We start from the raw sequence: 123,169 nt of genomic DNA, 5'->3' as shown, positions 1-123,169 counted from the left end.
CCCTAAACCCAAACCCTAAACCCTAAACCCTAAACCCTAAACCCTAAACCCTAAACCCTAAACCCTAAACCCTAAACCCTAAACCCTAAACCCTAAACCCTAAACCCTAAACCCTAAACCCTAAACCCTAAACCCTAAACCCTAAACCCTAAACCCTAAACCCTAAACCCTAAACCCTAAACCCTAAACCCTAAACCCTAAACCCTAAACCCTAAACCCTAAACCCTAAACCCTAAACCCTAAACCCTAAACCCTAAACCCTAAACCCTAAACCCTAAACCCTAAACCCTAAACCCTAAACCCTAAACCCTAAACCCTAAACCCTAAACCCTAAACCCTAAACCCTAAACCCTAAACCCTAAACCCTAAACCCTAAACCCTAAACCCTAAACCCTAAACCCTAAACCCTAAACCCTAAACCCTAAACCCTAAACCCTAAACCCTAAACCCTAAACCCTAAACCCTAAACCCTAAACCCTAAACCCTAAACCCTAAACCCTAAACCCTAAACCCTAAACCCTAAACCCTAAACCCTAAACCCTAAACCCTAAACCCTAAACCCTAAACCCTAAACCCTAAACCCTAAACCCTAAACCCTAAACCCTAAACCCTAAACCCTAAACCCTAAACCCTAAACCCTAAACCCTAAACCCTAAACCCTAAACCCTAAACCCTAAACCCTAAACCCTAAACCCTAAACCCTAAACCCTAAACCCTAAACCCTAAACCCTAAACCCTAAACCCTAAACCCTAAACCCTAAACCCTAAACCCTAAACCCTAAACCCTAAACCCTAAACCCTAAACCCTAAACCCTAAACCCTAAACCCTAAACCCTAAACCCTAAACCCTAAACCCTAAACCCTAAACCCTAAACCCTAAACCCTAAACCCTAAACCCTAAAACCCTAAACCCTATACACCCTAAACCCTAAACCCTAAACCCTAAACCCTAAACCCTAAACCCTAAACCCTAAACCCTAAACCCTAAACCCTAAACCCTAAACCCTAAACCCTAAACCCTAAACCCTAAACCCTAAACCCTAAACCCTAAACCCTAAACCCTAAACCCAATGTTTTTCTATTTCAGTACATAATGAGTGAGAGTAACAACGGTGTAATATGCCTTCTATATTACAATGGGAGAAGATATTTTGGACCGAACGGTCAAGTGTTTGAAGGAGATACAAAAAATCTTCTTCCTGAGTCCGCTTTGCAAATATACTGAGCTGAAGAAAATAATATACAAGAAGTTGAGATTACAACGAGGTGAATCATTGTCTCGACTGATTGCTAGATGCGCTTCTAGTAACCTGGTGCATTGGGTTGCTGTGGAGGTGGTGGAAGATGAAGATGTGTCATTAGTAGTTGATGTATTTTGACAACACGGAGATGAGTCCTCATCCATCGAGTTATATGCGGAACTAAACACCGGTGGAGAGGCAAGCACTCAAAGTTCTGTCCCAACCAGTTACTCCATAGACATTAACAGGGAGCCGCAAGTAACTGCAGATGATATGCATGTCTCACCCCCCACCACCATCACCCCCACTAACAATGCCTTTAGATGTGATTCCTGCTCCGTATGATATGTCATGGCGTACTGATAGTTCTGAGGAAGATGTTGATGAAGGTCTTGTCCCTGACAGTGATTCATCGGATACAGACGTTGATGATGATTTTGAAATGGAGCCGTCTGCTGCATTGTTTGAACCGTTTGCATCACCGGGCATTGTTGGTACGCATGACCCACCACCTGCTCCAGGTAAGGCTATTTACCGTTGTTTTTAACTTTTTTTGAAATGATATTATTAGTAACGAAATTCGAACTTGTGTCAAACAGGGGAGGATAGTGTACCATTTTGGGCGCAAATACCACTTTACACGAACATTACTGGGCACACCCCGATCAAGAAATTGATGACATGCAAGGGGCACAAGTACCAAATTGGCAAATGGGTCAAGAACTCTATAAGGACCAGCAGTTTGAAAGCAAACAGGATGTACAAATGGCCATCAAACAATACTGTATGGCAAATAATCGCACAATTGTCGTGCTAAAAAGTGATACGAAAAGGTTGATAATGATTTGTCAAAATCACAATGATGGTTGTCCATGGAGAATGTGTGCATATCTTAAAAAAGGCGGTCATGAATGGATAATAGGCATATGAAACAACATCCATACATGTGTTAGTCACACTTTCACAGGATCACAAACAATTGAACTCTAATTTCATTTGTTCATTGATCATCGGTAAGTCAACCAGCCTCTCTATGTTTTCAATAAATACTGTTTTTCTTAACACTAATGTGGTGTTGTTTGTCAAATCGCAGAGATGGTGCGTGAAGAGCCTAGCGTAAAGATTGGCTTAATCCAAGAAAGGATTGCATCGTGTCTAGGATTTCATATATCATACAAAAGGCCTGGAAAGCAAAGCAGAAGGCAGTTGTGAGGGTTTTTGGGGATTGGGATGAGTCGTACGCATTCCTGCCGAGATGGTTGGATTATATGTTATTGTTTTCCTCAGGGTCTGCTTATAAACTGGATGTGAATGAACATAGGATCGAGGGTCGCCTCGATGGCTCCCCAGGGTTTTCAAAAGTTCGCTGTCCCCCCCCTAAGCGAACTTGGTGCATGCCAGCCACGTGGCATGCTAGTCGTTGCACACAGGTCGCCCACGTTGGCAGCGACCTCTGCTGCATGCAAGCCACATGGCCTGACAGGTGAGGCATTAATTGCAACAGAGGTCGCTTTAAGCAGTAGCGAACTACCCATCCACCAGAAACGTGACACATCATCAGTCAGAGTTCGCTACTGCTCTGGGCGAATTTGCCCTCGTGGCAGTTTGGTCAAATTGTTTTCTGGCGTGGCATTTGGTTAAATAAGTCTTGGAACAGTGGCACAATGGTCACTGTTCCGGATATCGATAAGTACTTAGGTCTGAAGGAGGGAAAATCATCCAAGAAGTTTAAAAGAATATGAGATATTCTTTGTAACACGCAGAGATGAACGAGAAAGATGTCATGAAAAATTAATGAAATACTTGAGATTTCATGTAACTTGTGATCTACTTTGAGCTTTTTTAAAAAACAAAAAATAAATAAATATACTCAACTTAAATCAAAACGATTTCAAAATATTAATATTGACTTTTTAACATTTTTTATAAAAGATTTTATTTATAAATTAAATCAATTCTTAAAATTTAGAGTAAATACTTTTTTTGATCGTCAGCAAATTTCACGATGCCCGCTTTAGTTTCTAGCAAATAAAAAGCCTCATCGTGGTCCCTAAGAAATTCAAAATGCATCCATTTTAGTCCTTTTGAGGGACTAATATGAGTCTTTTTTGAATTCGTGAGGGACCACGATTTCAACTAAATGGATCCATTTTGAATTTTTTAGGGACCACGATGAGCCTTTTTATTTGCTAGGGACTAAAGCGGGTATCGTAAAATTTGCTGAGGACAAAAAATATTTACTCTAAAATTTATTATTACAAATTAACGTCAAACTTAAATGATAACTACGCATTTAGCTCGCCTCATCGAGCTCAAGTTTCCATGCTAATTTTGTTATTTTTTTTGTGCCAATGCCAAAATAAACCGAGACGAATAAGGCTAGGCGAGTCCCAGAATAACGCGTAACTGCTCAAACCTGGGAAGGGTGATAAGTCTACGGTTTTCTATATTTTATAAAGAAAAAGTAAATACAATTATTGGATCATATATCCTTTCGTGTAAAAAATATCATGTTATTTGGTTATAACTATTTATTTAAAAATTATATATATATATATTTTTCTCTTATCTCATTATCAATGAGTGAAAATGAACAGTTGTGATCAAATAACATTATCACATGAGAGGATCTAAATCTCAAATTATTTGAATACTTGCAAGATTGATTTTTAGTTGTGTTAGTTTAACATGTCGGTGCTATCTTAATGATAGATACATTATCTTTTTTTTTTTTCGGTAATCACATTATCCCTTTTAAAATACATTGAAACAATTTACCAAAAAAAAAAAAAAAAATACATGGAAACAACAGCCATCAGTAATGATTAATATTTCAGAAAAATAATGTCTGAATTATTTTAAAAATCTTAATGTTAAAAAATTGATTCAGTTTTAGAAAAATTCTTCAGAAGTTAATTCTAATTCATTTTTAGATGATAAATTGAAAATATTTATTATTTTATAAATTTTATAAGAAAAACTAAAATATCCCACAATACAAAAGAATTTTAGCTCAAAATCAAGTTTTTTCACACAATTGCAAACCAAACATGATAAAAACATATAAGAATCACGATTCACTATTCAAAATAAATCTAGGGTCTTAAGAATCTAAAATTAACAATCTCATGTACAAAAAAAAAAAATTTAACAATCTCAAATATTTTTACCCTTTCTAGGTTAATTACTTTATCTCACTTATCCAAAAAGAGAAATTGAAGTTGTTTTACCTCTGAATTTCGATTAAATTAGAGCTGCAGTCACTATTTCTAGGATGTTACTTTGGTTAAGAAAATAAAATAATCAAATCTACTTAACTAAATTTCATGACAAACTAATTAAATAATTCCACAAGTGATCAAATAAGAAGAAATTAATCATAAATAATAACATCTTTAAGAGAAGTTTAAAGCCTTTTTAATTCTAGACCCACCCCACAGAATGGCCTCTCGAGGATACATGTTTATCCAAAAAAAAAAAAAAAAAATCATAAATAATAATTCTATTTGCTCTTCTACGTTCTTCCCATTTTCTTGTTCTTTTTTGTTGGGTGTCTTCCCGGATTTTCTTCAGCGAACTTTGCGAACTTTCTCTTCTTGTCCTATGCCCAAGGATTTCTGGGCATTTGCAATACCTTCGGGATCTGCAGTACAGCGGGTGACAAATTATATCAACAATAACGGGGCAATATCTCGAGTTTGATGGATATTTATTGTACTTAAAACGCAAGGATACATCAAAGAATCAACAAATACGTGGTTTTCCAAAATAACCGTAGTAAGTATACTAATGCCATGAAGAGCGCAGAATTATCGCCAGTAATTATGACCATCGTACACATTATTGTGGTCAAATGCCAAAAATTAAATAGAGAAACTCAGCTAGTCAATGTAGAAGATATAAAATGAAAGGGAAATGGTAAAATGATTGTGAGACTGCTATCCATATATAAAGGTTAGGACAGAATAACAGATGACTTCAAGGAATTGAAGGCTCCGCCAAAAAAACACAAGAGAATATACTCGAATTCAAGCTATGTTTATATTGATAGAAAGACATGGAATGGAGGGGAGTGAAATATAATGTTATTAATTGTCAATTGTTTCGGATTGCTTAAATATGGTAGTGTTCGGGAAATGAACATTGATGTCTAGCAGGATAGCTAGTATTTGTATCTACAGAACTTATGGTAAATATGACAGGCAATTGGAAGTTCTGCACCTTAGGCCAAAGTCTGATGGTATGAACAAGGGGGTGTGTGTGTGAGTCACCTGCGATGGATAGGATGTGCTCTAAGCACAAGTGTGTAGGATGTAGCTATGGTGGCCAGCCTTGTGAATACTGAGATAGGTTATCAGATGAGTTATCCGATGATCCCCTTTGTTAGCTATAAGGGGTTATATATAGATGAAATGCACTAGAAGGTTGTGCCCCTAGTGGGTAGTTTGCAGGTGACTTAATGGCATGATGCAATGCTTAATGGGTGGTTATTGGTAATGGATGGAAGTTAGAAGAGAGTGGTGAAATGAGATGTTCCATGTAGTGGGGATAATAAGTGATCCATAACAAGTAGAATGGAATAAAACCTGATTAAATCCATTCCATCCAATACCTCTATTTTTCTTTCTCCTAATTTGGAGGCATGAGATGAAATTAACTTATTATTTACTAATCTCCTTACCATTCCGTTCATTTCCCAAAAAATGAAATGGAAACTTTCCTCCATACCATCGTAAAATATCCAAACTATGGTTGTGGACGTGGCGAAGTCATCGTGGACAGATTCCCACAGAGGAAATATCCTGTCTAGCTCAGTCAGTAGAGCAAAAGGCTCTCAAACTTTTGGTCATGCAATCCAGCCCCAAGCTGGGCGCCAATGAGCTAAGTCTGTATCTCTCAATGGGTGAAGTATCTCGATGTATGGGTGCTCAAGAAGATAGTGATATGGACCAAAGCTTAGGGAGAGTCACCGTGGTGCTATCTCAGGCGAGGCTGAGACAGGGGGGATGTGTAAGGGCTACGGTGCTCTAAAATCCGGCAGAGTAATAGCTCATGAAGATGATGGTTATCGGATTCCTCTTTGATGGGAGAAGAGGGGTTTGTATAGATAGGAAATATTCCCTCATCATGGGAGAGAGAAGAGCCAAACCATGCTCCACAATCGTATGCGTACGATGGCGAGTTGTGCAGGGGAGTGAGGAATCCCCTATAGTGAGGTCTATGTACTCACTATAAATAAGCGCAGGGGAAACGATCCATTAATGGGACTTTGAAGGCCGGCCCAATATATTGGGCTATGAAGACCTTCCAGAACACAAACTATGACATGTTATATCATTTCACTCCATGCTACTCCATCCATCCATTTTACCCTGTCATCGGATATTCAAACAAAGCCTAGGGTTCAGCTCCATCATCACCATACAAAAATATCCGGGAAGCATAAAAATCTCAACGCTAGACTACTAAGAGGGAGAAAAAACTCACAGTGGAGATATATTGGGGGACCATTTTTTAGTTCTAAAAGGAAGAAATAAACAGTAATCTTTAAAATAGTTGGAACAGTTTGGCTCTCTATATCATATTTTATTCAATCCTTAGCTGTGGAAAAAAGTGCTCCGAATCAAACATACCAAAGAATTGTGTAAAAATGCGTGTGAAGAAGTTCAAGTTCCGAGAGACATTGTATGCCATGGCAGGAGGAAGAGGTTTCACCACAGTGTCAATGCTAAAAACTCGTTGAAGAAACTGCATTACCAAAAAAAAAAAAAAAATTACATCCAAAACTTGGAGAAGAATACTGGATGCTAAATCAATTGCCCTAGCAAGAAGGAAATGATATGTAGTCATTTATATAGGACAGGTAATAATAATAATAAATAAGAACAAAAAGGGGCAGCATGTAATATACATGTATCGTGCACATAGACATAAAGTCTAATAACAAAAGCCCAAGTAATATGTTAAATAACTTAATAACAAGGAAGGAAGCCAGCCAACATGGATATGTTGCAATCTATAATGATCAGTTAGAGGTACAGGATAATCAATATCAAACTTGGAGAATGATACTACTCTACTAACAAGTGAATCCTAAGGACCAAATGGTGCTCTAAACTGGTCAATTCATTATTAATACAATGAACCACATTTTGTGCAGTTGATTTATAATTTTATATAAACTTTTCACAATAAAAAATGACAAGAAGCAAGAAGGTTTCTAGGCATAGATTCATTTTTCACAAAAGGAACAGCTGACCGGATGAATGAGGGTGAACAAGTTTCATGGGATCCTGTAATACTATATTGTTGAAAAGCAATGCAATGGGGTTTTAGCAAGTGAGAGAAGGAAACCGGAGTAGATGACACAGAGAAAACACAACCTCGTAGTAATTTTCTCTTCAATAGGAGATGAACTTGGCAGATAGCTCCTATAGATCTTGGACCTTTGTCTTCAATTGCCCCCTTAACTTTTTTTAACTTCCCTAGGCACATGACACTACTTCCTTAGTAGATGCCTTAGCCTAGAAGCAAAGCCCCCTGCTAGTACCCAGAGTCTTCAATGGGAAACTCCCATTCCACAAGAGTATCATTGGCTTTTATTTAACAAGGTGATAAAGGAAAGAGGTATAGCTAATGTTTTTTGACATGAAATTCAACTTTCTCAGGCATTATATCTTCTAAACAAACAAAGATAATCTTCGAATCAGACCAAGCGGATAATTATTATCTGTTGCAATTGTGTTATTAAGAAAAGAAAACCTGAAAATTGCGCTGGAAGCTGTAGCGTAGCTCAGGATCAATCTCGATGGACTCGTCGTCTTGGTTGTGATTAGTTGACTTGGTGCGAGGAACGTGCATGGTTGAAGTGGCACCGGGCTGGCTCGTGAGTTTAAGCTTTGCGTCTTGGAAGTCTTCCGTGTCGTCGCCCCTCCACGGCGCTGAAGACATCAGTTGCTTCTTGCCCTTCTTCGTCATGATTGCTCTAACAATGTCAATCTCTTCTTCATGGTTAAGATCTATTATAATATATATATATATATACAGAGGAGGATGTAATGTAAGCCTATCCTAAATTCCTTATCCCATTCGGCTATTCCTAACCCTTTTCTTTTTCTTTTTTTACTTTTTTATTTATTTATTTTTCCCCAAACAAGGGCCAAACCTAGTAAATATGGATATTATTTTGGTATTGGCCAACCCGGCCCAGAGTCATCATGCCCTCCAAATCCAAAACCAAAACCCAAACCGAATAGCAATAGCATATGGCACAAAACATAGCGCAGGGCCTGGTGGTGCAATCTGCAATCTGCAATCTGCAAATGAAGTTTGTGGTGAAGAAGGCATGGAGCAGTGGTGCGCGGGTAGGAGCACTGGAGATAGGAAGCTGCCCGTTACCCATAGAGACCCCTGCTCTTCTCCTATCTACTCGTAAAGGGTTGCCTCACTTTATCTCCCCTGACCTTCTCTCTTCTCTCCCTTCCCCTGATTCTCATCTCCTTCAAGTTTCTCCACTCCACTTGTAAGTTGTAACCACTCCCATTTTTCTTTTTCTTTTTCTTTTTCTTTTTATAATCTAATATTAATCATCTTCATATCATTCACATTATTCTCTCTTGTCTACTTTTCTAGTTTGGAAGGACTTTCTTCGACCACAATATCAAAAATAGGAGGCCTTCACCAAATGCTTGGTTTGCACCAATATGGAATTGCAGCTGTAGCTGGGGATTCTATTCACTGCCTTCCTGAGTCTAAGGGAACTACCAAACTGGGAGCATCTTTTGAGACTCCTTGCGGTCGTCTATTGGTAAATTTAGTGTCACTTGCTGCCTGCCCTGCATTAACTTGCTCTCTACACTCTACTTTAGTTTTACTTTTAAATAGCGACGATTCTAATGTATCTTCTAATTCTAAATTGTCACGGCCAGATTAAACCCAACGATTATCTTGAAATGATTTCTTGCATGAGGCCAAATCTGTGGGCTGCTTTGGCTGATGAAGTACCTGCTTGGGTGTCAGATAAAAGGAACAAAACCTCAGTCGATAGAACTTTGAGATGGCTTGATGATTGCCTTGCATTAAATCCGGTAAACTACAGTTTATGTTTTTCTTCTCTAGCTCTGATATGAATTGGGTTCTGAAATTCATGAATCTCTAGAAATTTAATAGCTTTAAGGATTGTGGTTTCGTTCCTGTTTTCTTATAATTTAAGTTTGTTGGGAACACGTAGTTGAGTTGCAAAATAAGATGTAATGAATTTGGAAACGTTGTCATCACAAGCTTCACGAGTTTCTATTTAGATTTGCCATTAGTAAGAGATAATGGTATACCAGAAATACCATAGAATTTTTAGAATTGCTAGGATCGATATATAATTTTTGCTTCCTCTGACTGAGGTAACTTCTTTCGTTAGATGTAGAAATTTCCTTTTATTTAATTTTTTGACTCTTCATTCAAACATGAAAAAGTTCCTTTGTTGAAAAATCCTCAATGTATAAAATCATTATTTGCAAAGACACACGAAGGGTGTGGTTGGTTTATATTTTTGTTTTCATTAAGTTGATATGTTTTCTCCAAAAATTACAAAAATGCTAACTTGTTTTCACTTTATTTCTGTTTTAAGAATTTGAAAAGGAAATGATTAAAACAACAAAATCCAGTTTTCACTATTCCCTTTACAAATTCTTGAAAACAGGAAATAAAATGAAAACAAGGTGACCGACAGATGACAGCTCTGCCTTGTGCTCTGACACATGTCAGCTCCATGTGCCTCCTCTTCCGACTATGCAAGGTGGTGCCTCTGGCTACCGTTAGTACCATTTATCTCGTCTCAGCTTCCTCTACCCATATATGCTCTCACCTAATCCTGTTGGCATCAACCCGTTAGTCCTTTCATTCCCCACATTTTTTGTCTTATCAATCCTTTCTCATTCATCAGTTGTGGGTTGTGATGATATTAAGATCCATTATTCCCTATATTTAAACCGTGTGCTCCATGTCCCTAAACTTTTCAATAATCTTATTTCTATTCACAAGCTTACCAGAGACCAAAATTGTGCGGCAACCTTTTTTTCATTCTCATTCTATCTTTTAGGATCTTGCCAAGGGTAGGACAATCAGAGTTGCTAAGGAACAAGGACAGTTATACTACCTCCTCTTTTGAGTTTGAGTAAGGAGGAAACACTAGACATTTGGTGAAATCGTTGTGTCCTAACTACACAACGGGGAGTAGATTATATAACCAAACAGTAATAAATACAACTATCATTGTTATCCTAATTACTATGTTTACATTATTATTCTGACAAATATATACAATGAACCTAGACTTATTTACATGGCTTTCAATACTCTCCCTCAAGTTAGAGTACATAGATCATATACACCAAGCTTGTTACATATATAATACTCAGCAAGGTGTGGTTGAACTACTTTGGATAAAGATCATTCTTGAAGACTTGAAGATAAATTGGGAAGGACCAATGTGACTCTACTACAATAACAAGTCTACAATTCGCCCAGCCCACAATCCGGTGCAGCATGACCACACAAAGCACATCGAGGTTTATTGACATTTTATCAAGGAGAAACTGTAGTGTATTAATTTGCAAGCCCTATGTGACTACACAAGGATTACTTGCTGATATACTCACCGAAGAGATGAGCAATCCAGAACTTTAGAACATTGTATCCAAGCTGCGAATGTAAAATACCTGTTCCCTAGCTTGAGGGGGTGTGTACAAAAAATCGTGATCTGCTGTGAATAAACAAATAATTTGATTCTATCATCTATATTAGGAAGTATTTTGTTCTTTTTAGTATCCTTCTAGATGACCATTTTTAGTCCTTATTCCCTATATTTATTTGTTTATCTTTTTCTCTAATTTACTTTTCTCTTATTAAATTATTTGTTATCTTATTTTCATTTTATGTTATATTATTTTGTTTTTATTTACTATTATTATTTATTTATTTATTTTCCTTTTTCTTTTTTTTCCTCAACTTTTCTTGTTTTTTATTTGAGTTCATCAACATTCGACCCCAACTAGTTTGAAATAAAGGTGTTATTCATGTTGATATTAGAAAGTATTTTGTAACAGATTGGATCCCGAAATTAGGCACATTTAATTGTATCTGTTAGAATAGATATGATTAGATTTGAATAAATTACTTCTTATCTGTAAATATTCTTTTTGGATTAGATCTGGGCTTCTCACTTAAGCTCATTAGGGTCTCTATATATTGTAACTTTTTGTATTAGATTAATACACAAAATATTATTTCATATTCAAGTTGGTACCAGAGCTCTTTTGTTCTGGGGACCCTCGCTTCCGCTTAAAACCTTGTTTTCGCTTTAAAACATAAGCCCACTGCTTAGGAGTCCTCTTTTCTTTGTCGTGCGTCCTTCCGGCAAGCCATCTAGGGTTGTAAGCCCTTTCTGAGTAATTTCCGAACGCGTCAGCACCTCCGACCGCCACCGGAACCACTGTCTGTCACTGTTCCGGCCGCCGGAGAAGTTTTTCGGCGAGTTTCCAGCCCAGACTACCTGCGATCAGGACCGTCTCCTCCCGGCGACCAGATCTATGGAGGTCCAACCACCGTCGCGTCAGCTGCGCACCTCCACGCGCCGCCCGTCTCCTCTGCGCATGGAGCTCACGTGCCACCTTCAACCGGCGCGTGTGCACTGTTCCGGTGGAGTTTTCCGGCCGTTCTTGGATAGAAAGGCTCGCCTTCTTCTCCTCTTTCCAGATCTGTGGTTGGTTCTCTGTGGATCTCACTTTTTGTGCGCACCTCCTCTTGATTTGTGATCAGGTTCGTTCCTATTTACTCGGTTTATACCCTTGTGATTTAATATATTGGCAGCAACTTCTCCTGTTCATTCGGAGGTCAGTTCTCCCTCTCGTCCTGTCAAAAGTTCTCCTAATATCATCTCCACCAATGTTGGGTCCATTACCTCTTCAAAGTTGAAGGGTTCTGTTAATTACAAGAACTGGGCCACCTCTGTTCAAGTTTGGTTCTTTGGACAGGGACATGGGAACCATCTCACGACTAAATCTACTGATATTCTTAAGGAGGAAAAATCTGATTGGGAAAGGATTGACAACCAACTTCTGAGTATCCTTTGGCAGTCTATTGATCCCGTTGCTTCAGAAATTGGTAATCCCGTTGCTTGTGTTTCTCATTCTGCATCACTTGGTCCTTGGATATTTGACTCAGGTGCTACTGATCACCTCTGTGGTAATAAGGAACTCTTTTCATCTCTTACATATTCTGATAATTTACCCTCTTTTACTTTTGCTGGTGGCACTAAAGCCCCTGTTCATGGGATTGGACAAATTTGTCCAACCTCCTCATTGACCTTGACATCAGTCTATTACATTCCTGATATCCCTTATAACTTAATCTCTGTTAGTAAATTGATCAACTCTCTTAATTATATTGTTACCTTCTCAAACCATTCAGTTTCTGTGCAAGATCCGGGTACGGGGAAGACGATTGGAGTGGGCCGTGAGTCACGGGGTCTGTTCTACCTGGTTGTGCCGAGTCCTTCAGTTGCTTGCTCTCTCACAGAATCTCCACAACTCATTCACGGTCGCCTCGGTCATCCTAGTTTTTTAAAATTGCAGAAGATGGTTCCTCTTTTATCTGGTCTTCAGACTTTAGATTGTCAGTCATGTCAGCAAGGGAAGCACATACGCTCCTACTTTGCCAATCGAGTCAATAAACGAGCTGATGCTCCTTTTTCAATTATTCATTCAGATATTTGGGGTCCAAGTCGTAGTGTGTCTGTTTTAGTGTTTCGATATTTTGTTACCTTTATTGATTTTTTTCACGTTGTACTTGGATTTATGTAATGAAAAACCGTTCTGAGTTATTTTCTATTTATCAAAAAATTTCTGCTGAAATTCAAACTCAATTTGGTGCTTCTATTCGTAATTTACGTAGTGATAATGCTAAGGAATATGTTTTTGTTGACTTTTCTAAATTCTTAGCCACACAGGGTACTTTACACTAAATTACTTGTCCTCACACTCCACAACAAAATGGAGTAGCTGAACGTAAAAATAGACATCTCATTGAGACTGCACGGACTCTTCTTATTCACATGCATGTTCCTCTTCACTTCTGGGCCGATGCAGTCCTTGCCTCTTGTTTTCTCATCAACCGTATGCCTTCATCTGTGCCTAATAATGACATTCCTTATAACTTGTTGCTTCCAGATGTTCCCCTCTATCCCCACATGTCTTTGGTTGTACCTGTTTTGTTCATGAACTCACTCCTGGTAAGGACAAGTTAACATCCAAAGCCTTTAAATGTATTTTTCTTGTTTATTCTCGTCTTCAAAAGGGTTATCGTTGTTATTCTCCCGATCTTAAGCATTACTTTGTTTCTGCTGATGTCACTTTTCTTGATCAACAACCCTTTAATTCTATCCCATCTCAATTGTCACAGGTTGATCATGTTCTTCCTGTTCCTTTTCTTGACTTGTCTGTGCCAGCTGCAGGTACTTATATTCCAGATGAGCAACCTATTGCTTCCATACCTGAGGACCGTCCACTTCTCACCTATCAGCATCGCAAAACTGTGCCTCCTGTCGACTCGACTCTTGTTGATGTAGGAAATCTTAGATTTATGCGGAAGCGGTTTAGGACCTAGTACATTGGTATACTTATTGAATCATCCTTGTTTCACAATTACCTCTCGGTGCGCAGGTCTCGTGTAGAATCTTCCCTTGTAGGATTCCTCTTCACGAACAGCTCACCTCAGCGCCGCAGCACGAACAACCTCCTTAAAGCTGGACTGTGGCAGATCTTCCAAACTATCTCTCGAGGAGGAAGGGGAAGTTTGTGGGCACTGATTAGATTCTGAGCTTGCCTCTTTCTCACAAAAAAGACCTAGGAGGTTGATGACTTAAGAGGTACTATTTATATGGGTTCCAAGAAACCCTAGCTCATTGGGCTCTAGGTTCCTTGGGCTCTTCTCATACTAATAACCCATTTGGGCTTTAGTAAAAGAGCAAACCCAACAATCTCCCACTTACTCTTTTGGATACAAACTTGAGTCGTAAAACCCAAGATCATGTAACCCATAAGTCATCATCTATCCGAAAAATACCCCATCCCTTGTCTCAAGCTAGCTTGGGGATCTACCATCTGTTATTAATCAAGGCTCCTGATAATCAACGAATGATTATCTAATTCGGTGCTACTCCACTAAAAGCCCGAACTTGAACTCCAAGATTAACAACACTTATAACATGAATATGCATCGCCCCTTTGTAGAATGTCTATAATTGATTGACAAGTTTTCTGTAACTCAATCAATTATTTATTCCCTTGACTATGATAGTTTCTCTGATGGATTACATGCACTGGCCAGTGTCTTTAATATCCAAGTACCGAAACATATCAAGGGGATATATCCTACAAATTCCATGTCGTTTAAGAAAATCATGTGAGTTCTCACTTAGATTATCTTGTCCTTAAGACTAAATAAGAAATCATCCCTAGTTCTCTTAGGGTAGCCAAAAGATATGCACTCTTCCATACAAGATTACATCTCATTTGACTGTTGTTGTAGGACGTGTGCCGTAGCACCCTAAATCTGAATATGGTTTGATCTGGGCTTGCACCCTTTCCATAATTCTTTAAGTGTCTTTACAACAAACTTTGACGGAATCAAGTTAAGAAGGTACATTTCCTTCTCTTAGGCATCTCCCTTGAACAACATTGACAAAGATGAATAACTGAACATGATCTTCACCAAGTCTAGAAATGTTTGATTTTTGCATACTGCAACTTCATTCAACTAATGCGTTCTTAGAGTTGACAGTTACAAAAACTATCCCCTCTTAAATTAGGTAAGACCTGAACTTACCAGACAGGTAGCCAACACTTTAGTCAGACCAAAGTGTTTTTGATTTGAACACCTACATGCTTTTCTGCCTCAGACTTAAACCTCTTGGAAATTTCCAGAAGCTTTAGACTTATAGCGCATTTGGTTCATCTGTCCCAATCCAGAGTAAACATTCATATAATGAAGTACTCATCACCTCTTATGGTCTAAACGCTAAGTGGTCCACATACTTTAGTATGTACCAGTTCCAGTTGAATAGTTACGCAAACCTTTTTGGCCCTTGTAGGATTGCTTGGCCACTTTACCTTCCAAATAGGACTAACATGTAGCTGTTAGTTAAAAGATTATTGAACTTTCAGTCCCTCTTTTAACTAAAATATGTTTCCTACTTGAGATAATATGACTCAATCACAAAGGCCAAAGTTATGTTTCATTTGAAACTTTTATTTCTTTGGTGAAAGTTCTTGTTCATCATCCTTTCCATTCAACATAACAAATTTTAAAAGGGTATAGGACATAGGTAATAAAGACTATTTAAACAATGTACCAAAACAAAACAAGACGAAGATGAACTTCGAAATGTAACTGAGGAATCAATTGCATTGTCAACCCATGTTTTAACCAAAACAACTAACAAAAATTGAATTCCTCTTGAAATCTGGAACAAATAAACAGTCACCCAAAACCATAGTCGTATAAATAACTTGTCCTACTGCAAATGCAGACACAAGTTTCCATTTTCAAGCTTAAAATATCTATGTCCATTGCTGACAGGTATGCCATGTTTGAACTACTACAAAGAGTAACAAACATAATCAGTGATTCCTGAATCAATAATTCATTCACTGATCAGGCCTTGATATGCCCATGTCAGGTTCTTTTCATCACCTCTAGGCAATATTTCTTTCAGTATCCCTTCAGTCTGCACTTGAAGAACTTGCCTTGCGGCTTCTTCATAGAAACTGGTTTGACAACTGATAACCAAGTCATTTTGTTCTTGTTACCACCCTTGGGTTTCCCTTTGGATTTAACAAGACTCTTAGCAAAACCTGCACCGACTTCATTCTGTCTAGCAGAGCTGCTAGACGCAGCAAACATGTCATTAAGAGTCTGAAGCATTTTTACTCCACTCTTAATCATGTACACTTGCTTCTGCAAGTATTTGGAAAGATTGACAATAATATAGTAGCGAACTACCATATCTGCCCTTTCCCAATCTGAGAAATGCATCTTAGTTTCCTTAGACGCATTCTCTGCAGGTTGCTATGGCCCTCGCATTGTCAGGACAAATTTTAGCTTCCATGTTTTAGAACAATATCAAAGATTTGCTTTTCACTTATTCATAGTTGGTACCATCTAGAGGTTTTCGACTCAAAATCATTTCTAAGATATTTTCTGAAAAACATATAAAGCACACAATTACAAACAAATAATGCAATAAACAAACGAAGTGCGAGTAGATTCTCATAACTACCCTTGTTTATTGTTAACAATCCTTCAGTTTATCTCTACAAGGCTTACGATGGGTAAGTCACTTGTAAAAACCAAAATTGTTATTTGGGCCTTCAGTGCCATTGCCAGAGCCTCGATGGGAGGGTTAACAATTTTACCAAAGTTGAATGTAATTAACCATTGTTTAATTTCAAAATTATCCTTAGTGTCTAAGCATTGCCGACGATGGGTCGTACAATACTTTACTAAAATTTTGAAATTATTAAGATTTAATCTAGTGAAATCTGATTATCCTTATCCGATGGGGCTTCAGCGATAACCATTTCACTAATAAACCCACAAATGGAGCCCGCAGGTTTTAAAATTAATTTTTTTAAAACCTTCACCCATTCAACATTTTTGTTTGAGAATTTTCATAAGCCCAGTCGAATTCATTGTTTAATTTCAAAATTATCTTTAATAACTTAGTATTATCGACGATGGGCCGTACAATACTTTATTAAAATTTTGAAATTATTAAGGCCCAATAAAATCCAATCATGCTTATCCGTTGGGGCCTCACATGATTATTTTATTGAGAGGCCCACAATGCGCCTGGAGGTTAAATTCATTTCTTAATTTAAATCTTCTCCCATAGATATTTAAGTCCAATCTAATAAAATCCAATCATGCTTATTCGATGGGACTTCACATGATTATTTTATTAATGGTCCTATAATGCGCTTGAAGGTTAAATTAATCTCTTAATTTAAATCTCCTTCCATTCAACATAAGCAACATTTTCTAATTTCCAAGAATTATTTAATTGAGAGTATCCTTTGTTTGATTTCAAAAACTATACAAGTAAGAGCGCCGATAAACGTGCACTAAGCTTAACATAATTTTGAGAGCATTAAGGTCCTGAAATCCGGTCACTTTACGTCAGCGTGTGCTCCAAACAATCATGATACATGAATGTTGTATGCAGCGTGTGTTATTCCATGACCATTTCAGAAAACCCACAAATTACTCGCAAAATAAAAGAATTCTCTTAGGAAATTTTCTCTAATTATTTTTCTAGATTTAAATCATCCAAATAGCTGACTTAATTATTAATCTAGATTGCGACAATCATAATAATTATCATTTATGAGGATAATTTGAAATCAAAATAATTTCCATAACGATTATTTGTCTTAATGTTAATTATCCAAAATTAATTAATTCAATTATTAACCTAGATTTTTAATAAAAATCATAATAATTATTAATTAATTTCTTAGGATGATTTAAAATCAAAATAATCTCATAATAACTATCATACTAGTCCCTGAAGACATAATAGCTATTATGCTCATGCAATCATACAAATTATGCAACAATATGGTACCACCTATTCTATATGGCATGTTATCGCAATAAAGCATGTTATCAATCATATAATTTATACCAATCAATAAAAGCATTAAACAATAAATCATAATTACTTTAATCCATGGCCTTCCTATTTTAAAGAAAATTAAATTAAATTAAATTAAATAATACAACTTTGGAATTCGACTTTCGCCTAGCCCATAGTATCTGTCTCAAGCCCCTTTAGGGTTTCATGGGCCCAAAAGCCCAAAGACCCAATCTTTTGGCGAGAAACCCTAGGACGCGAAAGAAGAACCCTAGCCGTCAGGTCTGCCGCGCCGTCACCCGAAGTCAAATCAGGCTGAAACTCCAGGGGAAGGACCGCCACGTAGAGACGAGTGCACCGCCGCCGAAACCACCCAAAAAGGTGGTCGGACGCTCCCTCACTCTCCCATTCTTTGCCGGAGAGTGGCGGCCACTCTCAGCCTCTTGTGGAGGCGCGTGGTGGAGCGTGGAGTCTCCGATGGCGGTGATCCGCCCTACCGTTGCGTTCGTCTTTCCGTCCTCTTTCCAACCATATATAGATCGCCCCATTCCGAGATCGGTAAGTCCTCGAAAAGTCTCCGACAGTGCTGACTGCGCATCTTCCTCGCGATTTCTCGATCTTGAACTTTTACAAAATATTGAAAAAATACACAGAAATTCCAAAAATAAACAAAAACAGCAAGGAGGAAACCTAATCATATGGGATTAGCCTCCTTGTTACAAATCGAGAAATACACGAGAGACCCTAACCATGGATTAAAGCATTTTTACCGATTAAAATTTAAACTTTTATGAAAATGAATTATAAAATACACATGTTAGATTCATACCATAATCCTAGAACTAGGTGCCACATTTCAAGAAGCAAAACTAATTACATGAATAGTGAAACTAGATTCACATACCAATGTACAGCCAAGGCTCTGATACCAATTGTAGGAAATCTTAGATTTATGCGGAAGCAGTTTAGGACCTAGTACATTGTATGCTTACCGAATCATCCTTGTTTCACAATTACCTCTCGGTGCGCAGGTCTCGTGTAGAATCTTCCCTTGTAGGATTCCTCTTCACGAACAGCTCACCTCAGCGCCGCAGCACGAACAACCTCCTTAAAGCTGGACTGTGGCAGATCTTCCAAACTATCTCTCGAGGAGGAAGGGGAAGTGTGTGGGCACTGATTAGATTCTGAGCTTGCCTCTTTCTCACAAAAAAGACCTATGAGGCTGTTGACTTAAGAGGTACTATTTATATAGGTTCCAAGAAACCCTAGCTCATTGGGTTCTAGGTTCCTTGGGCTCTTCTCATACTAATAACCCATTTGGGCTTTAGTAAAAGAGCAAACCCAACAGCTGACTCATCGCCCACTGCAGTTGATTCTTCCCCTCCAGCTCCTTCACCAGAGGCTCTTCTCATTGCTCAAAGAAAAGGTACGCGTACTACTCGTAACCCTTATCCTCTTTATACCTTTTTGAGCTATGACCGTCTTTCTCCTCCTCCTTTCACCTTTGTTTCTAGTCTTTCTTCTGTTTCTATTCCTAAGACCACAGGTGAAGCACTTTCCCATCCAAGGTGGCGTCAAGCGATGCTTGATGAGATGACTGCACTTTATTCCAATGGCATTTGGGACCTTGTTTCTGCTCCTCCAGAAAAGTCTATAGTTGGTTGTCGCTGGGTTTTTACTGTGAAAGTTGAACCTGATGGCCATGTTGATCGTCTCAAGGCACACCTAGTTGCAAAGGGTTTTACTCAAATCTTCGGCCTTGATTATAGCGATACATTCTCTCCGGTCGCTAAGATGGCGTCAGTTCGCCTATTTCTTGCTTTTGCTGCTGTTTGTCACTGGCCACTCCTTCAACTTGACATCAAAAATGCTTTTCTTCATGGTGATTTATAAGAAGAAGTTACCATGGAGCAACCACCTGGTTTTGTTGCTCAGGGGGAGTCTAGGAAGGTGTGCCGTCTTCGCAAATCCTTATATGGTCTCAAGCACTCTCCTCGGGCATGGTTCAGTCGCTTCAGTTCTGTTGTTCAGGCGTTTGGCTTAATTCGCAGTAAAGTTGACCATTTTGTATTTTATAGGATCACATCTCCTGATAAGTGCATCTATTTGTTAGTATGTTGATGACATCATTCTCACCGGGAGTGATCAAGCTGGAATTCGTCAGTTAAAACAGTATTTATTCAGTCAATTTCAAACAAAGGACCTTGGGAAGCTGCATTACTTCTTGGGAATTGAGGTGGTACAATCTAGACAGGGCATTTCTATCTGTCAAAGGAAGTATGTCTTGGATATCCTCGAAGAGACTGGTATGTTGTGGTGTAAACCAATTGATACATCCATGGATCCCAATGTCAAGTTATTGCCCGGACAGGGGGAGTCGTTATCTGATCCTGGTCATTATCGGAGGCTAATTGGGAAGCTCAATTATCTTACTGTGACTAGGCCAGACATTTCTTTCGCTGTTAGTACGGCTAGTCAATTCCTTGATTCCCCTTGTGATTCTCTTTGGGATGCTACTGTGAGGATCTTCCGATACATCAAAGGAGCACCAGGAAAAGGTTTATTGTATTCGGATTAGGGAAATACAAAAATTTGTGGTTATTCAGATGCTGATTGGGCAGGATCACTCTCAGACAGGCGCTCTACTTCTGGCTATTGTGTCTTCTTTGGAGGAAACTTAATTTCTTAGAAGAGCAAGAAACAACCTGTTGTTGCTCGATCTAGTGCAGAAGCTGAGTATCGTGCAATGACAATTACTACATGTGAGTTAATCTGGTTAAAGCAGTTGATTCAGGAGCTTCATCTTTGTGAACAGAAACAACTCATGACACTCATTTGTGATAATCAAGCTGCGCTACATATATCCTCTAATCCTGTATTTCATGAAAGAACCAAACATACAGAGATTGATTGTCACTTCATTCGAGAAAGGATTCAGTCAGGAGAAATTAAGACAGCTTTTGTCAACTCTAATGATCATCTAGCGGATGTCTTCACTAAAGCTCTTAGAGGTCCTCGGGTTGAATACAATTGTAGCAAGCTTGGTGCTCACAATATATACGCACCAGCTTGAGGGGGAGTGTTAGAATAGATATGATTAGATTTGAATAGATTACTTCCTATCTGTAAATATTCTTTTTGGATTAGATCTGGGCTTCTCACTTAAGTCCATTAGGGTCTCTATATATTGTAATTCTTTGTATTAGATTAATACACAACATATTATTTCATATTCAAGTGTATCTTTTAGTCAATTATGAAATCCGTAAAAACCGGGAATCTGACATTTGGTTTTTTATAAATCAAGCCTATGTATCACAATTATCCGAAAATAATAGACTACACATGCTGCAATTTCTGGGAAGTGGGTCAGAAGGAGAGAATTCTCTCCTTTATTCTTGTTTTGTAATTCGGTCTCTTCTTTGTTTCTCAGCTCTTTGAAAATTCAGACTGTGTTTTGAGGTTCGTAACAATATCTCAAAATTTAGGGCTCTGGATCAGTCTTCGGTGCCATTGTTGGAGGCCCAAATTTGGATGAAAGGAAACGATGTGCAGAGGAGGTAGCCAAGCGAAATGTAGCAGGTTTCTTTTTCTTTGGTTATTTTTTGTGCAATATCTGTGTCTTAACTCAATATTTTCACATTTGTATATTTTTATGTTTCTGCTATCTTTTCTTCTTTTACCCAAGAGGGAAGTTGACTTTTGGTTCTTGAATTTTGTGTAACACACTTTGCAAGACTCAGTCTGAAAATAAATTCATTCTTGAGTAAAGTAAAGCATATGATTTGGACCAGGAAGTGTTAATTCTCCCTGTAATGCTATATTTCAAGATGAAGAAAATGAAAAGAAAAAAATAGTAATTCCTTTTGATTTGGTAATGATCATATCAACATCAATACCATCTTTATCCCAAACTAATTAGGGTCGGTGATCAATGAATTCAATTGAAAAATACAAAGAGATTGAAAAAAGATAGAAATGAAATTTAAGTATATATGTTGATATGATCATTACCAAATCAAAAGGTATTACTATTTTTCATTTTCATATATATATATATAAGGTCAGGATCATTTTACACCAATGTAAGTTACACTCTCAATCTTGTCCGTTGATCCCACTTATATCTAAAGGCTCTAATTTTTTAGTAATGTGAGCCATTGGATACAAGTAGTTCAATAATCAAGATTGAGTGTAAGACTTCTAACTCTTACACCGGTGTAAGAATATCATGCCCCATATATATATATATATATATATATATATATATATATATATATGAGAAAAACATTTCTCCGACAACTTGAGATAAGTTTATCTCCGGCCACCCCAAAATGACGTCGTTTTATTTATTTATTTCCTTATATTAATTTATTCACCATTGAATGGTTATGATTCTCTTTTTTGCTCTCTTCCTTTATCACCATTAATCCATTTTTATACGGTTATAATTTAGTAACCGGAGATAAAATTATCTCAAGCAGCTTGAGAAACGATAAACCCTATATATATATATATATATATATATATATATATATAAGAAGATGTAAACAATTAAAAGGGAAAGTATATTAAGGTAAACTAAAGATAGAGATCTATAGGAGGATGAAAAACGAGTAAGAAAGTAAGACAAAAATAAAAATAAGTAATAAATAAATAATAAAATATATATATATATATAAATATAAAAGTAAAAAAAATAAAAAAAAAAGGTGTGGAAAAATAAATAAATAAATAATTAAGAAAAAAAAAGATAGGGAAGGGGAAAATTGGGGTGGGGGGATGAAGAGGTAAAGGACTAAAAAGAGATCATCTGGAAGATTGGAATAACATGTCTAACCCTCCACCATTCCTATAGCTTTTCCCCATTCTTTCCTAAGACACATTGCCCGCCAATCTATATCTCACTCCATTAAGTCTTGTTTTACTACCTTCCTCCAAGTAAATTTTGATCTACCTCTATCTCTCTATGTCGAATTCTTGGTAACAAACTTTTATTCTTACAGGAGCATCCAGGGGCCTTCTCATTACGTGCCCAAACCACCACAATCTATGTTCTTTCATTTTTTTAGCCACCAGTACTACTCTTACCTTTCGTCGAATATCTTCATTTCTTATCTTATTCATCCTTGTATAACCACACATTCACCTTAACATCCTCATTTCTGCTACTCCTATTTTATGCTCATGTTGCCTATGTGGCGGCCAACATTCAACTCCATAATACATTGCAAGCGTTACTGCTGTTCTATAAAAAAAATTCTTTTAGCTTAAGGGGAATTTTATGGTCTCACTAAAACATTTCATCCACCTTGCTCTAATTCTATGATTTATATCCTTATCAATCTCTCCACCTTTTTGCAAAATGGATCCCAAGTATCTAAAAGCGTTTTTCTTGGGTACCTCTTCACCAAGTAGATGCACGGGATCTTGGTCTACATTTCTTACCAGAGAAAACTCACACTTCATATACTCAATCTTGCTCTGGCTTAACGTAAATCCTTTAGACTACAACGTGCTTATCCACAATTCAAGTTTTCTATTTACACCGTCTTTGGTCTCATCAATAAGCACAATATCATCTGCAAAAAGTATACACCATGGTATTTCCTCTTGAATATCTTTTGTTAGTTCATGCATAACTTCCTCTTGATCACATGCCTCAAGAAATTTTGTTGAATGTTATTTTTCATGTTTATTTATTGCTTGAGTCTGATAGCACAGCAGAAAAATTCTGCAAATTCATCTGAACCTATTGTTGAGTAATTATGTTCATCCATCCTAATGGAGTACTTTTGTTTCAAGTTGTTTACAGTACAAGCAGTTTATAATTTGCAGCTTTGGATAGATTAGTTTAGTCTGTCTATATAAATCTCTGCATTGTTCTTTACTCTTTTCACTTTGTTACTTCTCATCCCTATTGCGCAGGCACAATAGCTCATTACTCCTAATGTAACTTAATGCATGTCATTATGCTGTACAGCAAAGTATGTCACTGTTACATGGCTCCTAATTGTTTTAACCTTCGGATATAATTAAAATTTCTTTTAGTATTCAATGAAAACCTTGTTTATTTTGACACAAACTTAAACCTTGTTTATTTTGACACGGACATCTAGTAATGGAGCCAACATTGTGATGTGTTCATTTTACACGTTTTCATAATTTCATATATAAGTACATATCTGAGTTTTCAGTGGATAGGTTTTAATTGTTTTGCTTTTGTTTATATATAATTCTTTTTTTTTCTCTAAGACAAACTGCAACAAGAATATTTACTTATATTCCATCCATAAGATTCGTGGTGACTACTATTTATTTTACCATTTCTGTTCTCTTTATGTTATGTGATTCATTTGAGTTGAGATTTATAAATACCTATGTTGTTGTGTACATATGGTAACTGAACTGTAATGATTGATGCAGGTTATTGGATAGGAGGATTTGGTCTAGGAGAGCACATTGATGAGCGACCTGCTCTTCTAAGTGCTATTATAGTAAGTGCTATTGCCGTAGTTGTTCAGTTACTTCTGTAAGACATCATTTAAATTGGATTTTATTTAATATTTAAGAGTATGTTATAATTAATTTTGACAATTATTTGTTTACTACAAGCTCTTCTTGACATTGCTCGTTGCGCCGAAGTTTCTCTTCCAATCCTTCAGCTTTGTTTTCCATCACTTCTTTCTTTCTTTTTCTTTCTTTTTTTTGATTTGTGTGGTTCAAAGCCCCCCTAGATCGGAGTGCTCTGATACCAATTGATATATATTAATTTGGAAACAGTACATTGTTCAGCAACAATTACAATAAAGAGACCAAGTAATCCTAATTACAGTGACAACAATGGAAGGACAGTTACAGTAATGGAAATAGGAAATAACAAAGATAGTCTAGAGCAATTCGAGAGGCCCTAATCTCTTCCAAGTTCCAGCCTACTTTCAGATCCAAGATGATCCCCCCATGCTTCCCATGCCCTCCCTTTTATTCCATTAACAAACCCGCCTCTTCCTCAACCGTTTTCAGTTGCATACTCGTACTAGAACCTTCCTCCCCTAACAGATTCTCAGCTAGCTGATTCAGCAACTGGACCTGCTTGGGCTTGGGCCCTATTTCAGCTATATAGGTCCGTATCACAATTTCTTCAGGATTGAAGCCAGGTTAGGAGCATCTTGTCAGTACCCTCCCACTCGACAAACGCTGGGTTAACATTTTCAGCAATTCAGTCTTCTTCAGTTAGAAAACGCAGTGGAATTTTCAGATTTATGAGGAACCTTTCAAGTTGATGAGCTATAATTGGAGGTTCAATGAACCGCTTCCATAGAAGAAAATTCTTGTTGTTCAACATGACTGAGAGTTGAGTTTTGAAAATGAGATGAGTTTTTGGATCAACTAAAGAAGTCGCAATGGTTTCTGAGGAAGTCGCAGCAGCAGAAGCCATGAACGAAGAGTTGTTGTATCAGACCCCAAGAATGAGGCTCTGATACCATCAAAGAAATGGGAAAAGTGAAAGACAACGCAAAGCCACAAAGACTAGGGAGAAACTCATAGAACTGAATTTATTTATTAATTATAAATGAATTACTCCAGCAATATACTATATATAGAATCCTAACAGTGTTCTGGAATATTCTAGTTCTAACAGCAATTAGTTACAACTCTAATAAACATTGCAACAGCTAGTCAGTTACAAAACTGAAGCGCAGTAGTGCTGACTAAGCACACTGCTATTATTGCCCCTATTTTTCTAATAAAAGAAGTTAAATTTCAGCACAAGGGCTAAAAGGCTCTTGTATGAGAGGGCAGCACAAGGGCTAAAAGGCTCTTGTATGAGAGGGCAGCACAAGGGCTAAAAGGCTCTTGTATGAGAGGGTGTATAAGATATAAAACCATTCACAGACCCTCTCCAAATAACTTAAACTTTTGGGAGAGTTTGTCTTTGGCAAATGTATAACTTTTGATATAACAATTCACCTTATTCGCAGGATGTCTTACCAAATGAAAAGCCACGCATGATTTGTGGGCTTGGACTCCCAGGTACATGGTTTAACTATTTAATTCTACGTGTTCATTTGCCTGCTTTGCTCAATGGATTTTTTTCCTTTTTCATGTTATGTGGGTTATTTTATCCTTTGCTCCTGTACTTTCTTTCTTTCTCTTCCCTAATTAATTTTTGTCCTTATCAAAAGGAGAAAGAATTAGTTCATTGACCTTAATCATTCTACTTATTTTGGCGGATGATTAATTGATTTTGAATTTATACATGTTATGAAATTTCCAATGGAAGCAACAACTTGACATATTGTTGGAGAAATAATATATAAAAACCATTAATATGCTCTTTACTTAACAGTTTAAGCTTTTTGGTCGAAATGGTTCTTTACACGGTATAAGAGCTTTTGTGACCAAGTAGTCACTAGTTCAATCCTTAACGCCCCCGTTTTCTAATATTAAATAATTAAATGTTGTGGAGTTGCTTAGCATAGGGAGGTGCATCTATGCTTTGTCCACACTTTATGTCCAATGGGTTCTTGTTTGAGAGGACATATTAGAGAAATATAAAATAAGAGTTCATTAATGATTTTATATTATATTTCTCTAATATGCTCTCTCACACAAGAGTTTATTGGATTTGCCGGATGGACAAAGAACAGGTCCACCTACCTGTGCTAAGAAACTCCACAATATTTGAAAATGGGATAGTGAGGATTGAACTCGTGATCACTTTGGTCATAGAGGCTTTGATATCATTCAAAGAACTATTTGTTTAAACCTAGTTTAAGCTATCAAGCGAAGACCACATTAGTGGTTTTTATTTCATACTTCTCTCACACTTACATGATTATGAACATAAAGTCATCAAGACATGGTTAAATCACAGATGTTGATTCTGTTGAGTTGGTAAATATCTCATTGTTATCGTTTTATTCACTTGCTTCTATGCTAAGCTATAGAAATCATCTTTGATCTTAAAATAGATTGTTTCTTGATTAAATTGGAATAAATACAAATTTGTTGCACTTAAAAACTGATTTTAACTTTGCAGAGGAGATCTTGCAAGGAATTGCTGCTGGAATTGATCTTTTTGATTCAAAGTTTGTAGCTAATTCCACACTCCATTTGCTCGATATCAGTATTATCCTCAGTGTATTGTGTCATGGTTTTTGTGATGGTTCATAGGTACATTTATACCCTCACAATTGGAGGATTTGCGCTAACCTTTTCACTAGACAAGAGTGGGAATCAATATAATTTTCAGAGAAGCCAGATTGGAAGTGACTTGACTAAAATTAATTTGAGAGCAACAGTTTATAGGTAACAGGATAAATTTGACTGCTTTTTGCTCTTTTCTGAATTTGACAATGTCAATATTGCTCTTTGAAATCTTAGTCAGTAGCTTACTTAGATTTTACTAAACTTAGAGGTGAATGGGTGCTATTTAGTTTTTGTTTTCAATCAATCTAATTTTTTGTTTAAAGGACTTTTCCAATATGCAGCAGCCTTTTTTGTCTAAATTGATTCTGTTCACTCTTTTTTTCTTGTCAGTCTGTTGCAACATTTGATTAAGTTCTGAGTTACAGTTTCAATTTTGCAGGTGTCATAATTGTGGTAGTTGCTTTAGATTCCTTTTTAATACGATATAACCTATATTGTATAGTAGAACACCTCTTGACATGGGGTATGGTTTGAGGAACATGATGCATGTTGATTATTCACTGAACAGGTCTATGTTAGATCCGTTGAGGGTAGTTGTAACCATTTATAGAGAAAGAGGGAAGCGAATTCGGTTGAGGGGAGTGAGAATATATGGGTGGGGAGTGGGGAGGAAGGAGACATGCAATGTTTGAGGGAGAATTTCGGTAAGAGAAATAGACCCCTCGAAGTATTTGGGCCATCCATATATGAAGTCACTATGGCACTTTTTTTTTTATGTCAGATTTATTGTACGGATTTTGTTCTCATACGCTCAAGTTTATAACCACACAATTATATTATGATCTCCATCTCCTGACTCCTTATCTAGTATGTTTAGATACAATTATAACTATTTTATTGCCATTTTGAAATGTGGAACTAACTAAAATCAGAAATCATTTTATCTAAAAAAGAAAAAGAAAAAAATATTGTTATCAGATATTTAATTCAACTCCAATGTTGATGCTAATGAACACAAACTTGAGCCCATGTGAAGATCACTCTTGTATTACTATGTTGTTTTATCATTATTCTTGAAAATGTTAGGTGTTTGGTTTGTTTTCTATTTTGATATCTTTAATTATTAATTACAAAAATGGCGTCTTGTTTTCATTCTATTTCATGGTTTTCAAGAGTTTGTGAGTGAAATGGAGAAAACAACTTTTTGTTATTTTCACCATTTCCTTTACAAAATCTTGTAAAAAGGAAACAAAATGAAAGCAATGTGTGACATTTTTGTAATTGTTAGTGAAAAGATATGATCTAAAAATGAAAACAAAAAATAACCAAACACCACTTACTCATTTCTCTGCTTGTGTTTTCATGCAGGAAAGATATGTCCCCCATTTTAGGAAACTGCACCTGCTATACATGCCAGAATCATACTAAGGCATACATCAATCACCTATTCAATGTTCATGAAATGCTGGCACAAATTCTGCTAGAAATGTATGACTTGTTTTGCTTCAAATTATAGTAGCAATAATACTATTACAAATAATTGTGAAGATGATTGTGACAGTAACAGCTATAGTTATATTAATAGTTAAGGTATATAAGTATTGATAGTGTTATACTGAATTTTGCAGCCATAATACACACCACTATTTGAGGTTCTTTCATGTAATAAGAGAAGCAATCCAAGATGGAAGGTTTGAGAAATTTCGTCAGACATTCATCGAGAGTAGGCGCGTGAATTTCGAAGGGTAACCAGTTTCTACTTGAGGTCATGTAAATTTCGTAATATTATACTCTTAAAAAGATATTTTTGTTCAGGTATATCCTTCTAGATTCTAGCTTAAGATTTGTTCACCTAATACTTGTGGAACATGAACTATGTACATTCCACGAAGACATCTATTCTTAATTATCTAATAAGTATTTTTTCTGTTATGGTATTAGGTGATTAAAATTAGAATAAATCCTTAAATTGATAATTCAAATATTAACGTGTGGCTACGTTAGTTTTTTTTTTTTTTGAGATATTTCAATTGATTTATCGCTTTGCGACTAGTCTGATTTGGGGCATGTTTCAAGATTAAGGTTTTAAACCTCTCTTAAAAACGGTATTGAAAAGGATCGAATACATGCTCTTATCCTTATCTATTCAGTTTTCTAACGTTAACTAAGGTACATTACTCTTGTCACTAAATGAGCTCTTCATAGATATTAAATAATTATTAAATTCATCTGACTCAATATTTTAGTCCTCCACATGAAGGTAGTGACGTTGTAGATATTTGAGAGACTTATTTGATGCAAAAATAATATTAGAAGACTATTGTAGTGATATCAGTGTTATAAAATCCGGCCCAACTCGGCCGAGTTGACCCGGGACCTAGTGAACCGATCATTAGACCGGTTCGGGTCAAGCATTGGACCGGTCATACATTGACTCGGTCAAACTTGGTCAAAACCAGTACAAAATCAGCCAAACTCAATGACCCGGTCGGGTCATGCATTTAAAATAAAAACCAAAAAACCAAAATTGTTTCATCTTGTAGAAAAAAATGTAGAACTCATTTTAAAAACTTTTTGTAATTTTATTTGCTAGTATACTCTTCTACAGTGACCTCAAATTTTAGCTTCCAATACTGAAGTAATTTGCTGAAAAATAAATTAAGAGAATGTGATATATGTCATTTTAATGTAGTTGAATTGAAAAATATGAGTTCAATGTTTATTGAAAAGTATGTTTATGGAGATTCTGAGTTACAAATTTTTTTATTTTTTTTTTGGTAATCTAGTTACGATTTAAATTGACATAGTAATAGCGTGCATTTTTATTTATTTATGCTTCATGTTTTTTAGCATATTTAGTGAATCTTGTTTAATTCATTTTAGATATGGAGAATATAATTGAATTTATATGTTCATACTTATATATTTTTATATATTTATATATATCCGGGTTAACCGGTTCGACCAGTGACCCACCGGTCCGACCAGTAACCCAGTACCTCGACCGGATCGATGTCCGGGTCGGATTTAATAACACTGATATTATAAATTTGGAAGACTAATTTAGGATATAATCCTTAATATTATTGTACTATTTTCCCTTAAGTATTTTCTTATATAGTGTAATATAATTTTTATATTATGATAAATGATGAAATAATGTATTAATATCTTTTTTCTTAAATCCCAAATTCCAAACCATTGAACTAAACCTCAAACCTTTACCACAAACCCTGCATTTATCCCAAATGTTAAACCCCCAAAGTGCGAACTCCAAATCATGAACCTTAAACCACAAACACTAAATTAAGAACTCCAAAAACTAACACTGCATAGGCCTAACCCCAAAAGTTAAAACCCTAACCTCCAAAACCATGAACAAATGATGAAATACACTTCAGTAACGTAGAGGTTCAAATTTATCATCTCCATAACACAGTAGCAGGAGTAGCGAAATTAACGCAACAGACGCCTTACCATGCACACAGGTTTCAAATAAAGAAGCCTAATTTATTTGCTAAGACTAAACTGCACTCTACAGTTTATGTAAAATGAGATGAGCCCCCCGCTCAGGCTGAAGAGTAATAATAAAGGACGGAGCATGAGCATAGGACGGGGAAAGCTCGAAGGAGAAATGTCGCAGGATCATGGAAATGGCTATTTTTGCTTCTAACAAGCCAAAGTTTTGTCCTATGCAGAGTCGAGGACCCCATCCAAATGGCATGTATGAAACTTTGCCTTTTGTTGCCTTTGAGACTCCTTCAGAGAATCTTTCTGGTTTGAACTCCGGGGCATCATCGCCCCAAAACTCCTTATCCTGGTGTAGCATTGACACGGGTACTATAAGCTCCACTCCTGCAGGAATTGTAAGGTCTCCAAGTTTCGCATCTTTACGAAGATATCGAGCGAACATAACTACTGGTGGATATAATCTGAGACTCTCCTGGAGAATCATTGACACCTGTTTGATGAAGAGTGGTTAGGGTGAAAATTAGCACCAAAATAATCATATGTTGTTAATTATCAAATGAAGTCAAGCCATTAATTATGTGAAACTTACAATTTTAAGTTGACCTAGCTTATCATAATCTGGCTTTTCATTACCGAACACTTTGAAAACCTCCTCCCTCGCCTTTGCCTGCCAATCAGGATGTTTGCTTAATAATAACATAGTCCAAACCAGCAATTCTGCATTGGCTTCCTGGCCTGCTAAATAAAATAGCTTGACTTCTTCGACTACTTCCCTTAAACTCATTCCTCCACCATTATTCTTTTCAGATTCCTTGTAATTCGATTCCAGAAGTATGCCTAACAAGTCATTATTAGTAGGCTCCCCCGCTCTCATTGCTTTTAATCTTCGGTTGATGATACCCATAAGTGATGCTCGTATTTCTTTGTCAATTGCTTTCATCCTCCTGTTGGTATATGTTGGCAGAAACCTACGAAATAAGCACGATTAGAAGTGTCATTCATCATAAGACCACTAAACAAATCTCTACGCTGGCAGCTAATTTAGGCCACCAATACCTCTTAAACTTGAGTACTAACACACACACACAAAAGCTGTGTCCCAAATTTGAGATACCAAACTTTCCACTTTCTAGTTTAATTTTGAATCTGATAGATACTGAAACAAATCTTTCTACAAATTTATCTTAATGTGTTTCTCGGGTATGAAATTTCTCCTATAACTGAATATGCTTTATGCATCAAAACAAAAAATTTGAGCTGCATACAGTGTAGTCTTACCTGTACCCAGGAAGGAAAGCAAACTTAAAGAGTGTCATTGTAAGTTGAAGCATTTCCCTTTGAAGTTGGAATACTTTTTTTCCTTCCTCAAAGCTACTTCCAAAGCCTGCACGAGCGAGGACGTCGCTTGACACGTTTTGGATGAAAGGCCATACATCCAACTCACATGACCCATTAGATGAAGATAATACACTCTCCCATTTGCTGATCATATCATCGCAACACTGGCAAAATATCGGTACCAAGAACTGTGGAAAATTTCAAGAGTCATAAATACCGACCTTAGTAGAGTGCAAAACATCAATCAAAATTTCAAGGAAATAAGAATGTTCACTTCGACATGATTACAAAAACACCGATCATAATTAATTGCTAGAAGATAATCCATATAAGGAATATTAACTGAGACTTCTCAATTCTCATACATATGAAAGGAGCAAACAACAACTAGATGTTATGTAGCCAATTCCTTTTGTTTATTTGACCTGCTTGCATGCCAACATAGGTCATTGTATGAGATAGAATACAGATTTATAAGTGCTTTGATACAATGACGAAGAGACAAAAAAAAATAAAAAATAAAAATAAAAAATAAACAAACTAACCTTCAATTTCTCTACATTGAATGCTGGACTGACGATCTTTCTGTGTTTAGCCCACTTGTCGCCATCATAATTCGCAAAACCTGATGCGAGAAGCTTGAAAAGTGGACTTGTGTCGGGCTTTTGAAATTCATAGACCTTATTAGCGATTTCTTTGATTTTGTCTGGATCCATGATGAATAGCCTTGGTCTGGGACCAAGCCACATAAATGAATTCTTCCCTGTATTAATATTATAGTCAGATTTGAAAAAGGACTTGAGACAAAATAATGACATTAAAAGAACTAAAATATTAAAAAACATAGTCGAACACACGAAGATAGTAATTTCTTCCAAGTTCAAACAATAAAAGAAAAACAAGTGAGTGGCTAGCTGACCGTATTTAGCAATGGTGTGGACAACGAAAGGCAATACACGGGATGCAATCTCGTTAGACTGAGGATCCATGGTTTTGGATTTTGCTTCCTTTATCATTTTAACCATATCTCTGATGTCTCCAACCAAAGGGCGGTATGAATTGCCTTGGAGACCCTGCTGCTTCAGACGCCTCTCTATCCTCTTTGGTCTCAACCATACCCAGTTCAGTGCACTCCAAAACCACCATATTAGCACCGTAGCAATCACAGTGCTAATAGCTATTGTAGTTGGCGTTAAACTCGGTGATGATATTCCTAATGCTCCCATGATTCAACTATGTGCTCCAGAGCCAGAGACCGGCATATAATAAGAATGCTGAGCTGCTCCGAATATCATAATATAATGCCTCCCACGGCCACGAGAGCCACGCAACTCTTTTTTTATCAATATAATATAATAACAGCGATATTTTTGAACAGTTATATTATATAATAGGATCAGAATTATTGTATACAAGTGAATTAATGATCAAAATTGAAGATAAGACTTCTAACTCATACATCTTGTCTTGTATATTAAAAAAGCACAAAAGCATGACGCCACGACTTCCTCGCATATAGCGTGGCAGGCTCCAACATGAACCAAACTGAACCGGTTATATTTGAGGGATTTATACTTCTATGGAGATATTTTATCTATTATCATATATAAATAAGATTTTTTCTTTTCTTTTCTTCACACTTTATATATATCTTACATATTTTTATATATGTGTAGGATATAATTTTATTTTCTACAATATAAAAAATATTAATTAATCTCTATATTTCATTGATTTGAACTTTTATTTACTCTAAACTTGAACCAACTTGACCCATGAATACTTCAGGTTTAAATTTAGAGACATTATAACAAGAAGCCCCGAAAAAATTCTCACAGTCACGCAATTTTTTTTTTAATATTCGATCATAATTATTTCTTTAAGGTGACTCGATTTTCGAATAGTTTTAACTCTTTTGATTGACTATGAGATTAATTGCAAGTTGGGGCTTAATCACATTTAAAACACATCTTTCTATCTAAAGACGTATTTGATGTGAATCGAACTTAGATTTTTCTTCCCACATTATTCAGTCTGTATTATCAACTAAGTTATACTCATTAGGTAATATTTATGCATTATAATAATTTTATTTTTAATTTAGATTTTATATGATATGATAAAATTTGACTTAATAACATTTATGATAATGTTAAAAATTAGACTTATACATGTGGAATGCACCATGATTTGATTTTAAAACAATTAATTAATTTAAAAATATATATAATTATACCTTTTTACTAAAAAAATTATGCATTGCGAAAGCAACAATATTTTAGTTACTTGTTCAGTATAAATATTTTTATTTGTATCCATTAGGATTGTGCATAAAACATGCATCATAAATTTGTCAAAATGATTTTTTAATTTTTATATTTTTAGCACATATATAAATGTTTCGTACAGTAATGAAAATAAATATAAATTCTTGCAAACTAATATAACATATTCTAAAGAATATGTATAGAAGAAATAATTCAACCCTTTACTATCAAATAAAATATAGTTTCTTCAAATAAAATTTTATTTTGATCCTTTAAAGATAGACTTTTTGCCAATTTAGCTACATAGATATAAAATTTATCAATTTATCAATTTAATTCTAAAAATTGGAAATTCTCATTATTTTTTATCTCTCTGTCTATTTAAAGATTAACTCTAACTTCTAACTTCTAACTTACCAACTACTTAATTTACACAATTATCTCTATTTTTCTCTTGTTTCCTTTCACTTCTAGCCTTTTCTCTTGATACACAATTAACTTGCCTCAAATTATTTCTTTTAATATACCGAAACCCCCTCCCCCCTCAAAGATATATTTTATGGAGATCGAACTCAGATTCTCTCTCATTCTACTCAATTATGTTGCCAAACTTTACTCATTTATATTGTCAACTAAGCTATATTCTATACTGTGTATATTTCATTATTAAAAGAATAACGAGGTACATCATTGATCTAAAAGTATATAGCCACTAGTTATTCTGACAATTGTCATGGGAAATGTTGATTTTACTTAGAATTTGATGATTTTTTACATGAAGGTCATTGGAATTCGACTTAATAACAAGAATTAGCTTAATTATGACTACCTATAACAAAGGACTGTATTATGATCAGAGAAAATGAAATTAAAACCATATACTTGGAAACTTTAATCTGCAAATAACATCTTAGAACTGAATATAATATAAGATGGACTACATAAATTAACAGTTTGATACAATACGCATACTTAAATTCAGAGATGGAAAGTTGTGGTAAATTTTAACTAAATATCTTATTGCAGAGATCTGATCTGGTACAAAGTTATTATTGATTGTTACAATACATGAACACTAGGACTCGAGCAGGAGAAAAAAGTTATGAAAATTGGATCTAATTTGCAGGCTTGGGCAGGAGGCTGTTAAGGTGGTCTACGAGGACCGTGAGACTGTTGTGGGAGGATCCACCTTCTTGAACGGCTTTCCATGCTTTCTGTTGCATCTCTTTGGCTTTGCTTCTGATTTGCCTACCTTCCTCCCCGCCATCCATTAACCTCTTTACAGCCTTCTCTATCCGTTCCCCACTCACCAGTTTCTTCTTAGCATCATAAGGCGATATGCTCCATTCTGCTGCGCCCACCTCTACCCCAAAACCATGTACCTCAGTTATCAGCTTCTCGTTATAATACTGGTCGCCGAAACCCGGCATGGTGATCATTGGAACCCCAGCACTGATGGCTTCCGCCACAGCGTTCCATCCACAGTGAGTTAGAAACCCTCCTGTGGAAGGATGATTCAAGATCAACGGCTGTGGGGCCCATCCCTTGATGATCATTCCTCTGTTTTCTTTCCTCATCTTTTCTTCGAAACCTTCTGGCAACCATTCTTGTTCTTCTTTGCCGTCGTTTTTCCGATGCACAACCCAAAGGAATTGATGCCCTGAGGACTCAAGCCCACTCGCTATCTCGAAAAGCTGCTCGTCGGACAAACGGCACAGGCTCCCAAAGCAAATGTAAACGACAGAATCTTGTGTCTTGGAGGTTAGCCAACTCAGGCACTCGTACTCATCACCCACTGCGCTTGGCACTGTCTTTTGTACCATGAGCGAAGTAGGTCCAATATGCCACACCTTGCGCCCGGTGAGCTTCTCATAATGTTCGGTATATTCCACGTCAAGCTCGGCGAAGCTGTTTACAATAACGCCGTGGCTTCCCTTCTCAGCGTCCACCAGAGATTCAGTGACTCTTGCAAAGCCAGGTGATGGCTTAATGGGTAGGGTAAGTGGGTGTGGGAGACCCGGGATATGATAGGGCCCTGAATCAGAAGCGAACGCTTCTGGGTGACTCTTAATGGCTTCGATCATGCAAACGTCGAAAATGGAGATAGGATTGAAAACGAGCCTTGGGATTCCAAGGAGTTTGGCTGAAGCTTCACTCCATGTGAACATGATGTCTGGAATTAAAATATCCGGAGGGCTCTGCTTCATGAAAGCCTCGACTTGTGGCTGCATAAGATGAGCAGCCATATGTATCTTGCCAGCTGTTTGGTTGTCTGAGGCCGCAAACAAGTTCTCCACTCCATCTGGGAGACCAACCTGGTTGGATGGGAATTTGATGATGTGAACACGGGTGTGGTAGCCCAATGCTTTATCCTCCTCAATTGTTTTATCAAATATTTGAGCGTTGGAGGGAGTAGTGATGATAGTCACTTGCTGACCTCGTGAAGCCACCAATCGAGCCAAGTGAACAAGAGGAATCAGGTGTCCCTGTGCTAAGAATGGCAGGAAGTATATTTTTAATGCTCGGGATTTTTCCATTTCTCCTCTGCCTCTGCCTCTGCCTATGCGGGTATTGGTGGGTTCTGCTTTATAATTTATAAATATCGTATCCTATCACCAGCTTCAGAGCTCAAGTTCGGGAAACCACACCGAAGCTACATATATATTTATATTAATTTGTTTGGCTCCCCACGCGTGTCACGCTATAACAAGATAATATATGATATTATTATCCTTGTATAATATGTAATGATAAAAAGAAATGAGACAATTATTACAACGGAAATAATACTGTCGTGTTACATGAAAGTAAAATCTTTTTTTTTTTTGTATAAATTTGTTTTTCGTGTCAATTAATTTATTTATTTTTTTTAATATAAAATATGATACTCATATTTAACTTGTCTCTATTTTTTTTCTCTCTTACTATGTTAGGGCATAAGAAAACTTGAACTCTTATTCCAATATCTTTAATCATTTGTGATAATAATAACAAATGAAGTCTGTGTAAGATTTTACATATAATATAGTGATTTAATTAGAACTTATCCCTTCACCAAAAAAAAAAAAAATTAGAGTACATAGCGAGTACAATATTTTATATTATTAAATACTATTACATTGTAGATTTGAGGAGCAACTCGCGACTGAAAGGAACGTACGGATATTCTAAAGGGAGGACGCCGCGAGCATCACGTTCTAGCATCATTTAAAAGAAAAAAAGAAAAACTTAGCTCGTGGAATGCGTGCAGTATTTATTTTTTTTTAAGAAAAAAAAACTTATTGATTTTTTCGTTTAATTGTAGATTAGTTATATTATATTTAATAATAATATTAATACTAGTCATGCAATGCACCTATAACATCTGTAAATTATATTATTAGAATTTTTAGATTCTTCCTTGATTACTTTGTTGTTGTCACTGTTGAGAATATTCTCTTCTATTTTAAGACCCAATAAGAATACGAGAAAAATCTTCAAATAGTACCGCAAATATTAAAAGAGAAACAGTCATTTGCTAAGTCACAGAGATTATAAATTTTTTAGGATTGACAAAATATTACAAAATGTTCATATGGAAATTTTTTCAATACAACATTTAACTGAATTCTCTAGGAAATTGAAGCTTTTTGTTTGGACTAAGGAATGTGAGGATAGTTTTCGAGATTTAAATGTTAGACTAATGACTACCCCAATGTTAACAATCTCAAATCCCTTGGGGAATTTTGAAGACTACATTGATGTTAAAGGTTAGACTAACAACTACCCCAATGTGATAATGTTGTTGCTGCGGCTGAAATGGTGGTTTGTGAGGTTCTATTTCTGTAGCTTATGCTGACCTTTGTTGTTGCTGCTGCTGAAATTGTGGTTTGTGAGGTTCTACTTTTGTAGCTTATGCTGACCTTTGTTGTTACCCTTGAGAATGGGAAAAAGTAGGATAATTCCACCAACTTGAATTGTAGATGTTTGAAAATGGATTGTTCATGTTATAATTCCCTGAGAAATAAGTAAATTGAGGATTTTGTGGACACTCATCATAAACATGTGGGCCATTACAGAAAACACATGTTACAACATTATAAATTGACTGTGTTTTTTGTGTTCTAGCATCGGCAGTAAGATTGAGAGTCTCTATTGTATTATCCAGAGAGGATATATGTGCGGCTAAAGAAGATATAACATCAAGTGTCAACAATCCTACAGCTTTCTTCTGTGCAGCTGTCCTCTCTGTCAACCATTGATAATTATTATATGTTATCTTCTCTAAGGTCTCACGTGCTTCAATGTAAGTCTTGTCTGAGAGGGCTTCTCCAGATGATGTATCTATTATATCTATAGTTTATCCATTCAGCTCATTGTAGAATATCTCTATCTAGATCCATTCCTGTATGCCATAATTGGGGCATCTCTATAGTAATTCCTTAAATCTATTCCAACTTTCATATAGTGATCCTCCTTCAAATTGGTAGAACATTGTTATATCATTCATTAATTGAGCTATCTTGGTGGGAGGGAAGAATTTGATAAAGAATCTTTCAGCCAATTCCTCGCATCTTCTAATTGAATTCGATGGTAAAGTGTTGAGCCATGCCTTGGCTTTGTTGGAGAGAGAGTAAGGAAATAGCTTCAGTCCTAATGCCTTATATGTGACTCCCTATGTCTTAAAGTTGTCTGCCACGTCCACGAAATTCTTGAGGTGGAGGTGAGGGTCTTCACTAGGCATCCCACTAAATTTACCAATAGTTTGCAACATATCGAACATAACCGTTTTAAACTTAGAATTGCTTGATGCAACTTCAAGTTGCACAATGGCAAATTGAAGATTGTTAGCATTCCATATGCTCTGATTGAGATTTTAGCCTGATTTGGTCCCCATCTGTCAACCCCAAATCCTGTTATTGTCGTTGTCATGTCAGGTATTGTTGTAGCAATGATTTGTCTCTGCTGCATCTTCCTAGCTCGAAACATTCTTTTAAGTTTTGGATCAAAATACACTCTTAGTTTGTAAGGGGGATTGTTCATATACTAGTTACAAAATTTGAAAACATAAAGAAAAAGAATCAAATATCACTTCACAAATAAGCTAACTTTATAAGTTTTTCCCTGCGACAACGCAAAAAACTTTTTGTGAAATTTCGCATCCAATTATATATCAATCACACAAGTACGCAAGTGCAAATGTCATAAGTAATAGAGTGGATGTGTGAGTTTAAGATTATTCCTTCGGAGATTGAGTAAAGTTACGGCTCTATGTGAAGTAATAGGAGTAACAACGATAATTGAGAATTAACTAATGACTAAACTAGTAAACAAATGCAAACTACTGATTAATTAAGAAAACAGAATAAAAGATAGATGTCAAGTATTCAAAGATAGATTGGGATTAATTTTCCCAATATTATAATTTCACCAGAAAGCAATAACAATGCTATAGCAACTACACATAAGTAATCATAACACTTATGTATGCAAGGGCTCTCACCAACAATTCATGTGTACTAATCCCCATATATATATGCTTCATAGTTATACTCTATTAAGTGCAAGTTCTTTGTGATGTAAATGATCTCTCTACCCACTATTAACTAATTTTAATTAGTTATTCCACAATGTTTAATAACTTTTCAGGTTGTTCTATATCTCTGTAGCCCAAACTCCATGTCACTTTCAACTCTCTTAAAGAGTTTACAAGATTGAGACAAATTAACACTTTATCAAACAACTTGATGGAAAATTACATAGCAAAGTTTAGACAAACTGATTACATCACAATACGGGTACTTTTTCACCCAATCAGCGATAAATTAGCTCATACTTGAATAAAAAGAAACAATAAAGAAAGATGAAGACTTCATATAACTAAGATAAAATAAACAGGGACGATGTTGTAGCTCTGCTCTCACAGCAACTACTGGCTCCATCACCATCCATCGTATCTCAGCCACCGGAGTAGTGCAAGGATCAATCGAATCCAACGGTCTCTCTACTAGATCCTAGCCTCACCCTTTGCTTCGTTGGATCTCTCAATCGAGCCTCAAATTTCTCTAAGTGGTTCACCACTTGAAAGTTTTTCTTGGATGTGTGTAGGCTATTCTTTAAATAGGCAATGCGGACCTGGGCTCCAAGTAGTTATTCCCAAAAAATTAGCCTTTGAATAAGATAGATGTTTATCCCTTAAGCTTGATTTGATCTTCTTGTTAGCCAGAACCTTGGGGTTGGAAGTGATATGTGCTTATCATTTATCATGCACAACTTCTTTATCTTGATCTAGTGCTACAACGTCCTTATCTTTCTGTTAGGATTTGAATTTCTAAAGTTAGTTACTTCTTGTACCTTTAACGCACTGTTTCACTTAAGCCTGATTGCTACAGCTCTGCTATTCATAGCTACAGCTCTGATCTGCAATAGAAACAACAAAGACAGTGAATTACTTCAGCACTCAAAATAACATGAAATATCAACACAACATATTTCTCAATCAAAACATAAAGAGAGAAGATTAATGTTAATATCATGCAATTATAAGGGAATTATAATATAATATTGCACCAGATCATATAAATAAAGCCTAAAAATAACTTTCTGCAGTAGAGTTATCACACTCCAAACTTAAAACGTTGCTAGTCCTCAAGCAACAAAAACATTCCCTAGACTCACTAACCAACATAACAACTTATGTATCAAAGACTATTGATGAAATTCTCCATATTGTCACAACATTGCTACAACATAGTTTTTGTGATTGTTAATCTTCAACCATCATCCTTACTTCAACTTTAGTAATGCTTGTTGGGTTCATCTTCTTAAGGCTTCATGGCTTTTGGACATATTAGTGTGTGTGATAGGAACTTCTTTTTCGAGTCGATCAACCTTAGAGCTTCAAACTAAAAGTCATAAGGCCTAGTTGCTTGACTCCAAACTTTGCCAAATTCGAATCCATTCCCATGTATACAAGGGTTGAAGGAACATGCATCCATATTTTTTTTAGCTTTGCCTTCCTCTTTTGTATTGTGCGTCTGTACTTATTCTCTTTTTTTTTTTAGCTATGCTTCAGAAATGCCCCAACCATGGCATACTCGAATGGCTCTAGGCGGAAACTTTCTACAATAGACTGAATGAACAAACCTGAGGTATTGTGGATGCATCATTTGGATTATCCATCTTGGACAAAACAACAAGGGTCAAGCTATGCTCCAGCATAACAGATGCAAAGGCCACTATTCCAGCAACAATAATAATACCAACAACCTATACAACAAGCTGACAATTTTAATTCGTCGGAGAAAATGCTAAAGGATTTCATGGCAAGAAGTGATACTCTCATCCAGAACCAAGCAGCATACACTAATAACTTGAAGAATCAAGTGGAAAAATTGGCAGAGGCTGTGAGGAGTAAACCAATTGGTGCAATGCCTGGTAACACTGAAAATCTGAGAAGAGAAGGAAGTGAGTCGGTAAAAGCTATAACACTAAGGATTGAGAAGGCAGTAGATGAACCAGAAAACATAAAGAATTATCACAAGATGAAGAAACAAGAAGACCAAAATGAAGGAGAGACGACTACTGTGGAAGATGAATTAGAAGTTCAACCGGTTGAAACTCAAGTTAAGAGTCCATAACATAATCCTATAGCAAAGCAGAAACACTATCAGCCTGTTGATAAAGCAAGTAGACCACCACCTCCTTTCCCCCAAAGGCTTCAAAAGCAGCAAGATAATAAGAAATCACGAACACCAACTTTGGAATCTGACTAGTACCATTGCACATGGGGATCTGCACTAGTACCATGGGGAAGTAACCTTTCTGCCCCGATTCAAGATCTACAGCATCTTTAAGAACAGGTTTGATTTTCTTAAATCGGATCCAAAAATAACCTAAAGAAAGAACCAACCAATCTAAACTCTGAATAAAGGAATAACACAATACACTCATTGACAAGGAATTGCAGAGGAGGAGAAAGAGCAAACCCTGTCTTCTTTCCATCAAATTTAGAAACTTTAGTTAAGAATATGTAATCACCTTATGCTAAACAATCACCCCTTTATAGAACTTCACCCAATCGGTACATCAACTGGAAAACCATAACCCCAGATAAAAAGGAAAAAGAGAAAATGAAATATAGATTCAAAACACCAAATGAATAATAGACAAAGATTTGAAATTCTGGTTACACCAGAAAATCAACGATTTTCCTTATCTGATTTCCAGCTACAGAGACAAAATCATCTGCGAATTCATAACAATGAATAAAACAAACAGAGGAAAAAAATTGGAACAAATTTGCATGCAAAGGAAAAACATAGCCCAGAAAAAAAAAATGAGTTAAAGGGTTTGCTCTGATCCGATTCAAGAAGCATGAACTGGAATCGGATCCGAATCAAAACCCAACGCACATAAAGCCAATCGAAAAAGTCTTTAACTCTAAACGCAGGTGCCCATAACAAATACTCTAACTTAAGATGAGGAGCACTGAAATGCCAGCCACAGACACACCTTAATACACGAATAGAACATGCTCTTCCAATTGGGGTTTTCCTTCTCCCTGCCACCATCGTTGTCGTGAAAAAAGGCAAAGGACGATGCAGTCGCGAACAGAAGCTGGCGGTGCTGGTCACCGGTCGTCGGTGAACAGAGATGGAAATGCTGGTGGTGGAGGTCGGTAGCTTATTTGGGGTCTTTCAGATTTATTATTTAGGGGTTCCACTTTACTTTCTTTATTGTATTAATTATTATTATTATTTTATGTGTTTTTAAATAAAAAAAAAAGATAACCCGCGAGCTGACCTGTTTGACCCGCGAGTTGGCTCGATTTTTTTCGAGCTAGACGGGTCTGGCTAACTCGAGTTGTCAGCTCATTTTTGCCAATCCAATCTGACTCATTTTAGGCGGATTACAAGTAACCGACAGGTTGACTCATTTTTGTCATCCCTAGTGCAACCATCACCTTAATGCCCAAAAGTATTTTTACCAAGTTGGGAATAGAATAGGCACGTCCAACCATTGTTACCAAGTTGGGAATAGCTTGCGGATATATCCATGACTTATCCCGATGGGAAGATTGAAAATGTATTAGTAAAGGTGGATAAATTTATTTTTCCTGCTGACTTTATTGTTCTTTATTTTGAAGCAGATCAGGAGGTGCCCTTTCTCTTGGGAAGATCATTTTTTGCAACGGGATGAACCCTCGTTGAAGTTGAAAAATGAGATTTAACCATGAGAGTTAATGAAGAGCAAGTGACTTTCAATGTACTAACTGCTATAAAGTATTCGAGTTAAGTGGAGGAATGTTTTGCCATAGAAGATATTGATGAACTATTGTTAAAGCAGTATGAGCCTAACAATATCAAAGATCCATTAGAGAACTATAGCAAAAGAAGGTGCAATTGATGAAGAAGAAGTTAAGACATGTTTAGCTTGGATGGATGCCCAACTAGTTATGCCATTAAAGGATAGACATTATAAGACTTTGGATTTGCAAGAAAGGAAATAACAATCACCAAAGCTCTCAATAGAAGAACCACCAGTGCTAGAGATAAAGCCACTGCCCGAACACTTGAGATATGCATACTTAGGAGAGGACAACACTTTGTCTGTGATAATTTCATCTTGCCTCTCCAAAACAGAAGAAGAGCAGTAATTAGGAGTTTTAAAGGAGGACAAGACAGCCTTGGGATGAAGTATTGTTGATATCAAAGGGATAAGCCCCTCATTTTACATGCACAAAATCTTGTTAGAGGAAGACTACATCAATATTGTATAGCACTAGAGAACGCTGAACCCTATAATGAAGGAAGTTGTGAAGAAGAAAACTATTAAATGGCTAGATGCAGGAGTAATATATCATATTTCTGATAGCCAATGGGAGAGTCCAGTCTAATATGTCCCTAAGAAATGAGGAATTACAGTTGTAGAAAATGAAAACAATGAATTAATTCTTACAAAGACTGTGACCGGATAGAGAACTTTAATGGATTATAGGAAGCTTAATGTTGCAAAAAAGAAGGATCATTTTCCTTTGCAATTTATTGATCAAATGTTAGATAAGCTTGCGGGAAAAAAGTTTTATTGTTTCTTTAATGGGTATTCAGGCTATAACTAGATTGTTATAGCTTCAGAAGACCAAGACAAGACCACATTCACCTATCCTTATGGTACCTTTGCAATTAGGAGGATGCCATTTGGACTGTGTAATGCTCCAACAACCTTATAGTGTTGTATGATGGCTATATTCACTTATATGGTTGAAGACTTTGTGGAAATATTTATAGATGACTTCTTAGTTTTTGGAGAGTCATTTGGCTTATGTCTTATCAACCTATCACGAGTACTTCAGAGATGTGAATAGACTAATCTTGTGTTTAATTGGGAGAAATGTCACTTTATGGTTAAAGAAGGTATAGTCTTGGGTCACAAGGTATCAAAGGAAGGACTTGAAGTTGATAAGGCTAAGGTATCAGTAATTGAGAAGCTACCCATACTCATCAATGTGAAAGGAATTAGAAATTTTCTAGGGCATGCCAGATTCTATAGAAGATTCATTAGAGTCAATACTCCAATACTTTCTAGCTTAACCATTGCTCCAATAATCCAATTCAACTCAATTATCCTACAAAGCAAGAAAAAATCATTCACAAGAGTCAATAATTCAAAGTCCATACTTTTTAGCCAAATAACTCTAAGTTTTCATGCTTTTGACTATATATAAGAGTGATTTTAATCTTTAAAAACATGTTAAACGATAAGTTTACGAGGTACCCAAGAGGTGTGCCAAGTGTGTGAGGAAAGAGACATGAGACGAAAAAAGATATATTCAAATTCTGGCTCTTTTCGCTGCCAAGCTCGCTTCAGCAAGGAGGCCAACGAGCTAATTAAAAACGAGACAGAAGCTAAGCTGAGGCAGGGGACTGCTTGTTGATGCCCTCACTTTAGTGAGATGAATGGCAAGGAAACAAAGCACTTGGGCAGTAGCTACTGTCTGGGGAATTAATTTGCTCGTTGTAGTGTTCGCTTCAGGGAGCTGGCAGTTTGCTAAAAAATAAGAATTGTGTTGTGTGGTGTATAGGAACCCCATAGTAATGTCTATTGGAATCAGTATGATATGACTAAGCTAGAATTAATTATTCCACTATGTCACTAAGTTACAATTACTGTTTCGGTTTATTTTACATACGTGAATTATTGTTAATGGAACGTATAACGTTTTAAAAGGAAAAAAATTAGCCGTATTTTTAATTCAATTGTTGTGATTGTAATTGCGTGTAATATAATACGTAATGTTAACATACCAGAGTACTACGAGGTGTTGCAATCTACAAGAAAAAGGTTACCTTTCAAGGAATATCCTTATTTGTTTATTGTATCTAACAAATAACAATCATAATAACTTCCTAAACATAGTCATGTTCCATTATTTGGGTCTAAGTTCTAACTAATTTTTATATTGGTTTAAACCTTAAAAGAGGTTTGGTTATACCGGGTATCCAAACCTGTGTGACAAATGAATATACAAACCTATTTTAAAACCAAAAACTGGATCAATTGATAAAACCATTTACAAAAATCAATGTTTTTAATCGGTTCTGTTCAATTCTAAAAACAATTTGGATCAATTGGATATTACACACACCCTTAATTAAGGATAATTTATTTAATTATTTTAAAATATAAATCACGCAACAATGTTATTTTGTTTTACTTTTTCTTTTCTTTCTCTAACTTGTCCTTATAGGATACTACATTTCAATTTGTTGTATGTTATTTATTTGAGTAATTTGTATTTTTACAATTTATATTACAACAATTTATATTTTTTTATATTTCATCAATTTATATTTCAATATTTTACTTTTTTCACTTTATATGGTTGTATATCATAATTATTTATTTATGTATATACATTCTAATTTATATTTAAACCAATTTAGAATTTTATAATTTATAATTATCGTATATGTGTATGGTAACATATACCTTAATGGCGTCATATATGTGATAAAATTGTAGATGCATATATTTAATTATTGATTTATATTTTTTCATGTTAATTATATTGATAAGTTATGTCTTTAATTTTATCAAAATTACCATGTTAAATTTAATTTGGTAAATTTCGTACGGTAAAAATTTGTATAATAATCTTTTTTCAAGATTTAGTATAATGATGTTTCTATTCTTGCTTTTATTGTAATGTTCAATTTAAGTGATGGTATGTTGTGGATTACAGTTTCTTTTTATAAGATCCTTTTAATTAAGGGTATCAACAAGTTTGTTTTCCTAAATAGTTTACAAAGTTCCTCATAGAAAGTAATATAAATATGTACATGGATATCCAAAAAATATGTACATGGGAGCGTTGTTGCAAAGTACAAAGTTATGATAAATAGAAAAATTCATTCTTATTAAAAAATCTTGGTAGAAAATGTTATATATGTTTGTGATGTTAGGCTATTTCAAATATTATGATGTTAACATTATTCAATTAAAATCATTGAGTATCTTTCTATACTAAGTTATAGTTGGAAACACCGCACTTCTGCAAAAACTTTTTTCATTGTTATTTTTGTTAGGATAAATATCTCATTAAATGTGTATTTTCATACGTGGAAGAAAGAGCTTAAAGTAAATTATGTGTGTGTCCATAGAGAAGTAGTATCCAATAAAAATTATGTTCTTATTCAGTTATGAAGTTTTGTACTATATTATAATTATATTTTAGTTATAGTATTGTACTTTGTTAGGGAGATGTTATGGACCTATATAAGGCACATATATTTGAAGTCCCAATAAAAGGCAATCACACAAATCAGAAAAGAATCTTATTAATAATGACAATCCAATCATAACAACAACAATCAGATATTGGACCCATGGACAGATCATCAGAGGCCCAGAGTTCTATTGTCCACATGTAAACTCTTATAAAATGTAAAACCTACATGTACGAACTAATCTCTCTCTTACTATTATGATGTCGTTGTGCACACACCACCTTTTTAGTTAATGCCATAATATCTGTGTACAATGATCTGCTACCTCAAAGATATCTTGTTCATAGATACATTGGAGAGAGTTCTTGATCCAATATTGATCTGTTAGCCCTTGGCTAGACACTTCTATCATATAGCCATAACATGTGACTTAATACATTGTATCAGTTTAATGGTTTGTACTTTAACATTCCGAAATGAAGTTATTTTCTATAAGACTGACATTCGAAGTCTTCTTGACTAATATAAATGTATAATTAGAGTTCAAAGTACCTAAGTAGCATTCGTAATTACTAATTGAAGGATATTACCTAGATGATAGTTGTTAGTTAGCTTGGCAATTAGTCTTTTATTAGTTTTTGAAGTTAATCATTAGTATAGCTCATTAAAAAGTTTAAATGCATTATCGTAAGCTTATTAAAAAGATTGGTTTCCACAAGCATGAAATATTAGTTTATCATCCTCACCTAATAGGTATAGGTTTTGACTTAGTTGGATCCAAAAAATTATGGGTGCATTTGACTCGTTAAAAAACTGGACAAGACAAAACTATTTGAAGATGATAGTTGATTCTTTAAGTACACAACTGTTAATACATCTTCCCCCAATATGAATTCAGAACATACATTTGGAAGAGTGAGACTCTTGTATTTTTTCTTTTGGAAACATCATTTTGTTAAGGTGTGTTAACATGTGTTAATGAATAATATCATGGAATTCTTGGAAAAAGAGGGAGCAAGCCTATCAAAAAAAATGAATGAAAGTGAATTCAATTAGGAAGGTCGAAAAAAGGTTAGTTCATCATTATCAGATGGTAAATGCTTAAAATGAAGGCATGTCATCAAGTCCTTAAGAATAATGATCAATGGTCTTCAAGTACACAGGGGCACAAAATAGAAGGTCATAATGAAGGAAGCACTTGTGATAGCGATGGTAGTTTCAATTAAGGTAGACTTACGGTTTTGCAAAAGTCACAACTCTTGGATCAAGAGCTTTGATATGGAATTTAAATAAAAAGTAAGAAAATAATAGAGTTTGAGTGAATTGCTTGAGCGATTAGGACCTAGCATTCTATAATTATTTACATCAAAGAATAAAGACTTCTTATAATAAACATAGTTATTGATTAATAGCGGCAACACAACTATTACATGTTGCTAAGCTTCTCTGTTATAGGTTGTTACGCAACGTTACCGTTCACAGTAGCGACTGTAGCTGTCGCTTTTACGACTAAATTACAGTCTATTGCACTGTTATTGCATCGCTAGGGAAAATGGTGTTCAAATTTCACTTTTGCCCTTTATTTAATGAGACGACAATATAGTTGGCACAACGAGTAAATCCGCCCCACTCTACCGAAAATTACAGAGGGCGTGCGGGTTGACCCGCTGTTGTGAATGAGATGAAAATATCAATCCAATCCGTTTTGAGGCAGGTTAATCCGCCAACCTGCCTAAAAAATAAAATAATTTTTTCTTTCTAATATGTATTTAATGTCAAAGAAAATGTAAAAAATGTTATATTGGGATTAATATGTTACTTAATGATTTGTGAGATTAAATAATAAATGTGTCGATATTTTACCATTATTATTTGAGAAAAGTGTTACTTCTATAACAAGAAATAAAATTATTTTCTACAACTCCAAAACGTCATTTTGGCCTTTTGGGGTTTAGAAAAAATAATAAAAAAGATATTTTAGAAATTTTACTTTACTCTTATATTATAAATTTTACTAAAATACTATGTATTTTTTTTCCAAATCCCAAAATGACATCAATCCCTTATTATTGTTACAAAATTACTTTAATGATAATATTTTGTAAGAAAATGCTTGCCCTTTTTGTTTTGTTTAGTTCAACGTTAAGTTGTAATGATAATGATAGTGCTTACAAAAAAAAGTTGTAATGATAGTGAAGCGACCATCGAAAATGACTATAGATGTTGCGATTTTGCAACAAAACTATATTATTTTCAAATATAAAATCAAATGTGTCGCATGATACCAAAATCATAAATATGTTGGAAAAAAAATATGTGATATATATATATGGAAAAAATATTTCTCACTTGAGATAAGTTTATCTCCGGTCACCTCAAAACTAATATATATTTATATATATTAATTGATTCACCCTTGAATGATTACGATTTCCTTTTTCTCTCTCTTACTTTATCACCGTTGATCCATCTTTGTACGGTCATGATTTAGTAGCCGGAGATAACATTATATCAAGCAACTTGAGAAACGATAAGCCATATATATATATATGTATATGTATATATATATATATATGGGAAAAACATTTATCCGACAACTTGAGATAAGTTTATCTCCGGCCACTCCAAAATTATGTCGTTTCATTTATTTATTTCCTTATATTAATTGATTCACCTTTGAATGGTTATGATTCTTTTTTTTCTCTCTCTTCCTTTATCACTATTGATCCATCTTTGTACGGTTATGATTTAGTAGCCGGAGATAACTTTATTTCCGGCAGATTGAGAAATGATAAACACACACACACAGAGGTAAAATCCTTTCCATGTATATACATTTTTGCAGCTGCTGTACGTGCAGCAATCAAATACTTGCCATGTATATACTTGAAAGTATTAAATGCGGGGAATCATAACCATATAAAATTATTAAATGTAGAGAATCATAACCATACATCTGTTGTTGTTGTATGTAAAGCGGCTGCAGAAATGATTTTATATATATATATATATATATATATATATATATATATATATATATATATGGTTCATTTTTTCTGCAGTCAATATAAATAACTTATCTATATTGAGTGCAAAATGACATTATTTAGGCGAAAATCAAAATATTTTTGTAATTATAATTTATTTTAGAATTATATTAGTTTTTCTCATTATAATTTTTTAATACAAAATGACATCATTTTGTGAGTTAATGTAAATAAATTATCTGCTTTCATTATAGAAATATTAAAGCTGTATATATATATAATAATAATAATAATAATAATAATAATAATTGAATAAAAAATATTGATCCGTCTCTATTTTGTAGAATTAACGGATTGGCCGATTGAATTCACTATGGAAATATTTTTCGTGTCGTAGGAAAGAAGTTATCTCATATTGTAAAAATAAAATTATAAGTGGTACTCACACACAGATAAGAAAAAAGATAAAAAAGAATAGTGGAACCCACTCCTCTTTTATGTATGTAGGAATATTTGTTATCTCATGTAAAATGAGATAAATATAACCCTTTTACTAATTACACTTTTTTAAAAGGGTTAAACTGTCTTTTAAACCTCATTTGTAATTTTTTTTTTTTTTTTTTAAATTACACCTCATTTGTAATCGAACTCTTCTTTATATGCGTCAAACCATTGATAAAAACCTAAGACCCGCTCGACCAGCAGTGACCAGCCCTTCCACTTCCGGTGAACGGCGGCGAGCAACTGGATTCCGGTGCCGATTCTCTCTGTTTAAGGTTTTCTCCTCCTTCTTTTCTTTTCTTTCTTTTTTTGTAAAATTTTTTCTCTGTTTTCGACTCTCTTTTCTACCAGTCTATGTTTTTGCTTAACATGGATTTGGAGTTTGAACTCTGGTATTAATGCCATGCAAGTATCTAAAGTTATATGGATTTTTTTTTCACAAAAGCTCTGATTATGATCAACATCAACATCACCTTTATCCCAAATTAATTGGGATTGGTGGTAGATGAATCTACGTACAAAACAGTTGAAAAAATAAAATAAAAATAAAAATAAAAAAATAAAATAAAATAAAATATATACGTATATAGATATGTATATATAAATAAAATAAAAGTAAAAAAGAAAGGGAAAAGAAGAAGTGAGGGGAGATGAAGGGAAAAAAAACTAAAAAAGGACCATCTGGAACATAAGAATAACAACGGGTCTACCCCTCCACCATATTTATAGCTTTTCTCCACCATATATAAATAAAAAAGCTCCGCTTATGATAACATAGTAAAAGTGAAAACAGCTTCATTACATTTTTGAAAGCTTAAGCAAAAGGTATTTTAACTTTAGCAAGAGTTGAACATTGATTTGTGATCAATATTTATTTATTTTTCTCAATCCAATTCTATTAATCTATAATTTTTTCAATTCTGTTCAAATCCAAATCTGTTGAACAGATTCTGTTCAACTTTTTTTTTATTCAAATTATTTTTTATTCCAATTTTGTTGATCCACATCAGTAGTTTTTACTTTTGACAACTTAGCCAACTTTGTTCCAGCAACCAAATTGAAGATGGCAGCCAATGAACAAACATCTTCAAGAGTTAGGAATGACAGTATTTTTAATTATTGACATGGTTTAGAATTCTTATTAGGATGTGATTACATTAGTCCTCCAAAAATGAGTCCCCCAAAGAGAGATGATGTTGCCTCTTTTGTCCTTACTCCTTGCGGAGGACTAATGTGAGTCAGCTAAAGGAAGAATGTGGTGAATTTTTATATCTTTAAGAGATTTGTTTGTTGAAAAAAATCTTTTATGGACTAATGTTGTCATACCCTAATATTTGAAGGGCCAATTTAAGATTATGTTCTAATATATATAATTCTTATTTTGCCCTTTTGATTTTTGAACTTATCCATCGATGTCTAAATATATCCCTTATCAATTCGCAATTTTATGGGCTTGATCACTATTACATCAACACCTCAGTCTACTTACTTGTCCCAAGTTCGAATCTTAAAATCATTGTGTAATGCATGTTTTATGCAATCATATTTTCAGCCCTTGTTTTATCAAGGTTTTGCATTAAAAAAAGTAGAACTGCCTTTGTTGAAGATGCCTGACCTTCCATTTCAAGTTGGGGATTCGGCTGAGTCAAGATCTTTTCAAGTTGGTTTTCGTGGTGCATGGTTTCGATGCAAGGTATATATTATATCTTCTCTGAATTATTTTATTCTTTTCATAAAGTTGGAGTGCAAAACAATGGAACTAAATTATGAAGAAAGCAACTTTTTGGGTTTGGTTACTTATGAGACACATTTATCAAATGCACACTTCAACAAAAATATAATCATGTTCTTGTGGATTTTGTGGTTCTTTCTATTAATTTGATGGTTCATATTGTTAGAATACTAGTATATATTTACTATCATATTTAGCTAATTTTATAATAGGAGTGTAGTGACTCTATATGATAGTTGTTAGTTGGCTTGATAATTAGTCCTTCATTAGCTTCTGTCGTTAATACATTAGGATAACTCATTAAAAAGTTTAAGCACATTACTATAAGATCATTAAAAAGTTTAGTTTTGGTAAGCATTGAATACAAGTTTATCATCCCTACATAATAGTTACACATTTTGACTTAGTTGGGTCCAAAATAACTGTGGGTGTGTTTCATTTGCTAAAAATAGGACACAACAAGACAAATATTTCTTCCATGTTTGATTTTAAAAAGTCATAGAACGGGACAAAATATTTGTCTCTTAGGAGTGAGCTTGGAGCAGTAATAAGGTTTCTCCTTTGTGACAGAATGGTCGGGGGTTCTAGTATTGCAAACAACTGCTTTTCAAAATAGCAAAGGTAAGGCTGCATGGAATCAACCTTGATCCCTACCCTCACAAAGTTAGGGAGCCTTGTGTATTGGGGTTTGTCCTTTATTTGTCCCACTATAAGCACAAGACAACCGGTAGAATTACACCCCCAATCATCCCTGAGTTACAGCAGCTGGCGGAGGCAACGAAAATCAGGGAATCGACAAGTTCTTCAGCAGAATTAAGGCAACTAGTAGACCACCTCAATGAGCAAGCCATGGAGGTGGATAGTGAAGTTTTAGTGGAAAGAACACCCACAGTGCTTGCTCAAAAGGTCTGTGGTTATATTGGTTATTAATACGAGCCTGAAATTTTTGGGTAAAGCTATACTATGCAAACTTCACTTCTCTCCTTATAGTCGAGTGGCTTAACTCCAACCCCTTAGATCTAAGCTTTGGAAAAAAAATTGAGTAGTCGTAATTCGAAAAAAATGTAGGTGGGGCTAGGCAGTAGCACCAAGATCTACCATTGCAAAGTCGGGAGCCTTATGCACCGGGATTTGTCATTTATTGTTCCTCAATAAAATAGGGGTCAACATTGTGTCGCACATCACAAAGTATCAATAAATCAAAAATACCTTGACCATACCAAGCATTCCATCGAGACTTTCTTGCAAACCTAGAATCTTATCTCCCATTTCTGCTCCCTTGACCACACCAAGATCTAAGCTTTGGAACGATGAGTACCAGTGTACATATCACAATATATGTATTTTACATTAAATTTGTATTTAGTGCGACAACACCCAGGGCAACATAGTTGCTCCATGTGGCAAATGTAGTATGTAGTTACAACTGCTTCAGGTCTTTACCAGATTTGCCAGGTGGCCCCCAATTAAGTTACAACTAACAAAATAACAGATCTGATAACTACCTAACAGTATTGTTAGAATAGTTGTAAACATAGTTCAGTATATATATAGTCCCACATCGTATGAGCTCAGCCTATTAGGTCTTTTAGTCTCTTTAAATAGAGAGCTCTTGTACATTGTAATACACTACAATTATTCAATATACAATTATTCTTTAATCTCAAGTTGGTATCAGAGCTTTTTCACTCTGGGGATCCGCTTCCGCTAAAACCCTATGCCCACTGCTTAGGTGTTCTCTTCTACTTTGCCGTGCATTCTTCCGGCTAGTTTTTTCTCTAAGCCGTGTGTCTCTCCGGCTTGTTTCTTCAACTGTCAGAACCACGTCCCGCCGCCAACAACTGCCGCTCGTCACTGTTCAAGCCACCGGAGCACTGTTCCGGCGTCGATTTCAACCGGAAAGGCTGCGATCAGAGCCCTTTCTCTCCGGCGACCAAGTCTGTGGAAGACCCGTCATCAGAGGAGTCCCCACGTGCTCTCACGCGCTGCTCCTTCTCCCTGCGCGTTTTGCTCACGCGCCACCCTTCACCAGCGCGTGTGCACTGTTCCGGCGTCTTTTTCCGGTCATTTCTGGACAGACTAGCTCGGTTTTTCCTCATCTTTCCGGATCTGTGTTTGATTCTTTGTGGGTGTCACTTTAGACGAGTGGTTCTCCTTGATTGGATATTGTTTGCCTTCGTTTACGACTATTATCTTTTGTCTTTAAATGGCAGCAACATCTTCTGATCTCTCGGAGGTTAACTACAAAGATTGGGACACCTCTCTTGTTGCAAATATAGCTCAGTCAGACAATGCATCATTCGGTTCAGGTTCTCTCTCACCCGCGGACTATGCTGGACTCCAAACTCTTCTCAGGAAGGCTTCTCCTCAGTCTCAGCCATATACTGGTAATCTCGTTGCTTGTGTTTCTCATTCTACATCACTTGGCACTTGGATATTTGACTCAGGTGCTACCGATCATCTCTGTGGTAATAAGGAACTCTTTACATCTCTTACTTATTCTGATCATTTACCTTCTTTTAGCTTTGCGGATGGAACCAAAGCCCCAGTTCGTGGGATTGGACAAGCTCGTCCGACCTCTACCTTGGCCTTGACATCTGTTTATTACATTCCTGGCATCCCTTATAACTTAAATTTATATTAGTAAGTTGATCCACTCCCTCACTTGCACCATTACTTTCTCTAACTATTCTGTTTCTGTGCAGGATCCGGGTACGGGGAAAATGATTGGAGTGGGTTGTGAGTCACAGGGGCTTTACTATCTGGATGTGCCTTGTCCTTTAGTGGCATGCTCTCTCACAGAATCTCCACAACTTATCCACAGTCGCCTCGGTCATCCAAGTCTTTCAAAGTTGTAGAAAATGGTTCCTCTTTTATCTGGTCTTCAGTCTTTAGATTGTGTGTCATGTCAACAAGGGAAGCATACACGTTCTTCTTTTGCCAGTCGAGTCAATAAACGAGCTGATGCTCCTTTCTCTCTTGTTCATTCAGATATCTGGGGTCCAAGTCGTACCTTGTCTGTTTTAGGTTTTCGGTATTTCGTTACCTTTATTGATGATTTTTCCCGTTGCACTTGGATCTATTTAATGAAAAATCGTTCTGAGTTTTTTCCATTTATAAAGTTTTCTACCGAGATTCATACTCAATTTGGTGTTTCTATTCGTATTCTACGTAGTGATAATGCTAAGGAATATGTTTCTATTGATTTTTCTAATTTCTTGGCAACACAAGGTACTTTACATCAAACTACTTGTCCTCACACTCCACAACAAAATGGGGTGGCTGAACGTAAAAACAGACATCTCATTGAAACTGCACGTACCCTTCTTCTTCATATGCAGGTTCCCCTTCACTTCTGGGCAGATGCTGTACTCATCTCTTGTTTTCTCATCAATCGCATGCCTTTATCTGTGCTCAACAATGACATTCCTCATAATCTATTGCTTTCAGATGTTCCTCTTTATCCTCTAACTCCACATGTCTTTGGTTGTACTTGTTTTGTTCATGATCTCACTCCTGGTAAGGATAAGTTAACATCCAAAGCCTTTCAGTGTATCTTTCTTGGTTATTCTCGTCTTCAAAAAGGTTATCGTTGTTATTCTCCCGATCTTAAGCGTTACTTAGTTTCTGCTGATGTCACTTTTCTTGATCAACAACCCTTTAATTCTATCCCATCTCAGTTGTCACAGGTTGATCATGTTCTTTCTGTCCCTTTTCTTGACTTGTCTTTGCCAGCTGCAGGTGCTTCTAGTCCAGATGAGCAACCTATTGCTTCTATACCTGAGGACCGTCCACTTCTCACCTATCAGTGTCGCAAAACTGTGCCTCCTGTCGACTCGATTCTTGCTGACTCATCGCCCACTGCTGTTGCTTCTTCTCCTCCGGATCCTTCACCAGATGCTTTTCCCATTGCTCAAAGAAAAGGTACACGTACTACTCGTAACCCTTATCCTCTTTATACTTTTTTGAGCTATGACCGTCTTTCTTCACCTCATTTCACCTTTGTTTCTAGTCTTTCTTCTATTTCTATTCCTAAGACCACAGGTGAAGCACTTTCCCATCCAGGGTGGCGCCAAGTGATGCTTGATGAGATGACTGCACTTCATTCCAATGGCACTTGAGACCTTGTTTCTTCTCCTCCAGAGAAGTCTATAGTTGGTTGTCGCTGGGTGTTTACTGTGAAAGTTGGACCTGATGGCCATGTTGATCGACTCAAGGCCCGCCTAGTTGCAAAGGGTTTTACTCAAATATTCGGCCTTGATTATAGTGATACATTCTCTCCGATTGCTAAGATGGCGTCAGTTCGCCTATTTCTTGCTTTTGCTGCTATTCGTCACTGGCCACTCCTTCAACTTGTCATAAAAAATGCCTTTCTTCATGGTGATTTACAAGAAGAAGTTTATATGGAGCAACTACCGGGTTTTGTTGCTCAGGGGGAGTCTGGAAAGGTGTGTCGTCTTCGCAAATCCTTATATGGTCTCAAGCAGTCTCCTCGGGCATGGTTCAGTCGCTTCAGTTCTGCTGTTCAGGAGTTTGGCTTAATTCGCAGTAAAGTTGACCACTCTGTGTTTTATAGGATCACATCTCCTGATAAGTGCATCTATTTGTTAGTCTATGTTGATGACATCATCCTCACCGGGAGTGATCAAGCTGGAATTCGTCAGTTAAAACAGTATTTATTCAGTCAATTTCAGACAAAGGACCTCGGGAAGCTGCGTTACTTCTTGGGAATTGAGGTAGCACAATCTAGACAGGGCATTTCTATCTGTCAAAGGAAGTATGCCTTGGATATCCTAGAAGAGACTGGTATGTTGGCGTGTAAGCCAGTTGACACACTCATGGATCCTACTATCAAATTACTACCCGGACAAGGAGAACCATTATCTGATCCTGGACGTTATCGGAGGTTGATTGGGAAGCTCAATTATCTCACTGTGACTAGGCCGGACATTTCTTTTGCTGTTAGTGTCGCTAGTCAGTTTCTTGAGTCTCCGTGTGATTCTCATTGGGATGCTGCTGTTAGGATCCTTCGTTACATCAAAGGAGCACCAGGGAAAGGTTTATTATATTCAGATCAGGGAAATATAGAAATTTGTGGTTATTTAGATGCCGATTGGGCAGGATCACCCTCGGATAGGCGCACTACTTCAGGCTATTGTGTTTTCTTTGGAGGAAACCTGATTTCTTGGAAAAGTAAGAAATAAACTGTTGTTGCCCGATCTAGTGCAGAGGCCGAGTATCGTGCAATGGGAGTTGCTACCTGCGAGCTAATCTGGTTAAAGCAGTTGATTCGGGAGCTCCATATTTGTGAATAGAAGAAACCCATGACTCTCATTTGTGACAATCAAGCTGCACTGCATATATCCTCTAATCTTGTATTTCATGAGAGAACCAAACATATAGAGATCGATTGTCATTTCATTCGAGAAAAGATTCAGTCAGGAGAAATCAAAACGGAATTTGTCAACTCCAATGATCAACTCGCGGATGTCTTTACTAAAGCTCTTAGGGGTCCTCGGGTTGAATATATTTGTGGCGTGCTGGGTGCTTACAATATATATGCTCCAGCTTGAGGGGGAGTGTTCGAATAGTTGTAAACATAGTTCAGTATATATATAGTCCCACATCGTATGAGCTCAGCCTATTAGGTCTTTTAGTCTCTTTAAATAGAGAGCTCTTGTACATTGTAATACACTACAATTATTCAATATACAATTATTCTTTAATCTCAAGTAGTATTAATAACAGAATAACAGATTTGAGAACTACCCAACATACCTAACATACAAATAATCTGTGTTGGAGCTACTATGTTGCCCTGTGTGCTGTTTCATAATATACAACTGCAATGTGAAATACATGTATTGTGATGTATACTCCAATACAACCTCACAAACTCAAGGTTGTTGGAGCAACTGCAGGTGGTCCAAGATTATGAGTTTTTATTGTACCTCACAAAATCGAGCTGTAGAAAGAGACTTGGTCAAGGTGTTAGCAATTTGAGCATGGGCAGGAATATGGTAGACCCACAAATTCTTGGCTAAAACTTTCTTGAGAATAAAAAAGATACCAAACTGATTTTGGGCCTAGTGTGGGTAGTATATTGGAGTGCTCCCATAGTAGATCGATATTATTGAGGATTTGGATTATAATATATTGGAGTGCTCCATGCTTGGAATGCTTACCACTTTCAGGTGTAGCTGACTAGGTGTAGAATTTCCCTTTGCTTTAGGAAAATTAGCTCTTGTAAGGGCAACTCGAATATATTTGGCTTGAGAAAATAAATGGCGCTGGTTGGAAAGTGCTCCTCAATACCGAGAAAGTAGTCAAGAGTACCAAGTTGCTTGATGGCAAACAGAGAATGAAAACATAGAATCCAACCTTGAGATTAGCTGTGTATATGCGAGGAAATTGCTGGTGATGATGATGCCATCCACATAAACCAGAATGTAAATACAGTGAGAAGTTATCATGTTAATGAGTAAAGAGGGATCATATTTGCTGGATTTGAATCCCAACCTGATGAGGGAAAGAGAAAACCTCTCAAACCATGCCCAAGGGGCATGCTTTAGACCTTTAGAGTGCCTTGTGCAGTTTACAAACAAGGGGTCTGTTAGTTGATTTTAAACTAGGAGGTTGAACCATGTAAAACTCCTCTAATCCCATTAAAAATGCATTATTGACATCTAATTCTTGGACTGTCCTGTGATTATAGAGAGCAAGTACTGTCCAGATAGTAACAGGCTAGGCAACTTTTGAGAATGTCTCGTTGTAATCAAAACCAGCCTGTTGATGAAACCCTTTCGTCTCTAATATGACCTTGTACTTTTTGGTAGATCCATCAGGTTTTTCCTACATTTTGAATACTCATTTACTGCTAATGGCAAAGGAACCAGAGATCATGTACCATTGGTTTGAAGAGCTGAGAACTCAGCATGCATAGTTTATAACCACTTGGGATCAACAAGAGGTTGCTTAACATAAGTTGGTTCCAAGTGAGTCACCTTTAGAACGAGTTCTTATAGGAGGAGCACTGAGTAAAGAGTGGGGACTCAGAAGATGACGGCAGGTGTAGAAGATGGAGTTTGAGAATGTGTGGAAGAGTGTGATGTAAGTGGAGTAGCAGATGAGGAATTTGAGGATGCAATATGCTGAGAAGAATGCATAAGGGTTGGAGAAGAAGAAGAAGCTGAAGGTGCTGGAGAATGAGTAGTTACAGTAAACAGTGCCTGAAGAGGAAAGAGGAAACTTGGGAAGCTGATGTGGGGTTGACTAAAGTTGTGGTGGAGGAGACCAAGGTAATGCAACTTGGCACATTGGAGGAGTGAGTAATTACAGCAGGTATGGATTTGAATATAGTGGAATATGTAATCTGGATTTGTGAAAGATTTCATCTTAGAGATGAAAAGTCTCCTTGTTGGACTAAGATATTTATAGTTTTTATCACTCGGATAATATCCCTAAAACAGATATGCATGAGATCTGAAATTTCTGTTTTGTTGCTGGTTCACTAAAACATTGACTAACGGTCTGGGCACATAATCGCTACCTTTTTGTGTATTGGTCTGGGCAACATTGATGGGCGTAGAGTCAGAGAGTGTCGCCCCAATGCTTCTCCAACCTAGCTTCTTATGCTTGGAGTTGTGATTCTGATGGTCCTGAAAGAGAGTGAGTTAGTTAGTTTGAGAATTCTTCTAGAATATTCCTAGAGGATGTGATAAAAGGTAGGTAAATACGGGGAGTGGGGTATGTGATTTGTAATTGATTGATTGGGGGTATTGTGTAAGGAGAGGTGCTGTTGGAGCCCTCTGTTATCTCTTTCATTGTAATCCAAAGGCTGTCTCAGCCAAATTAGGAGTTCAAGGGTCAGTTCGTTGGTGTTTGTAGGAGCTTGTTTCTATTTTATCTTCGTGGAAATATGACTGTTGAATTGAGTTCCATAATATTCTAATTCATCCAGCATGCGTGGATTCTCTCTGCTGTGAATTGTTGTCACACAGGGGTCATACTCCTCTGGCAGTGCATCCAAAATGAGATCAACTTGATCTCCATTGGTGGTTCGGTCACCAATGGACAATTGATAATAATGAATCTGGGAGGGCTTTAGTTTGAAGAAGATATTTTTAAATTGATCCACCACCTTTCTTGATATTTCTCAACTCAGTGAAAATGGTAATGGATCATGATCATCTCCCAAGCTAGCGAAGAATGTACAACTCCCAAGATTTTTTTTTTTCTTTTTTTTTTAAGAATTGGCTCCGGAAGGGATGGGAGAAGCTACGAAATACGCATTTGATCTTGCCTTTCCTAGTCAGTATAAGCTTTGCTGACTTTGTCATGTATTCGATCATCCTCAGAAGCGAGTCAAAGCAGAAATTAAGGACTTACCACAAATCTATGCAACGTATTGGCCTTCATCACTGGCTCCACTTGTTTCCATGGTAGAAAATTCTTTAGTGAGTTTTACTGAAATCTGATGTTAGAAGAGTTTTGGAGATTTGTTTTGATGAACAGCCATGGAAGGCTAGATCCTGATTTACAATAGAAGAATCAACAACTGGTGAAGCTAGTAAATGGATTAGGGCCCTCGATTAGGGTCTAATACTATAAAGGAAAGTGAGGTAAAAAGAAACAAACTGAGGAAAAGCAAAGAACGAGTAAAAGAGAGAGCTGTGACTGAATGCTTCTTATATTAATGTAAAACTAAGGCTTCTCTAAGCAGAAAGAGCTCTATTCATAGACATCCAGAAAGCTTGTTAAGCAAGCCAAGAGGTCTGGTAAAGACTTGAGGCAGTTGTAACAACATACCAGATTTGCCATGTAGCATACAACTAAGTAACAACTAACAGAATAATAAATCAGATAACTACCTTATAGTCCTGATAACAAAATATTGGATCTGATAGTAACAGATCTAATACTTAACTAAAAAACCTATTAGACAGATAACTATCTAATTATTGGAGCAGCTATGTTGCCTTGGGTGTTGGCGCACAGCATACAAATGTGATATAAATTACATATACTAATTATGGTTATATAATAATAATTAAATTATAATTATATTTAAATTTTTTATTTATAATTATATGATAAATATAAAAATTAAATAAGAAATATATCAACATTATTAATAAGTTATAAAAAATTAGAGTGTGAAAATAGTTAATTAAATTAAAAATATTGAAAGTCCCGTGCATTCTTGATGCAAAACAAACAATTCATAACAGAAAGGATAATATTGTACATTTTGCATTATTCTATCAAGTACTTAAGCGTATCAAATAACATAACACAATTGTTTGCGCTGTGTGACGAATACCAAACAGTATACAAAACAAAAAGGTTGAGTTGTGACTCAGCTAGTTATCCTGTGCTTTTTTCATTGTACTATTCCTCAGTGTGCATCAAACACAACCTATAAGTTCAAGTCAAGTATTAATTTCATTTGTTTCTTGCTGGATCTTTCTTAAGTGATTATCTATATTCCCTTGCTTTTGAAACCCTTTCCAGCTGCATTGTATATTTCATTAGACAAACTTGGTGGTTCTCAAAATAAGTGCTTGTAGAATCAGTAGGTTACACATGTGAGCTTCTGCTAGCCTTTCCCAGAATGCTTTTTGTGATGGGAATATGCCGCTCAACTAGTGTCTGTCATTTATTTGGGCATGTGTATGGATAAAAAAATTTGTATTTGGTATTTATGAGGCCTGAAGTTATTTTTATATTATTCTTTCAGATAAGAGAGATTCGGACGAAAAATGGCGTGATGGCCCATCTACTGGAGCATTTTGACTATCCTGATCAAAGTATGTTTTTGCTTTGTGTTAAAATTGAAACTAGAGTTATATTAGCTTATTGAATTAAGTTATATGAATGGTCGTATGTTTGGTGTAATATGAACATTTCATTTCTTCTGATGAATTGGAATATAGTTGGGTTAAATGCAAATTTTCACGTTCCTTCTTTTACGAGAAAATATATTATCGTTTGATGTTTGCTTATATGAAGCATTTTTGCTTTTGGGGTAAATAAATAATTTATAAAGAGAAATGAAGGGCATAGAGATAGGACAAGAAGTCCTTGTGAAACATAATAGTATAGAAGATGTAATGTAAAATTTGGAATAGTTGAAAGTTCCTTATATGGTCTCTTAGGTGAAATGTAAAATTTTATGTTCCTCTTTTATGAGAAAAGATATTATTGTTTGATGTTTGCCTATATGAAGCATTTTGCTTTTGGGGTAAATAAAGAATTTATATAGAGACATGAAGGGCGTAGAGATTGCCGACCCCAACTAGTTTGGGATAAAGGTGATGTAAATAATGCCACGAAGGGCATAGAGACAGGACAAGGAGTTCTTGTGAAGAAGAAAAGTATATATGATGTAAAGAGATATCATAGAATATCTTGATTATATCTTAGTGTTAGAGAATAATATAAACCACTAAAAAGGCTCTAACCCAACACCTAAAGGTTTTGGGTTGAAATGGTTCTTTACATGGTATCAGAGCCTCTGTGACCACAGGGTCACGAGTTCGATCCTCATCCCCCCCTCACTTTCAAGTGGAATTAAATAAGCACAAGGTAAAACCAAAAAAATTGGGTCTATGTAATATCCACGCTTCAACCCCGAAGGGCTCTTGCATGAGGGGTTGTGTTAGAGAATAATATAAACCATTAAAAAGGCTCTCACCCAACACCTTAAGGTTTTGGGTTAAAATGGTTCTTTACATTTAGAATAGTATAGAGTTTCGTACATGGTCAGTTAGGAATAGTTTCCTTGTTTCTTTATATTTAATGATTTATTTCCTTTTTCAGTTAGGATCTGGAGTTTAATATTAATATAAATATAGATTAGTGTTTTGTAGTTTGTATCACATCATAACACATCAAATCAATACCAATTTCATATTATTTAATCTTTATTCTCTCTTTTTTCCCTTCCCTACCTAAATCCTTATATTTTCAACATCCACAACTCAGAAAATTCAGTACTTTTGTAGTACATATTCTTTTACTAAAATAAGAAACATGTGGACTCATGTGGCATTAAAAATAAAGAAGTGGGTGAGTAAATGCACTTAGGTTAGTTATGTGTTTCTAATTTTGGTGGGTATAACACTGAGTCCTCATTATTATAGTAGTACTTAAAATTTATCCCACAACTTAGACACCTGAAGCCATCTAGGAGGAGGTCAAATGATGTCACTGATTGGGGCTCTCACGCACTTTTACTCTCTAATTAGTGTGTTTTGGCATTGATGATATGGCGGTGCATGGGAGGGATTCTAGCGGTGTTATGGCATGGTTTGGCCAATTTGACCTTAGTGGTAATTTCAATGTTTTATTGACTGTTTGTTGCCTTTTGATATTGTCAAAAAAGCCATACTAGTCAAAAGCCCCACTAATGGGGGGCTACCTGCGCCGTTCGCGGGTTGTGGAGGACCTCCGCGACAAACTGGCAGTGCCACACTGCACTGAAAAGAGATCGCGGCTGAAGCGGACGAAATAGCGGATAACGCAGATGAAAAGCAAACGAAGAGGAAATACTTTTTTTCCTATGCAAAACAGAAAAAAGGCGAGGATATTTTTGTCCTTTTCTTTATTTATTATTAAAAGGACATTGGGCCTCTCTGAGGGACAGCTTTCCTTTTTTTAAAAAAAAAAAATTCCACTGACACACTCTACCAAAGGAAAAAGGCTCTCAGCTTTGTTATTTGATACTTTTCTATTCCACGGACCTTTCTTGTTCGATATTTTAAGGATTCCCAGTCGGCAGCTTCTCCTTGTCTCTTGACTCGTGCATCCTTTTAAGGTTTCTAACTTTATTTTATTCTCTTACTTCTTTTTTTCTACCATCCTATTTTTTTTTTCTTATTTCTTTTTTCCGCCCTTCTATTTTTTTCTACCCTCCTATTTTTTTTAGGTTTTTTCCTGACTTCTTCCCTTATTTTATCTGTCCTTCATTTTTTGGTCTTGGTTATTTTTTTTCTGACTCTCATAATAGGTTAATGCTCTCTGGTCATATGTTAGACTCATTCATACATATATATTGACACACATGACAGTCCTGTGTTTATTTGCTAAACTCCTCTGATTAGGTTAAATTTAAAAAGGAAAAAAAGCTGTGAACCCACTACTTTCAATTTACTTAAATAAAAATTATGTACTTTTTATTTTATTTTACAAACTGTGAATTATTAAACACACTTAATAATGTTTAAAAGTTAATAATTTTTTATTTTAGCATATATATGTGGTATGTATCTAGGTTCTATTAATTCATTCCGCTATTTCCGCAACCGCAACCCGCTATAGCGCTATAGTGTTTTTCAGGGTTGCCACAACAGGCCGCAATCTGCTTTTAACTATTATGAAAAAAACAAAACAATGCTATAATGGTTGCTGGAAGACATAACTGTTGGTGTTTTCCATGATTGAGATGTGATTAGGAAAGGAATTGCTGTAACTAAAGCAAGATCAGGATGGAAAATGTTGAAATTGAAGCATGGTTGTGCAAATCTATGACGGCAATTGGCATAGCAGGTTAGGTTTTGTTAGAACAAAGATGGATCATATACGAGCTTTAATACTGTCATGAAATTAGAGAATATGCTGGAATTATGCATCTAGAGCAGACCACTCAAGAAGGACATAATTATAGTTGTGAATGATTAATTACGTGACTAATTATAGGAGTGTTTATCCCTAATTTGCTCCATTCTCAGAGCACTAAATGACTTTATACATATACGTCAATTACAAAGATCTAACAAGCTCAAGAGAGCCCTTCAATCCCCAAAGATCAGCGTATGTCTCAGAATCCCAGCCCTTTTAAAATGCTACAGTTCATGTCCCAAAGAAACTAAGATAACTACCATAGAAGTTGGAAGATAATAATTCATTTGAAGTTATAATTGTTAATATACTTGTTTGCAGAGTTAAGTTGGATCAAGTTGTATCAAAAGCCCCCAACTTATATTAGCAAGTCAAAGGGCTTCAACAGGGAATTGATGGTGCGACCTTCGTTTCCTACTATCCATCACGAAAGTGAAAAGCTTGATGTCAATTCCATCTCAGAAGTGGTAGTCATTGTTGATAATGGATGGAAAGTTGGGGATTTGGTAGATTGGTGGACAGATGGTTGCTACTGGTCTGGATGGGTGACTAAAATACTGGGAAATGGTAAAGTTCAGGTAATTCTTATTTTTTACTTGCAGTTTTTGTTGTGTTCTTATATTGAATATCTGATTTTACGTTTTTAATGAGCTATAAATGCTAGAAATTATTTGGTATGAAAAATTAGATTTTTGTGTCCTTGTTGGGACAGTAGATTTCATAATTTTTAAAATTTCTATTTAATTCTTTGTCCCCTTTTAATCCCTGTTTGCTTTTGGTTGTGCCTTATTGTTGCTGCAAGTTTTTTTTTTTGGAATTTTTTTTCTTCTTTACTTGTCTTTAAAGGAAAATTCTAACTTATATCTCCTTCAACTTACAGTCATGTCCACTGTAGTCTTGAGACTTCAAAAAATGTGCAAATCGATTCCTAAATTTCCAAGAATGTGGTTTAGTTTGTCTATTTGGCTCCATCCTTTTTTTCACAAATAGTCCGCTCACCTGACCTCTTGTGGGAGTGTCAATCAAGTACGCATAATGTCGTTTTTCCACCAATTCTTACTTACATGCCATTTAAAACCCTAAATCCAGTGAAGAAATAATCTCTTGTATCACCACAATTTAGTGACATCTTTAATATGTAAGGTTAATAAGCCAAAATACTTCGAATCCTCATTTTATAGCTGCCAATAATTAATTAGGTTCATTTAGATTGAAAGTGCCAATTCATTTAGTTGCAGTTAAATGTAAAAGAATACGTTGTGTATTGATCTGTGTCAGGGAGTTACAATATATAGAGACCCTAATGGGCTTAAGTGTAAGGCCCAAACCTAATCCTAATCCTAATACAGTCAGAATACAGTCAGACTATTTACGGATAAGACAGAATCCAATCATATCTAATCAAATCTAATCATATCTAATATTCTAACACTCCCTCTCAAGCTGGTGCATATATATTATGAGCACCAAGCTTGTTACAAATGTATTCAACCTGAGGACCTCTAAGAGCTTTAATGAAAACATCTGCTAGTTGATTAGACGAGTTGACAAAAGCTGTCTTGATTTCTCCTGACCGAATCTTTTCCCGAATGAAGTGACAATCAATCTCTATATGTTTGGTCCTCTCATGAAAAACAGGATTAGAGGATATATGTAGCGCAACTTGATTATCACAGATGAGTGTCATGGGTTGTTTCTGTTCACAAAGATGAAGCTCCTGAATCAACTGCTTTAACCAGATCAACTCACAGGTAGTATTTGCCATTGCACGATACTCAGCTTCTGCACTAGATCGGGAAACAACAGGTTGTTTCTTGCTTTTTCATGAGATTAAGTTTCCTCCGAAGAAGACACAATAACCAGAAGTAGAGCGTCTGTCCGAGGGTGATCCTGCCCAATCGGCATCTGAGTAACCACAAATTTCTGTATTTCCCTGATCCGAATACAACAAACCTTTTCCTGGTGCTCCTTTGATGTATTGGAGGATCCTCACAACAGCATCCCAATGTGAATCACAAGGGGAATCAAGGAACTGACTGGCCGTACTGACAGCGAAAGAAATATCTGGCCTAGTCACAGTAAGATAATTGAGCTTCCCAATCAGCCTTCGATAATGTCCAGGATCAGATAACGGCTCCCCCTGTCTGGGCAATAACTTAACATTAGGATCCATGGGTGTATCAACTGGTTTACACCCCAACATACCAGTCTCCTCTAGGATATCCAAGGCATACTTCCTTTGACAGATAGAAATGCCCTGTCTAGATTGCGCCACCTCAATTCCCAAGAAGTAACGCAGCTTCCCAAGGTCCTTTGTTTGAAATGCACTGAATAAATGTTGTTTTAACTGATGGATTCCGTCTTGATCACTTCCGGTGAGGATGATGTCATCAACATAGACTAACAAATAGATGCACTTGTTAGGAGATGTAATCCTATAGAATACAGAATGGTCAACTTTACTGCGAATTAGGCCAAACGCCTGTACAGCAGAACTGAAGCGACTGAACCATGCTCGAGGAGACTGCTTGAGACCATATAAGGATTTTCGAAGACGACATACCTTCCCAGACTCCCCCTGAGCAACAAAACCAGGTGGTTGCTCCATGTAAACTTCTTGTAAATCACCATGAAGAAAGGCATTTTTGATGTCAAGTTGAAGGAGTGGCCAGTGACGAACAGCAGCAAGGGCAAGAAATAGGCGGACGGACACCATCTTAGCGACTGGAGAGAATGTATCGCTATAATCAAGGCCAAAGATTTGAGTAAAACCCTTGGCAACTAGGCGTGCCTTGAGACGATCAACATGGCCATCAGGTCCAACTTTCACAGTAAACACCCAGCGACAACCAACTATAGACTTCTCTGGAGGAGCAGAAACAAGTCCCAAGTGCCATTGGTATGAAGTGCGGTCATCTCATCAAGCATCGCTTGGCGCCATCCTGGATGGGAAAGTGCTTCACCTGTGGTCTTAGGAATAGAAACAGAAGAAAGACTAGAAACAAAGGTGAAATGAGGAGGAGAAAGGCGATCATAGCTCAAGAAGGTATAAAGAGGATAAGGGTTACGAGTAGTACGTGTACCTTTTCTTTGAGCAATGGGAAGAGCCTCTAGTGAAGGATCCGGAGGGGAAGAATCAACTGCAGAGGGCAATGAGTCAGCAGGGGTCGAGTCGACTGGAGGTACTGTCTTACGACGCTGATAAGTGAGAAGTGGACGGTCCATAGGTACTGGAGCAATAGGTGATTGCTTATCTGGAGTAGAAGCACCTGCATCTGGCAAAGACAAGTCAAGAAAAGGAACAGGAAGAACATGATCAACCTGTGACAATGGAGATGGGATAGAATTAAAAGGTTGTTGATCAAAAAAGGTGACATCCGCGGAAACTAAGTAACGCTTGAGGTCAGGAGAGTAACAGCGATAACCCTTTTGAAGACGAGAATAACCAAGAAAAATGCATTTAAAGGCTTTGGATGTTAACTTATCCTTACCAGGAGTGAGATCATGAACAAAACAGGTACAACCAAAAACATGTGGGGATAGAGGAAAGAGAGGAACATCTGGAAACAATAAGTTATGAGGAATATCATTATTAAGCACAGATGAAGGCATGCGGTTGATGAGAAAGCAAGAAGCAAGGACTGCATCAGCCCAGAAGTGAAGAGGAACATGCATGTGAATAAGAAGAGTCCTGGCAATCTCAATGAGATGTCTATTCTTACGTTCAGCTACTCCATTTTGTTGTGGAGTGTGAGGACAAGTGGTTTGGTGTAAAGTACCCTGTGTGGCTAAGAAGTGAAAAAAGTCAACAGAAACATACTCCTTAGCATTATCACTACGTAAAATACGAATAGAAGCACCAAATTGAGTATGAATTTCAGCAGAAAACTTTTGATAAATAGAAAACAACTCAGAACGGTTTTTCATTAAATAAATCCAAGTACAACGGGAGAAATCATCAATAAAGGTGACAAAATACTGAAAACCTAAAATAGACACACTACGACTAGGACCCCAAACATCTGAATGAATAATTGAAAAAGGAGCATCAACTCGTTTATTGACTCGATTAGCAAAGGAGGAGCGTATGTGCTTTCCTTGCTGACATGACTGACAATCTAAAGTTTGAAGACCGGATAAAAGAGGAACCATCTTCTGCAATTTCGCAAGACTAGGATGCCCGAGACGACTGTGGATGAGCTGTGGAGATTCTGTGAGAGAACAAGCAACTGAAGGACTCGGCACATCAAGGTAGAACAGACCCCGTGACTCACGGCCCACTCCAATCATCTTCCCCGTACCCGGGTCCTGCACAGAAAAAGAATGGTTTGAGAATGTGACAATACAATTAAGAGAATTGATCAATTTACTAATCGATATTAAATTATAAGGGATGTGAGGAATGTAATAGACAGATGTCAAGGTCAATGAGGAGGTTGGACAGATTTGTCCAATCCCATGAACGGGGGCCTTAGTTCCATCAGCAAGAGTAAAAGAGGGTAAATTATTAGAATATGTAAGGGAAGAAAAGAGTTCCTTATTACCACAGAGGTGATCAGTAGCACCTGAGTCAAATATCCAAGGACCAAGTGATGCAGAATGAGAAACACAAGCAACAGGATTACCAGTTTCTGAAGCAGAGGCCTGAGATTGAGGAGAGGACTTCCTGAGAAGGGCCTGGAATGCTGCATATTCTTCAGAGGAGAGAGAGACTGAACCATTTGAAGCAGTATCCGATTGAGCTACATTAGCAGCAAAAGAAGGTCGCATGTGAGAATACTTGGTGTAGCAGCGTTCCTCATAATGACCAAGTTGCTGAAAGTAATGACAACGAGGTCGCTGACCACGTCCGACTGGACCTCCTGGGCCTCCTGGGCCACGACCTCCTGGGCTACGTCCTCCTGGGCCCCGACCTCCTGGGCCTCTACCACGACCACGTCCACCTCCACCTCCAATATGCCCGCGAAAATCAGTACGGGAAACTAAAGCAGTAGAATCAACAGCAGAAGACGATGCAGGAGCAGATTTCTTATTCAAATTCAGAAGACGCTGATACGTCATGGATAGATCAGGCTCCCCACTAGTCAAGATAGTATCACGAACATTATCATATTCTTCGGGAAGGCCAGAAAGTGTGGCAACCATAAAGAGACGTTCCACCTGTTTCCGATATGCAGTAGCATCAGTAGGGTAAGGCAGCATATCCAAATATGCCTGCATCAAAGAGCGACTCTTGCCAATATATGTCTCCATCTGAATGTCGGATGATTTGCTCAATTCCATAAACTGAGAGATGATGAAATAGAGCTGCTGAACATCATTAGTGTAGAGGTTTTTTGCTTCCTCCCACACTTCAGTGCAAGTTTGAAATGAATAAAAGATATCCAAGACAATCGGATCAATGGATTGCTAGAGGATACTCAGAAGCTGGTTGTCAATCTTTTCCCAATCAGACTTGTCCTCCTTAGGGACATCAGTAGACTTAGTTGTGAGATGGTTCCCATATCCTTGTCCAAAGAACCAAACTCGAACAGATCCCTTCAATTTTGAAGAGGTAATGGACCCAATATTGGTAGAGATGATATTGGGAGAATTCCTCAAAGGAGAAGATGGAGACTTGACCTCCGAATGAATTGGAGGGTTTGCTGTCATAGTATCAAATCACAAAGATACAAACCGAATAAAGAGAAACGATCCTGATCACCAATCAAGAAGAGGTGCGCACAAAAAGTCAGACCCACAAAGAACCAACCACAGATCCAGAAAGAGAAGGAGAAGACGAGCTTTTCTGTCCAAGACCGGCCGGAAAAAGCCGCCGGAATAGTGCTCACGCGCCGGCAGAAGGTGGCGCGTGAAGCCCACGCGCAGAGAAGACTGGAGGCGCGTGACAACTCCGATGTTGGCCGGACTTCCACAGAGCAGGTCGCCGGGAGGAGAGGGTTCTGTTCGCGTTCGTTCCAGACTGAAAACTCGCCGGAAAAGTACTCCGGCAGCCTGAACAGTGGCTGACGGTGGCTGATGGTGCTCCGGTGACTGTTTGGAGATGTGGACACGTGCAGAAGATGCCTGGAGAGGACTTACAGCCCTTGATGTCTTACCGGAAGGACGCACGGCAAAGAAAAGATGACTCCTAATACAGTCAGACTATTTACGGATAAGACAGAATCCAATCATATCTAATCAAATCTAATCATATCTAATATTCTAACAGTTGCCATAAATCCAGAGTGTAGAAATAATCTCTTGTATCACCACAATTTAGTGGCATCTTCAATATGTAAGGATAATAACCCAGAATACTCTGAATCATTTCACCCATGACCAGCCCCTAACAATTTCCATGGAACTGACCCCCTTTCAATTTGTAGCTCAATTCCTCCAAAGGAAAGCTGCCCACCAACGTTGTAGGATCATAACACATTGCACCGGCCTAGCAATCAACACCTCCTTTATCACACTTGAGAATATGGAAATTTGAAATAATAATATCTTGTGTATTAAATTGATACAAAGAGATACAATATATAGAAACCCTAATGGGCTTAAGTGAGAAGCCCAGACCTAACTCAAATCCTAAATAAGAGAAAGAATAATTACAGATAAGAACGTAATCTATACAAATATATGCAGATGATATTTCCTATTCTAACACTCCCCCTCAAGCTGGTGCGTATATATTGTGAGCACCTAGCTTGTTACAAATGTATTCAACTCGAGGATCTCTAAGAGCTTTAGTAAAGACATCCGCGAGTTGATCATTGGAGTTGACAAATGTTGTTTTGATTTCTCCCGACTGAATCTTTTCTCGAATAAAGTGACAATCGATTTCTATATATTTGGTTCTCTTATAAAATTCAGGATTAGATGATATATGTAGTGCAGCTCGATTGTCACAAATTAGTGTCATGGGTTGTTTCTGCTCACAAAGATAAAGCTCCTGAAATAACTGCTTTAACCAAATTAGCTCACAGGTAGCAATTGCCATTGCACGTACTCAGCTTCTGCTCTAGATCGAGCAATAACAATTTGTTTCTTGTTCTTCCAAGAAATTAAGTTTCCTCCAAAGAAGACACAACAGCATGAAGTAGAGCGCCAATCTGAGGGTGATTCTGCCCAATCGGCTTCTGAATAACCACAAATTTCTGTATGTCCCTGATATGAATACAATAAGCCTTTTCCTGGTGCTCCTTTGATGTACCAAAGGATTCTCACGTCAGCATCCCAATGAGAATCACAAGGGGAGTCAAGGAACTAACTAGCCGTACTAACAACAAAAGAAATGTTCGACCTAGTCATAGTAAGATAATTGATCTTCCCAATCAACCTCCGATAACGACCAGGATCAGATAACGGCTCCCCCTGTCCGGGCAATAATTTGATAGTAGGATCAATTGATGTATCAACTGGTTTACATCCCAACATATACCAGTCTCTTCTAGGATATCTAAGGCATACTTCCTTTAAAAGATAGAAATGTCCTGTGTAGACTGTGCCACCTCAATCCCTAAGAAGTAATGAAGCTTACCAAGGTCCTTTGTTTGAAATTGATTGAACAAATACTGTTTTAACTGACGAATTCCAACTTGATTCCTCCCAGTTAGAATGATGTCATCGGCATAGACTAACAAATAGATGCACTTATCAGGAGATGTGAACCTATAAAACACAGAATGATCAACTTTACTGCGGAATAAGCCAAAAGTCTGAACGGCAGAGCTGAAACGACTGAACCATACCCGAGGAGATTGCTTGAGACCATTTAAGGAGTTACGAGCAACAAAGCCAGGTGGTTGCTTCATGTAAACTTCTCTTGTATATCATCATGAAGAAAAACATTTTTAATGTCGAGTTGAAGCAGTGGCCAGTGACGAACAGCAGCGAGGGCAAGAAACATGCGAACAGATGCTATCTTAGCGACCGGAGAGAATGTGTCATTATAATTAAGGCCAAAAATTTGAGTAAAATCCTTGGCAACTAAGCGTGCCTGGAGACAGTCAACATGGTCATCAGGCTCAACCTTGACAATAAAGACCCAGCGACAACCAACAATAGGCTTCTCCTGAGGAGCAGAAACCAGATCCTAAGTGCCATTGGAATGAAGTGCAGTCATCTTATCAAGCATCGCTTGGCGCCACCCTGGATGGGAAAGTGCTTCACCTATGGTTTTAGGAATAGAAATAGAAGAAAGACTAGAAACAAAGGTGAAATGAGGAGTAGAGAGGCGATCATAGGTCAAAAAAGTATAGAGAGGATAAGGGTTACGAGTAGTACATATATATTTTCTTTAGGCAATAGGAAAAGCCTTTGATGAAGGAGTCGGAGGGGAAGAACCAACAAGAGAGGGCGATGAGTCAGCCAGAGTCAAGTCCACAGGAGGGACAGTCTTACGACGTTGATATGTGAGAAAAGAAAGGTCCTCAGGTTTGGAAACAATAGGTTGCTCCTCTGGGATAGAATCACCTGCAGCTGGTAAAGACAAGTCAAGGAAAGGAACGGGAAGAACATGATCAACCTGTGACAACTGAGATGGGATAAAATGAAAGGGTTGTTGATCAAGAAAAGTGACATTAGTGAAACAAGATAACGCTTAAGATCATGAGAATAACAATAATAACCCTTTTGAAGAAGAGAATAACCTAGAAAAATACGCTTAAAAGTTTTGGATGTTAACTTGTTCTTACCAGGAGTGAGATCATGAACAAAACTGGTACAACCAAAGACATGTGGGGATAGAGGATAGAGAGGAGAGTCTGGAAGCAACAAGTTATAGGGAATGTCATTTTAAGCACAGATGAAGGCGTGCGGTTGATGAGAAAACAAGACGCAAGGACTGCATCGGCCTAGAAGTGAAGAGAAGAGTTCGAGCAGTTTCAATGAGATGTTTGTTTTTACATTCGGCCACTCCATTTTGTTATGGAGTGTGAGGACAAGTAGTTTGGTGTAAAGTACTCTGTGTGGTTAAAAAATTAGAAAAATCAATAAAAACATATTACTTAGCATTATCACTACGTAAAATACGAATAGAAGCCCCAAATTGAGTATGAATCTCGGCAGAATTTTTTTTTAAATAGGGAATAACTCAGTGATTCTTCATTAAATAATTCCAGGTACAATGGGAATAATGATCAATAAAAGTAACAAAATACCGAAACCCAAAAACAGACAAACTACGACTTGGACCCCAAATATCTAAATGAATAATTGAAATGGAAGCATCAGTTCGTTTATTGACTCGTCTGGCAAAGGAGGAGCGTGTGTGCTTCTCTTGCTGACATGACAGATCTAACCCAAATCCTAAATAAGAGAAAGAATGTTTACAGATACGATCGTAATCTTATTCTAACAACCCCAAACATAATCTAGTGCCTCCTGCAACCTATCTTTCTTTGCAACTGTGTTCACTATGCGCCACATGTTCCAATGGTCTCCTTCAAAATGCAATTATTGCCTACCACAATGGGGGAAGGTTCTGATTGTGGCTGGCCACCACTAACAAATGAGCTCCTTTGCTTTCAACGTTATGTCAAGAACCTTCTTGTTTGCGTAAAACTAGCTGAAGTTCATCTTGGAGGTGGGCCCCACCTTCTGGTTTTTGTTGAAAAGCATGAACAAGTAGACAGGCAGATCTGTTGTGGGTCGTATAAAGGGTCTCATTACCCATCAAGATCATACGGGTAAAATTTCCATTGCAAGCAACCTTGTTCTTTACGCTCTCACCCCATCTTAATAATAAGCATTTGATGTCTACTCTGGTGTCCTCTTTGGTGAATCCTTTGTTTCTCCAGTTCGCACAACAACAAATGAAGCAAGTGAAGGAACGAGAGTGTAGGAATATTTGTATTGTTATTCATGAAGGTTCCTAGGCTTGCTTGATTGAAACTAATTGTTGTTTTGGGCTTAACTAGGTCAGATAAATTCACGGCCTAATCTCTCCCTAAAACAGAGGTAAAGAAACCAATTGTTCGAGTTTGGAATGAATTGATAAAGGTTCGGGCCTGATAGCTCATCATGTCAGTGAATTGACTCCATCTCTGTAATTTGTCCCGCATTTGCCATTTTATTTTGTTTATTTCTTATTTTGTTTAGAGTCGTGCCAAAGAAGCTCCTCTTTCGTCTTGCGAAGGTTCCAGTTCGGTGGTGGTTCGGGTAATGATGGTGGGTCGGCCACTTCCTTCGATGGCTGTGTTGATTTGCTACCCACATTCATCTAAATTCTTCATCTCGCAATATTCCCACTCATTTGATGATTCTATTTAGGGAATTGATCCTTTGTTACGCATCTGGATTACACCTACACTAATAGGGCTTCCTATTCTTTGTTTTTATAGAACTTTACTTTTAAATCTCGTGTATTAAACCATAGTTGTGTTGGGTAATTTAGGATTATGTGACTATGATACGATCCTAGTTAGCAAAAGGGTATTATGTTAGAAGGTGCAACACATGCAAAGAGTGGAATTGATCCAGCCTAGCTGACGTGGCTGATGTGGATAACAGAATTGGAGAGATTGTTAAATAGGGTAGTGTGCATTGGTGTAAGGGGGATCTGAAATCTTTGGCAATTGCTTGGGCCCTTTTTGGGATTGGGAGAGAGTGGAACCTCTCATATGTGTCCCACACTATCTTACTTTTCCTTGCATTGTGATTTCTTTCTGGTTATTGTAATTTCTTTCTATCACTGTAATTTCCTGTTTTCTACAAGATAGTTGTAAACGAGTCTTTGTGTAATCGTTGTTATTTCCATATATAAAAGTAGAATATTCAGATCCATATTGCTGTGTTATTTCCTTTATTTCAGTACATCAGTGGTTGGTCTGTATCAATTGGTATCAGAGCTCTCTGATCTAGGGAGCTTTGAAAAATAAAATAAAAATGGAAAAGCAATTTCGCAAAACCAGAATTCCTATATTTTCTGGTGTAGAAGATGCGTGGGGATGGTTAATCCAGGCTGAGAAGTATTTTAAGGCATATGGAATTTCAGATAATGAAAAGCAAAAGGAAGTTGTGAAGCGGTTCACTGGTGAAGCTCGCATTTGGTATCGATTCTGGATCTGGCAAAACCCAAGAGCTAGCTGGTGGATATTTTTAAAAGCATTCTTCAACGAATTCCAACCAGAAATTTGTTTTGTAGATGATGAACCAGAACCAGAAAATAAAACGTTGAAGGAGGAGATGATCGAAGGTGATGAAAAGATGAGAGAGGAGGTTCAGGGGCTGCTCAAACATGCAGATCCAGAATCTGCGAAATTAGAGAAGGTGCAAAAAATTGAACAAGTTCAAAATATGGAGGTCGAATCAGAACTTCCACAACCAGAAATAGAGTTGCCAAAAGAAATTTGGTTGGAGGAGACCGAGATCATGCAAGGAGTAACATGCAGAGAAAAATCAGAGGAAACGCACGTTCCAATTGGAAACAGTGAAGACGACCCTCCGGAGAGACATCATCAAGTTATAGAGATTTCAGAATTTATTAGAGTTCACAATACCAACAAGATGTTCCTCAGTTTGGGCCAAACAAAAAATATAAACGAAGACCATGGGGAGTTGGAGGTTGAGAAGATTTTTCCATGTGCGCGGGTACCAGCAGCGCTGCCACCAACGACGACGGCGGACGACCCACCGCCTTGGCCGGAACCACCGGATTTAAAGAGCGCAAGGGAACCGGTGGTGCCACCATCACAGGAAGAGGTGGCTGACCCACCAACGGGATCTGACCCACCGAAAGTGAACCCTCATGTGGAAGGGGAGAAGGCTTCGCCGATACCACAAATAAGAGAGGAACAAATTAGGTCAGTGAAAGGCTTAGGAGATATGGGCCAGTTTGCTAGCATAATGGAGCAGGCCCAAAACATTCTGGACCAACACAGGTACATAAGTCTTTTTTATGTTAACGATGATATTGGGCCGGGCTTACTCAAGCCCCAAAACATAAGTTTAGACCCATCGAACTTGAGAATTGCTAGCAATACCCTAGAAGTTGATGGGACTCTCATCAAGACTGCAAGTGCTAATGTTGACGCTTAAGAGAATAACGTCGTCTTTGCTACAAAGGATACTACTTTTGTTTTCAATTGTCGGGTGGGTCTGGGCAGGATAAACACTGAAGTAGTTGCATCTTACCTTGGGAAGCTTCGATTTGATCATTATAGGTTCATTAAATTACAAGGAGATGTGACCCATGAAGAATTGGAGGCTGGTTCTTCAAGTGGAGATAAAACTATGGTTAAATTTGTGGAATTTTGTAGGGAATATGCTCTTGACATCTTGGAACAATGTCAAAACAGATTTTGCATAATTCATGGTGAAAAACAGAATATTTTGAATGCTGGATTTTCTGGAAATTTTGGAAGGGGTGAAGAACAAGAATGGGCATTGTTAGATTATGTGAAACAGGGGCTGGATTTGTTTGAAGCAAAGCAATTTTCCATTGTCGTTAATTCTTTTCATCAACTTGATGAGGGTGTTGAGTCTACTAATGAAAATCTGATATTGGAAGCTCGTGTTACTTGCTTTGTGAAAACAAAGGCAGAGACACTTATTTACAAATTTGCAAATAAGCTTTCAAGTGCAGAAGCAGAGTGGGACCCTGGTGGGCACTCTTATGTTTTAGGTATCCATTGGCCTATATTTTTCACACAGTGGGATCCCGGTGGTGGAGGTTACGTAGCCTCGTGCATTAGCTGGCCATTATATTTCAAGCAATGGGATCCCGGAAAATGATCATCACCTTGAGGACAAGGTGATTGTTAGGGGGGGAGTATTGATACGATCCTAATTAGCAAAAGGGTATTATGTTAGAAGGTGCAACACATGCAAAGAGTGGAATTGATCCAGCCTAGCTGACGTGGCTGATGTGGATAACAGAATTGGAGAGTTTGTTAAATAGGGTAGTGTGCATTGGTGTAAGGGGGATATGAAATCTTTGGCAATTGCTTGGGCCCTTTGTGGGATTGGGAGAGAGTGGAACCTCTCATATGTGACCCACACTATCTTACTTTTCCTTGCATTGTGATTTCTTTCTGGTTATTGTAATTTCTTTCTGTCACTGTAATTTCCTGTTTTCTACAAGATAGTTGTAAACGAGTCTTTGTGTAATCGTTGTTATTTCCATATATAAAAGTAGAATATTCAGATCCATATTGCTGTGTTATTTCCTTTAATTCAGTACATCAGTGGTTGGTTTGTATCAGACTATCATACATTCATACTTAATGTCTCACGTGTTTAATTGCCTTTCTAGATCGATTTACTTCCTCCTCCACTGGGTGAAGGGTCATCTTACGAAGCTTTAAGCAAGGACCTGCGCCCATCCTTGGACTGGTGCCCAGAAAAAGGTTGGACAGTGCCTCTGCCTACGGTGTGTACTTATAATCCTATAATTTGACTTGTCTTTCTATTTATTTTTTATTTTGGTATGTATGCATATATTTTCTAGTTAAATTTTGTGCCAAAATTATCTCTATTCATATATAATATGATATTTCTTGCATATAAGTTGAAAGTGTCAATTTTTAGTTTGGTTCCTTACATTTTGTAAGTGTTGATAATTAGTATATATGTCTAAGTTCAATGTGTCATTTGCAGATCCCCTATACTATATTGTACTTCCTTGTATTCTAGCTTAATTATCTGATTATGAAGAGACTTGCACCATCCAAGTTGGGAACTGTCTTCCCAAATTTCCATCTTGTATACACGGTGTCACGGGCCTAGTAGTTTTCTTCTTCCTTCATTTATTCAATCCCAGAAAAATAAAAAATCCCAGAAAAATAAAAAACACATGCGTGACCTAGGTCATGTCCTATTTGTGATAGGTCTTTAGTCCTTTACTACTATCAATAGTTTTCAGTGGTAGAGGCTTATTATATGACAATAAGTTGCATATAGAGATTTGTAGCAAAAGAGCTCATTGGAATGAGACCAAAGAAGAATGGAGTCAAAAAGTGGTCCTCTTGGTCCAAAAGGTCTCCGAAATTTTTTTTCGTTGACGGCTAGTGGCGGCAAGAGGCTAACAAATAGGATTCTGCTCTAAAGGCGGCCGTTGCGGAAGCAGAGCCCTTAGGATCGAGAGCTCTGATACCAAGTTGAAAAAAGAGATAGTCTTATTGATAAAATTGTGTATTACATCTGTACAATTGCTCTCTATTTAAAGAGACTAAATAACCTAATGTCCTAAGCCCAAAGAAGATTCTAGAATGAAAATAAATAAACAATTATTATTATTTACAACAATATTATATTTCTCTAACAATGATATTACAAGATATTGATCTTCTAAACATCATCTATCATTCAGTGTTTTGGAAATGACAAAAAAAGAAGCAGCTTATCACAGTTACGACATTTTTTCTTAACTAGAACTAAAGCTGCTTTATTTTGATTTGAATTGTGTCAGGGTTATCCCAAATCTCAAAATCACACAGATTGCTTCTTTTCCTAGTTTAAACGATGCTTGGACATTTATAAGCTACCCTGAATGTTTAGCAAGGTTGAAGACACGTAAGGTTTAATTGCAATCTTCCATTAACACATAATGGAAAATAGTGGAATATTAGGATCAATGGCTGATTGGGTTATATGGTCTTATGGGTAGATGTAAAGAAAATGAGAACAAATTCCTGATTTGAATAAAACATATTTTTTAAATAATGAGAAAATGTGCAGATCAACAACAGCAACAACAAAAGCCTTTTCCCACCAGCTGAGATTGGCTACTTGAAAATGAAAACAAACTTACACCTCCACTAATCATTGTGTCTTGAAAATTTTGCTGTCATGATATCATTGGTTTCAAATATTGAAGAGTATCACAATCCTTGTTTCAATTAATTGCTTGTCTTGATACTGTAGATGGTTGTGCTGCTATGCTTGAAGTTTGTTTATGTTAAAAGATCATTTACATATCTCAGTTTGCATTATCAACGCTTCATTTTCTTGCAAAAGTTGCAGGAGGATGGATGCAGGCGTCCTTGTGTTCGTATAATGAAACCGGCAAATTCAGGTAAAACAGAATTAAAATATATGGTTTTGATTTCTTGCCTTGGAATCAAATATTTGTTGGCCTTGGTTTACTAAGTGTGCAACCAAGGTGAAAACTGCAGGGTTGTTTCTGATTTGAAGATTAATTTGGCTAAGGGAAAATGGTGGGTATAAATGTGGATGACAGGATCCTTTCCTTCCTTGCTTCTTTGGCTCGTTGTTAAATTATGCAATGAGCTCCCATTTATTTGTTTCTTAAGATGATCATTGTTGGCCCATTTTTGTTTTGGGATCCAGTAATTCAAACTGTATCCAAATGCTTGGTTGGTTGGAAGGTGATGGGCCTAAAAGTGAGTGGACCATTAGTTAGTTATTTTAGAATATTCTGCAAGTAGGATAAAAGGTAGGCAATGTGTGTAGTGTGAGTATGCATGAATTCAGAATTGGTTAGTGGGAAAATTGGGAGACCTCTAGCCTAGGTCTGTTGGTTTAAGGGGGAGTTGTGGTTTCTTTGGGGTTTATTTTCTGCATTTTATATTGTATTAGTGTATGTAAAAAGAGGCTATGTCTCCATTGTTAATGAATTCAGTATTGTATTTTTCTGGGTTCCATCAATTTGGTATCAGAGCACGTCCGATCTAGGGGGTGTTTCTGGTCCAGATCTAGAAAAAAAATGGTAGAAATCAGTGAGTGTAGGGAAGGTTTAGAAAAAATGATGAAGGTGTTGGATAAAACAATTGAGTGGATGAAAACACGGAGACTTGAATACGAGAAGATGGAAGTCATAATGTTTTAAAAAAATCGAAGAAGAAACTGAAGCAAAAGCGGAAAAAGAGGAGAAATCAGAAGTGGAAGTGGAAGCAGAAGAAGAAAAAAGTGGAAGCGCAGCAAAAGAAGACGGAAAACTTATCGAAGAAGAAGAGGCAGAAATAATCGCAGAAGAAACCGACAAAGAAAAAGAAGAAGAAAAAGAAGAGGAAATAACAGGATGCATAGGAAACGAAGAAGGTGAAGTGCAGGAGTTTGACGAAGAACGAGAAGAAGAAAGATCAGTGGTTGAAAAAGAAGACGAAGTCAGATCTGATACAAGGATACCGTGCGCGAACAGATCTGGAACCAACAGGGACATTGTGCGCGAACAGATCTGGAACCAACAGGGACACTGTGCGCGAACAGTGGCAAAGACCACGAACAGAGACAAGGGTGGCGGCACAAGCAGTTCAGGCCTTTGGTTTTGCTGCTCACCGGAGAAGATCACTGACGCAGACATGCTGCTGGCCAGACGTGCTTGACCAGGGACAACCCAAAGAAGACGAAGAAGACGAAGAAGGTGTAGAAGAAATAGATCAGCAATGTAAAAAAAAGGCATAAAGAAGAAGGTTATACTGCAGTCGCTCACAGCAAGTCCACAAGCGACAGACGGCAGTTTGATTCTCGAGAATTTGCAATAGAAGTGGCCGCTGGATGATGGAGGGATCGAATGGAAGCATAGGACCATTCATCGTACGTTAATTGAGTGGGTTGAAGGAGATGGAAAGAGAGGAAGGGAAGACTTGGAATTCTGCCATATGGGTTTCCATTTTAACATTTTGGGCTTGGCCCAAAAGATATGGTGGTTGACAGGAAGCAAAATTGGCTTTATCCAATCAATTCAAATTACTTCAGCAGATATATAGGACCAAGCAAAACTTGTGATAAAATTTAATAATTGGGTCCTAAAATAAATAAAGGCCCAAGAGCTGCATGGGCCCAAAGAGGTTAATGATGCTTCAATTAGGCTTTATTGCATGGCCAGAACTTCCAAAGAAAACAAAGCTGGTTCAGTGATAAGAAATGCCAAAGAAAACAAAGCTTGTTTTGTGGCCAAATATGCGGAAGAAAACTTAGCATTAGAAGACAACAAAGGCACAAAAATTTGCAATGGTGCAACTGGATACAAAAGCAACGTGTTAGCTTCAAGTATAATTAGGGGAATTTGTTTCAAGCAATGAGATCCTGGTGGAAGTTCAATCACACCCCTTATCCTCTTTCTTCACCTTGAGGACAAGGTGAGTTTTGAAGGGGGAGTATTGATGTGCCTAAAAGTGAGTAGGCCATTAGTTAGTTATTCTAGAATATTCTGCAAGTAGAATAAAAGGTTGGCAGTGTGCGTAGTGTTAGTATGCATGAATTTAGAATTGGTTAGTGAGGAAAGTGGGAGACCTCTAGGGAACTCTTGAGCCTAGGTCTGTAATCTATTGGTTTAAGGGGGAGTTGAGGTTTCTTTTGGGTTTATTTTCTGCATTTTATATTGAATTAGTGTATGCAAATAGAGGCTATACCTCCATTGTTAATGAATTCAGTATTGTATTTTTCTGGGTTCCATCGGAAGGGAGCTGTTTTATTCTTGTGTGGTTCTGTTACCCTTATACAAGTCTGTTTATTCAACATTTCCATTTATTATCTCTCCTTTTTTGCTTACCGGCTGGTTTGGCTCAAACCCTTATGAGAAATATGAGGAACCTTCATTGGTTTGGTGTGGGGGGAACCAAGTGTAGATCCCTTGTTAGTTGGAAAGTTTATTGCAAGCCTAACAAGGAGGAGAGGGGGTTGTTCTCGGAATTTGATGTCTGAGGACTTTTGTTTTGCCTGCTAATTGCTGGGGCTTTGTCCTAGTGAGACTGCTTTGTGAATTTTGGTACCATTTCATTTAGAGGAAGTATGATTTACAGCGGAATGAATGGATTTCAAACATCGGACATGGCCACTCATCACTCGTGTGTTCTTGGAAGTTTCTTTTATCTAGGATACGTTTCTTTTTTTACCATCAATTTCGAGGTTGAATGTGTCAAGATATCAGAAGAGCTTTTTGGGAAATACTGATTTTCTCTCTTACAATTCTCATTAAATAGACAGTAAGTCAAATGCTTTACAAGGGAAGGAGAGATTATGGAGATCTTCTAAAGTCTAAATTATAATTCCCTGAAAACTAGGATTTATACATGATAAGAAAAAATTATAAACCTTACTGTAAACAGATAATAAACATGTTACATTAATAAAAATGTAACAGCCTGCGCTATACTCTGAACAATTTGCCAACAAGAAACTGATGCCACTGTCTAGTCATAGATTTGGTGAAATCATTAGCCACCTGAAGATATGTAGAAATGTAAGGAAAAGAGATGACCGGATTGTCCAAGACTTCCCTGATATAATGGCAGACAAGTCATCAGAGTAAGTAAGAGATGTGGTAAGGTTCTTATTACCACTAAAATTCACAATCAGATCTCAAGAATTTTAGATTGGCAGAGAATTGAGTCTCAAGTAGTGCAACAAAATTCTTGAAGACAAAAAACTTTTGCCTTATACTGAAGGAAGTACACTCTTTAGGTAGGAAGGGAGAAAAGAGGAAATAAGAACTGAATAATCTAAAATTGATATTGATTTGTGTGTTATAATGTGATACAAACTCCAATGCACTTATTCCTATTTATATTAATATTAAATTACATGTCATAATGAAATAAGGAGCTAAAGTATGAAGTATCAATAAATAAGGAAATTATTCCTAAGAGATCATATAAGATATGAGAAATTATTCTAAGATACCATAAAGATATTATGAGACATATTTTATGTATTCCAAGAGCCTTTTCTTCTATAATTTTCTACGAATTTCAAGAAAATTCCAGATCGCACGATTCTGGAGATAGTTATATGGTTGACTTTTATCATTTTCTCTAATTTCTTGCATTAAATTCATCAAACTCTTTAGTTCATAACAGGTTCCTTCTACAAGCCCATTTTGAAATCTGAAACTTGTTCCAAGGTCAAGTTTTTTGTTGGAATTTATTTCTTAACAGAAATAATATTTCATTTATAAATCAAATTGATTCCTAATATTAGTGATTCCAAACATACACTTGAAGATTTGAAGAGATTGGAGGTCGAATACTTCTTCAGTGTTCTTTTTGGAACATGCCTTTTGTCATGCAATTCTCGTGTTTTTACTAAGTACTTTACTTTTGGGGACAAAATTGTTTAGTAATTTTTGCTGTTTAACCTCAACCTTTTTTGTTATTCCAGGGGTTATTGTGAACACCCATGCTACAGATGTAGCAGTGCAGGTTGATCACCCTACAGTAAGGACATATTCTTTTCATTCGTCTCAAAATTTTGAGGGTCTCTTGGACTCTCAAGATGGATCCATGGCAAGGAGAAAGCAATGCAACATTGCTAGAAATGGTAGGGAGATTGGCGGGACTGACAATAAAGTTGAAAGAACTTGTTTTTCAGATAGTGGTATTATGGGCGCATCAATTGAGAATTTGGAAAGGGCTACCATAAATAGTGGATATAATGATGAGAACCCCACAAAGAAGATGAGAAGCAACGGAAGCCTTTGTCTGAATTCCATGTCTTCCAATACGATAGATGCTGCAATTTTGGATTTGGAGGAACTTGTAAATAGGATTAAATGGTTAAGGGATGTGTTGAATTTGGGGGTGCCTTTGTCAGGTACTGCCCAGCCATCTTGGGAATTTTCGCATCATGCGCCATGCAAATGATTGCTTTCTAATAAAAGTAAGACCTCAGCATAAATTTTGTGTTGAATAATGAATTCAATCTCGTGTTGTAGATAGTGCTTTGTCTTTACAGCTAATTTGGAATATAGTAGTTTGTTATTTTTGGCTCGCGTTGGTATTTCCTCCCTTTGTTTTCTTATTTGGCTTTGCATTGGAATGTAAGACCTCAACCAATGTTGTAAATAGTAAAAACTAGTTTAACTAAAGAGCCAGAAAGGATTGTACCAAAAAAAGAGAGCCAGAAAGGAATGTTAGGAATTGTAAATGGATGAATTTTGGTTTGGGTCACAAGACGAATAAATAATAAGCTATTAATCTATTTGGGATATATTATATAATTATTAAAAAAATTCAATCGAGTCATGATCAAATTTGATAGATAGATATTAAAAAAATAATCCAGTTTAATGGATTGGACTAATTAAAAAAGAAAATTATCTAAAATAATCATTTTGTAAAGTTTATTATCGTTAACCGCATAAAGCACAATGACATTCATTCTGTGGTTAGATTAAATAATAACCTTAAGATTGAACGTGAGTTAAGGGCATCCGTTTACTCAACTTTGTTTACCTTAATGCCAACCTGTTGAATAACGGGGAAAACTAATAAGAGAAATCTTGTGAAGCATGGCCTAGCAGAAACCCAAGCATCTCATTTCTGTGTTTCACCATAGAATGATAGAACAGAATTTCAAATCAAAATTCAAAACTTTGAAATTGATTTGCTTGTGCAGAATAAGAATATTTCTTTTTCTCTATTTTTGTAGTGGAACTTCACGAGCAACAATGATGGCCCAATGAAAGTTCCTGGATAATATGGCATGGCTCGTGATTACTTATAATTGAATTTATTTGAATTGAATAACAGAGTGAGCTTGAATCTGCTTCCATGATAACACTACCCGGGGGGATGGTTTCCAAAAACAACGATTGCCCTTATATATTGTGTGTGAAATGGTTTCCAAATTTTTTGTTTACAAACTACACTAACTATGACCGGTCATACTTCAATCAAGAGTGTATGACTAGTCATACTTAGTATAATTTGTAAAAAATAATTGTAAAGAGATCATTTTCCTATTATAAAAAGAAACTACAAATACAACATTTCTAAAGATAAAATTATGCTTGAAAAGTTAGATATATATGCATTAAATTTGCAGCATATGATAAGTTTTGGAAAACATGAATATTTTTTAAACTTTTCAATCTTCTACATAATAATTTTAAGGAATTTATACTTCTTATGCAACATAAGAATAGCTTTCTTATGCTACACTCACATTGTTTTACGTGCCAGTGTTTTTAATTTATTTTTATTTTTTTTTTCAATGGAACCCATCTAAGTATGTGTGTGTTGCAAAAATTCTCATCTTATGTGACATAAAAAGTATAAACCCCTAATTTTAATAATTGAAAATGAGCAACCAACAAAAAAATGGAAAAGATAAAATTGTAGTTGTCAAGCAAATAGATTCCGAAGTAAAATCATGCAACGAGTGAAAGTCAAACAAAGAGCTCATAAAATAAACAGCATAGCAAGAGAGGGAGATAAAGATAAACCAATGTTATTAAATTTGGACCGATGATCGACCCGATCGGAGTATCGGGTTAGTGGGTCACTGATTCAAGGTCACTGGTTCAACCGCAGGAATCGAATATGTATATAAATTTATATTTTATACTTAATTATATAATAAATATTTTAAATGGTACAAATGAACCAAGATTGAAATATAGCTTAGTGGTAAATACTACAATTTTTATCTTCACAGTAAAAGTTCGATTCCCACTAGTTGCAATTTTTAAATAATCCTATTAAATGATATATATATATATATATATATATATATATATATATATATATATATATCTATATATAAATTAAATGGTGCATATTAACCAACAAACAAACTCAGCTAAATGGTAAGTTGTTATTGGGCATACTCGTGAGACTCAAGTTTGAATCCCAGCGGTTTCAAAATTGAAATTATTTTTTCCAATGCAAGAATCGGACCTGTTAATGAGACGATTTTCGGGTCAACCGGTCGAACCGGCCAGGACGGACTGGTTTTCTCAACATTGAGATAAACAAATCATTAATATAACCCGTAAAACACACCTTCATTGTGTTCATTTATACATGAATATTGCAAATCTAGACATGCTAAAAATGATTCAGAGGTTAAAACAATACAGTAGCAAAATTAACTCTCTCTTTTTTTGGTGTGGAAATTAACTCTTTTATCATAGGACAGAAAAGTGAAACTCGAGAATACGAAGAAAGCTAGTTAAGGCTGCCTTACCCCAATTCTAACAGATGATTTTATAATATATAAAAAAAAAAAAATTCAAAATAGGGGTGAAAATAAGTCTATGTAAATCCACTGATTCGACTAACTTGACTTGACTGGAAGTAAAAAAATCCACTTTAGTTCGAGTTTAAGAGGGTGCAAGTGAATTAAACAACCCAAACCAACCCTAATCCCTATACTTAAAATTGTGTGCTGTGATGGCTCTCAAATGACAAACCCTATCAATTATCATGATCATGATCATTTTCAACTCTCCTTTCTCTTCCTCCCTAATCCCTACCCTCCGATTACTTGTGCCTATTTTTGTCCTTCCCTTCGAGTCAATTATTTCTCATACGTAATCTTAAGTGCATAAATTGGTCAATATACATTAAGGCCTTTAAGTATGTCAACAAGCATTTAAATAGGTGAACAAACTTGTTATATTCTTATTAACTGTTGATTCTTCTTGTATTTAAAAATTCTTATCCTCAACAAATACATTAGAATTGTTAGATGCACAGCGGAGCACATTCAAATAAAAGACTTTTAACTAAATTCAAAAGACTTTTTTCAAAAGTCTCAAAACTTGCTTATTTAATTAAGAGTAGAGTTATATTGACAAATTTTACTTTTACAAACTAAATTATGTCTTACCGGTAATACTCTACTCAAAAGTGTATTACCGATCGTACATAATATAGTTTGTAAACAAAAAGTTTATAAATATAACATTCCTCTTTAATAAAATAAAATTTTTGACATGACATATTTCCATCCATGTCCAACACTATTAGAAAAGTCTTTATTATCAACGGAATTTTTCGACGGAAAAAATTCCGTCGAAATTATTGACAGAATTTTCAACAGAATATGTGTTCCGTCAAAATTTTTGACGGAAAATCGATTTCGTCAAAAGTTTTCGACGGAAAATGAATTATGTTGTAAAGTTTTTTACGGAAAATAAATTCCGTCGAAAACTTGTTGAAAAATTAAATAAAAAAGAACATATATTTGTTAGGTCATGTTGCCTGTTGTTCTTCATAAATCATGGGTTATATGAGGATTTTCACTCTTTCAGAGCTCATTTTTTGGCATTCAATACGTTGTTGAACCCAAGCATGGAGGCAGTAGTGAAATTTGTTAGAAAATGGTCAGACATATTCAGCGTTTGGGCCATCTACTCTCTCTCTCTCCCCCCCTTGCTTTTCGATACCACAACGCAATTTTTCTCCTCTTCGACATCTTCCTTTGGAACAGTCACCAAAATGTCACTGTTACCTAACTTTTTTTCCTAAATGCCACGTCAATAGTGTTAATTCTCAATATGCTACGTGGACAAGTTCGCTGGGCACTGTAGCGAACTCAGTTTGCTAATGTATCACATTCTTGGTGGACACCAAGTTTGCTACTTCAGGTAGCGAACTTAGTTACAATTGATGCCCCTGCACGTTTTCACCTGCCACGCCACATGGAAGACATGCAACGAAGTTCACTGCCCACTCCAGTGAACTACGTGTAACGGCTAAGATGACTCATGGCAGACATGCATTAAGTTTGCTAGAATTGTATCAAAAAAAAAATGGAACACATCATTACAGACGACAAGCACAACCATAAATCATCAATTAATCATGAAGAAGAATAACATAAAGAGAAATGTCAAAACTAGAGAAAACATATGAGAGTAAAAAAAGAACATTCCTTGGATTTGAGAAAAGGCTAGGGGAAGATTGTGAGACACTGCGATATAGAAATATCAAGAAAACTCAGGGATTAGGATGAGGTTGTGAAAGAGGCATGCTATTTATACTTCTTACTAAAAAGTCTCACAAAATCCACACTAATAGAAAATTCATTAAATCATCAAATTTTTGAATACCATAAAATCATTTTTCCTTTCTTTTTTTTTTAAATTCCGATTGAATATCATCGGATTTGGAAGGATTCTAAAACAATTTTTTATAATTTTAATCGAATACCACATGACTCTTTTTCAATCATTTAAAATCCTAATTGAATACCAATATTTTTTTTTATCCAAAAATAATCCATTAAAATCTCAATCTAATACACCTCTTAAATAACACACACACACATATATATATATGAAGGATATTGTAACAACCAAGTTGTGTTACTACCATGTTACTACCAATCAATCTTACCGTTAGATCGATTATGTTGATCTAACGGTTATATTTATTTCCATCTTTGTATGGTCATGATTTTCTAAATTTAATACTTTATACTTATTTCCACCTTTGTGTGGTTATGATTTTTCATATTTAATGCTTTCACTTTAAATATGGAGAATCATAACCATACAAAGATAGAAATAAATATAAACGTTGGATCCACATAATCAATCTGACGGTAAGATTTATTGGTAGTAATATGGTAGTAACACAACTTAGTTGTTACAATATCCTTCCCCATATATATATATATATGATGGAAGATATTGTAACAACCAATTAGTGTTACTATCAATCAATTTCATCGTTAGATCGATTATGTTGATCCAACGGTTATATTTATTTCCATCTTTGTATGGTTATGATTCTCCATATTTAACACTTTATATATATTTTCACCCTTATATGGTTATAATTTTTCATATTTAATGTGAAAGCATTAAATATAATGCTTTCACATTAAATATTTAAATATAATTCTCCATATTTAATGTTTTTCACATTAAATACGGGAAATCATAATCATACAAAGTTGAAAATAAATATAACCGTTAGGTCAACATAGTCGATCTAACGGTGAAATTGATTGGTAATAACACTAATTAGTTGTTATAATATATATACCACTCAACAACAGATGTAAATATCGATTTTAATTATTTTTTGAAATTAGTCAGCTTACTCTTTCTCTTATTAAGTTTTGATTAAAATAATATAATTGTATGCATTTTAAAAGAACAAATACTAATTCATTCTTTATTATATCAATAAAGAGAAATTACAAAATTAAATTACGTGTCTTAAAAATGTTAAAAAGAAAAGAAAAGAAAATAACGTAGCTGAAGTTTGACGTTAGATCGCAGTTGTGAAAAAATTGAAGTAACCCCTCAACTAGATTTTGTTTTGAGAGAGAGAGAGAGAGAGAGAGAGAGAGAGAGAGAGGCGCAGAGAAGAGAAGAGAGGCATGATGCGAGCCCGAAGATCTCTGCTCTCGGCCTTGATCTCTCTGCATCTGCAAATCCTATCTGGTATCTCTTTCTCTGTTCCTTGTATTTGTGTATTTCTGTTCTTCTTTCATCTTGTTGAGAATGCCATTGTTTACAATGAATGCTGATTCGAGGGTATTCAACAATTTGTGATTATTTGGTTCCAAGGTTTGCTTTGCTATAAAATAAAATTGAACAAATGGCTTATCTGGAGATTCTAATAATATTCATATTTGATCTAGTAACCGACACATTGAACTTGCATCCTATCCTTTTCTGTGCTAACAACGCTACCAAGTTATCCTTCCAAAGGAATGTTCATATAGCTATTGGATTGTCCACAGTTAGTTATCTCGCACGGGCACGGGAAAATTTCACCTGTTAATTTTGATTTATATATATAATCCGCTGAGAAAGATTCGTTTTTGGATAGGGGATAGTGTAGAGGACAGGAAAAGCAAATGTTTTAGCCTTGAAATTTTCACAATTTTCACAAGTTAATGAAACATTAATTCTGTCTCACAAATAGTGACAGATAAGCCTTTGGCCCAATGGGTTGTTACTTTGTAACATTATGTATTTATTCATAAATTTATTTATTTATTGTTTTAATTTCTTACAAGGATGCAGGAGAGGTTTCCCTTTCCTCTCTTATTGTGATTATTGGTGGCTTATGAAAATTTTGTGTCCTTGAAGGCTTGGCCAACGACCCATCAGGTGCCAAAAATGAAAATAAAGATGTGAATCATCATGCTTCAAGAAGCTCTGTCGGACTCAAGATAATTATTATATTCCTCGGTGTGGTGACAGTCATAGCATTCTGTGTTTTTCTTTTTAAATTATGGCAAAAGAAGAAGAGACAAGAGCAGCATGCTCGTCTTTTGAAGCTGTTTGAAGATGATGATGAACTTGAGGTTGAACTTGGTATGCGGGATTGAATACTTTATTCATTCACACTAGAAGAGATTCACATAAATTTATTGTCAACAAGGTAGCTATGCTCTTTTTCCATTAAACTCTAGCGTGGGTTATTTTGAAAAGTTGAAATTAGACACTGGGTTTGTTCCTCTCCTGGTTTAGCAGGGGAGATTTAGGGTTCAATTCCCATGATTGTCACTTAATGAGAATAACTTGAAGCAAGTTTATATTTTATCATTGTATACTTATTTGTAAATCATATATTGGTTCTCCGTAATAAGGTGATATCTATCAATGAAAAGTTTTTTTAGGGTGGCTATTCAGTTTGAAACTCTGTTTCCACCATAACACAGTGGCTCCAAATTGTATTCCTTCTGCACTTCTTATACGTAATTCTATGCAAATTTGCTCACTCTTGATTTCCTTTTGTAGCATGACCTAAAAAGCTAAGAAATTTAGGTTACTGATCTGCTATTAGACAATACAGTTCCATGCAATTACATCTCTAGTTCCCTTTATTGGAAGATTACAATATAATATTTATATACAGCTAAGTGCAGATGTAATTGTTGTTCATCCTATTGATATTATGAAAGCAAACTATGACATGCAGATAGAGGTTATGTAAATTGCTTTACAGTTCCCTTTACTGGAAGATTATAATCTAATATTTATAACAAGCAAATGAAGCCAAAGTATTTAACAGTTTGTTTAGTTTTTGAAAGTTTGTTGCAAGACTTAATTTGTGATGAAGAGAATGCAACACAACATCAACATCAACAACACCTTTAATCCAAGTTAATTGGGGTCGATGGTAGATGAACCCGATGATAGATAAGAGGAGATTAAAAAAATAAAAAATAAAATAATAAATAAATAAATAAAAAATGGGGAGGGGAAAATAAGATAAAAGACTAGAAGGGGAAAAGAAAGAGAGGGGGGTTTGAAGAGGAAAAGGACTAAAAGGGAAGGACTAAAAGGGATCATCTGGAAGATAAGAATAACAACGGGTTTTAACCTTCTACCCTGCTAATAGCTTTTCTCTATTCCGTCCTAAGACACATTGTCCGCCAATCTATATCTCACTCCATTAAGTCTTGTTTAACTACCTTTTCCCATGTAAGTTTCAGTCTACCTCTACCTCTCTTTGTGTCGAGTTCTTGGTAACAAACTTTTTCTCTGACAAGAGCATCCAGGGGCCGTCTTATTACGTGCCCAAACCACTTCAATCTATGCTCCCTCATCTTTTCAGTTACCGGTACTACTCCTACCTTTCTTCAAATATCTTCATTTCTTATCTTATCCATCTTCGTATAACCACACATCCACCTTCACATTCTCATTTCTGTTACTCCCATTTTATGCTCGTGTTGCCTATGTGCTGGCCAACATTCGGCTCCATATAACATTGCAGGCCTTACTGCTATTCTATAGAGTTTTCTTTTTAGCTTAAGGGAAATTTTGCGGTCACACAAAAACTCATATGCACTCCGTCATTTCATCCATTCTGCTATGATTCTATGATTTACATCTTCATCAATTTCACTACCTTTTTGCAAAATTGATCTCAGGTATCTAAAAGCATCTTTCTTGGGTACCTCTTGACCAAGTAGATGCACTGGGTCTTGATCTCCATCTCTTACTAGAGAAAACTCACACTTCATATACTCAGTCTTGCTCCGGCTTAACGTGAAACCTTTAGACTCCAAAGTGTTTCTCCACAATTCAAGTTTCTTATTAACACCATCTTTGGTCTCATCAATAAGCACAATATCATCAGCAAAAAACATACACCACTTGAATGTCTTTTGTTAGTTCATTCATCACTAAGGCAAAGAGATAAGGACTCAGAGCCGAACCTTGGTGTACACCTACTCTAATAGGAAAACAACTTAATGTTCCATTATAAGCTTTCACACAAGTAGTAGCCTCATCGTACATATCCTTGATTGCATTTATATACTTTAAGGGTATTTTTTTTTCTCAAGAACCCACCATAAAACTTTTCTTGGGACCATATCATATGCTTTATCAAGATCTATGAACACCATATGTAAATCCTTCTTTTTTTCTCGATATCTTTCCATCAATTAACGCATCAAGAAAATAGCTTCTGTGCTACATCTTCCTAGCATAAATCCAAATTGATTTGCAGAAACTTTGGTCTTTCTCCTCAAACGATGTTCAATAACTCTCTTCCATAACTTCATAGTATGGCTCATAAGCTTAATGCCTCTATAGTTAGAACAATTCTCGATATCTTCCTTGTTTTTATAAATAGGCACAAGCACACTCTTCCTCCAAGCATCAGGCATCTTATTTGTTTGAAGAATCTTATTGAAAAGATTGGTTAGCTAATTTATTGCCACCTCCCCTATGCCTCTCCACACTTCAATAGGTACGCCATCAGGTCTCAAAGCTTTATTAGTCTTCATTCTCTTTAAAGCCTCCTTGACTTCATGTGTATTGATTCTGCGCACAAATCTTCTATTTCGATCATCATAAGCATCCTCCAAGCCCACTTCGCTTTTATCGCCATCCCCATTAAAAGCTTGTTAAAGTAGTTCATCTATCTTTCATTTACATCTTCATCTCTTATCGAAAGTTTTTGGTTTTCATCCTTGATGCATCTAACTTGGGTGAGGTATTTACTTTTCTTATCCTTCATTTTTGCAAGGACATATATACATTTTTCACCACCCTTACTCCCAAGATTTTTATACAAATCGGCAAAAATCTTACCTCTAACTTCTAGCACTGCTTTCTTTGCATTTTTTCTCGCCAATCTAAACTTTTGCAAATTATTATCTTTGGAACTTTTATGCAAAGATCTAAAGCATTCCTTTTTCTGTTTAATTGCCTCTTGCACATCTTCATTCCACCACCATGTTTTCTTTGTATGGAATTCAATTCCTTTGCTTTCTCCTACCACCCTCTTTCCTACATTTTGGATACACATAGTCATCTCATTCCATAAAATCTTAGATTTCATGTAAATGGTTGGATGAGGTGAATCATGATCATGCCTTATATTAGAATCTTTAAAGTTTTGGAAACTAAGGAAAGAAGATTTAAAAGTTTTATTTTTAATCCAAATATATTTTTAAGATTTTATTTTATTTTCAAAAAGATATTTGGTAAGTTTTCTTAAAAATCATGATAATCTTGAGATTTTTCCTTAGTAATTGATTTTGAGAAAAAGTCTATAAAAATCATACATTGAGTCTTTCTTCAAAGTGAGGGTGAGTGAGCATTCAAGAGAGAAAGGTTTTGTGAGTATTCAATAGAAAAAGTGAGTAGAAAAAAAAAGTTTTGAGCATTCAAGTGAAAAAGCGCATTGAGCACATTATGAGTATTTATTCTTATGGTGCATTCAAAACTATAAAGAACCAATTCAACCCAAAAGCTTAAGCTATTGGGTGAGGTTACATTAATGATTTTATATATCTCAATATACCCCCTCACACGAGAACTCATTAGGCTTGAAGGGTGGACGATTCACAGGCCCACCTACCTGTGCGAAGAAAGAAATTCCACTAGAAAGAAAGTGGGGAGCGGTGAGGATCGAACCCGGGTACACCGAGGCTCAGATACCATGTAAAAAACCAATTCAACCCAAAAGCTTAAGCTATTGGGTGAGGTTACATTAATGATTTTATATATCTCAACACAAAAACAATTTGGGAACCAAAGGAATGTGAGTAGATTCGTTGAGTCCACCACTTAGATTTTATTTGTACCTATTTGCTTATTATTTAGAAGTAGTAAGATAACCAATTTTAATTGGATTTTTTTCTTGACCTTGGAAAGGGTCGTGGCTTAGAAATAAGTTGGTCTTTGTTCAGTGCGAATAAAGACGGGAGTCGTTTGACTTCGGAGAGTCTTTGATTAGACTCCGTGAGAATCCTAGGGGTAAGATTCTAGAAACCTTGAGTAAGGTTTCAGCTTAATTCTTGTACAAGGACAGAATATGGTTTATTCTTGTAATTTGAATTGATCGACAAAGGATTTTTCTCCTAATTGGATAGAGGTATCCAGATTAGGGTCGTGTTTTTTTTTTTTTTCCATTGGAGTTTTTCCCACGTTAAAATAATTGTTACTTGAGAAGAAAAAAGTACCATCAAAGTATGTAAAGACAATCAAGGATATGTATAATGGGGCTACTACATGTGTGAAAGCTTGTAACGGAACATCAAGTTATTTTCTTATCACGGTAGGTGTACACCAAGGTTCGGCTCTAAGTCCTTATCTCTTTACCTTAGTTATGGATGAATAACAAAATATATTCAAGAGGAAGTGTCATGGTGTATGCTTTCTGCAGATGATATTGGACTTATTGATAAGAACAAAGACGGTGTTAATAGAAGACTTGAATTGTGGATAAACACGTTGGAATCTAAAGGATTCAGGTTAAGTCGGAGCAAGACTGAGTATTTGAGGTGTGAGTTTCCTCTGGTAAGAGATGTAGACCAAGATCCCGTGCATCTATGTGGTCAAGAGGTACCCAAGAAAGATGCTTTTAGATATTTGGGATCCATTTTGCAAAAAGATGGAGAGATTGATGAGGATGTAAATCATAGAATCAAAACAGGGTGGATGAAATGACATAGTGTATCTGGGTTTTTGTGGGATCGCAAAATCCCACTTAAGTTAAAAGGAAAATTCTATAGAACAGCAGTAAGGCCTGCAATGCTATATGTAGCTGAATGTTGGCCAGCACATAGGCAACATGAGCATAAAATGGAAGTAGTAGAGATAAGGATGTTAAGGTGGATGTTTGGTTATATGAGGATGAATAAGATAAGAAATGAAAAATTCGACGAAAGGTAGGAGTACTACCGGTGGCTGAAGATGAGAGAACATAGATTGAGGTGATTTGCGCATGTAATGAGAAGGCCCCTGGATGCTCCCATAAGAACAAAAGTTTGTTACCAAGAGCTCAACACAAAGAAAGGTAGAGATAGACTGAAACTTACTTGGGGAAAGGTAGTAAAACAAGACTTAATGAAGTGAGATATAGATTGGCGGACGACGTGCCTTAGAACGGAATTGAGAAGAGCTATAAGCATGGTGGAGGGTTAGACCCGTTGTATTCCTATGTTTCAGATGACTCATTTTTAGTCCTTTTTCTCTTCATTTCTCCCTCTTCTTCTTTTCCCCTTCTTTTATTACTTTTATATATATATATATATATATATGGGGCAGAATATTCTTACACCAGTGTAAGAGTTAGAAGTCTTACACTCAATCTTGATCATTGATCCACTTGTATCCAATGGCTCACATTATTAAAAAATTAGAGCCCTTAGATATAAGTGGGATCAATGGTCAAGATTAGGGGTGTTAAACGAGCCAGGGGCCTTACAGGGGCCTTTGGCTCGGCTCGTGAAGGCCTGAGCTTATATGTCTAAAATTGATTGTTGGACCCAGACTTGGACTTGTATAAAAGCTCGTTTAATAAAAAGGTCTCAGGCTCCAATTTAAAAGCTCGGCCTTAGAGCCTCTCAGGCTTGCCTAATATATTAATTTTTAATTTTTTTATATTTTTTATACTTCTTACGATAGTCCTCTCTCTCTCTCCTCAATCCGTTTCATCCCATTTTATTAATTAAACAGACTTTTTGAATGATTTTATTTTATATTATGCTATTTGGATATACATTAAATTTATGAATATTTATGGAATTACTAGTGCTGTTGATTGTATACTTTGTTTAAATAAATTTTTGTTGTCTTATTTTTTTTTTAAACAGGCTAAACCAGGTTTTTATTTTTTGTAAATAAGACAGGCCACCACAGGCTGAAATTATATTCATGACAGGTAATAGGCTTGACCAGGCTGATACATTTAAATACAGGCTTAGCCTTTTAAGAACAAAGCTCGGCCCGTTAACACCCCTAGTCAAGATTGAGAGTGTAACTTAAACTGATGTAAAATGATTCTGACCCTATATATATATATATATATATATATATATATATATATATATATATATATATATATATATTTATTACTATTTTATCTATTTATTTTTATCTTTTATCTTTTTTTAACATTTTCGTATCTTTTATTTGGGTTCATCTACCACCAACTCTAATTAATTTGGGATAAAGGTGTAGTCGATGTTGATGTTGAAAATAATTGTTACTTCTTCCTTTTACTCTTTATTTTATCACAGTTGTTTGTTTTTAAATTATAAAATTTTCTATAAACTCAATTTATCCTCCTTCTTGAGTTCATCCGGAACCAACACAGATCTTATGAAAGCAAACTATGACATACGGATATTGAGTATTGAAATTGCTTCATAGGCTTCTCGCACTCCAGCAGTAAAATTGTTTTATTTCTTCCAGTTTTGTGAGTTTGTGTAACTGAAAAGCTTATAGTAGGGTAGAAGTTTCCACACAAATATGATGATAGATTGCAATACCTATGCTCATGGTGGTCTCTGCAGTACAAATTGTATCTTGGAGTGTGAGTTGTGGTTCTACAGTCTCCATAGCTCAGAAGCATCCTTGACTGTAAATTTTCCTTCAGAAGTAATGCATAGGAGAATGATTTCAAGTATAGAATTTTGTCAGAAGTTAAATAAAATTTAGTTATGCAACGCTATAAGATTCTGATAGCAACACATATATTCTTTGGAGTGATGAAATTCGTTTCATTGTAATTTTATTTGTGTCTTGGATTGAAAAGATGAATGCATTGGATTATTGTTTGTTCATGGAGAAATGAAAGATTATTGAACTAGTATATCTGTATATGGGAACTTTAAGAGCATTTATATTGATTTTGAACAACAAAAAGAAAAGAATTATCTGATTTAAGAAGCATCTTCATAGAGAACCAATTTTCCCATGAATAAGAAAGTTAAAAATGAAAAACGTTTGTTTTGATATCATTGTTCACTGAGAAAAACCACTGAATGCAATAGGGTAGAAAAAGTGTGACTCAATTTCGTTGGGACTAATACGAGTAAATGGTACAGATTTGGTTTGTTTTCATTCATTTATTTTTTTCTGCTTGTTAAAAAAGATATTTAGATTGAACACTTGGATACGAAGTTGAATAGAAAAATATTAAATAATATTGTATCCGGTCTATTACATAAACTTAACTAATTAATTATTTATCTAAAATAATGACTAATCTATAGAAACAAAGTATTTACAATAATTATACCAACATGTCACATTAACAGAAAGCATTCAATTTCGTATTAAAATGACTAGAGAAGTATGAGCGCCAAATTAAAAAGATCCCCAATCTCAAAATGCACACAGAATAATAATAATTGCATAGTAGTCATGGGATTTACACAAGCATCAACAAATGCAACAAATACTTGATGTCATGATCCAGTAGAGAAATAAAATAAACTTTTTGAAGTTTGAAGTAGGTACTATCAGAGAATAGCACAACGACTTTCACCCCGCTTGCGGAGTTCTTCATGTGCAATCTCAAGGTGTTCTCTGAGTTTCCGAATTTCATCATCTGATCTCTTTTGAGCCAACATTGCATTCTTCTCTGCCTCAAGTCTTGCAGAATGCTCTTCTGCCAATTGTTGCTCAAGCCTCATAGTTGCCTCCCTCAACTTTGATTCAACCTACAAAACCATATAATTATTCAAAGGGTGAGAGTCAACTTATTATGTTAACATATCCAATATTCCGCCACATGTGTACACTGTTGGGAGTTGGGACCTTCTTCAGAGTTCAAGCTTGGAACACTAGAAAGTAGAAAGCATAAGAATATGAAAATGACCATTGACCACAGGCAAGCCTAAAATCAAAAGAATCCGAGCCACACATATATGCTTCCTCATAATGTCTACTAATTGGCGGAGCAATAACTTCAATTGCTAAATATTTCCACACCTTGGAAAAATGGAAGTTGTTCGTCAGCCCACCCTCCAATTCTCGTCCAAGAAGATTGATAAAACTTATATAAGCAGTTCTTTCTTCACCCCAAGGCTCAATCAAACAGTGTAACCAGACTTGCCATACACAAATTCTAGACATTTCATACTTGGAAAATCTAATAAAACTCGGGTCAGATTGACACTGTCATTTTCTTGCTATACAAGTAGTAACAGCTTCATCCTTACTTTCGTAGAAGTTGAAGATAAGCTGCCCATTCTTTTAAATTCTGATGTTTAAATATATCTTTCTTAGCACCTACCCCCCATCCAAAAAGAAAAAGACAGAATCTTAACCAGAATTTCAACCCCTGAAGATTTTTTTCTACCCATCTTGCAGTTGTCATCATATAAACTCATAGAGTCAGGCTCAAATACCCAATTTTTACCACATTCTGTAATTTACCACATATGGAGGATACCCTTGAGATTACTCCAAAAAAAAAAAGGAAACATATTCTGGCTACTAAAAGAAAAAATAATTACATAATTTGACTAATAAAGGAAACAAATAATAACAGATATCTTCTATATTTACAACATTACATGCATGCACACCTTCCAAATCATCTCATGTCATATCATAATTGCGTCCTCTTACCATGATACGATTTGTATTAGGAGGGAAAAGATATTCCTTCTTAAAGAATATACTCGAATATTAGAAAGTTAGTTAGGAGGTGGTTAGTTAGTTAGTTAGATGGGTTGGTTTTGTTTGTGGTGTTGTCTTGTCTATTGGCATAGGGTGGTATTTTCTGGTATTGACTGAGAGTGTTCAGCGAGACGGGGAGTGCCCCTTGGAAGAGAAGTGTCTCTTGTATGATCATTTGTTTTTCTAATTAATAAACATGTTTCTTCCATTTCCCATTTTTCTTTCATTCTTCCCTTTTATTATGCAAGTTTCAATCTCTAAATAATCCAGAGCCGTATCATACCATCTCAACACAGTCAATTCACACATACATGTGGATGAAAACATTACATGACTAATAATGGATGCACCTTATTGTTTTATTCCTGTAAAAAATTCATGAGGCCATTGGTCTGTACATGTCTATGCCCCATGAAACGGAAAAAAAGATTGTCACCCATTACTTAATTTATGATATTAAATAAGATTTAATAGATCCTTAAGATTACATCTTCATATCAGAACACCAACAATAGCTTACCTGAATGAATGCAACTATTCAGTGAGTATAAATACTAAGTACATGCTGGTTTTATCCATAATCTGCATATTATGAACCATGCACCAATACATATATAAAGCTGCTACTGAAAATTCCATAACATTAAAGAAAGCATCACCGTGCTTAACTTCCAGAAAAATAAGTTAAACAACATCCAGATGAAATAACGAGTATCAGAAAATATGGACACAGAAGGTACCATCTCAGTAATTCGTTTTAGCTGGTCATCATATGTTTGCTGCATTTGCTTTTTAAACTCCAATACCTCTCCTTTTGAATATCCTTCCATGGAATCAACCTCTCTTTGTTGGTTATGCAGCTTCATTGCTCCCTTCTGCAGTCAAATGATGAAATTCAATGATATCATATATTATTTTACAAGATTTAAGAAACAAGATTGCGAAATTTGCAAAACTTCCACCTTCAGTTCTGTAAATAACTCATCTGTATATGGCCGTCCACCATTCTGTGATATAACCATGTTTACAAATGAGAGAAGTTGTTGTACTTGCCCAAACCGCTTCCTTTCATCCTTAGTCTTGTTATCAAAAAGCACGCAACGATTCTCACACAGAGAAAGAATTTCCTATGGTATTGATAAAAATTAATTGAAGATCAACAAAATTATTTATTTTCCATTTGAGATTTTGCAGATGGACATTCCTACAATCCAAGATACTTCAGGCAAGACAGCAAAGGAGCAAATGATTGCCAAGAAAGTGACTTAACAGCTAAAACCAGGGAAAATGCAGCATTAAAAGTTATACCAACATGAAAAGAGGGCAGGTGAAGCATTCTGAAGAAGAAGCTTCTGCTGCTCAGCTATTCTTACCTTTTTCTTTCAGTACATAATAAAAAAGTTTATAACAAATACAAGAGAACAAGTACAAGAATAGAGTATTAGATTTTCACCCTAAAGATGACCAAAAAAAAAAAAAAAAACAAGACCTAGACAACCAAGACAAGCTAATTAACTAAGCAGACTTCACCAATATTTTAAATCTCCCAAATGGCATCAGATGAGAGTTTAGGTCTGTTTGTTTGTGTGTTTTTTATTTTAAGAAAAAAAAACTCTTAATTAAAAGATATATTTAAAAAATTTATGATAATTAGATAAGTTTTTTGAAAAAAAAACAAAAAAAAAAAAAGAACTTTTCTCGGAAGTTAGAAAAAGTAGCTTCTAAAAAAACCTATATCATAAGAAGGCTTACTAATGATTAGCACAGCTGGGGAAGCGAGCTCAAGAAGGCAAGCTGAAATTTTAACACATCTATTTATTAAGGTTAAAAATCCAATGAAGCAAAAAAGAATAGCAGTTAATCTAAATTATATTACTATAGAAACCTCTAAAGGCTGCGGACAATGGCGACCTAGATAATCTTCCAGTGTCTCATCATTTTCTTCTAAGTCATCTATTTATTAAGGTTAAAAATCCAATGAACCAAAAAAGAATAGCAGTTAATCTAAATTATATTACTATAGAAACCTTTAAAGGCTGCGGACAATGGCGACCTAGATAATCTTCCAGTGTCTCATCATTTTCTTCTAAGTCATCTCCTCCAGTGAAGACCACGATCATGTAGTCAACAATTTTGCTTCCAAATAATGTCTGCAAGCTGCGTAGAGCAGTTTCTTCTTCCTGAGTAAAGCGTGTTCTAACAGAGAACACAACAAGGACGGCATGGATCCCATCCTTAGCCATATCAATGCATTTGACTATTTCCTTGCCAACGAACTCAGCTCCAGCGGAAAAATCAAACAGTCCTGTGAAACTTTTTAGGTTAGACGGTTATAACAAAGTTTCCTTTAAACAATCACACATACTACTTAACTCAAGCAAATCACAAGTTACCATGCCTTTTTACCTGGGGTGTCAATAACATTAATAGTTTGTCCATCACCCAGAACAGTTGTCTGTAATTCACATGAGGTGGTTACAGCAGAGGAGCTAGCCCTTGAGTTGAAGACCTTCCTTCCAATAATAGAATTACCTGTTGCACTCTTCCCATTGCCAGTACGTCCAACTAAGACCACAGTCCGAACCTCATTACATGAGGAAGCAAGCTCCCAATCTTCATCAATAGAACTTCCACCCATCATAAATTCAGGTTACTGATATCCTGAACCCACAAAACATTTACAAAGACAAAGCCAATTATTTCCTTTGTCCCAAAAAAAAAAAAAAAAGTAAATAAATAAATAAATAAAGAATGAGAAAACCAACAAATCGAAGCTCTCAGATAAAAACAGAACTAGTCAATTATGTCATTAAATAACAAGCTACGCAAAAATTTGTTAAATCAGGAAACCATGATGTTTGGGTTATAGTTACAGAGAACAAACACTATAAACTCTCTAAAAGGGAAAAAAAAAAAATTATAAATTAAAAAATTGGAATTTATAGAGCCAAGCAGAACGGGTGATGTAGATGAGTGAAATATGAAAAGATGAAAAAAGAACCAAAATTGAACTATAAAATCACGCTCCTCGGAAGAAAAAAGACAAAAGAAACAGAGTTATCATCATGGGTATCCATCCAGAACACGAATTCTCTAACCTAAACTGTAGGGAGAGCCTTTCTCCCGAGCATATATGCAAACGCGAGAGAGAAACCCAAATAAAAGCAAACACTAGGGCGATCTTATTTATTTAACTTATCAAAAATCACGATTATTAATATAGTGATAATTTTTTTTTTTTCGAAAATATAACTAAAAAATTATTTGATAAACTAAAATATTATTAGGAATATTGATTAAGTATTTGTCATAATCAACTAACCATTTGCTGGCAACCAGAGGGAGAGGAAGAGGATGATAGTGAACGTGGACTTATCTTCTTCGTAGAGTCCACACTCCACAGGTCCAACTTTTTTCTGTTTGAGGTTTTATCGAATTGGGCCATTATTGTTGATAGCCCACTGGACGATTGGTAGTGTGTTTAATTTGGGGGCTCGGAAGCACATTTTGGCGCCAATATTATTTATTTATTTATTTAATTTTGTCTTTTGGTGTGAGTGAGAAGGATCTTGTGTTGTGTTTGTGCGCAGCGCACGGTTATCTTACTCTTGCCGGTGCATCGGAATCCGAGTTTTTGAAATTATTGCATGGCATCCAATAATCCTTATGAAATAATGGACGATGAGGTATGGAAATTGCTAACTAGCTTCCTTACAAACTCAACAACTCTTATTTTATTTTTTGAAGTTTTTTTAGGGGTTTGATTGGGAAGCGGCTGCAAGAGAAACCGACGTGGTTTGTCAAATGAGCAGTGACCCAAAGGGTTTTGAGAAGCAGAAGAGAAAGCAATCCACTGTGACTATTGACAAGAAGGAAACCCAAGAAGATGCCGAAGGAGCCACCTGCATCCACCACATAGATGCTGAGGCAGCCAAAACTTGGATATACCCAGGTAGAATAATACTAGGCTCTTTTTTTTTTGTTTGATTATTTATCTAAATTGTTCAACTTCAAATTGAAGGCTGTTGCTCATTTTTCTCGCAGTTAATGTTCCTCTCCGTGACTATCAATTTGCTATCACCCAGTCCGCACTCTTTTCGAACACATTGGTGGCCTTGCCAACAGGACTTGGCAAAACACTCATTGCCGCGGTTGTTATGTATAATTATTTCAGATGGTTTCCTCAAGGTAATGTAACGTGTGACTGTGTCCACAAATTTTACAGTTTTAGCTATATGTGACTGACTGCCAATGCCACATATCAATCCATACGTTACCTAACCTTTTTAACTGAGAAAACCATCTTCATCTGCTACTTCTTTCACAACAGGTAAAATAGTCTTTGCTGCCCCTTCTCGACCACTTGTCATGCAGCAGATAGAAGCATGCCATAATATTGTGGGAATACCTCAAGTAACAACTTTTCTTACTACTTATTCACCTTCGCCTCATATTTTCTTCGATGATATTTATGAAATATCTTGGTGAATTTTAATTGCAGGAATGGACGGTTGATATGACCGGTCAGCTAAGTCCTCCCAAAAGAGCTCGTTTTTGGAAAACAAAGCGAGTTTTCTTTGTCACTCCACAAGTATTGGAAAAAGATATTCATTCTGGTGATTTTCTTAATCAATTCCATAATATTTCCCTGGATAGATTTTTATGTGGCATATACCATGCTTTGCTTCATTTGATATAGCTCTGTAGCTGTATTTTGTCTTGTTCATGATTTAGTTTCGTTCAGGTACGTGTTTGGTGAAATACTTGGTATGTTTGGTAATTGATGAAGCTCACAGGGCAATGGGAAATTACGCTTATTGTGAAGCAGTTCGTCAGGTTTGATTTATTTAGAGGTTTTCAGTTACTTCTGGTCTTTATCAATAGTATATGTTCATTCATTATTATATACAACATAAAACTGATTTATCTCTGTTGTTTTCTTTTGGTTTCTAGTTAATGGCTGTACCGGTACAACTGAGAATATTAGCGTTAACTGCAACGCCGGGATGTATGTTTTTGATAATCTTTTGTTTTTTCAGTTTTCTTTTCTTTAAAAAATATTGTGTTCTAATTCTAACTTTGATATTCAGCAAAGCAGCAGACGGTCCAGGATGTTATTGATAATCTGCATATCTCCAAGCTCGAATATCGCAGTGAAACTGACCATGACGTTATCTCATATGTTCACAATAGGAAGGTAGAGGTGATACAGGTAATCAACACATCCCTATTTGGAATCTGGAGTTATATTTTTGCTTTTTCTTAGAGATCTTTGTTGCTATATTGCCAGGTTGCAATGGGCCAAGATGCTGCAGAAATAAACAATAAGTTTTTGGAAGTAATACGCCCTGTAGTAGCCAGGCTTACAAAAATTGGGGTCATTCAGAATAGAGATTATCGCACTGTATGATTCTTTGTACCTTGTAGTTTATTTTTCATTTGTCCCCAGTTTCAGATAGCTCTACCTTTTGTTAGCTAATAATTACATGACTTATCTGTGATTTTTGTTGAAGTTCCACCAAGATATATTTGAGCATGGATTGTGCCCCCTTTCCCCTTCTTTTTTACTTTCATCATCTATTAAGGGAACATATGTAAAGATGGTTATTACATTCATCAATTCTTTCTAAATCATATGATATAAATATAATCAAGTAATTGTTTGGAGGACTTGGAACAATTGACAAGATATATTAACCCCTAAGATAAAAAAGGAAAAAGAGTAACAATATTTTGTGATCTTGGTGTCAGTCATTGTTTGTCCATATACTTATGCGATTCTGTTCTCTTTCTTTCTTAGAATGCATTTAGTTTGTCACACAACCAGGATGTTGAATAGTGCTATATTCATAGTGTTGGTTAGTAATCAGTAAATAAGGTCAATTGGGTGATGGCGATAAGGCTGAAATACGTTGATCAATAGAATTGCCTCAGGAATTCATAATCCTCTTGTATGGAAAGCTCATAAAGAATTTAGAAAGCAATATAGGATAAAGGAGGATGGTTTTGGTCTGACGATATTGCATTTACATGAATATGGGTTCACATTATATAAGCAAGAGCGATTCTGCCCTATGTTGCTGATAAGAACCTTGGGATGCACTACCACAAAAGCTAGCTCAAAGGTTGGGAGTGTTGAAGGCCTTATAAACCTCACATTAGTTGTCCATACAATCAATGTGGGACTCCAAGTCCCAGACCTCGCAAATGGGTCCTAACATTCCACCACGCTTCGCAGCCCCGTCTCCCACACGAGCTGACTTTGCGCTAGTCTTTTTACTAGCCTTGGGCGAACACTGCAATTCTAGTGTCACCAGCGCCGCTCAATTGCGACTAGAGACACAGTGGAAGGCTTTGATACTATTTGATAAGAACCTTGGGATGCACCACCCCAAAAACTAGCTCAAAAGGTGGGAGTGTCCAAGGTCTTATAAACCCCACATTAGTTGCCCATACAACCAATGTGGGACTTCAAGTCCCATACCTTGCAAATGGGTCCTAACAGTTGCTGACACCACCATCCCCAAGCTCAGATGAATAGTTGTTAATTTTATTAAATATAAGTGCTTTAGAAGAGAACCCTAAGAGTTCGTGTTTAGTTAGAAAGTGCTTATGGAGTTTCCTAGTCCCTAAAAGGTACCATGGAGACTTACGGCTGATTTTTTTTTTTTTTTTTTAAGACTCTTATATGACCCTCCTACTTTATGGCAGTGATGATGGCTTGAACCTAAGTAGAAGCAGCTTCGATTGAAGAAAAACTATGATGCGATAATCTATAAACTGCTTTGGGCTTGTACACATTAAGTATGTGAATGACCTGCTGCATTTGGATTTGACATCAAATTGTTATCTAATGGTCATGGATGCTCTCATGTACAGATTCAAGAACACTTCACAATATGTTTCAAGGAGCTAGAAAACTCATTAGATTCAACTAAACAATGAAATCCAAGATAGCCCACTTTAAGGCAATCAGAATGCTTTTGGTTCATTAAGTCTATATAAGGGTTTAGATAGTTTCGGGCAGGCTTTTTGTCTCTTTTTCTAGTCGCATTGATAAGATTCTAGTAAATTATATATCCCCTGTTATTTATTACCCATATGATTTGAAACTACATTAACAACATTCCAAAACAGTATTATTTTTTATAGCTCTCTTAGATATTTTTCTTAAGATTCATTAACTTCTCATTGTTAGCTGTCACATCTTTTGGACTCTACTACCATTTGCCATAATTTTTAAGGCTTGATGATATGGCTGAATCATTAATTACTCTTTTATGTTTTGAATGCTTGGCAGTTGAGCCCTTGTGTATTACTTGAAATGAGGGAAAAGTTTCGTCAGGGGCCTAGGGAAGATCTTTCTCATGTCAACTATGGAGATGTTGAAGGGTATTTTGGAGTTCTTATTACTCTTTATTACATCCATAAGCTACTTTCAAGTCATGGAATAAGGCCAGCATATGAGATGCTCGAAAGAAAATTGAAGCAAGGGTAGGCCTTTGTCTATACTTCATATCTACTGTTTATATATTAGCTAAGTAATCAACAATTGCAAAAGTTATGGTTTTTTTTTTTTTATATATATATATACATGTATTATTGTTTGATCCTTTAGGCAATATAAGAACTTAATTTAAGATAAAGGCTAGTACAATGGTAGTATCAAAGGAAGAGTATCTAAATTCTAAAATATCTAGAAAAATAGCATAGTGCAGAATATATAACGAAATAGTCCAACCGCACAGACTTTTTGGGCGTGTTGATTTGATCTTGAGACATCACTTCCTTAAACATGAATTGTTGATTCCTCTGTTGCCATATGGTCCAATTGTTCCTATGAATTTATGGCATTACAAAGTCAAACAAAATTAGCTTTATTTGCGTGTTTACATTGAATTCTACATCAAGTCATCCAAAACAGCAAGAACATGTCAGTAAGTTGCCAATAGTCGCGTCGTAAAAGCTAGAACTGAGTTGATTAATTTTATATGCAATCAGAATGTTCCATATTACACATTGTTTATGGTAAATTCTTTACATTTAGATCACTAATTTTTGAGATTTCCATGTTTACATTTTTTAAGTAGATTTTGAAGACAGTGATCACTGGTTCCTGATCCCTGTTTGCCTTTAGTTGAATTGAAGGCCAAAATTTTATTACTTGTTAGGACATCTAGCTTTGTGATCTTAGTTGATATGTAGGGGAGGTGGACTTAAAAGCTGCTTTTGTATTTACAAAAAAAAAAGAAAAAAAAAGCTGCTTTTGACAATGACATTATTTTAGGATAAAGAAACATTTGTAGCCGTGTTATTTTTGTCTTTTTTTTTTTTTTTTTTTTTTTTTGAGGGCTTTGTCTAGACATTTCATTATTTTATGCATGAAATTTTCTATAAGTTTTATATATTTGAAGTTGCAGTACAATGGTTCTGTTTAACGATACCTTCTTTCAGGTTTTTTGCAAAATTTATGAGTAAAAATGAAGTTATTCTAAAAGCAAGGCAACTAATGCAGCAAAGCTTGTCTCATGGAGCATCGAGTCCCAAGTTGTCCAAAATGCTAGAACTATTACTGGAGCATTTCAGTAAGTAGAATTCTGTTTGTCTCATGCTGAGTTTAATTGCTGTGAATTACCAAGGTGTTAGTATTTGCCTTCTAGCTGTTTACAATAGCGTAAAGAAAGTTTTGAATCCTCAAGAAAGATATAACATGGAAATGACTTTGATCTCACAAAATTTTCTCACCACTTAATTTATATAGGGAATTTGTTGTTAACTTATTATCAATTTTGTATATGGTTTTTTCATTCTTAAGTTTTCCAACTAAACTGTTCTGGTTATCTGGTGACAAAAATGGTCTTGCATAAAGGGACTGATTGTTAAGAGTTTGCAGGAGTTTAATGGCGATATTTAGCTTAACAAGTTTTATTAAAAAAAATGCTCCTTAGGCTTCTTTCAGATTGAGCTAGGCAGCTAGTATGGAAGTTCATTAGGGAGTCTTGAAAACTTCCGAAGTTTGTGAAATTTAAGATGGAGTCTGAAATAATGATCAAGTCTTGGTTCTTTTGTGTTTTCTGTTTGTATGTTCCTTTAAATAATTCATTTCTTGAATTTTCCAAAATTTCACTAAAGGGATTAATCGTTGATTGGGCTGCATATTCATGTCTCCTTTGTTAAGCTGTTATACGATTGTCAATTGCGTCATGGAAGTTTCTTTCCATCTGATCATTTTGCTGAAAGACTGGACTTTGTGAGGATATAGCCATATAGCTGATAGAAGTTGGCCAGGATGTTTTTCTGTGGTACTTCCGTTTGGGTTGATGTAGGAATGGAAAGCTGAATTGAAAGACTACTGAACATTTTGATTCTTTTTGTAGACAGCAGCATTTGCTTATGCTTAAGTCTGAGTGAAGTTAATTTTATTAGTGTTGCCTTTGTCAGTGTAATGAGAAAGCAATTGATCATATTCTTATACATTGTCCAGTTGCCAAATTTCTCATGCTATTTCTATTTTAGGATTTGGTCATTTGTCTTTTGTCAAGTTTGTGAGTTGTCTCCAGAGGTCCGAAGGTTTAGAAACGCTCGTTTGAATTTGGCCCGCTACTTGAAGAATTATATTCTTGTGCTTCTTTTACAAAGAAAAATACCTAATTATACACGTGGCCAAATACTCTTAAACATCGTTACGAGGTGGTAACATTAGAGTAAAAGCGTGCAGAAATTCTGGTGAGATCACGTCATATGGTAGGAAACTAAGAATTATACAAATGTGAGATGATGTGTGTATACATAGCATTATTCTTTTGAGGTTTTGCTATCAAATTATTACTAGGGTACGCATTTGTTTTATTTGTGTTGCCTCTGCATTTTTATGTTGTTGTTAATGCAGAGGATATGTGTGTCAATTATTTTTTGAAGTTCTAAGCAAGCCCCACAGAATCATATGTTTCACTATGGTATTTTTACGTTTCATTTTTACTTTTTTATGCTACAACTCCCTTTTATAGAAAAAAAGAAAGAGAATAATCCCCCTCTTGTCTACCAAAAAACGAGATGTATAACACGGGTAAACAGTGATGTATAAGAGTAATACTTTCGTAAATATTTTTAAGTTTGAAGGGACATTGACTGTTTCTTGATGGTGTTTTAAATCCTGGAGGTTTGGGAAGGAAAGAGGGTAATCTTTAACCGAGGTGCACTGTGTGCAGGGGCTTGGTATGTTGGAGCAGGCTGCGAACTTGAATACTAGATGAGAAATGTTAGGTCTACAGGAAAAAAAAGCCTTAAAACAATTTGGTATAAATTTCCAACCATGTGTAGTCTTTACAACCTGTACCTTCAATAGGCAAAATCTTGTAAATCTCAGTTTGATTTTTTCTTTTTCCAATAATTGGATTTTTTTCATTATACTCTTTAATGTCAAATAGTTTACATTGAATGTATACTCATCAGTCAATGACATCTTTGGATGTGGTTGCAGAAACCAATGATCCGCAAAACTCCAGGGTAATTATTTTCTCCAACTATAGAGAAAGTGTCAGGTAAAATTAGATTGAGTCATTTCATTATCTTAATCTACGTAGTTATTGGGAATTTTTACCCAAATTTGAAAATTTTCTTATGTTAACGAATTCAGGGACATTATGGATGCACTTGGGGGCACTGGGGAACTAGTCAGAGCTACCCAGTTTATTGGTCAAAGTACAGGTATTTATAATGGTGGCTTTGTTCTATAATTGTGTATGCAAAGAACTTAACGTGTCTCATTTATTATCAATAACATATCTTATTTGGTACAGTATAACCAATGGAATTGACATTTACATAAATCAGAGTCAAATATTTTGTTCCCTGATTCTTAAAATATTGGTTAAAGCCATATCATGAAGGAGGTAAATACCAGTACAGTATGTTATGTAAGGGTCTTTATTTCCGTACTTTCTCTAAATAAAAGAATATTATATTTTTAAATTGATAAATTGAATAATAATGGTTACAAGCTGAGTAATAAAAAATTATAATTTTTATGAGTCTGAACCTTTTATAATTCAGTTTATAATTTTTATTACTCAATTTGTAACATTTTATATAGAGTTTATTTTATAAAAGAGGGTAAAAAACGTAATTTTTTGGAGAAAGTGCCGAAATGCACCCCTTTTATAAAATATAAACGAGAAAGAGAAAACAAGAGAAACTTTCCTTGACAATTGAGATAAACCGTCATCAAATTATGCATAAAATAACTATATTGTCATGATTTTTCTTGAGATACGACAAGCCGCCATTTATGGCAATACTTCTTCCCAGATTTTTAGCTTTATTCTAATAGCATTTTTGTTCTCTCTTGTTTTTTTTTTTTTGGTAATCTCATTTTTGTTCTTCTTATTTTTGTCTACCTTGTGTATGAGGTCGCTTTTTTTTCTTCTCTCATAATAATTTTGTCTTTACCGAGGGCTCACTTGGTAGCATGGGGATTGAGTGGTGGGAGAGGACCTCGGTTCGAATCCCACCAACACCATCTGGGGAGGGGTATAAGTACCGTAATCCTTGGACTCGCACTTAAACTCTGGATTAGTTCCATAAGCGGCTCAAAGAACCGAATCCGTGGGGATATCGGGGTATTGATTCGCCTCTCAAAGAGGTAATTAGGATCAGTTTCCAAAAAAAAAAAAAATTGTCTTTCTAAAAAATAGGGGACATCAATTTGGTTATAAAGTAAATTGATGTTAATTTAACTTTCTTAATAATTACATCAAGATTGTTTTATGATGAACAGTGAGAAGAGTGTTAATGAAATTCTTGATCAATAAATTACATTAATGTTATTTTTTATTATTAAAGAATTCAATTAATACTTTATAATTAATAATGGGAAGAGTTATATTCACAAACTTTTTTTATTACAAATTTACAAATTACATTAAGTCTGACTAGACTTGATCAAGAGGATGTGACTAGTGAGACTTAGTGTAGTTTGTAAGAAAAGAAATTCATCAATATAACCCTCCCAATTAATAATACTACTAATTGTTATTAATGATATTGTAACAACCAATTAGTATTACTACCAAATGTTATTACCAATCAATTTTACCGTTGGATCGATTATATTGATCCAACAGTTATATTTATTTTCCATCTTTGTATAGTTATAATTCCTCTTATATTAAATATAGGAAATCATAATCATAAATATAACCGTTAGATTAACATAATTAATCTAATGGTGAAATTAATTGGTAATAACGTTAATAGTAACACGAATTATTGATTTTTACAATATCCTACCTATGATTAATATCAACTATTAATTTGTTAATTAAATTTTTAGTAGAGCAATATGCTTGTTTGCCCAAAAAAAAAAAGCGCTAACCGATACCTTTGTATATCTTCTGGGAAAATTCCATTAAGGAGACCATCAGACCAAACCAAAACGCCACAGAAACAATCTTGTCCCATTTTAGATGTGAGAGCTGAAAAGAATTGTAGAAGATACAATCGTTTTGCTCAAGCCAAATACACCAAAGTGCAGAATAGATAGTACACCTTAAAGCCATTTCCTACGTCGTTCTGCGAAGTTGAGAGGATGACGCAGCCTGAATTCATCGAAGACAACAAGTTACGTATTCCAGATCGATAGAGCAGCTATTTACATAAAACATATCAGGCGATAGAGCATTATGGGATCTTCAAATTTGCAACATAATTTAATTATTTATCCTATTTTACTACTTCTACTGAGGGAAAGACTCATGTTAGCAATAGTAGTCTGGGGGTATTTTACCCTTCATGAACACCTGCTGCTCAGTCTCTCTTCTAACAACATAAATAATAATTCTGGCATCAAGGCCTGTTTCGTTTTTCCTTTCAAATTCAAATAAATTCTGTGACTCATCAACTTCATTGTTGCATTTTCTGATAGAAAAGAAGTATTATCGGAGAGAAAAGCCAAGGTACAAGGAGAAAAGGGATATAAGATATCCCTTTTAGCAAAGAAAATAAAAGGGACACAATCCCAACAAACGAAATCTCATCAGTGCAAATAGGCTCTTTGCTAACAAAACATCTAATGTAATCAAGCATTGCTTCTAATTCTGTGAGATTTCATAAAATAAGTCTTAATTTGTTTTGACTTTAAATAATTCTTAATCTTTCTTAAGCATTGGTGATATCTGCATCTTTTTCTTCTGTATCTTTATTCATGAGAAATGTCTTATCCTCCAACTTGTATCTTCCTGTTCTTTGTTGTCTTCCTTTTTTTGGCCTTCATCATTATAAATTCCATCATGCATAAAAGAAAATCTTCATTTTGATGATTTACAGGAAAAGCAATGAAGGGTCAGTCCCAAAAAGTTCAACAGGCTGTGCTGAAGGTATGTAATCCATTTGATATAATATTAATATTCACTCCTTCCATGTTCTTACATAGTTCACCAACAGAAATTTCGGTCTGGTGCCTACAATGTCATCGTTGCTACATCAATTGGTGAAGAAGGTCTTGATATCATGGAAGTTGATCTTGTCATATCTTTTGATGCTAATATTTCACCACTTAGAATGATTCAGCGAATGGGGAGAACTGGAAGAAAGCATGATGGACGAGTTGATATCCTGTGATTGTCGGTTTTATTTGTTTCTTTGGCAATTTTTGCTGCTGAGAAAGAAATGAACATTCATGACGTTCTCCACTACTAGTTTTGGTGAATAACGTCCTGGGAGTTTCAATAGTTTTTAGTTTTCTGAAAAGTTTTAAGTGTTTGTTTTAATGATTCCTTAACAAGTATTACTAGTTTTAGCTTGTGAAGGGACAGAGTTGAAAGGCTACTTGCGAAAACAGGCTAAGAGCAAGACTATAAGTAAACACATGCGAAATGGGGGCGTAAATAGCTTCAGCTTTCATCCTAGTCCAAGGATGGTTGGAAACAATCGGATAGCTTCTTATTTTACTTTTATTTTTTTTTTCTAATTTCTTTTTTTGTTTCTGTTTTTTATTCTTATCTTCTAAATCCTGCTAAATACTTCTGTAGATTCCCCACATCCTTAAACCAGAAGTTCAATATGTTGAGCTGTCAATTGAGAAATATATTCCTCGTGAAAAGAATGTGAAAGACGACCATCTTCACATTTCTGCATCCAAGGAGAAACTCACTGATGCTGAAAATGATTTACTGGAAACATATTTTCACCCTACTGGGGAAAATAAATGTAGATTATCTCTTATTGCCTTTCCCCACTTTCAGACCTTTCCTTCTAGAGTGCATAAAGTGAAACATTCCTTTGGAACATTGATGCTTATAGATATGATGCAGCGTTTGAAAGGACTAGTATCATTTCCAGGAGATAGCAAAACTTCTCTTCAGGTTCTACATCCTTTTCTACATTAGTACTATATTGTATTAAATATGATCGGGGTCATACTATGATCTGCCTTTTTTTTTTCCTTAATAAAATGATGTCTATTTGTTTAATTCAGGAAGATCTGTGTTTAGGAAATAGTAATCCAGTTGCAATTACCGAGCTGGATGGGGGTATAAAAGGTAATATAATCCGTTCAATTTTCTCTCCTAAATTTTATTGCCAGACAATAAATACATGACTTATGAATCAAGACACCAAGTAAAAGACATATTATAAAATATTATATTCAATGTGATTCTGAAATTGGGATTATGTTTGTCATTTTTATCTTCTTTCTCATTTTAAATACTTCATCATGCTTCATTAAGGTTGCATTCTTTGCAGCTTGCAATTGCATGATATTGAGCACTGCCTCTGTTTTCCCCGCTATTCAAAAGACATTCTGTAATTACCTGGGAGATTATAAAGAATTTGTTGTAAATAAACATAATTTTGTTTTCTTAGTGTGCTATCATTCCTCTTATTGGTCCAACCTCATTTTCAATGATTATGCAGTGAAATTGTCAACATGGCCATGGAAAAGTGGTGTCGCTTTGTTATAGTTTTTACTTTTCAAAAAATTTACTTCTTGATGGGTGTTCGTAATAAATGTCTTTTCTGTGAATTAACATATTTTCTTCTTCTGTAAAAGATTTTGCAAATATCTGATAACATTTGAATTTTGAGAATACACTAGCTAATGGAAAGTCCTTTTTGTTTTTGTTCTCTACAGATAATGAATCATGCTCTAGGCATACAAGGGGAAGGAATGTAGTCTATGTAAATTGTCTGGAGCTGGATTCCTGTCATTTGGAGATTCAAACCAAAGACTCTGTTGATCCAACTCTCCAGGATAGTACTCTCTGTGACTTGGGTAAGCATCTCGAGGAAACATGCGAGGGTGATGAGACAATTCCTGAGACTCCAATTGCTAAGAAAAGTGTGTCAAATGAGGGAGATAATGCTGGTGAAACGATCAATCTTGTGGAGATCAAGACTTCTTTGTTGGTTGAAGATGCATGCTTGGATGGCTTAAGAGATGAACTTAGTCCTCGTTTAACTAATTTTATTAGAAGTGGTGTTGTTCCAGAGTCTCCCATTGATGAAAGAGGTGGGTTTCTTCATGGTCATAATGTGGTTGAGTACAATATTGAGAGTGATAACTTTGTTGATTGTGTGAATGTGATTAAATAATTTGTTCTGGAATAAATTGAAATTTTCAGGGCAATCAAGAAACAACTTTGTCATTCGAGACTGTATTTCACCTGTTCATCTTCTCGAACAAGGCAATGTTAGTTCTTTATGTTTTAGGGAAACTGAAAAGGTCATCATTGATAGTGGGCCTGGTAAGAATGCCTCTACTTCTCCTGTTGTCAATGAAACTCAAACCCCTTTACTTGAGCTGAAGAAGTATGCAATTAGAAGAGGACGTGTCTTCCTTTCCCCAACTGACGAAGACCATACACATATCGCTGACCCATGCTTCAGTGGAGAATCACATTTAGGCTGTGGTGAAATGTCTTTAAGCATTAAACCTGCACGCAAATTTAAAAGGTTGCGGAAAGCTGATGATATTGACAGTAATATGAATCAGAAAAACAATAATTGTTTTGCTTCAACAGCAAACCTTTTGAAATCATCTTCTACCTCCAATCCCACACGATGTAAGCATGGCCAAGGTGATTTAAGTTTGTTTGATGCATCTTTTGTTCCTTGCTTTATTGAAGTATTGTAGATCAAATCTTGTTTCTTTGAAACCAAATTGGAAATATATATAATAAATTCTATTCTGTCATATAGTATCGGTGAAAACTTAAGGCTATGCTGTTTCACTTTTTACTTTTTAGGTAAAAGGACACCAACACATACTGTGAGAGACTTCATTGAGGAGGAAGCTGAGTAAGCTTATGCTAAAGAATCACTCGATGTTGCATTCTCATCCTTTATTTTATCATTTTTTGGCAAATAGTATTTACCATTATTATTAGCACATGTTTCGTTAATGATTGGCAAGATATAATGACTTAAGAAATTCAAATAAATAATCTGCATATCATGGACATTTTGTGAGAGATATCCAATCTCATGAGCTGTTCAATATTCTCAGGGTATCTTCAGATGCCTACATATCCAATGACGAAGATGACGAGGATGGCAATTCAGTTGACAGTTTCATAGATGACAGGACCAACCCTTCAGCGGCCAGTCAGGCTGAAGCTAGTAGAATGGACATGATGGCAATTTACAGGTATTTTATATTTCTGCTATTTCCCTCTCTCTTCATAGGTTCCTTCATAAGTAAAATAGCGTGCATAATTCTGAGAAATTTGGTAGAAAAATCCATCTAATAAAAAATACGTGAAGATTTTCCAAAATTTTGGAGGAGTTTTGAGGGTTGGGGTCCAAGGCCACGCCATCACCTCCTCCCCGGTCCCCCTCTCCACCCATGTATAGTGTAATCCACTAATCATATTTCGTGTTTTTCTAAATTTATAACGGGATACGAGGGAGAGGGTGGGCAGGGTTACTTACTTCTTTGTTGTGGACAAGATGAATGCGTGTTTAGTTCCTGAAGCTTAATCACCCATTGAAGAGTTAAGACATAACTTGTACTTTTTTGTGAAGTTAAAAAAAAAAAAGGATTTCTTTTGTATATATGATCTGTTCAGAACCGTTCTGAGGTTGTAGAAAAAGACGATGAATCTTTATGCAATTATATGGTACCCAAATGCGCAAGATGGAATCAAACCATAAGCTTCGGAGAAATATTTCCTATACTTTCACCAATATACCTCGGAAGTTTATTACCAGTGTCTCTGGTTGTTTTGAGTGATTGGAACTCTCAACTACAAACAATTTATTATTAACTTCATTTTTAACCTGCATAATTAAAATTAGCTCTGCTGCAGGCGTTCTTTGCTGAGTCAAACACCAATTAATGGAGGGCTCAATTTTTCTGCCACTTTCAGTCCTGACCATGTGACTATGGCAACCAGTGTAAGTGAAAGTGGGGATTCTTCAGGCAAGACAACGAGTCATTTTCAGGCAGAACCAACCGATCAGTCAGCTAATCGGACTTCAGAATCAGTTCACATCAACCAGACAACCTCCAAAGCAGTGCCTTCAACTGGTTCCCTTGCCGGAACTAGGACAGAGATAAGAAGTCGTAAACGAAGATTAACATTTTACCATTCTGGAAACTTTCCAAATATGAACCTTGAACAAGAATTTGCACTTCACTCAAAGAAAGAAACAGCGGATGCCGACTCAACTATAGATGTTCTATGTGATGATCAATTTTATAATGACCTTGATCTTGACGAGTTGGAGGCACAAGCAACTTCGCTTCTAAAACGGAAATTAGATTTGTCAATTCAGAAGCAAGATACAATCCCTCAATCTCACTCACCGAACCTGGACATTTTTAGGTCTCCATCATTTGACCTTGGGATATGAAAAGCACGACAAAAGCACTGATTCGGCACGGCACTTACATTTTGGAAATTAACTTATATAATATAAACTGGTTACCAGAAATCTCTTACTCCATATTTATGCAAACGTACAATATTGTAGTCATATTAGTGGATTGGACCTTGTAGCCAAACTAGCCTGGTTCAGCTTGACAAATAAACGATGAGCAGTTGACGCTGTTTGGAAGATAGGATTGTATGTAATCATTTGAAAGGACATTTTAAAAATGGGTTTATCATCTATCATTTAACATGACTACAAAAAGTTTCCTACACACACAACATTTTGTGGGGCCCACAGCAAAAAAAAAAAAAAAACTTCGGCACGCAAAACGAATCTCTATAACATAACACAATTACTTTTCCTACAATATAATTCTTATAAAACCCTTTAAAAATACATCAGTATCAGGTATTCCAATTCTTTGTTCGGAGTACTGTCCATGGACCTATTGAAACTTAAAATCTTGGAACCAAAAGCTTGTTTAGTACAACATTAGAAACAAATTTGAAAATAGATTCCTTTGTCCATCCATTACACAGAACAGGTGAGCCAGCTTATTTCAAAAGTATGAGTGTAATGAGGATAGAATCCAAATACCGTGAGTGAATTTTATTCAAGTTCATATATTCCGTGGATCTGGACTAAAGAAATGGTATGTTCACACACGTCCGATTGAACTTGAAATGCAGAATAAACTATATAAACCGTATTTCCCCTTCTCTTTCCTTGTTTCGTTTACTTCACCTATTAATAATATAATACAATGGGATTAATATTTCTCATGTCATAAGAGATAAATATTTTCTACCATGTAAAGAAAAGAGAGAAAAAAAACAAATATGGATTCTATATACTTTTATGCATGTGTATGAGATAAAATTATTTCCTAATCACGAGAAACAATAATTCCTATTACAATGTGTTACTATCCTAACTTCTTTTGTAGGTTTTCTCACATGAATGGTGGTGTCACTGCGTGTGAAGCCTTAACCCCAACGCAAGGGTTTAGCTGTTGGCAGCGCTGCTGCGAAATCACTTTGCATAGTAGGATTGGCAAAAATGAGCCAACTTGCCAGGTTGGCTCGTAATCCGTCAAAAATGAGCCGGGTTGAGTTGGCAGAAATGAGCTGCCAACCCGATTAAACACGCCAGCTCGCGGGTTGGTTTTTTTTTTTTACAAAAAAATAAAAAATATAATATACAAAAATGGACAAAATTCACTCATGTTGTCATCATCTTTCTTCCTTCTCTAAACCTAAGTTCCTAATCTTCTCACATCCCTGTCATTTTTATATTGTTAGGTTGTGCTGGATCTGTTTGATTCAAATATCTTACTCACTTGGTAGTAAGTGGTTCTGATTGTTTCTTGATGTTGGTGCAAATTTGTTGTGAAGAAAATTCGAAACTAGAATATTTTGTTTTTATTTCTCATTTTGTAACCTTTTATTTAAGCTGATGGAAGCCACATAGCTAGTACATTAATACTACAGGTTCATTTAAATAGGTTGAAAATGAGCCAACTTGCGAACAATTTTTGAGCCAACCCGCGAGCCAACCCTAACCCGACTCGGGTCGAGTTGGGTTGGATTTTCTGGCTCGTTTTGTTTTTCGAGTCAACCCTAACCCTGCTCATTTTTTTCAGGTTGCATGCAGGTTGAGCCGGGTTGAGTCGGATTGACCTGTTTTGCCAACCTTACCTTGTAGAAATATAGAAACCTTTTTGGAACAATTGCAAGTTACCCAAGAGAAAGTAAGTATTTGGTCATCAAAAATATGAAATAGGTAAATTAAAAGAAGAAAAAAGAGAGATCCTAGAACAGATAAATCATCACAACTTCAACTTTAGCCAATAAATCAAAAACTTTGTGATGGTGAAGATTCTTAAATCTTATTCAACTCATTCGCAATGTTGTGAGAGACACATTCGAACCGCCCTTTGTAATTTAAATAAGAATACCAGATGTGCAGATTGGTCAAGAGAACGTACCATCAGAACACTTGCCTGACTATACACATAATGTTGTGATGTGGAATTTTTTTTTTTTACTAATTTACAATTTGGATGCTGCTTCTCTCTTTGAATCATATGTTTTATCTCTCTTCAATCATTTTGCTTCCGCCACCAAAACCATATCAATTTTTACACATTTTGCACTTGCAACTCATGTAAAAAATTTCGTTGAAGTGCAGAAGAAAATATCTGGCATTTGACAACTAAAAGCGGTCAAATCCCAAGACCAACATCCAATGATCATGTGGAATTACCCATGGATATGTGTTAGCTATAATATCTCAAAGTTCCAATAACAAAATGACACACAAAAAAGAAGATAATTACCACAATTAGTGCCTGTAGAAAAAGCATCCCTTAATTATCATCGAAAGTTAAAAATTCTAACATCATGATATGAAAGCTCGGTTTAATGATATGGAAGAAAGGAGATCAAACTCTAAATAAATACAATATTGTAACAATCAATTAGTGTTACTATCAGTGTTACTACCAATCAATTTCACTCTTAGATCGATTATGTTGATCTAACGGCTATATTTATTTCCATCTTTGCATGGTTATGATTCCTCATATTTAATATTTAATATTTATTTTCACCTTTATATGGTTATGATTTTTCATATTTAATGCTTTCACACTAAATACAGGGAATCAACCATACAAAGATGGAAATAAATATAATCGTTGGATCAACATAATCGATCTAACGGTGAAATTGATTGGTAGTAACACTAATTGGTTGTTACAATATTTTATCCCATAAATATATTATGTCTATCTTCATATATATATATATATATATATATATATATATATATATATATATATATATATATATATATATGATGTCTAAAACAATCATGTCCATTTTGATGTTAATTTTATTCAACCATTCTTATAGTTTCCTTAGCCACTTACAACTCCATACCAACCCATATTCACATTAAATCATCACTTAGCATAATTTTTCTCTATTAAGCCTACAAGGCCGTGGGTTAAGCATACAAGAAGCAAAGGATTTTTCTTGCATTTCAAAGGTTCTAGGCATTCATATAGGTCCACCTTAATTGGTACAAACACTCTCCACATCAAATCATCAAGCTAACACACAAGTTTGCACAATTTTCCTCAAAACTCCCCACATGGCTGAATCCACACCTTCCATAATCCAAGGGATTTTCAATTGATTTTCAATTATTCAATGCATCATTCATCATGTAATCAATTATCCTTACTAATCCACAATTCATTTTGATCATCTTCATTAATTTTTTTACAAGAAAACTATGTTCATCCATCAACATTTTCCCAAGTTAAACAATATCAAATGCCTTAAAATTTTATTGGATTTTCTTACACAAGACATCATTCCAAGCAATAAATTCCAAAGGGAACTTGTCATTTAAAACCTCTAAATAGCTCCATTCAATAACACATATTCAAGAACACACTTCAAATTTTGATTCACTATAAAACTCAATCAAAATCAAGAAAATTCACCACCAATCAAGTCACAAGACTCCAAGAAATGAGTTTCAAGTGTACAACCAAGCAAACAAGCTCTAATGCCATTGAATTTCTCCAAAACCGCCACCCTCATCACAAAATGATCTCCTCACACACTCACTTTTAGGAGGATTTCACGAAAAATATTCACAAGAGGGAGGAGAATAACTTTGATTTTCAACAATTTTTGATTTGATGAGTAGAAGTGAGTGAAATTTTTGATTTGATTTTCAACAACTTTTAAAGGTAATGTATCTCTTATGTTGCAGGGCAACAAAAATTGTTCCTTTCATGTTGTTGTGTTTTTTTTTTATCTTCTGGTGTGGGTCATGCACTTTATTATGTTTGCATGACAGCTTTCTATTCTCCTACTTCAGGAAAATTATCAACCCTGATTTTTTTTTAGTATGAAAACATATAATTAGACTATAACAAAATCATTTTAGAGATGACTCAATATTAAACTCTTTACACAATGACATATGCAAGCATATAATATTCAAACATTTGTTTTTAAAATGCTCATACACTAATAACGATATATTAATTAATTAATTAATGGTTTAATATTATTTATTCTGTAAAGTTTTGTTATTAATAAACTTGAAACATTAGTTTCTGTGCTATTTAATTATAAAAAGACAGTATGTATAAAATAAATAAATATAAAAGACAAATATGAAATGATAAATGATATATAAAAGAAGTGTTGCGAGTGAGCAATAAGAAAAGGGGTAATTTGGTAGAAGTAGAAGAAGCTGCTAATCAGTGAGGTGAGGAGAAGAAGAAGAAGAAGAGGAAGATGATGGGTTGTGCTGCTTCCCCAACTGTATCGGTCTCCTTCAAGCTGCCCCAGCTACCACCATCTCGCACATCCAAGCCCAAGCCCAACCCCAACCCCAACCCCAACCCTGGTTATAGTTCCCTTTCATTTTCGTGGCTTTCTTCATTTCCTACTTTAAACATTCGCACAAACCCTATCAATCCCAATCCTTCCCTCTCCAAAGTAACTACTCTCCTTCCCTTTCTCTTCAATTTCCAATTTTCTGCTTCTGATTCTCTAATCCAGTTTAATGATGGAATTGTTGCTCTTCAAGAATTATAAAAGCATGAAGCATCAGAATTTTTTATTATTTCTCTGCTTTATATTAGTTTGATTTCCACTTCTCACAATTTAAGGCTTTCTTTTGCATATCTGTTACAAATTCCTAAATGCACATTTTTACCTTTTAATTCCCAAAAGCAAGGCAAAGGGGCTTTTCCATTTTATCATGCTGCTCTCTTGGGCTAACAAAACAAATTTAATTGCCAAATGAATAATCACATAATTCTCAGTCTCAGAAAAACTTCGAGTTTATGTGTGCTATGTCGTGACAGTAATCACGTCACACGCTCTCTCGGGCTTGTTTTTCTGTGATGTTCTGAATTTCTGAATTGTGAAATCTGAAAAATTTGGACATGAAGATTACATAGAAAACAGTGGCAGTTTATAATTATTCTCATGCTTTGTGTTGTGTTGTGTTGTGTTGTGTTGTGTTGTGTTGTGTTGACATGAATGAAGAAAAGTAAGTCATTCTAACATCATGTGTAGGGTTCCATCATTCGAGCTGCGTGGACCCGAAGATCTCGAGGTGAAGCGGCAAAGAAACCTAACAGGAAATCATGGAAGCAGAGGACAGATATGTACATGAGACCATTCTTATTAAATGTTTTCTTTTCAAAAAGATTTATTCATGCAAAAGTGATGCACCGAGGAACAAGCAAAGTCATATCTGTTGCTACCACAAATGCCAAGGATCTTCGAAACTCTCTTCCATCCTTGATTGATCATAGTGCTTGTAGAGTAATTGGAAGGCTTATTGCTGAGCGATCAAAGGAAGCTGATGTATATGCAATCGCATATGAACCCAGAAAGGATGAAAGAATTGAAGGTAAACTTGGGATCGTTCTTGATACCATTAAAGAAAACGGAATTATTCTTGTCTGAGCCCATTAGCCTCCTTCTATTGCTTGTTACAAATTCTCTCTGAGTATGGATTTTTTTTTTTTTTTTTTTGTGCGTTACTTTGCTACTTGATGAATTAGAATATTGTGGTTTTATTTTGGCAGCGGTGTGTATCATATTTACTTGTTAATCTATTGTTTACATATTACAGCAGGCAAAGATATAGAGATAGAGAAATGTTTAACGTAATAGAGAATGGAGGATTTGAGTTTGAGCAGCAGAATAACAACATTATTGTTTTAAGTTCCTAGGAATTTATGTTAAAACCATAAGGATTGTTTGATAGCTGAGAAATTCTGAGTATTAATGAATCCGCGGGGAATATTACCAAAAAATTATTTAATTATTTGGTGGGCCAAATTATTATAAGAGACATCGGCTCAAGTTTTCTGAATTTATGTTTGGTTGATTGTCAATGATTTATGTGAATGTGGATTGATTTTACAAAATTAATTAAAAAAAATTCTGATATACCACAAAAGGGTCAAAATGTGACGTTGGGGTCACTGGCTTGGAGCAGAGGAACCCATTAAAAACGCGTCGTGAAAG

General features: G+C 35.9%; 9 protein-coding genes across 13 annotated transcripts; 5 read left to right on the top strand and 4 right to left on the bottom strand.

Annotated features, from left to right (window-relative positions):
* Positions 1 to 4,542: 4,542 nt before the first annotated feature.
* Positions 4,543 to 8,266, bottom strand: LOC133306541 (uncharacterized). Its single transcript, XM_061506875.1, has 3 exons — positions 8,004 to 8,266; positions 6,875 to 6,989; positions 4,543 to 4,884 (listed from the first exon to the last, which is right to left on the bottom strand). Exons 1-3 carry the CDS (start codon positions 8,217 to 8,219, stop codon positions 4,811 to 4,813), a joined length of 405 nt encoding a protein of 134 aa, XP_061362859.1. The 5' UTR covers positions 8,220 to 8,266; the 3' UTR covers positions 4,543 to 4,810.
* Positions 8,267 to 8,539: 273 nt separating this feature from the next.
* On the top strand, positions 8,540 to 29,019 carry LOC133306531 (uncharacterized). The gene is made up of 10 exons (XM_061506860.1): positions 8,540 to 8,763; positions 8,874 to 9,048; positions 9,170 to 9,328; positions 21,417 to 21,510; positions 24,355 to 24,425; positions 25,911 to 25,962; positions 26,972 to 27,020; positions 27,106 to 27,240; positions 28,450 to 28,569; positions 28,710 to 29,019. Exons 1-10 carry the CDS (start codon positions 8,564 to 8,566, stop codon positions 28,828 to 28,830), a joined length of 1,176 nt encoding a protein of 391 aa, XP_061362844.1. The 5' UTR covers positions 8,540 to 8,563; the 3' UTR covers positions 28,831 to 29,019.
* A 1,597-nt stretch (positions 29,020 to 30,616) lies between these two features.
* On the bottom strand, positions 30,617 to 33,116 carry LOC133306536 (cytochrome P450 72A15-like). Its single transcript, XM_061506866.1, has 5 exons — positions 32,810 to 33,116; positions 32,436 to 32,653; positions 31,831 to 32,078; positions 31,142 to 31,520; positions 30,617 to 31,042 (listed from the first exon to the last, which is right to left on the bottom strand). Exons 1-5 carry the CDS (start codon positions 33,114 to 33,116, stop codon positions 30,617 to 30,619), a joined length of 1,578 nt encoding a protein of 525 aa, XP_061362850.1.
* A 2,156-nt stretch (positions 33,117 to 35,272) lies between these two features.
* Positions 35,273 to 36,694, bottom strand: LOC133306547 (UDP-glucose flavonoid 3-O-glucosyltransferase 7-like). Its single transcript, XM_061506881.1, has one exon. The coding sequence runs from the start codon at positions 36,692 to 36,694 to the stop codon at positions 35,273 to 35,275; it is 1,422 nt and encodes a 473-aa protein (XP_061362865.1).
* Positions 36,695 to 50,523: 13,829 nt separating this feature from the next.
* On the top strand, positions 50,524 to 84,349 carry LOC133306533 (uncharacterized). 3 transcript variants are annotated; one of them, XM_061506864.1, is made up of 7 exons: positions 50,524 to 50,627; positions 51,905 to 52,045; positions 61,824 to 61,893; positions 65,027 to 65,283; positions 77,946 to 78,062; positions 79,655 to 79,706; positions 83,753 to 84,349. In XM_061506864.1, the coding sequence occupies exons 2-7, from the start codon at positions 51,959 to 51,961 to the stop codon at positions 84,232 to 84,234; spliced, it is 1,065 nt and encodes a 354-aa protein (XP_061362848.1). In that variant the 5' UTR covers positions 50,524 to 50,627; positions 51,905 to 51,958; the 3' UTR covers positions 84,235 to 84,349. The 3 variants fall into 3 exon arrangements, with proteins under 3 accessions (XP_061362848.1, XP_061362846.1, XP_061362847.1); XM_061506862.1 differs by having other exon boundaries at positions 79,649 to 79,706; XM_061506863.1 differs by having other exon boundaries at positions 50,529 to 50,627; positions 51,959 to 52,045; positions 79,649 to 79,706.
* A 5,275-nt stretch (positions 84,350 to 89,624) lies between these two features.
* Positions 89,625 to 90,961, top strand: LOC133306550 (uncharacterized). Its single transcript, XM_061506883.1, has 2 exons — positions 89,625 to 89,774; positions 90,429 to 90,961. Exons 1-2 carry the CDS (start codon positions 89,711 to 89,713, stop codon positions 90,668 to 90,670), a joined length of 306 nt encoding a protein of 101 aa, XP_061362867.1. The 5' UTR covers positions 89,625 to 89,710; the 3' UTR covers positions 90,671 to 90,961.
* Positions 90,962 to 97,859: 6,898 nt separating this feature from the next.
* Positions 97,860 to 102,565, bottom strand: LOC133306522 (immune-associated nucleotide-binding protein 9-like). 3 transcript variants are annotated; one of them, XM_061506849.1, is made up of 6 exons: positions 102,320 to 102,469; positions 101,628 to 101,882; positions 101,249 to 101,526; positions 100,184 to 100,348; positions 99,962 to 100,093; positions 97,860 to 98,257 (listed from the first exon to the last, which is right to left on the bottom strand). In XM_061506849.1, the coding sequence occupies exons 2-6, from the start codon at positions 101,860 to 101,862 to the stop codon at positions 98,057 to 98,059; spliced, it is 1,011 nt and encodes a 336-aa protein (XP_061362833.1). In that variant the 5' UTR covers positions 101,863 to 101,882; positions 102,320 to 102,469; the 3' UTR covers positions 97,860 to 98,056. The 3 variants fall into 3 exon arrangements, with proteins under 3 accessions (XP_061362833.1, XP_061362832.1, XP_061362831.1); XM_061506848.1 differs by lacking the exon at positions 102,320 to 102,469 and adding an exon at positions 102,544 to 102,565 and having other exon boundaries at positions 97,862 to 98,257; positions 99,962 to 100,096; XM_061506847.1 differs by having other exon boundaries at positions 97,863 to 98,257; positions 99,962 to 100,096; positions 102,320 to 102,468.
* A 535-nt stretch (positions 102,566 to 103,100) lies between these two features.
* On the top strand, positions 103,101 to 117,222 carry LOC133306552 (DEAD-box ATP-dependent RNA helicase FANCM; the record flags this gene model as incomplete). The annotated part of the gene is made up of 22 exons (XM_061506885.1): positions 103,101 to 103,173; positions 103,266 to 103,409; positions 103,552 to 103,634; positions 103,723 to 103,837; positions 103,966 to 104,057; positions 104,175 to 104,229; positions 104,312 to 104,433; positions 104,512 to 104,625; positions 106,522 to 106,715; positions 107,676 to 107,806; positions 109,702 to 109,762; positions 109,858 to 109,928; positions 112,545 to 112,594; positions 112,662 to 112,827; positions 113,009 to 113,136; positions 113,249 to 113,581; positions 113,695 to 113,758; positions 114,352 to 114,729; positions 114,842 to 115,297; positions 115,466 to 115,517; positions 115,726 to 115,866; positions 116,528 to 117,222. Coding segments are annotated over 22 exons (3,570 nt in total), but the record flags the coding sequence as incomplete, so codon positions are not given.
* A 4,096-nt stretch (positions 117,223 to 121,318) lies between these two features.
* On the top strand, positions 121,319 to 122,723 carry LOC133306534 (uncharacterized). Its single transcript, XM_061506865.1, has 2 exons — positions 121,319 to 121,621; positions 122,207 to 122,723. The coding sequence occupies exons 1-2, from the start codon at positions 121,418 to 121,420 to the stop codon at positions 122,600 to 122,602; spliced, it is 600 nt and encodes a 199-aa protein (XP_061362849.1). The 5' UTR covers positions 121,319 to 121,417; the 3' UTR covers positions 122,603 to 122,723.
* Positions 122,724 to 123,169: the final 446 nt, after the last annotated feature.

The sequence above is a fragment of the Gastrolobium bilobum genome, unplaced genomic scaffold, assembly GCF_033153095.1.
Source record: "Gastrolobium bilobum isolate Gb01-03AN ecotype WA unplaced genomic scaffold, APGP_CSIRO_Gbil_v1 utg3223, whole genome shotgun sequence".
NCBI lineage: Eukaryota > Viridiplantae > Streptophyta > Magnoliopsida > Fabales > Fabaceae > Gastrolobium > Gastrolobium bilobum.
The sequence above is the reverse complement of the archived record's forward strand: the minus strand, read 5'-3'. Positions and strand labels throughout refer to the sequence as shown.

Excerpts from the sequence above, each read along its gene's own strand:
- LOC133306541 (XM_061506875.1), bottom strand. The coding sequence starts at position 8,219 with ATGACGAAGAAGGGCAAGAAGCAACTGATGTCTTCAGCGCCGTGGAGG. Across the intron at positions 6,990-8,003 it reads GCTTCCAGCGCAATTTTCAG|TTTCTTCAACGAGTTTTTAG; the intron begins GTTTTCTTTTCT and ends TTGGTAATGCAG. Across the intron at positions 4,885-6,874 it reads CATTTTTACACAATTCTTTG|ATCCCGAAGGTATTGCAAAT; the intron begins GTATGTTTGATT and ends GCTGTACTGCAG.
- LOC133306531 (XM_061506860.1), top strand. The coding sequence starts at position 8,564 with ATGAAGTTTGTGGTGAAGAAGGCATGGAGCAGTGGTGCGCGGGTAGGA. Across the intron at positions 9,329-21,416 it reads ATTGCCTTGCATTAAATCCG|GGCTCTGGATCAGTCTTCGG; the intron begins GTAAACTACAGT and ends CTCAAAATTTAG. Across the intron at positions 21,511-24,354 it reads AGCCAAGCGAAATGTAGCAG|GTTATTGGATAGGAGGATTT; the intron begins GTTTCTTTTTCT and ends TGATTGATGCAG.
- LOC133306536 (XM_061506866.1), bottom strand. The coding sequence starts at position 33,116 with ATGGGAGCATTAGGAATATCATCACCGAGTTTAACGCCAACTACAATA. Across the intron at positions 31,521-31,830 it reads GCTTTCCTTCCTGGGTACAG|GTTTCTGCCAACATATACCA; the intron begins GTAAGACTACAC and ends CTTATTTCGTAG. Across the intron at positions 31,043-31,141 it reads AGCTAGGTCAACTTAAAATT|GTGTCAATGATTCTCCAGGA; the intron begins GTAAGTTTCACA and ends TTCATCAAACAG.
- LOC133306547 (XM_061506881.1), bottom strand. The coding sequence starts at position 36,694 with ATGGAAAAATCCCGAGCATTAAAAATATACTTCCTGCCATTCTTAGCA.
- LOC133306533 (XM_061506862.1), top strand. The coding sequence starts at position 51,959 with ATGCCTGACCTTCCATTTCAAGTTGGGGATTCGGCTGAGTCAAGATCT. Across the intron at positions 61,894-65,026 it reads TTTTGACTATCCTGATCAAA|AGTTAAGTTGGATCAAGTTG; the intron begins GTATGTTTTTGC and ends ACTTGTTTGCAG. Across the intron at positions 78,063-79,648 it reads GGACAGTGCCTCTGCCTACG|TTGCAGGAGGATGGATGCAG; the intron begins GTGTGTACTTAT and ends TTCTTGCAAAAG.
- LOC133306550 (XM_061506883.1), top strand. The coding sequence starts at position 89,711 with ATGATGCGAGCCCGAAGATCTCTGCTCTCGGCCTTGATCTCTCTGCAT. Across the intron at positions 89,775-90,428 it reads GCATCTGCAAATCCTATCTG|GCTTGGCCAACGACCCATCA; the intron begins GTATCTCTTTCT and ends GTGTCCTTGAAG.
- LOC133306522 (XM_061506848.1), bottom strand. The coding sequence starts at position 101,862 with ATGATGGGTGGAAGTTCTATTGATGAAGATTGGGAGCTTGCTTCCTCA. Across the intron at positions 101,527-101,627 it reads TAATGTTATTGACACCCCAG|GACTGTTTGATTTTTCCGCT; the intron begins GTAAAAAGGCAT and ends AAAGTTTCACAG. Across the intron at positions 100,349-101,248 it reads ATTGTCCGCAGCCTTTAAAG|GAAATTCTTTCTCTGTGTGA; the intron begins GTTTCTATAGTA and ends TCAATACCATAG.
- LOC133306534 (XM_061506865.1), top strand. The coding sequence starts at position 121,418 with ATGATGGGTTGTGCTGCTTCCCCAACTGTATCGGTCTCCTTCAAGCTG. Across the intron at positions 121,622-122,206 it reads CCAATCCTTCCCTCTCCAAA|GGTTCCATCATTCGAGCTGC; the intron begins GTAACTACTCTC and ends CATCATGTGTAG.